Source organism: Rousettus aegyptiacus, unplaced genomic scaffold (assembly GCF_014176215.1).
Source record: "Rousettus aegyptiacus isolate mRouAeg1 unplaced genomic scaffold, mRouAeg1.p scaffold_m13_p_4, whole genome shotgun sequence".
Lineage (NCBI taxonomy): Eukaryota > Metazoa > Chordata > Mammalia > Chiroptera > Pteropodidae > Rousettus > Rousettus aegyptiacus.
The window spans coordinates 129,397,084-129,518,979 of NW_023416307.1; the positions used below are offsets into that span (position 1 = coordinate 129,397,084).

Consider the following 121,896-nt stretch of genomic DNA (forward strand, 5'->3'; position numbering starts at 1 on the left):
CATAGCGGCCAGATGGAACCTGTTAAGCACTGAGTCGGAATATAGCACTCTCCAGTTCAAACTCCTCCAGTGGTTCCTATCTCATTCAGAGTAAAAGTTAAAGACCTTACAATAGCTGTTAATCCAGGTCGAGGAGGCTCCGCAGAAGCTCCCACCTCACTGTTCAGGGGCTCCCTCTGCAGGGAGTGGACTGTAGGAAGTGCTGTAGCTCAGCCATAAGTTGTGGGAGTTGTTGGGGGTCGGGTACAAGTAGTTTTGGGGTTGCCCTGCCCTCCAGGAAGTGTGTTCTTGCTGAACCCAAGCTCCTGTTCCCACCTTGATATAACAGCGTCTTGCCACTACACAGACCAGTCTCAAAGGGGCATGGGCACAAAGCCCATTCTCAAAGGCTAGACCAGCAAGCTGAGGAGGCTGGGAAGACCCCAGAGAGGTCAGCTTGCCCAGCAGTTGTGTTGGCTGATTTCTTGATGTGAATATCATGTCTAGATGGTCCTGGAATCAGAGTATTCTTGCCGCAATTTCCTTTACTTTGGAGGGAAAGAGGTGTCTGCCTGTGCCGTCTATAGGACAGGGTCTACCCTGGTGTTTGAATGTTCTCACTCGATGTTTGGGGCCCCAGAGGCTGCACTGGAAGGCCCCTTGTGCTGGGTCCCAGGTATGCAGTAATGAGCAAGACACGGCCCCGCCTTCACAGCACCCAGCATTTGGTGGGGAGACAGTGGGGCAAGGATTGGAGCAGCGAGAGCTTGGAGGGTGGCACCCACTTGATCCTGGGGATATGGTAGACAATTAGGGAAGGCTTCTGGGGATGTGCACACCCAATTTCTTAGGAATAAAAGTTGTATCACTCTACACTGATTTATCTGGGGACGAAGACTCAGGATTTCCTTTCCAACAGTTCTGATAAGCTGAACACCGTCACCCACTTCTTACCGCATCGATGTCACCTGGCCATCCTGTCTGAGGCAGCATCGCTGGCCGGAACCCTGGCCAAGTTGTGGCTCCCTTGTTCCCCACTCAGCAGGAAGGAAAGGGAGTCCCGAAGGGCTCGGAACTGTGTGCACCACCTGCGCAGTATATGTGTGATCCCTCATCGTCTGCTCCACTGCTCCGCAGGTCAGCCTTATTAGTTCCGTTTTCAAGATGAGCAGACGAAGGCTCAGAGGGGTTCCCTTTTGTCCCAGGCCATGCAGCTAGGAAGAAGCCAAGGCTGAATGTGCAAGTATGAGCACATCCCACAGAATTCACTATTTCCCTTCACGCCCTCTGACACTCTGATCAAGGGACAGTGTGACATTCGTGGTGTCTCCCTCTCAGCCTCCAGACATCGGAGCATCATAGAAGCCAGGGCTGTGACTCAGTCAATTCTGTAACTGCCCCCAGACTTCATGTCACTCAGGCAGACTTCTCACTCCGCCTCCAGGGGAGTCTTGGACAGGGCAATTCCCATGACAAGCAAAGCTCTAGGGTGAGCCCTGCACCACGCACTGCCTGCTTAGCAGGCACCTGCACAGGGGAGGCGGCCTGACTCCCCAAAAGCACTCTCCGCAAAGCGGCTCCCTTGCTGCTGGGCCCACGTTAATGCTAATGACAGTTTCTTTCCTTCAAGCCCTTCCTGAGTGCCAGGCAAAGTCAGGGGCCCTTTATTAGAAACCTCATCCCAAATCTCTGAGACAGTCAGAACGTCCAGCCTTATTTTATGGAAGAAAAGGTGACTCAGGCTATAGTTTTCAGGGTGCAGTGTCCATTATGAAACCAAACTGACCTCGAGTCTACGTTGTCACCCTGCGGTCTGCTCCTCCCTCCCGCCTCCTTCCCTCCCTTTGCCTGACACCATCAGGAGCAGGGGGCCCAGGTGGTCAGGAAGAAGTGCTGTGCCGCTCAGGGTTGTGCCCTGGACGGCGGGCACTCTGCTGTGTGCCAAGCTAAGGAATGCGTGTTTGTCTCGGAGACAAGAACCAGTTAGCAGGACACTAATACGTGGTCTTGGAGGGATGCCCGCAGGGTTTGTCAGGTGGCCAGGTTTTCTTGGGGTCAGAGGTTCCTCACCCAGCCCTGCCTTCATATCACTTTTTTATATTTTAGGGCAGGATAAGTTGGGAGCCCATTAGAGCTGGGCCAGGAGTTCTCTGTTCTGGTTGCATATCGTAGCCTCCTGACCCAGGTCCCACCCCAGGGATTCTGATTCAGTTGGTCTGGGGTGGGACGGGATTATTACTATTTTAAAAAATCTCCTCTGCCCTAGGGGGTTCTGATTTGCAGCCCAGGATGAGGACCCCTGATTTGGTTGGTGCAAATCCCTCCCAACTCCTGCTTCCGGCTCAGGATTACCCACCCAGGCAGGAGGTTCTGAACTGGAATCCAGCATGGCATAGGGGTCTGGGCCATAGGGCCACTACTGAGTAGACTTCCAAGGGCCACTCTAGCCGGCTAAGCCACGTGGAGACCCAGGGGCTATTTGAGGTCCTGCCTCTTCCTACATCCAGATGGAGGATGAACATGCCCTGGGAAAACTGATTCCAGTGCCTGGCTAGCCTCACTCTCTAGGATTGAGGAATTCTGAGGCTTTGAACTTTTTTCCTTGGAATTCTGGCTTTCCAGTCCTTTAGGCTTGGCCGAGTGTCATCTTTTGCAGCCATGGAACCAGGGCCAAATGAGCAGGGCACTTCCTGGAGTTCTCCCAAGGAGACAGGCATTGTTTATTCTTTTCTCCTTCCTCCATCCATCTTCTGCCACTCACGCCTCTGTGGCAGGCCCTATGCGGCTACTGTGTCAAGGGACCGATGGATGGGGAGATGCAAGTGACACATCCTCGTGGACGACCGACAGCTGAGTGGCTGAGGCTGAGTGTGTGCAGGCAGCTCCGGCAGGGTCAGGGTGGGACACAGATATGCGCATTTCCCAGTCTGACCAAATGTTCCTACTTTCGCTGGCCCATTCTTGGATCTGACTCCTGGCCTACATCCCTACTCTTCTCTAGAGAAACTAGAAGTGGGGGCGGGGTTGGTGGTGTCAGAGATACTCTAGGGGTGTGTATGGGATTCTAAATGCCTCTGAGCGAGAGGCATTGGGGTAGCTGGACTCACAGGGGCTCTTTTGGGGGGACCTAGTGGACCTCCAGACCTCATCCTCCCTGCCCATGCTGCCACACTGAGGGCAGAGGGAGCAACTGAGAGCTGTCAGGGGCATCAGAGCTCTCTAGGGCAGAGCTCCACCAAAGTTATCACTCACGGCCCCTCATCTGGGGGAATTTCTGGTTTGATGGCCCCTCCTCTCTTACAGGGCCATGCTGGCCCAATAGCTGCCATAAGCAGGAGTCCCAAGGAGGCCTCTTTGTTCCTTCTCAACTGGCCTGATCTCACTGTACTGGAAGCCAGACTTTCATGGATAGGAGCTTGAGTACATAGTGCAGGATATATGGCCCTGTTACTAAGAATGTTTGGAAATGCTGCAACACTGCCCGGTAGCTTTCTGCAAGCCACGGAGCTCTCTGGTCCAGCCCTGAGGAGCCTTGAGCTTTGATGAGGGGCCCCCAGGCTGTGAGCCCTGATGGTGGTCTCCAAGCCTACGCTGTGATGGCAGGCCCTCAAGCATCAAGCTCTGGACCATCATCTGGATAGAGAGCCTTCGGCAGTAGGACCTTGTCCCAAGCTCTGCAGCTCTCACAGCATCTGTCTTCAGAACGAATGAATCAGTAACTGACTGGCTCCCTTCCCCTGGCTGTCCCTCCTCCTCATTCACCAAGGATCCCCTCTCCCTGTGCCCCTCCCCCAACACGCAGACAGTCTGTGAATGAGTGCCTGCTGACCATCTGCTATCTTCTAGGCTCACCGTTCACTTCTTTGAGTGCTAGCTGATGTGCCCTTTTGGGGGACATCTAAGCTCACCCTTTGCCTTCTACCACATTCCATGCTGACCCTTCACCCTGTCCCCTCCAATTCCACATGCACCTCCTCATTCCTCTTCAATCAAGGGCCACAGCCTGCAAAGGACTAGGGGTGCTCAGGCAGTTCCTTGCTCTCTTGCCCAGGCGGCCAACGTGTTGCAGGAGCTGATGTGAGTTTGCTGTTGAACCCTCAGGAACACATGTGAGGCTGCCTTTCTGGATGAGGGTGGTGAAGGAAGGCCTATCTGGAGACCCAGAGGAAGAAAATTGAGGGTGAAGGAAGGACCCATGCTGAGGAGGAAGTCAAAGATCAAGGCCCTTCCCTGTGGTCTGGAAAGACTGGGGCCTGTTACTTGTGGGCAAATTTACATCAGGGCCAGGAGTCTGCCCACTTCCCACAGTATGTCACGTACCCATGAGCTTCAGCTTAGACACAGGAGTTGGAGAGAGATGGGCAAACAGAGAGAAGAGGGGAGGATCCATACGAGCAAGCTGGGCCCAGGAGGGCCCAATGGCAGGCTTACAGCGCATGCTGAGAGACAAAGTGAGGGCCCCTCGTGGATTCAGGGGTGGAGTGGGAAGCTGGGGTGGAGGAAGCTGGGACAACTTCAGGAGGGCGCGTTCCTGCTTACCCTCAGTCCAGTGGGTCTCAATCTTATCAAGTATGTCAACCTCCTTTTGATACCCTCAAATCTGATATCTTTCACATGACTGACAGTATTTTTACCTTTTCTTTATGCTAATAATTTCCAGAAAGTAAAGCAGACTGTCTCCTTAGGTGAGTGTGGGACAAAATGTTCCCAAGTGCTGTTGAGGGTGGAATGCCAACTACCTTTAGAAAATCAGCTTCATTTCTAGGGGATTAATTCATGCTCAGAGTCAATGTACTGTTCTAATTCTGTCAAATACATAATTATTATGTATTTGGATTTCATTAGTTGCATTATTTAAGATGACCAGGAATAGTACCATTTTGCTTAAAAATTCCTTCGACTATGGAAAATTTTGATCACAGAAGAAAACAGTAAAACAAATCCCCATGTGCCCATGACCGGCTTTAATGATTATTAACACATGACGGACCCTGTTTCATCTCCAACCCCTACTCCCACTTCTTCCCCTGACTCTGGCCGCTAGATTATTGTAAAGCAAATTCCAGACTCATATCATTTTATCTGTGAACACGTCAGTCTCTTCCTTCAAAAACATAACCACGTGCTTTTATGATACCTAAAAGTCGACACATTCCTTAATATCACCAAATAGCCCATTATGTTTAAATCCCTCAGTTGCCTCATTAATGGCTTTCTACACATGGTTTAAATCAGGATCCAAACAAATTTCACATGGTTGACATGTCTCTTAAGTCTCCTGTCAGATCTAGTAGTTCTGTTTCCCTCTTTTTGTTTGTTTTCCTGGTAAGTTATTTATTGAAGAAACCAAGTCATCCGTCCTGTAATGTTACCAATACTCTGGACTTTGTTGATTGTGTCCTCAGCATCATTAATGTTTCTCTGTTCTCTGTCTTCCCTATGAACAGTAGTTAGATCTGGAGGTTTTACCATGTTCATGGACAGTTTTCTATAAGAATATTTCATTGATAGTGTGATTTAGTTTTTATTTTATTACAGCAGGAGTCACATAATGTCTGTTGTCTCTGTTTTTGTTAAGAACTTCCTTATAGAGTGATGCATTGTAGAGTTGTTTTTTTTTTTTTAAATCTAGCTAGTGGTTTTTAAAACACAGCCATTAATGAACATTGCCCAGATTTATTATTATTTTAGGATGTATGAAATGGTGGCTTTCAAATTCTAACCAACCCTTCTGAATTTATTCTGAATTTATTAAACTTCTTCTATAAAGAAATTTCCTACATCAACTATTGAGTTACCCTGAAATACAGTTTGTGTAGGAATTGCAGTAAATCTTTGCTTTTTACCAGTTTTCAAAATAATGAACTGGTGTCCTACTAACTGCCAAAAGTGACCAGTGAGATGGACGAGTGTCTGGGATCTTGGCTTAACAAGAGCCACCAAGTTAGCTTGCCAGTTTCATGAATAACAGCAGAAGACATGTGACTCCTGGGTCAGAGACAAAGGTCCTTACTCATGTCCCAGCAAGCAGCGTGAGCTTCATGTTCAAATCAGTTCCCCTTGTCTCCCAAGTCCCCTGGGGTAACATGGGTAGATGCTGTGCTGGCAAGGTTGCAGGGTTGCAGCACAGTGGAGAAACACTGAACTTGGGGAATGAGGTGCCACCTTTTTCCTGGAGGGAGATATTACTCATCTTTCAAGGTTGCTCTCGGCTAACATGCCCCCAGTGAAGGGCCTGGGCAAAGAGTTGTCAGCGCCTTACATCCTTTGTATATCCATCAAGAATATGTAAGAGTGCTCAGGGCCGTGGCCTGAATCTTACTGTGTTTGTTTTTGCATTATTTATGGACTCAGTTGTTTTTAATGTATTCGATATATTTCATTACATTGCAGTGATTATTCTTTTTGATGCTCAAATTGTCTCATCTCTGGACACTGAGGCTTAACTCTTGTGATCTTTTGACGTGACCACAGTAGACCTGGGTGGAACTCTTACTTTCTAGTTTGACAAGATGTTACAGCTCATGTTGTAAATTTACTTCAGACTTGCAGGCATTCCTCCAAGAAGCCCTTTATTTGGAGTGGGGGTGATACTTAGAGAACATAATCTGTGTGCTAGAGGTGCTCATTGCTACTGGATGGGTCATTGATTCTAGGTCTTTTCAGAGGACAGAGCTAGAAAATAGGTATTTGTTTCAAAATATAAAAATAAATTAGGAGTCACTATTAATATATCAGATTAAATTTTAAGATGATTAAAGTTGACTTAACTTTCTAAATATTGTATTTGTATATCTCTTTTATGCTGAAAATTTTGATTTATATTAAGACTAACATAATTATTTTATCCTAATATATAATAGTTTCTAAATAATATTACTAATATTATTACCACAATATGATTACCAAAGTAATCAATTTAAGATTTCTTTGCATTATTTAGCATATGTCTTATTTGTAATATTCAGCCTGATTACTGTATTTTAAAGTCACTTTAATAATTCTCTGTATGGATAAGCCACCAACCAGATATCCAGTTAGGTTCATTTGTTTTATTCTGTGTTTGATTTTTTTGGTGCATTTTCTTTTGACTTCATTTTGTATAATTATTCTATAAAACATCTACAAGATTCAAATTCAGAGAAATTCAGCTTCCCTTCTCTTCCCCTAAATACTTTACACTCCCTCCTCATATAAGAAACTCTTTTCATTTCTTCTTCGACTGTTGCTGCTTTTGTTTTAAAATATAGGTAAATGTGAATATAAACATGTATATCTCCCCAGTCCTTTTATAAAAGATAGTACATTATATACACAATTCTGTACCTTGCCTTTTTTCATTTAACACTATATACCCTGTAGATTATTCCAAGGATGTATATAGAAATTCTCCTTATTCCTTTTTATCAGTATAAACCACATACCGTGGTTTATTAAGCCAGTTCCCAATTGCTGAAAATGTGGATTTCCAGTCTTTTGCTATTATAAACAGTGTTTCAGTGAATAGTCTTACAATCTGTTATTTTGTAATTTTTGCTAGTATCTTGATGATAGATTCCTAGAAACAGGATTGTTGAGGAAAGGTGTAAACACTTACATAGTTTTGCTAACTATTGCCAAATTCCCCTCCATAGGGTTTGTACTATTTTGCATTTCCATCATTGCATACATTCTATTGTATTTTATTTTTTATTTTTTATTTTCCAGGCGAGGCAACCCTTGGTTGACCTCACAGATTGTAAGGACCTTGTCAGTTTATAATCCGTTATTTTTTTTTTTTTATTTTTTACACCTACAGCACCTGGTCTTCCTAGGTGGTCTCTCATCCAAGTACTAACCAGGCCTGACCCTGCCTGCTTAGCTTCCGAGATCAGATGGGATTGGACTTGTTCAGGGTAGCGTGGCCGTAGACATTGCATACATTTTAAAGAATGATGTGAAAGTTTTATTTAATATTTAAATATATCAGATTATATATATTTAGAGCAATTTAGACTTATAGAAAATACTTTAGAGTTTAATTTTGAGAGAATACAAAACTTTGCAAAAAACATTTTAGGATTTCTTGAGGAATATTTTAAGACAAATGGTATAAGAGAGTGTGGAATAACTGGTTTTTATTTATGTTGCTCCTGGATGAAAGTTGAGACTTTGATGTTAGGGGGACCTGTGTCCCCTTCCTCTCTATCTACTGACTAGGTGACCTTGGACAAGTCACTTAACTTCTCTAGGACTCATGAAGAAAGCATTCGTGAATAGCGTGGGATGAAATAATGCACGAAAAGCCCTTGGCACAGAGTCTGGAGCAGGCGGACCACCATGTGGGAGAAATTGTTATTGATTTGTTCTTGTAAGGATCACACTGCACTGCCGCTCACCCCCCACCCCCCGGCATGGATCTGAATCAGGGTGGCAGCCGGGATAGGACTGAATGATTAGGGGGTAGGCTGAGCAACTTGTCTTAGTTTGCCCTCGACTTTTCTGGTTTAAGCTCTAGAAGTCCCACACCCTGGGAACCCCTTCAGTCCCATGCAAACTGGGACAATTGGTCACCCTCTTGGGAAGACAATTCTGGGTTGAGGACCCCAGAGACTTCTGCCAGAGGTTGGAGAGAGTTCTATCCCACTGTTTTCAGAAGGTCACATGGCAGAATAAAACAAGCTATTCTCACAGAAGGGACCAGAAATGTTTCGAAGTCAAAACGAGGCCCTCGTCTTGAAAGGCCGAACAGCCAGGAGATATCAAGGGAAGGCCTGCTCCTGTCCCCTCATCTGTGCTGAGCATAGTTTCCATGAGGCCTTCGGCCTTTTGGTATCAACTCTAATTGAAAACCCCCTTTCCTGTCCCAGAATGATTGAGGTTAATATAACAATAATGAAGTGTATAGTTAGCCTACTAACTGTTCCAAAATATGGATTTTAATGTAATAAAAAACAATCCCACGAAACCATGTTTAGTCGTCACTGGGGTAAGTCACTGTTTCATATTGACCAACCGAATGAGAACGCTGTATTTGGCAGCCTGAGATGCAGGATTCACAGCAGGAATATTCATACCAGATTTATATCACTCAGCTCCAATTATTTCAACATTTTCTTGAAAGAAAAATGTCCTTCCATATTGCTGGGTACCTCAAGATTGCCAAGAAGTAGGCCGCTCAGTCAGAAAGTTCAGGAATGTACTGGGATCCACCGACCCACTTCCGATGTTCGCTGGCTGCTGAGCTTCCCCAGGAGCAGGGCCGACCTTCGGCTTTCTCATTCCTGCTGCGAAGAGCCAAGGAACAGTCTCAGGGTGTGGCACTCCTCAGAAGTTTTAGCCCCAATTGGCTTATAACGTGAGTCATACAACCAAATCTTGTTAATTGCCTCTGAAACTGTAGCTTTATGTTTAGAACAGCTGAACAGTTCCTTGAGACCTGGGACTGTTTTCTCACTGGGCACTCTGTCCACAGGAAATGCGTGCAGTCGCCTGTGGCCGGTCACTCCTGTGCTTCTTTTGATCAGACCATCTACCGTGCCATTTTCCCCCTGAGCTTCAAGTGCATTGTGTTCTGTCATATTCTGTGGGGGATGTTGGGCCAGGTGTGGTGGCTCATCACCTAACGGCACCCAGTGGAGTGAATAAAACCTCCCCACTGTGGGAAGCCCTGGTAGAGGTGACCCCAGGCTTAGGGCAGGGTGCCCACTCACAGCCCAGACTCTTTCCAGTATCACCCTGATGCAGCCGAAGTGGATACCAGACTGGTCAATGGGATTTCCTTTCCTGGGACCTCGATTCTCCAACAGAGCCATGCGAGGGCCAAGCAAACAGCTGGACTTCAGCCCACTTGGCTGTAGCTCTGGGAGTGGCTCAGATTCAGCCTGGTTCTCCAGGCCCCCAATCATGCAAGGCTCCCACATGACTTCCAGCTGGAGCCTGTGGTGTGGCCTCAAAAATCTGTGGGCCACCACGGTTGGAGACTTGCTCATAAAATAGCCTGGCTCCTCCAAACTTGGGAATTTTAAAAATTTTCTTAAATTTCCTATTAAGTAGTACATAAACCTGACACAAAATTCAAAATGTGTGATAAAACACAGTAAAAATGAAGTCTCTATCCCATTCCTGTCCCCTACTACATGCTGTCAATTTCTTTGTTTCTTTCCAGAGGGAACTTATACATGCCTGTTATTATGGCTACTTTTAAAATCACATATGTAATCCACCTGGTTACATGCTGTTCCCACTAACATATCTCGGTGAGCCAGCATTTCTGATGTGAGGAGGTAGCTGGGTGTTTTGTTGGAAGGAATGAGGACCCGCTCAAAGGGGTTTGAAGCTGGGAGACCGTGAGTTGCCCTGTGGCTCTTCTCGCACCACTGCTTGCTCTCCGTTGTGAGGAACAGTTCCAGAGGCCATTGAGCTGTCTCATTCAAGTGTGCCTTCTGTGCGTGTAGGAGTGCATGTATGTATATGCACGGAAGTGTGTGTGATGCTGGCTGCACACATATTCCCGACACCCACTGTGCAGGGGTGATAGGTGGGGGAATCATTCATCTTCTCGCACTGAGCACAGGGCCTGGCAGCCAGTAGGTGCTTGAGAAGCATCTGATCATCTCGTCCTAGTCCCCAGCATGAATCCCACACATTGGCCAATCGAGGCGATTGTTTCCCGGCTTCCCAGCCCTTGCTCAGGAAAGAAATTTGTTGTTTCTTGTTGTATTTTGTACCTTCTACCTGGAATATCCTCCCAAGTTCATCATCACCTGTTGAAGTTGTGAACACACTTTCTGGCCCTCCTCTGGATTGCCTTCTCCGACCAACCCGACCAGCCGAAGGCCACCGAAGGCATGCCTCTGTCTCACACAGGACTGCTCCAAACCTAACACTTACACACGGTGACCCTCCCTTGCCCTAATGCCAGTCCTAACATCACTACCAGCGACGCAACATTGTACGTGTGGGGCGGTGCTCCGCCCGGGCCTGATGGTTCCCAGTGGTGCCTGGAACCAGAGCATGAGGACAACCCTGGGGCCTCAGCCACGGATCTGTGGTCTTTACATGATGAGCCACTCTCTCTGCTCTGGGTCCCTCAGCGAGTAATTTCTTTTTCCTTGCCGTCTCCTGCTTAATCTTCTCTCTGAACTCCTGAGAAAGAGGGAGCTGGAGACAGACACGGGATTGGCCCGCAAATCCCTGCCATGCACGTGGGCCGTTTCTCCTCCCCACTGTGCATGGGCGCTGGCCTGGCCCCGTTAGCTACGAGCAGAAGAAAGAAATCATGGCTGTCTGGAGCTGCCCTCTTGGCATTCGCTCATTTGATCATCACTTATTCAACAAGAATTAATTGAGCTCCTTTCCATGGACTGCAGGGCACTGGAGATAGAGCTGTGAAAAACACCATGTCCAGACCTGAGGAGCTGACGGTCTAGGGAGAGAGATCAGCAACAAACAAATAACCAATAAACATACAGCCAATGTGTCAGCAATGCTGGGAAGCAAATAAAGGAGGCCAGGGTATGCAGTGGGATGGACACCGGCGATTTATAAGGATGGTCGAGGAAGGCCCCTCTGATGAGGGGACACCTGAGCAGGTACCGAAGGCAGTGAGGAAAACCGTGTGGGAGCAGAGCCTGGGGGCAGAGGGAACAGTTGTGCTGTATTGAGGCCCTTCAGGGGGCAACAAGGGCCCAGTGTGCTTGGGAGGGGTGAGCGAGGGGACAGTGGTAAGAGCTCAGGTCCAAGGTAAGGGTGCTGGGGGTGGGATAGAGCGGGAGGCAGATTGTGCAGGCCACAGAAAGGACTTTGGATTTTTCTCCATGTGAGCTAGGAAGTGTCCTCTAGACTCTGGAACATTCTAGAAGAGTGGCAACATCAGACTTACATTTAAAAATGATCGTTCTGCAGCTGTGTAGAGAACAGATTGTAGAGGGGTGAAGGCAGAATCCGGGAGATCAGTGAGGAGCCCATGACAATGACCCAGGTAGGAGAAGATGGTGCTTGGGCCAGGGTAGTAGCCAGGGAGGTGGGAGGTGGTCTGATCCTGGGTAGATACTGAAGAAAGAGCCAGCAGAAGGTGTTGATGGGTGAGGTGTGGGGTGTGAGAGGGAGAGAGGCTCCCAGTAGAACCCCAAGACTTTCGTCTCGAGCACCTGCAAAGTAGAGAATGGGAAGGCTGTGGAAAGTCGAGGACAGACCCTAGGTTAATACCCGTAGCTTGGTGGTGGTGAGCGACATGGGGTTGAGGAAAACCCAGGCTTGCTCTCATATGGGGCCCACAGCGCAGTGCGGCTGCTGTGTGAGACTCCCGATACGGTAGGGGCCCGCGGGGCTGCTCTTTCCACTCCAACAGCCTGCTGAAGCCTGTTTTGGTCTTTGCAGGAAGGCCATCTATAGCAAGTAAACTCAGTTGTTATAATTTGACCAAAATTCTCAAATTTGATACTGGAAGGTAGTTTTTAGACTCTGCTACATGGCTATTTTGGTAAGTGATCACTTTTGTTGTAAACAAACAGCCGGCCAGCCTCAACTGTAAGACATGAGGAATTCTGACATCCTGCCGCTGTTGTGGGAAAGGTCCATACTGTGTCCTTTTAAACAATAGAGCCTGCTGAAATGTAAACAGTGCCCTTTCCCCTTGGACGTCCTTGCCGGCGCATCCCCTCTCCCCTCCTGCAAGGTCTCTGCAAGTTGAATGGCTCTTGCAAGGAGTGGCTCCTCCTTTGAAGTCAGAGGTCAGGGCTGAGCCACCTGCTCCTCCATGCTCGGGGCAGGACTCTGCCTTTCAGGGAGGAAGTGGGAGGGCCTTCGCTAGCCTCTGCATCTGTAAGTTTAGGAAGTGGACGTAGGCAGATCTTCACGTGTCTGGACATTGTTGCTTGAAGCTTTGTTCTGGCCACTTAGTTGTGCTTCCCAAAATGCTGACCAGTGTGTGGGGGTCCTTCATGGTGGTGGCTGCCCTTGGCCAGGGCAAGAGGCGCCAGCGCACAAGGAGTGGGGCAGTGGCCATGCTGGCAGCTCAGCATGGAGGCCTTGCAAACACATGCAGGCCAGCTCTGGGGTTCAAGGATGAATGGGGCAGTCCCTGCACTCAGGGTGTCCATGGCCCAGCAAAGCAAAGGCCACATGCTAAGCTCGTCATCCTGACCGACACCCCTGGCCCAGTCATTGTTCTATAATGTTCCGTCCATGGTCAAGAGTGAAGAAGTAACTTCTGCTGAGATGCAGACGTTACTGGGCTGAGATGCCTGCCTTTTGGGGCTTAGACTTCATAAAACTCTCCCCTTTAATGGTTAACCATGAACTTGGATGGGGGTGAACCGCGAGAGCCTTTGACTATTGTGTTCACGGGCCTAGCATGGGGCCTGGCATGTTGTAGGTGCCTGGTGAGACTCACGTGAGCAAAGAACACGGGTCGTTGAGGGCAGAGGAGGAGGCATGGCAGCCTTGCCGCTGGGTCGCCCTTGTGAGGCTGCAGAAGGCACAGACGGGTCCTGTCCTGTGCCCTGAGAAGGGACGGCACTTTGGAAATATTACTTAGCATTAGAAGCCATAGACGAATGTGCTTCCGAGCACCGGCCCAGAGCCTACTTGACGAAGCTCTTTGGGGAGTTTGTGGGAGGTTTCGAAGATGGATGACAAGACTTGAAACCTGCCCTGGGTGGTGTCCAGGCTGACACTCCCAGACCAGAAGACTTGGAGAAGGGAGGAGTGCCTGTGATGTCCAGAGGCTCCTTTGAAGGAGCCCATCTGCTGTGTTCAGGTGTTTCTCAGGTGCGATGTGACTAACCGGGCCAAGAGCAGCAAGGCCACGCAGGGCAGGGGCTCCCAGGACAGCCCAGCCCACCTTCTCGCCCTGAGAAGGGATCAGGCAGAACCTCAGGCCCTAAAGGCATTGGGAATACATCTCCATTTCAGCGAATATTTAATGACCACCTATTTTGTTCCAGGCACAAAGCAGACCAAACCCCTGGCCCTCTGGAGCCTACCTCCACTGGCATGATAAGCCTCCCATCTCACTTACATGGGGTAGGCTCACCCAGAGTCGGTGCGGGGGGCGGGGGATGGGAGGCTGCATCTTTCCCATAGCCAGCAGGGGGGCCGAGTCGGACAGAGAGGAGCCGGAGAGCCAGGCTGCCAGGAGCACTATGGGGAGCAACCAGGACAGCTGGTCACACTTTCTTAGTTACAGATTTTTGTTTTTAAAGAATCTTACCTGGAACCCCATGTAAACAGTGCTTTATTAAGCATAATTTTATTTGATGCCTTCCTATTCGTGGCGTTTACTTATTAAGCCAACCGATAAGCACAATAAAGCAATTTTGATGAATGTAACAACTTGAAATCCAGGGTTAGGGAAATCGATCAGAGTCTTACGCTGACCTAGGCATCCAATGTCTTCTCACGTATCAGGGTTTCTCAACCTCGGCACTATTAACATTTGGGGCCAGGTACTTCTTTGTTGGGGAGGCCTGTCCCTTAGCAGCATCACTGGTCTCTACCTATTAGGTGCAAGTAGTAACGTTCCTCTCTGTAGTGAAAACCAAAAATATCTCCAGACATTGTCAGGTGTCCTTTGGAGGGCAAAATCGCTCCAGCTGAGAACCATTGCCATCTATTTTGATTGTGCAATATCAAGAAAATCCTGTTTCACATAGAGGGTCAGCTCTCTTGACCCTCCGAAGACCACCTTTAATTAGAAATTTCACTCTGGTCTGCAGAAAAAATGAGTTAACGCAGCAGCTCGCATTAATGTGTTGGTAGTTTTCGGTGTACTAAATTTGTATGTGACACATTTGTGGGGGGGGGGTGTTGTTTTTATTACAATTTTGAAGAACAAGAAAATCTTCATGTTAAAAACATTCAAATGAAATGTTGGCAGATCCCTAAAGCGCTTTGGGAGGCAGGTTGCGTGATGCTGGTTTCACATTAGGAAGCAATGGCTATAGTAAGGCCAGGAGTTAATGACAGTGCAGATCAGGCAGGAAGGCAGGGTCGTGGTGCCTACCTGCTGCCTCAGACACCCTGAGACTTCATCAGACAAAGCCAAGAGGAGGCAGGGAGGGTGCATGGAGGACCGAAGGCCTCTCAAGAGAGAATCCGGAATTGGAGAGGAAAATGAGACTGATTTCGGGAGTGAGCAGAAGGCCAAAGGGGCCTCTTGCCCCATGCAGTTCTAAGAAAGAGCCTCATAATCTTGGTGACGCAGGGCCAGGAGGTTAAACCCAGAATAATCATAATGAAAACAATCTGTTTGTACCATCTGATGCTTCCAGAAATCCTGGGAGCAGGTCCAAGGTGGAGAATCCCAGTGGAAACGCTGCTGGTTGGAACCTGGAGGGTGGCGGTGGGATGAGGGGTGGAGAAGAGCATCTCTCCCAGCTCCGAGGGCGGGGGTGCCGGCTGCCCTGGGGGTGAGAGGGCGGGGGACATGTAGGCTACAGAAACAACAACTGGCTTTCATGTTCCAGGAAAAAAAAGAAGTTCTCCAGTAGAATCAATTTGCTCCTAGGAAATGTGCCTCCAACACAGTGAGGCAGCTGACCCGCAGCCCGGTACTCACCACCCCCGGGGGACTGGTAACAGACACAGCAAAACACGGCGGAGGCCTGATCAAGGGCCTGACCAGAGGCTCAACAGCTACCCGCTGGCCTCGTCCTCAGCTTCTGGGGCACTTCTCAGAGGGGGCGGGGACACACCTGCGGGAGCCCGCAGTGCAGGGGTGCCGTTCACGGGGTGCCCTGAGCTCCTCTCTGTCCTCCGTCACCACAGTCACTTAGAGGGATGCCGTTTCTGTGATGCCACTGACCGCTTTCCATGTGGTGGATTTGGGTGCCTCTAGAGACCTTAGCGATAATGCGGCCCAACTCCTCATTTCACAGACGGGGACTCTGAGGCTCAAAGGGGCGACTTTCTCAAGGTCACTGCCCAGGCTGTGCTCTCTACCACCAGCTCTGTGCTCCCTAAAACCATCCGCTTTCTGATGGGAGACCGTGACTTGTCCAGAGAGTCTCAGCTCCAGCATCCACCACGTGTCTCCTGCGAAAGAGTGAACATGCAAGTGAGCATGATCATGTATCCACACGTGTGAGTGTGTGTGCCCTGGCACAGCCAAGAGAGTGGATATGTGTGTCTACACGTCTTGGTAAGCTGCTGACTACTGAATGTCTGGAGAGACACTTCGTGAGGTGTTGGGATCAGGGTATGGGCTGGGGAACAGGTTGAGGGGCAGGAAGTGGGGGTGGGTGTTGAGAGTCAGGCAATCTAGTGCAGGATGGAGGAAAATCCTTGGAGCTCTTTGACTGGGGTGGTGCTGGGTTAGGGTCAGGCTGGTTAGAGAATTCGTCCCAGGAAAGGAGGTCCATGAAGGATGCTCGGCTGGTGACAAAGAGCCTGGGAAGACTCTCTCACGGAAAGAACAAGGGCTGGGGGGCTGGAAGAGAGGCGTGTTTGCGAAAGGTTGAGTAATCCACATGGACCGCAAGGCAGGGTTTATGTGGGGAGCAAATCGCCACTTGCCAGACATGTACTGAGCACTGATGGTGTGCAGAGGCTGTGCTAGGTGCTAAGAGACACTGACTGGCACCAGAGGTTTGAGAGTTTAGCAAGAGTTGGTTCTGTTCATTTTCCAGCAGATTTGCAGAGGCCCAGCTCTGTGACACATCGTGGGTTCTAAGAAAGGAAGCGTGATCCACACCCAGGAGAACTCACTAGCCCTGGGAACTCACTAACCTCGCTTCTCGGAGGCAGACAGAAGCAGCAAGCAGAGGGCTGTGGGAGCTGCCTGGGAGGGGCCCCTGCCTCATTCTCAAGCCCAGCTAATCCTGACTCCTACACGCCCACCCCCGGGGGTGCTGAAGCCAGATCCTTGTGCATCCCTCACCCTAGGGAGTCTCTGAACTCCCAGGGACCTGTCCATTCCCTGGTCTCATGACAGTTTCTCAGAGGACTCCAGTTATGAACTGCCAGCCCTAGTGCAAGCCAAGCCTCGGTCTGACAGGGGAGTTCAGAGCTCCCTCTACCTCGAGGGAGGAGCCCCAGGACACTGCATTTCACAATTAAAGACACAGACGTCTTCAGACCTTGCCTGACTCCTCACGCTAGGGTCCCACTGTGCCCTCAGGCAGTGGAGGACCCCAGCTTAGCACCTTCCCTGCTTCTCATCGAAGGCTGTCACTGGCTTGCCTCAGTATCTCTCCCCCAGGACGACCGGAGACTGATCAGAGTCTCGCCTCACATTTGGAAAGCACTGTCTAGCTTCCCGCAACCTCAAACCTCTCCTTGGGCCTTGGTAAAGCAGCCGTGGTTTCCATTGGACAGACAAGACCACTGAGGCTTGGAGAAGAAGAGTAGTGCTCAGGGGTGGCGGAGGGGGGATGCTCCCTCTGAGGTTGGTGCCCTCTCCACACCCTGGGCCCTTCTTTACAGCTCCCCTCACAGCCCCCACCCCTTCCAGTGGGGGACTTCCCTCCAAAGGCAGGCCATGTGTGCTGTGCTCCTTTGAAACTGGAGCGGTTTCCAAAACCAACTGTGAAAAATTTCCTGAAAGGTACTCCAGGGCCGCTGGCTTCAGGGGCTCTGCAGGTACCTGCCCAGGAAGCACTGGGCCGGCACTTCCCTGGCAACGGCGTGTGCTGACCCTGGCCTCAGGGCCCTTCCTCTCTGTAGGGAAGGATGCCGTGGAGGATATAGGAGGTTCGGGGAAGAACCGAAGCCCTTCTGGGAACCATCCTAAGGGAAGTGGACACTCCTGCGTGGCCTGCCCTTGCCTTCAGCAGGGCTTCGGTGCTGGAAAGAATGCGTCCCAGCTCTGGAGCCCTGCAGGAGGCAGAGGTCAGCACATTCCAGGGCTTGGTCTTTCCGCCTCACAGTAGTCGGAAGGCCTGGGCCTCCTCCAGGGCTCCAGTGGGAGCTGGCAGTAGACAGGGTGTGGGGACCAGCCTCCTCTCTGCCAGGCAAAGCTCTTAGAGCTTCTTGACTTCTGCCTTGTGGGAACTGACGTGGGAACTGACCTGGGAGCTTTCCTTCCCAAGGATGCTGCCGGGCCTCAGACCACTGCCCACTCCCAATGCGTGGGCCCCAGCCATTGAGCTGGGGGAAGGGCCTGTTTCTCTGCTGGTGGACTAGACACACAGATCTTCGTCTTGCCTCCCCCTCCAGACATCCTAAGTCATCCTGCCTGGTCCCTCACAGCCTCTGCCCCACTCTCCCCATCTTCCTCCTGCCAACTCCTGCTCATCCTTCAGCCCCAGCTCCTCCCCACTTCCCTGGGATGCCTTCGTGGACCTGGGAAGGCTGGTCCCTCTGTCACGCACCCTGGCCTTTTCCTCCAGAGTGCTCCTCATGGTCACGGTTAATGACCTGAGGTGGATCCACTGACACCCCCTCTCCAGCCACAGGAAAACCAGAATAGTGCCTGTTGCCCAACGTGTTGCTGGTGAGTTGAATGTTCTAGCAGGATTGGGGTTTCCAGAGAATGCAGTGAGGCCCTGCACACGCCTGGGGTGGGAGGAGGCATGCATGATCCAGAGAAGGTCGTTTGGGACAAGCCAGAGTAGGGGGACAATGCAGGGTTCATACAGAGAGAGCGAGCCAAGCTGGGGGTGCTGGGCAAGGAGATCGGAGGGGAGGCTGGTCCACATGGGACACAATGTCTTATAATAGGTTTGCCAACAGAGGAGAGAATTGTGGAGGGGACAGTGCCCCATAGGGGACAGCCAAAGGCAGATCCCCTTACAGCAGAACTTCCTCTTTGCAGAGAGGTGGCAGTGGATTCAGGGGCAGTTGGCTCAAACCTGCTCCTCACCTTCTCCCTGGAGCCCCACTTTCTTCATCTGTAAAGTAGAGGCAATAAGACCTAACCAATGGGGTTATTGGGAGGTCATGGAATGTTCTTGAAAGGAAAGGTGAATGGAATGTCATTTTGCTTTTTTTTCCTCTCTGCAGAATTTCAGGCCAGAGGTGAGGGTCAGGGGAAAGGAGCCCTGCTGACCCTCGGGAAACAGGCGTCACTGTCCGGGTAGTTGCCCTCTGGCTGATGGAAAAGGGTTGCAAACCCTGCTCCCATGACTCATGGCTCTGGGAAGAAAGCAGAAGCAGCTTCCTGTGAACTTTGCAGAGGTGGGGAGAGTTTTTCTTGCCCTTCCTAGCCCTGCCGGTCAACAAGCATGTACTAAGCCCGGACCAGGCACTGTGCGCGCACTGGGCAAATGTCAATGAAACGACACAGCTCCACCCTCTACAGGCTCTTCCTGGCGCTCAGAAGGCCTGACCCCGGAAGGGGAGCATACTTGGGAGTGAGGGTGCATTTCCTAGAGAGCCGACCCTGAGGACCTCTTAGTGTTGAAGAACCAGGGGTGGGTCATCACCTCCACTCACTCCTCGGAGCTCTGGCCAGTCCCTGGCTTTCAGTCCTTCCCTGCATGTCTCTAGCCCAGACTCTGAAACTCCAGACTCCTACAGCCAACTGCTACCAATCCTCTCCCATATGGGGACCACCTGGCAGCTCGTACACATGTCCAAAGCTGAGCTCTGCCACAACTTTGCTCTACCCTTATCCCAAATGATGGAAACTCCAGCCTTCCGGTCCTCAGGCTAAAATCACGAAGCCACCCCTCCCTTTCTCTCACAGCCCATACCCATCCATCAGCCAGTCCTGTCAGCTCTACCTTAAAATATATGCAGAAACTAATGGCGACAGAAGGCAGACCTGTGGCTGCCTGGAATGTGGGGTGAGGGAGAAATGTCAGGGACACTAGGAAGCTTCTGGAAGTGATGGAAATATTAGGTATCATGATTGTGGAGGTGGCTTAATGGGTGTGTATGTGTGTCAAAATTCATCAAATTGTACATGTAATGTGCAGTTTAATGTATAACAATTCTACCTTAATAAAGCTGTTTGTTGTCTATTAAAAAGAAAACAAAGATATTTCCAGTGACCAATGTGAGACCCTGGACAAGTCCCTTCCTCACTCTTAGCTTCAACTTCCCAGCTGTAAAATGGAGTTCTCTAAGGCAGTGGTCCCCAACCTTTTGGCATCAGAGATCAGTGCTCCTATGAGAATCTAATGCTTGATGATCTGAGGTGGAGCTGAGGCGGTGATGCTAGCGCCGGGGAGCGGCTGCAAATACAGAGGAAGCTTCCCTCTCTCGCCTGCCACTCACCTCCTGCTGTGTGGCCCGGTTCCTAACAGGCCACAGACCAGGGACTGGGGACTGTGTCCCAGGGACTGGGGATCCCTGCTCTAAGGGACCTTCCAGATGAGACCATCTAACCTCCCGCCAACCTACCATGATCACCTCCCACATCTCCCTTCGAGGCAGCACCAGTCCTGGGGGAAGGGCCGTGAGGCTGTGTGACCCAGGTCTGTCTCAGCATTTTTCTGATCCCAGCTCAGTTCGCCAGCCTTCCCCACAGAAGTGGCTCAGACCAAGCTAAGAGATTAGTCGGGGAGAGGTGGATGCCAGGAAACAGGGCCAAGTCACGTAGAAAAAGAAAGAAGTGAGTAAATCCATGATCCCACGAATGGCCTGGGTTCTTCTTCAGGCCCAGAAAACCTCCGGAGAACTGGAGAGAAGCACAGAGATGTTAAACAACACCTACATTTGGTGGCCGGGGAAACCGAGGCCCAGAGAGGTCATTTTTTAAGCACACTGAACTAGAAATTAGCAGAGTTGATACAGAAGTGCAGGTTGCTGTGTGTGAACGTATATGCAAGTGCAGACTTATTGTCATGATCATTTTTGCAATATATACAAATATCGAATTGTTATATTAAACACTTGAAACTAACATAATGTTCTGTCAATTATATCTCAATAAAAAAGAAAAAAAAAGAAATGTAGGTTGCTGGACTCCTAATCCAGTGCTCATCCACAGCCCCTTACCCTGAGGGTCAGAAAATGTGAAGCTCATCCCTAGGTCCCTAGGCCTCTCTGAGCTGGTTCTCCCTGTGATCACAGGCTCTGCCTTTGGGGCCTCAGAAAGCACCGCATCCGTTCCTGAGCGCCCCCTTTCCCCTGTACGGTGCCACGCGCCCCAAGGCACTTCCACTCTGGAGGGTTCAGAGAATGATCTACTGTTGCCTCCAACTGGGGGCCAGGGTGACAAGGCCTCAGAGCCCCAGTCTGAGGCAGGTTTCAGGACCCGGAGTCTAGAGGAATCTGGAGGGAGGCGGCTGGGATGGAGCATCTGTTGCTTGCTAAGCACCTCACATCCATCGTCACAGGTGATTCTCAAACAGCCGTGTGTTGTTGGCATCGTTATCCCCATTTTACCCCATTTTCTAAATGAGAAAACTGATATTCTCGAGAGTGGATGCAGATTTCTCAGGTTTCGGAGCTGCTCATTGGGAACAACCAGGACTGGCATGCCATCAGCCCCGTTCAGCGGACTTTCCAAAAAGAAGGAGGAGGAGAAGGAGGAAAAGAGGAGAGAGGGAGGAGAAACGGCCGCACCGGCGCAGGATCTGGCACTTCCGGCGCCAGGACCACCTTGGCCAAGCCACTGTCTGGATCACTTCGAAGGCCTCTTAACTGGTGTCTCTGCTTCCTCCCTGTTCCCTGGTCCATCAGTTCTCAGCACGGCAGCTAGAGTAAAGTAACCCCATGAAAATGTGAGTCAGATCATGCCCCGTCCTGCCTCTGCTCAGACCCCTCGTCCTGGCGGTGGTCTGTGAGCCCAGCACCAGCCAGTTCTTATCCTGTCCTGAGTTCATCTCCTACGGTCTCCTCTTCACCCTGCCCAGGCACATGGCCTCCTTGCTGTTCCTACAAAGACGCCAGACATTCTCCACCCCAGGTACCTTGCCCTTGTTCTCTCTGCCTGGAACACTCTTCTCCAGATATCCACTGGTTTAATTCCACCGTCTCCACGAGGCATCCGCCGCCTGTGCTATTTAGGTCCCGCCACCTGCCCTCCCCCCAAGCCCCTACCCTGTGCCATCTTTTCCCCACAGCACTTATCACTTTCTCATGTATAACATTATTTACTTATGTATTTTATCTATTGTTTGCCTCTCTCTGGAAGACTAGGAACTCCGTGAGGCCAGGGATCAGTGCCTATTTTATAAACTGAAGAATTCCCAGCATCTTGAATAGCACCTTGAACAGCGCTTGGCATAGGGCAGGCCCTTCATAAAGACTTGCTTAGTAAACGGATTTGTCGATGGTCACTACTCTGGAGAGAATGCGGGCTTCTGAAGCACCCTTATCTGGGTTCGCTGCACTCCTCCAGCCCTGACTGGCTGCTTAATTTTTACCTCCATTTTCTCATTTACAAAATATACTTTATTTTGAGATATACTATGCTATATGAGGTTCCTGAGCAGAGTGCCTGGCCCAAAGCAGCTATATGGGAGTCAACTGCAGGGAGAAGTGACTTCATTTAGCAAGTGAATATTATGAGATGTAACTCCAGCAAATAACAGGACAAGTGCAGTGAGAGCCTGCAAACTTGATTTGGGTGTGTAGCTGTCAGAAGAAATATTTTCCTCTCTTCTCAGAGGGAAATGCCTGGTCCCAAACGCAGTTGAGTGTAGAAGAACATTACAGGTCGAGGGGAACCCGTCTTGGCCCAGCTCGTTTTCTTTCTGGCAGGGGCTGCCGACTTCACCTCTTAGACCCCTATTTTCTCATCTGTGAAATAGGACAAGAATACTTTCTGAGGGTTAGAGGGACTGAAGGAGAAATTACACATGGAACCTCTCTGTGAGCGATGAGGATTTGCCTCTACGGGTTGGCTGCCCATCAGGAATAAGATGCTTGCCGCTTTGGGCAGGTGTTATGAACTAAATTGTGTCCCCCCTCAAATTTATATGTTGAAATCCTGACCCCCAATATGCCATAGAATGTGACTATCTTTGGAGGCAGGGTCTTTAAAGAAGTAATTAAATCAGAACGATGTCGTTAAGGGGGGCTCTAATCCTATATGGCTGGTGCCTTAAAAGACGACATAGATACATACAAAGGAAAGATGTTGTAAAGACCTAGGGAGAGGATGACCATCTACAAGTCAAGGAGAGAGGCCTCAGAAGAAACTAACCCTTTGGACACCTTGATCTCAGATGTTCAGCCTCCAAAATTGCAAGAAAATCAATTTCCGTTGTTTGAGCCCAGCCTTTGTTACAGCAGCCCCTGGGAACTAACGTGGTAGGTCTGGATGAGATTCAGGAAATGTTAGCAAGCCTAGAGAACTGAGTGGCTGTGCTCCACTCAGACCCACCCCGCCAATTCACTGGCCCCAAACGTTAGTCCCTCAGAGCCCTATGGCTCACCCCACATCTCCCTGGGTCTTGGAGATGTTCACTAGGTCTCTCAGCCTGAAAATAGCTCTAGAGAAGTCCTCATGGTGCCTTGGGGGTCATCTCTGTGCAGAGACCCTCAGAAACATGCTCTGTTGAGGTTCCACGAGGAGGAGATTTCTGGGAGGGTCTTGGAAAATCAATGGAGATAGAAAATGCAGCTTCTGCTGGTCTTTTTTCCTTTGGCAGTCAGAGGAAAGAGGAAGTCTGTATTTTCCGGAAAGGCTGGGCAAACGCCCAGGGCCCTGTGCCCAAAGCCCCTCTTCCCTCCAGCGTTCTGAAGGTCCCGTCTGGGCATGCTTGGTCAGGGATGGGAGATCTGGTTGCATCAAGTGATTGCCTCCAAGCCATAGCGACTCAGATCACACTCATGAAAGCGCAGGGCTCCGGGAAGCTGCTGGGGACCTCCTTGCCTCTCCTCTCGTCGCCAGACCCTCCTCTCCTGCACCGAGCTTAGTCAGTCATGAGATATGGCGGGGTCTGCTTGCGTCCCCGAGAATCACCCAACCCTGTCCCCCTTTCAGGTCACCGTGCCTTCTTAACTGCTTTGGTCAACAGTACAAGCTAAAGGTCAAGGGGAATGAGACCCACATATCGACGCTACGAAAACTGACTCCCTTGGAAGAGTTTTCAAGTCAAGTGCTGGGGTAGAAATTCTGTGAAACCTTGGTAGAAAGTCTTTTATTTATTTTTTTTCTTCTGCAGAGTAAGGGGAAAAAAATAAACAAAACAAAGTTTTTCTCTGCAAAACAAGGCCACCCGCAGACACTCCCCTTACAAATCCAGGCCTGCCTGGCATAACTGTGAATGTTGGTCTACTGTCATGTAACTGTCACCACGCAGCAGTGGTGGGAGGCGATTTCCTCATCTGCCTCGCTCCTGACTTAGCAAGGGGGAGCTCGGGGCTGAGGCCAGCACTCCCCCGGTCCTGGCCATGCCAGCGCACCCCGGCCCATGAGGAGAGGACTCTGAATCGCAGCCCCACAGCCTTGCTCCCAACCGCCTCCTGAGTTGAAGGAGACTAAAGGTCGGCTACCCTTGGGCTGTTGGGGAGATAAGCCCCAAGGGAACTGACTGTCCCGTGAAAGCGTCGGCTCCACGGTGGCTGCTGGCATGCAGGTTTTCAGATCCACAGAGAAACCTGCTTGACATTGGACCGGCGTTCAGAATTCAGACCTTAGCTTTGGGTGTGAATATTCAGTCCCGATCAAGCATTTTCAATGAAGGGTTTTGGAATTTTGCTCCTTCCTTCGTGCTTCTCCCTAAAGATGGATGTTTTCTAACAGAAGCTGGACAACACACAGATGACAATGTCTATGGCCTCTCATCTATTTGTGTGAAGGATCAAATTAAAATGGGCTTTTCCTGACAGTTCAAAGAGTGGATTAGCAGCCTGTGATTGTGGGTGTTACGGGACTGAGTGACCTCGAGATACCGTCTTCTGTCCTCTGGCAGCAAGGGAGGCTCCTAAGAAGGGAAACAACCAAGGAGCTAGTCCAGGTCCCCAAATGTCTGAGGAGTCCCCAGAGGCCCCTCAGGGCAGACAGTCCTCTGCTTGGAACTGAAAGGTCCCCCAAGAAGCAAGCCACATCTCCCCCTGGCTTGCCTATGTTTGGGACTGGTATCAGGGGGATGCCTGAGTTCCCTGGAACCCACCCGCCCCCGGGAATTTCCTTCGCATTTCCTCTTTCACATAAAAATGAAGGCAAATAACCAATCAGGAATGTATTCTAAATAGCTGCTTAGGGAGTTTCCTGGTTGTCACCGCAATTAGCTCTTCATACCTCCTGCTTTTGCTGCCTGTTCCAGTTGGAATTCAGAAAGATGTCCTAGGAATCATACAGTCCTGACTAATATTTTTAAAATTCGATTATGCTTACTAGATGAGTCTTACAAATTCAGGAAAATGAAAAATATGTTCGGTGGAGATTTCCAGCAACAGCATTCGAAATCATACTGGACAATTCGTGGTTGGTAATCTGTCCCACCCACGGGGACTCCTATGTTAACCAGCTGTGTGACCAGCTGCTCTGACCACAGCTGTCTGTCCCACCCCAAGGCAGCTGCTCGCTGTTAAGTAGGAGCCTGGAGCGTGAGTCCAGTCTGGGGAAGGCTTTGCTTTCAGAGTGGATCCACACTGGCCGGAACCCAGCCGCCCCGAAGGTCCTCTTGCGGGATGTTTTGAATTGGGATCCACAGAGTGAAAAACAGGGGAGGAAGCAAAAAGCGAGGCGGGAAGGTGGACTGCAGAGGCATGGGGAAGCCACCGTGAGAGAAGGCAGACCCGCCAGGGCAGGAGCTCCAGACACCGGCTTCTGGGAGCAACAGGATGGGACTCGCCTCGGCAGGGCGTTCTCCTGGGCAACGTTTGCATCGATGGGCTCCTGACCGCTGCGGTTGGTTTCCCTGCCCTGCACTGAGCAGTTATAGGGTTTTGAGCAGGTCACAAACCTCTCCAAGCCTCAACATCCTCATCCTCAAATGGATGATGACAGGGACCTATTTCATAATGCGGTCGCGAGCGTCACATGATAAGGCATGTGGAGCGTCTGGAGCCATGCTCGGGACCCACGGAGGGCAAGTGCTCAGTAACCACTCACCGTCATCATTATTAATATTAATATTATTAATATTAAACCAAATCAAAGTGCTGACTGCAGGGTGCTGCTGGGGTCTTGTCATGCATCTCTCTCTGTCTGTCCTTCTTTCCTTTCCAACAAACAATTATCACACCTACTAACTTGAGTGTGTCTGTGTTTCTTGCTTGGAAGAGCCTGTCTAATGCAGAAATACGAGGAGCTGTGTATTGATTTGCCAGAGAGCCCAGCTAGCCAGGATGCCCGGTTCCTCCAGGACTCTGTGTCAGACGTGTGGGAAAAGCAGCTGGCAGGGGGTGGCTTGGCCTTTAAAGGGCTGGGTCTCCAGTCCCCTTCGGGTCAGTGCAAACAGAACGAAATGCAGTACGGGCACTGCCCAGCTGGTGGAGGGAGAGGGGGTGGAGGCCATGTCAAGACTGGAGCGAGGCCACGTGTCCATGGGTGTGCGTGCATGTGCGTGTGTGTGTGTGAGGAGTGGGCACGAGCGTGGACAGGGATGGCTGGATCTGCGGGAGTGCAGGGCGCCCTGTGTCCGTGGACGCACGTGTGCCTGTGCGAGGACGGACGTGTCTGAGCGCGGGGCTGCACGGGGTGAGTGTGTGGTCTGTGCTTTGGGGAGCCATGGCGGGGTGTCTCGAGTGTGTGTACCTGGGGATGGGTCATGTGCACAGGTGTGAGTGCGACCCTGTGTGCCCATGGCCACACATGTCCAAGCATGTGTGTGACTCTGTTTGTGGCAAGTATGTGAGAAAATGACTCTTTGCTTTCTGCGGCTCAGCTGGCCTCAGTGCAGGATGGAGTGGGGCAGGCCCCCGGTCGCCTGGCTGGCAGGGCTGGAACGACGGCCTTTATGGGCTGGCTACATCTCAGGAACCAGAAACCTGCGGGTTCAGGAACTTCTATTGGAAGACAAGGAATGAGGAAGTCTCAAAGGTTTCTGTGGGTTTTTATTTCAAGGAACACAAAGTGACCTTTGCTCATGCTACTTGGATTTGCTGCTGTTTCTTTGTCCCTTTCCTCAAGGGTGGGGGACAGGCCAGTTTCGCTTTTCCTCCAGTTGTTTTTATCTTCAAATTCTGTTGATTAAACACTGAGAAAGGGTAGGCAGTGATGGGTCGATGTGTGCTGGTGCGGAGACAAAGGGCTCAGGGGTCAGCCTTGGGTCCGTACCAATGGCTGTGATAGAGGCTGTGACTTCCCGGAGCACACCAAACTGAGGCTCTCCGGATCTCCTCACGTGTGCTGCTGGGAAGACAGCACCCCAGACTGGTGCTGTCGCTGGGGCCGGAACCAGCTGCCAGGCCTGGTGGTGGAGGACATTTGGCCGATTGGGCAATTGCAGGTAAAGGTGGGAGCTATCAGTCTGCACCAGACAGCATGGCTCCCAACACCTCTGTCCACCCAGGCCCTAAAGGGTGCCTCTCTGGCCCTCCGTGGCCACTTCGTTACTGCCCTCGCTGCCTCCTGCTGCCTGATCAGGTGCTAGGCAGGCCCCAACCACCCCACTTGGACCACACTCACTCAAGGCCCTGGGGTTCCCCTAAGACTTCTCTCAAGATAACAAGCCTCAGCTTCTCAGCCCTGGTCACCAGCCCTTCAGACAGGTCCCACCCACTCCCAGGAGGGTCCCTCCTGTGGGACAGACCAAGAGCAGGCCTAGCCTTCTCTCTGGGTTGCCACTCCCCAGCTCCCCATGCCCCCTCCTGCAGGGTTGGGCCTGCCTTGCCCTTGCCCTTGCCCATTGCCCTTCCAAGGCCTGAGGCTCTGTTGGGCAGTCATCGTGGCCTCTGTGTTCTCCAGAGTGCCTGTAACAATACCTCCCCCTGCCACACACACACACACACACACACACACACACACACACACTGCTGGTCTACAGGCTGACTGCCCCTCTCCCGGCCCCCACAAGCTGGCTTAGCCTGCCTGAAGCTGCCCAGCTCTCCCAGTACCTGCTCTCATCTCTCTGTGCCCGTTGGGGTCTCCCTCTGTGTTGCGCATCTGTGTTGACAGGCTGTGTCCTAGAGAATCCTTGACATTCCTCAGGCTTGAATAGGTACGTTCTGCATTTCAAATAAGGTAATGACAGTCTTTCCCAATTCGCAGAAAAGGTAAAAGTGAGAACTCTCTCTGAAGTCCTTCTCTCATTAAACTTTTGACTTCTGTGACCTCCAACAATGAAATAATAATACATTTGATATAAAAGCATCTAGATTATTTGTCACCCTCAATCTTCACATTAAATTCGGCTATCGTTTATTTTTATCTTACTGAACTGCTTCGTGTATCTGAGATGAAATGCTAGCACAAGGGCAATTGCTCGTGGAATGGATTAAATGAACCCATTCTCTGGGAGGTTACTCAGGAGTGGCTTTGCTGTCACCTGACTTTGTGGGCATCCCTCCCCCCGTCAGTGTTCAGGGATTCTGGCAAGGCTGGATACTGGCCACCAGTACTGGGAAGGGGTCATAGACTAGGCTCCTACCTGCTCCCTGGCTTTGAATGAGTCAGCAACTAAATTTCCTTTGACATTAACCTCGGCTGAAAGCACTGGTAAGTGGGCTCACAAACCCTCATGTCTTTTCTCATCATAGGTCCCCTAAAGAAGCCAGGTCATGAGCTGGATCAGGTATTGAAAGCACTAGTGGGAAAGAGAGGAATTGCGCTGCCTTTGGTTTGTGTAGGCAAAGGACCAAGATGAGAGGGCTTGCAGGCAGACCTCGACTTCGGTAGGCGAGACGAACACACTTTCTGCTTGCTCTGCTCTCAAGAGCTCTGCTCCACGAAGTCGCTTCGACATCTGAGCCCAGAGAGGAAAACCTGGGGCTGTGACTTTGGGCCACGTGGCCCAGATGTGTAGTAGTTTCCAACCCCATCTAACATGAGTCGTGCCCTTCCTGTCGGGACTTGGGAGAAAACGGTCGTCACCTGGAGCAACACACAAGGGACCCTGACACGGCAGAGACCTGGGATGTCGGCCAAAGAAGAAAGCACACTCCTTGGGGGGCACTTAGCATGATTTTAGGTACAAAAACGTGAGCATTTTGGTAAGCATTTATGAATTTTTTTCACATTTATTCAAAACTTGAAAAATGTGACACCAAACTCGACAATAATCATTTGATACACCGCGGTGCTCTATAGTGATCTATAGTGATGCCACATCGTCACATGGCTTAGATGGTTTTATCTGCCCAGCGAGACTGTGGCTGTCTTAAGGGAAAGGGCCTCTGCCTGAGCTGGTGTGGCTGAGGCGCGGAGAGCCGGTCGATGAGGTCGGCCGGGCTGGAGAGAGCAGAGCTGTGAGGGGATCTTCCCGACCCTCGACTCCACGAGGCAGTTTTGTTCCACAAATTGATGACCAAATCAGTTCTTTAAAAAAAAGTCTCTCAACTGCTTTTGATTGGCCCCCATCCTTACCCCTTCTTTATTTTTTTGTCCTTCTTTGAGGCCCCGAATCTCCGGAAGCCTGGAAACAGAGGGCTAGCACTTGATGAGAAAATCTACAAGGGGAAGAAGCCTCACAGGAACCGGCGAATCCCGTCTTTGTGGTTCCTGGAGCATTACATCTCCAGAGAAAGGGAGGCAGCCCTTATATCCATTTGGGGGGCCATCAGAGGGTGGTTGGGGGCCCCTTCAGGGATGAGGCCCGTGGAAGGGAGAACTGGGTTGGCTGAGTGTACACGGAGCCAGTTGCCAGGAAATTTCATTTGTGTGTTGCCGAGTGGCCACTCCATTGTTCCCAGGCAGCCAGCTGCAGGGTGGAAGATTTGTTTTACGTCCAATCCGAGAACTTTAAAAAAGGAAGGATTAAAAGAAACAGGAAAAACTCGGTTTACATAACGGTAGCCAGGATTGCATCAAATCTTCTGGAATGGACAGATTATTCTGGAATAGATGCATTCATTCATTCAACAAATATTTATTGGGCATCATCTGAGGGCCAGGCAATGATCCAGCACTGCCGTGAAAGTGTGGCTGTTTTGAATGATTGAATCAGATCTCAGTCTTGGTAAGGAAGTGAGTACCATTGAGTTATGGTATTCACTAAAGAAAATATCAAATACTTTTAGGCTTCGTCCACAGAAACTCAACCCGTTCCCCAGAAGCTTTATATATTCATGAGAACAGACACGCCAGCCCTCAGAGAATGAGCCCCCTTCTTCCGGTGCAGATTTTATCAGCCCTTGCTGGTTGTGGGAAACAGGGCAGGCATTTGGCAAGGGGCTCAAGGTAAAGACTGTTTATTTAGCCCCTGGAGCAGAGGAAAGAGCTGGGGGCGGCTCTGAGGCTCCACCCCAGGGGAGCTCCATGGGGGCCTGGGTGTTGAGTCCGTCCTCACATTCCTACATCAGCAAATGTGCTCACTCCATTTCCTCTCCAGAGCTGGCATCTGCACTGTGTGGAAAGTCCTTCTGATTCCTAGCCCCGAATGTGGGTGCTGGGAAGGGAGCTCAAGTGTTTCCTAGGAGACCGAGAAAGTATTCCAAATGTAATTGATAACATTTTTCGGCCTTTGCAGACGCGTGGCTTTGTGTCCTTTTAAAATATACAAGGATGAGGCGTAGGGAAAGTTCGACAGCCATAAAGGAAGGTCTGAGTCTAACCAGGGAGCAGGTGGAGCATCCTCTGATGCCCATCGCTGCCACCTACCTAAGCCTTGAGCACAATCAATGGTCATTGCCTGTTTTCTGCTCTCCAACCATAGCAACAATGACCAAGAGAAAGTTGTAAAATGAGCCAAAAATGACCCTAGGCACATGAACAAGCCGATGTCAAGGGCCTCACCATTGTCACGGAGCCACAGTTGGGGGGTGAAACCATCCCTCCAGCTCCGATGGGAGTGACCCACGTCTGTGTGAGCCTGCTGTGTTCGTTGAGGGGTTCAGGTCAAGGTACTTTCCTCTAAAACAGTGGCTCTTAAGGCGTGGTCACCAGGCCAGCAGCAACATTACCTGGGAACGTGTTAGGCACTCAAATTTCCATTGCCCCCTCCAAGACCCACCGCATCAGGGGCTCAGGGCAGGGCCCAGTGACCTGTGTTTCTGCAGCACACTCAAGCGTGAGAGCCACTGCTCTCCAAGAAGCACTTCCTTTCCTCTTCCCCACAGCAGCCTGCACCAGGCCAGTATTGTCACATGTACTCTACACGTGAGAACATCAGATCCTGGGGTTCATCAAGTGGCTCAAGGCTCTGGACTCCCCACTGGCTTCTCTCTTTACCAACTTTTGCTAAAGCCCCTTGGTGGTGGGGAAGGCGGAGCACCAGAGACGACTGGAACCTGAGATGTGCTCCCGTAGAGACCCCGTGGGCCAGCCTTCCACACGACCCGGGACACTGTCTCTCGGGAACAGGTGGAGAAGAGAAGCTTCGCAAGGCATACAGAGGTGAGAGAAGGAGACCTGGCCTGTTGGCATCGTGAGAACAGATAAACTAGTGAGGGGTCTGAATCTCACATAATTGGCACATGAGCTGCGTACGATATCTTTGAGGTCTTTATATGCACCGAAGTGGGGAGAAGCAGGCTGCAGCTAGAACAGAGGAGGTTCTGACAGCTTTCTACCTGTTCCATCAGCAGAGTCTAAATGCCTCCTCCTCTTCACTGTAGAGAAGCTTTTGTACAAAGAGAAGGGCCAAGACTCACACCCCGTGCAAAGTCCATAGAAGTTTACATGGACATAAAATGTGGGACTTGCTAACTTCTTGGGGAGGAAGTGGGAACTTTAGAGAGACAGAGTTATAAAAAGAAGTGGAGGAGAGTGATTGAGGGTACCATGAGGTACAGGGGGGTAGGGTCACGTGGTTATGTAATGTGCATGGTGGGGACCTCTTTACAACCTGGGCAGTGAGACGCCTCCTATCCGCCCCTCCCCCCGCCACACTTTTGACACCCTAGCCAGGCTCTAGAGGATGAACTACCTTAGTCTGGGATGAACAGCATCATAATCATTATCATTACTATTTGCTGCCATTGCAACTGCTTGGCTGTGGAGAGAGGGAGGGAAGTCTAGCAAGACTTGAGAGATTTCTGTTTTGGAGTTGTTGTCAGGAAACAGGTGAGCAGGAGGATGAAGAGGTCTGGAGAGAGAGATGGATGCACTCAGCTCAGTTTCAGACATATGCGGACCACCTAGGTGAGAGGTCAGGAGGCCCGTGGGTGGACGGCTTGGAAGTCCCAGAGGGTCTGGGTTAGAGAGAGCTGGTGTGAGTCCCTAGCAGCGGCAGGTGGTAGCTAAGGTTGCAGGACGTTGCGTGGGAAGAGAATCAGTGTACCAGCAAGCCAGCGTCTCAGGGCCGTGCCTACTGCGCAGGTGCTGTGAAGGAGCCTTGAGGAGCGGGCAGAGTGGGGGCGGGAGAAGCAGGAGGGCAGTGTGCAGACGAGGCGAGAGAAAGCTCTCATGATGGAATGGGCGAGGCTGCAGCAGAGTGCCCACCCGGCAGAACCCAGGCGTCCGGCGGATAACTTAATAAGGCCCTTGGTGAGCTTGTCGAGGACACTTCCACCAAGATGGTGAAATCTCTAAGACAGCTTGCAGTCAGCGGGTTGAGCTGGGAATGGCAAGTGAGAAAAAGAGATAATCTCATGAAGCTTGACCATAAAAGAGGCAAGAGGAAGCCAAGGGGTGGAGGATTGCCCTGTTATTACTGTGAGGAAATGTGGAAACATAAGAAAATTTGCCAAAGGAAGAGATTAGGAATAGAAAGAGAGAGTCGAAGATGCAGGGGAGAGGGAGGAAATTTGAAGGAGCAAATCGCTACCCCCAAAAGTGACAGCCCAAGGGATCGGTCACTCTCAGTCAAGAAGAGGGACAGCCCTTCCATAGAATTCTCTGGGTTCTAGGCCAGAAGGAAGTGGAAACAGGTGGGGACAGATAGATGGGAGAATCGAAGGCCTTGAAGCCCTGTCTCTGTGAAGTGCGGGGTTGGAATGAGGTGGAGTAGAATGTGGGCATTCTGGAGGCGGAGCAGCTCCTGGAGGAGGCTGCCTGCTGTGGGCACAGGTGACCGATGTGGCCGGGAAGTCAAGACCTACAAAGCGGAGGAGGTCAAGGACTGAGGGTGTGGGGATGGGACAGGAGGGTGGTCATGTGGTGTGAGTGGAGACTGAGAGGAAAAGCTCTCGTCAGAGCCAGGGCCTTAAAGAATGAGGAGAGGGATGGATGACGGAAATGAGGATGGGGGTGGGGGTGGGGGTAGGATAGGGCGGTGGGTGCTGGGCTGGATGTTTGAGCCTCGGGAGGCAGGGCTCAAGGAGTAGAGGCTTGGAAGTGCCCTCAGGGACACCCGGGAGAAAGCCTCCAGCCAGCCACCCCGCCCTCACTCCAACCACTGCAGCTCTGCTCAGAAGGGCACAAAGGTGTGGGCCCTTGAGGGCTGCCATTTCCAGCCTCAGATGGAAGTGGAGTGAGCAGAAGGTGCAGAGCCTGAGCAGGTGGGAGATGAGTGGGCTGAGCGGGGCCAGAAGGGGCAGAGCAGTGGGAGCAGTTGGGTCTGGGAGGAAGCACAAAGCGACCCGGGGGTGGGGGAGACAGAGGGTCTTGGTCCAGGCTTTGAGTGTGTCACCATGTCCCAGGCCAGGGTGGGACTTGGCTGCTGGACTGGGTGGGCACAGGCTGAAACCGCAGGGGCCCAGAGGCTTGGCAGGGCTGGATGAGACTGTGCAGGCTCTGAGGCTGGGGGAGGAAGCCGGGGTGGAGGGGCCGCCGTTCCACTCCCTGACTTATGCCGGGCGCATCTCCTACCAGACCTTGGTTGGTCATGTTCTCAATGCCCTCTCCCCTCTCATTGCTTGGACAAGGACCACCGGTCTCAGTGCAGGTCCCACCCTCTCTACAAGCCTTTCCTGATCATCCTGGCATGTAGTTTCACATACATAGACTCACAAATTAAACTTGTGAGTCTTTTCTGAGTACACACCAATCAACGATTTATCACATGTCTTATGTAGATGTTAGTATGTCAATATATCATGCGTATTATGAATGCATAAAAATAGAAATTCAAAATTCTGAGACAAAAATAGCTATAAATGGAAGTAGTGATATATTCTGCCTACCGGTGGTCCTGGACCCCCACCAGAGAGCACACACTCCCCTTTGAGACTGCTGAGCTGTGTTAAGAGCTGCTGGGATATACTGGTATTTCATATTTCCTCCATGTCTCCTTTGTGAGCAAGAATCATATCGTGTGCACAGTAGGTGCTCAGTAAATGTTTGTGAAAGGGACAAATAAACAAGTCACCTAGGAATGCTTGGGAATAGAAGCAGCATCCCAGCGTGGCCGCTGGCTGGGTCCTTGGAATCAGACGAGTTCAGCTCTGCCCCTCACTAGCTCTGCGACAGAGGGCAAGTTCTGAGCCTCAGTTTCCCCTCCACCAGTGAAAAGGCACAGTGACTGGAGCCCCGCTGCAAGCTCTTGTGAGGATGGAGCACTCAGCACACGGACTGTGCTCTCAATGACGGGACCACCATGGAGCAGCAGCTGTCTGAGAGAAGTGCTCCAAGTACAGCACTCTTACAAGGGTAATGGTTGAATTTTGGCAGCAGTCAAGGCAGCGCTAGACCGGGAGCAGCTTCCTTCACACCATTCAGATAAGGGATTGATTTAGTTTAAATTCTGCAAATCATGCTTAAGGAAAGCTGCTGTGTGACCAAGTGATTTCCTCCTCCTCCTCCTCCTCCTCCTCCTCCTCCTCCTCCTCCTCCTCCTCCTCCTCCTCCTTCTTCTTCTTCTTCTTCTTCTTCTCTTTTTACCGAGCTTATCATATTTGCTTCATTATAAAGTAAAATATATCATAAAAATTGGAAAGAGGCAGAGAAAATAAGATTTAAAAAAACTCTTACATTCCCATCATGGGAAGATCATTTTTATTAACACTGCGGTCTATTTTCTTTTAGTCTTAAAAACAATTCCATTCACCTGCTTTTTGAAAAACATAATTACAAGTATTTTATGTGTGTGTGGGTGTGGGTGTGTGTCATATATAAATTTGTTTGATTTTTTTTATTTGACTTCATGACAAGCATTTCCCTCATTATTACAAATTCTTCATGAGTGTAACTTTTAGTGGCCGTGTATACCCATGGAGCTGTTTCTCCACAGGTTTTCGGAGCCTTTCATAGCTCGGCCATCTCCCTGGAGTGCTGGGAAGTCCTGCCTCTGCTCTTGTTCCCTCAACTGCCAGGGCCTGACCCTAGCGGGGCAGAAGTAGCTCCCCCATATGCGATGCCCAGCAGAGGAAGAAGATCTGTGTTCAGAAAACCTGGGTGCCTGGCCACACTAACCTCTCACAGGACCTCTCAGCCTTAGTTCCTCTTCTTTGCAACAAGGGTAATAACAACCGGACCTACCTTGAGTGGCAGCTGCAAGCTTCGGTGAGATCCTGGCTCTGAGGCCACTCTGTGAATTGCTTCGTGTTGTACAAACCTCAGTTTATTGGATTTATCAGAACCTTTAAATGCCAGCTAACAGGAAGTCCAGCTCAACTAAACCTAAAGCACAAAGAGAATCTATTGGCTCATAGAATTACAAAGTCCAGATGCAGACCCAGTGAGATCCAGAATCTGGAGGATATGGTCACAGGCCTCCACGACCTCAGTCCCACATTCCTCCTCCTTTGGTGGCTACATCTTGGGGCAGAGTCTCCCCAGAATGCCCCAGACCCCACTACTGGCAGGCCCCAGAGAGAGCACCCCATTCTGACTGCCCCAGCAGGGGGCCCTCGTGGCCAGGCCTGGACCCAGGCCCTCCCATCCCAGTGGGGTCAGCCCACCTCGCCTCAAAACCTGAGAGTGGGGGGGGGGCACTCCAAAGGAAGGTCAGGTGTCTTCACCAGATATTGGACAGACTCGGAGAGGGGCCAACAGCAGATGTCCAGTGTGTGGGACATCATTCCGACTCTGTGGCCTCAGGGCGGTTCTCAGAGCACGTGAGGCCAGGAGCCCCTGGGGGGCTTAATCTCTACACACCAGAGTGAGAGGGCTTGGTCTGCCCAGCCTCAGACGGGAATCCTCCCTAGTCAGCCTCAACCTTCTTCTCCTGCTGGCTGTGCAAGGAACCTGTGACCATTCTCTACCTGAATCCCCAGCAATGGGGCCCAGGTGTTCCTTCCCTGTGACCCATGACCAGGGAGGAGGCCTGACTTCCAGTGACCTAATCAAATGACTCAGCACACAGGGAACATAGCCCAGGGTGTGTTAGGAACCCTAGGCCCAGGTAAAGGAACCTGAAGAGCTTTATAGACCCTGAAATTTATAGCTCAGAAAGCAAAGCTGATGCTGCCGGAGAAAGCCAGCTCGGGGTAGGACACAGAGAGAGGACAGAGCAGAAGACCTGGTAATTATCAGAGTAACCATTGGCTGCTGGTCTGGTCCAGGCGCTGAGGAGGTCCCAGCACCCTCCTCCCAAGCTTTGTTCAATTGGGAAATCAGCTATGCACGTCATCGACACGACCCCACCAGTCCCTCATGCCCGAGGGGGGAGAGGCAGGCTCTCTGACAGTTGGATCCATGCTCTGTCTTCTGCGGGTGACATCCTGCTATCTGCACCTGTGTTTGTACTTGGTCCCTGCCCTGAAGGCTCACAATCTACCTGATATGGGGTTAGTCCGAACAGCGAAGGGCGGGTGTGTGCGCAGCAGGGCAGGACATCTGTTCCCTTTCCCCAAGAGAGAGAGAAACAGGCCTCATAATAACCTTGGGAGCCAAGGAGTGGGTGCGAAGTGTGCAGAGGGAAGAAAACAGGGAGCCAGAAGCCTTTCCAGTAAGCGAAGAGGCCACAGATCTGGACAAGTAAAGGAGGAGAAAAGGGGACCGAGAAGGAAGCCTGAGGAAAGAGGGGATTCCTTCCAGAAGTGAGGGTATGTAGGTGGGAGAACGAGCCCAGACCTAGTTCAGAACCAGAAAGAGGGCACAGGGAAGGATACAGACGCCCGAGCGATTATCAAAGTAATATAGGCTGGCCGGGCGGGGTAGGGGGGCGGCTTTAGAAAATGGAAGAGATACCGACATACATGGGCTGACTCTGCGGTGGACAAGGTAAGGGAGAGGTGAGGGAGGGAGAGGCACCTCTGAGCCGGAAATGCAAAGAGGCTTTAAGGAAGCCTGTCTGGGGGTGTGTGGGGGGGCGGGATCCATGCTGCAGCCATGCACTTGGGCTTCCGGGGGGAAAGAAGGGGAAAGCCAGGGCTGTGCTCTAGAGCGCGAGTTTCTGTGCACATAGAAAGGGAGGAGAGAGGAGAGCAGCACCTGGGAGGAGGCCAGGCCTGCCGTTTCCATCCTGGATCCCCAGCTCCACCCCCAACATGAGGGGAGGATGGAGCTCCAGCTAAGTTTACTTAGGGATGGGTCCAGGCCTGGCCCCCGCCTTCCGCCACTCCGTCCCACCCTTTATGTCTTCGACGACCTCTGGCCTGGGATGACAGATGACAGACAGCCTTCCTGCCCCAAGACTCAGCTTCCATAGAGGGAACAGGTTTAAATGTCTCTGAGGCTCCACTGTGCAGAAGCCTTTGGGGAGACATTCTTATGGAGAAAGCAGAGTCTCCTAGGAGTAAAGCGGTGAGCGGCTGAGGGGCGAAGAAAGAACCACGAGGAAGCACTGCTGTTTAGGAGAAAATGACAATAATAATGGTGAGCATTACCGAGGAGGCTTGTAAGTCCAATTCTCGCCTCACACAGCTCTAAGAGGCAACTGCAGCGCAGAGAGGTTAAGTGACTTGTGCTAGGTCACACAGCTAATAAGTTGACAGAGCAAGGAGAGAATAAGAGGATAACCTCAGTTTGTACTGTAAAGTCCAATGCCTTGATTATACGGATGAGGAATCCATCTGTCTCTGGGAAGGCACCCACACAGGCCTCCAACCTACAGTCCTGGATGCTGAGTTCCTTCCTCAGAACTGGGAGTGGAAGACAGGAGTTCAGATCAAGACAGTCACACCCTGTGGCATCCTCGTGTGAGCCTGACGTTGGCTGTCTTAGCTCCAGGGCTTTGTCTGGGCTACTGGGGACAAGGGAGACCTCAGTGCCTGAGGGGGCTCTACAGCTGGAATAGTCATTCCATTCCCCCTGGGGTGCTGACTTCCCTCTACAGGTACCAGGAGGGGTGTCACCGGTAAGGAAGAAGGGACCAAAGTGGTCTAAATGCAGTATGAGAAATAATTTTGAATCTCACAGAGAAAAATGCCTAGAGGTCTTTGTGTGACACTGCTGGCATTCGGTCCTAAGGCAAAGAACCTTTTGTAAAATGTCAACCATCCAGTCGCTATTTGCACAAGACGGAAGCTAGAGACATTCTCAACATTCGACGTGAGCATAGGCTTAATAACTCCTGGTCGCCCATGCAGCCATTCAGAGTGGTGGCGAGGAGCCTCTCTCGACATGGAACAATGTTTATTGTAAAAAAAAAAAAAAAAGTAGGAGACAAATGATATACTGTGATATTTCTAAGTAAAAATGTGCTTATTGTAAAGAACTAGAAAAAAAAATAGAAAATTCAGCAGCATTTAAATAGTGGTATGGAATAATGGGTGATAAATATTTTATCTTTCCCAGGAGAGTTAAAATGCAGTTATATTATTCTTGAAAAGGTTTCTATAAAGATTAACCGAGTGTAAAAACGAGCACCATGGCAAAGAGACAAAGCACTGATTTTCTGTTGATTTGGCGACAGCCAGATGGCAGAACACGGTGAGTCCCAGGCCCACACAGGGCCAAGGACAACACAGGTGCCAAACGTGTGTTGCGTGACCCCAGCAGGATACAGAGGGGAAGGCGCTGATTATCACACAGGAGGGAGGATGAGTGGGCACAGGAGGACAAGCTGTGACAGGCACACCTGAGTGGGACCTGAACTGCGTGCGCAGAGTGCCGAGGAGGGGGCCGGGCTGGGTCTCCTCACCTACAGGGAGGAGGATGCTAAGAAAGCAGACGTGAGCAGTGCGGGTTGGGCCTGTTGGAGTCCCTCCTTTTCCTGCCCCCTGCTCACCTCCTGCCAAAGCAGTGAGTGACCTCCACTGGGTGACAGTTGGAGCAGGGACAGGACAGCCAGGCTTTGAGCTGTGTTTCCTGGAAGGAAATAGAAATCTCACTATGCACCTTGCCCTGTGCCAAGCACTGGGGTATCCCAGGTAATATGCAGAGCAGCTGGGGTCCCGGGAGGCAGGTCACCCTGGTGCTGCAGCGCCCCTCATTCCCCTCACTCAGGGTGTGTGTTGGGGGTAAGGTGAGCCTCAGGCCCTGAGAAGGAGATGTGGGGGCAGGAGAGGGGCCCCGGGTCACAGAGGAAGAGAGAAAGGCATGTGGTCTATGCTGCAGGAACAGAGAGTACACAGTAGGGAAGAACAGAACAGAGGGTGGTTTTGCAGCTGGATCTAGGAAGGCCCCAGCAGCCCCAGGCCCTGCTCAGGCCCTCATTTAGGGAGGGCACCCCAGGCCACGTGTGGTGCTGGCAGAGAGGTTCCCAGGGGGCACTGGTGGGCAGAGCACCAAGGTGGGCTTCAGACCCCCGAAGGATCGTCCCACGGGTGGAGGTTAGACTTAGCCTGCCCGCATGCTGCGGCTCCGACTCTGAGCAAAATTCCCAGATGCTGAGAGTCTGCATCTGGCTGCTGGGGTTCAAATCCTGGCTCTACCACTTACAAGCTATGTGGCCCCGAGCAAGTTATTTTGCTCAGTTTCTCCAAACATAAAATGTCACTAATAAAGGTAACTCCTCTCATTGGGTTGCTTCGAGGATTAAATGAAATGACATTGCACCAGTGCCAGGCACGGACAGACATCACTGTGTGTTTGCTAAATATAACCTAGTGGCCAGGGCAACTTACAGGTGGAACGGGCTACCCCACCAGTGACAGTGACAAAGTAGCGGAGCACTTGGCTGCAAAGGTGCCCTTCACCTGGCAGGGGGAACAGTCATTGGGTCCCCTTGTACCTGTTGGTATATAAGGAGCCAGGAAGCCAGAGTTAATCCATGATGACACTCAGTGGACCTTCATCATCTGTCGCAGTGGAGAGTGTGGTCTGTGGACTGATAATCACACCCAGGGCCCATGGCCAGCCACTGGTGAGGACAAGGCTATGATGAGGGGCCTCCAGGGTGCAGCAGGGCTGGGCCCTGGCAGGCAAACAGTGGGGGGCTGACAGAGACAGCAACAGCCTGGAAGCCTCAGGACGATGAGGCCTTCCCCAGTCACTGGATCTTTTTGGAATTCATTCCATCCAATAAACATTTTTAAACAACAGGGCATGCTGGGCCAAAAGAGGGACACAAAGAGAGTTAACACAGAACCTTGGCTCCAAGGATCTCGCAGCTGAGCTGGGGAGAGGCATAGCACACACTTACCATCATCAATACCGTCAGCCGCCACAGCGACAGCCGCCGCCGCCAGCGCTGAGACCTCACTGCACACGTTGTTACAGCCCTGGGTGGTGGACGCTAAAGTCTGCATCTTAAGAGCAGGCACTGAGGATCCGAGAGGTTGAATAGCGCATCTAAGGTAACACGGTCGATGTGAAGGGTGGTCAGCATCCACGTCTGACTGTAAGGTCTGCTCCCTCGCCACCACACATACTGCCTTCCCTGTGACCTGTGATAATAAAGACAGGAACAGTGCGCTAGGGAAGAGCCCCGCGCCTCGGTTTACTCATCTGTACAATGGAAATAATGACCTCCAGTTTCTTGAGTGACGAGGGATAACGTGTCTGTCTGTACCACCGCAACATGTTTTTCTACTCTCGTTAAGGGGGCTCAGAAGAGGTAGTAACAGGAACTGCTCTCGAAGGGTAGAAGCTAAGCAGGCAGCACAGGCAGGTGGAACAGCATGAGCAAAAGCCTGGAGTGTGAACGTACTGCTGCTCCAGTGCGAGACCTGAGAAAGATGGAGACAAGTCTGAGAGACAGAGCCTGACGCTGCTCAGCTCCTCCTGCTCATTCTCCTTCCCTCTGCAACTCAGGGAAAGTCGCCGATGGCTTCTGTTTGCATGTTCTCCTTTCCTGTTCCTCCTTGACCCACATAATCAGGCCTCTGCATACATCACCCGCTGGGAACATTCTTGCCAAGGGCCTCAGTGCCGGCCTGTTGCCAGAGTCTTATCTTCCCTCCCTAGCAAGCTAGACATGCTCTTGACCTCTTTCTCTCTAAAACACCATCCCTCAGCTGATGTACTTCCCGCCACAGTGTCCCCTCTGTCTCCTTTCCTGGACACATCCTCTGCGCCACCTCTGGATGTCGCAGTGGCTGGTCCTGGACCTATCTCTCATCAACACATTCTCAAGGCTTACTCACCACTCCCAAGCCTCTATCTCTAGTCCAGAGTTCACCTGGACACTGGACCCACATACTCACCTGCCTTCTGGGCATCTTGACCTGCATGTACTCCAGGCAGTTTGAACTCCAAATGAACCCAGGGGGAATAACTGCATTCTCTCAATAGCTGGTGCCCCATTCAGGGCTCCCTCTGCCAGAGCCTCAGTGCAGGTTGCCCAAGTCAGATCTTAGAAGCCGTCCCTAATATCTCCGTCTCTAACACCTAAATGCCCTCTCCTTTCAACATCTCTGTGTCTTTCTCTCCTCCGTTGCCTTCTTCGTAGCTCCTGAGTTTCCTTCCACAGATTGCCACATTGCACTCTTATCCAAATGCCACAGGGAGGTCTCCGTGACATGTGAATTAGCCCAGGTGCCCCCTCTCCACCTCCAGTCCACTGTCCCGGGTCTTCTGCTCCAGCCAGACTGAAACTATGGAGTAGATTTACCTTCCTTCACCCTAATTCTCCCAGTCCTTCTAGTCCCTAGGGCTCAGCTTGAGAGTCACCTCCTCCAGGAAGCCTGGAGGATGAGTTAGGGTCCCTCTTCTGTGTTACTATGGCAGTTGTGCAGAACAGCCCTCTTTCTACATCACGATGATGCTCTCTTCTCACTCCCTACCTAAGACCATGGAGTCTTTGGAGTTGGGGACTGATCTTGTGCTTTGTTTTTCCACAGTGCTAAGAAAAGGATCTGGGAAGGGTCATGGAAGCAGGCTCTGGAGGTGCTTTTGGGGAAATGTGATATGCTACACGCAGACACTGAAAGCTGAATACACAATATCTTTTCTCCTATTTTCCCTAATAGAACCTCGATTTTGTTCAGGAGGCAGCAAATAGTGTTAATTACATTTCTAGCCTTCTTTGCAGAGAGTAGCCATTTGACTCAGTTTGGGCCAACAAGACTTAATGAGAAGTAGTTAAGCATGCATGGGAGATCTATTTCCCTAATGTGAGCACAGCTCCTTCCTATTTCCTGTCTTCCACACTCTCCTGCAATTAGGAGAGGAGGCTGGAGGTAGAGCAGCCACCTTGTGATGATGAGCCAGCCATGAGAATGAAAGTCACACGCTAAAGAATCCTGAAGGAGCCTTGGTCATGACCCTTGGACTAGCTACTAAGAGTCTTCTTATAAGAGAAAAATAAGTCACATCAAAGCCACTTTGGTTAGATTCCCATTATATTTAGCTAAACTCTACCTAGTAAAGGTAGATGAAGGCAAATAACCATTTGTGAGCACTTCCGAATTGGCCTTTCCTTTGGCGATAACTCTGGTCCTAAAAGAGGGCAAAGGGCACAGCTAATGGAGCAGAATGAGTCAAGTGTTGGAGAGGCTGCCCACCTGGGATTCCATCAGAGGACCCTGGCAAGGCCTCAGAGTTTGAGGAAGAGGCTCCAGCCATAGCATTTCCAATGTGCCTGTGACCTTCGCCTTCTCTGGTCTCTACTTGGTTTCACTTGTAAAATGAGGCCACTGGAATAGATTACTCTTCAAAGGGCATAGTGCTTCAAATCTGGCCTTTGGAGTCAGACAAAGCTGTGTTCAGGTTCCAGCTCCATTACTTAGTAGCTGCATGTCTCTCAGTTACTTTTTTTTTTTTTAGTTGACCTCTCTCGCATCATCATCTGTAAAATCCAGATTTGTAAGAGTGCCTATAAGTGTTGGGCTAATAGTGGGGTTCTCTGGCCTCACACATGTGTGTGCCCAGCAGAATGCCTGGCATGATCCATGATGGGTGTTACAGTCCAGTACTCAGCATACATTGAGTGTTCTGTTATGGTAGTGGTCCTTGTGTTCCAAGTTCTCTAGGAGGTCAGACTGGTGACCTATAGTTCCATGCCTGCTTTGTCTCTGAGGCTGGGGCAGGGCTCAAGAAAAGCCTTTCTGCATGCACTCTGTGGGTTGGCAAAGTGGCTAGAGCCTGCCCACTGTCCGGTGGCTTTTTCTTCAGCACTGCATACTGTTTTGTCCAGGGTCCTGGGACCACAGGTGGATAGGAGACAGGAGAAGCCCCAGGACACAAGACAGCCCAGACTAGGCCCAGAAAGCCATCTGGCTTTAGGTAGAAATAAGAAACCTATATGGCCCATCTGTCCTGAGGCCTTTGTCATAGCCAAAGCTTCCGGGGTGTTGAGGGTAGGCTCATGCTTCTCCTGGAAGTAGGGTGGGCTTGCAGACGTTGACTCTGCAGAGGACTACCAGAATTAGGGAGCTGAAAGAATACCTCCGGAACTGGACTCCTTACTGCAGCTGCTTTCAATAGAACTTTCTTATTTTTCTTTTGAGAAGCCTCACCTTTCTCCTCTCTGCACTGGGAATCCTAGTGGAAAAAATCTTGGGGAAAAATTACAGCCATGCCGTTGTATTTCACCCCTGAGAAGGAGGTCAGTGGGGTGCCTCCAGTTTGTCCAGCCACCCCCACCTCCCTCTAAGTACTCGGGGCCAGACCCAGCCTAGCTGACACTTGACAGCGCCTGCAGTTTACCTTGGCCCAGGTTCAGGGAGTTGGGCCCAGTCTGGGGTGGCCCCCACCTCTCCACCTTGTTACCGGCCCCCCCTCTAAAGAGCAAAGAACAGTTTAAATATAAATCAATTCTTGACACAAACAGAGCCTCAGCGAGTCTCTAAGCCATCACCGGAACTGAGAGCCCAGGTTTCCTTTAGGCGAGTGCAAACAAGCAGAGACTGGCTCCGTAAATCTCCCTGAGGGCCCCGGGAGGGGCGCGGGGCGTCCCCTCTGCTTCAGAAACCGCGGGCTCCTCTCCAAACCCCTGGCTCCCGTGGGCTCCTCCGACACCCCTCGGTCCTCCTTTTGCCTCCTCCCGCTCCCATAGCTCTGCCGACAGCCCCCTTCTCTGGTCCTCCTCAGTCTCCCACCAGCCCGGTCCCGCTGCCCCCACTCCCGCCCCGCCAGGAACCCCAGCGACCCCATCCTCCTGCAGTCTCCTGCCCTCTGCAGGCACTACCTCCCCTACCCTGGGCCCACCACTCCCCACCCCTCCCGGCGGGCGGGACCTGCTACAGAGGCGGTCAAGCCTCGCGGGTCCAAACCGAGCGTCAGGAGCAGAGACACAGCCCCGGGCTGAGAGCGACGTCAAGCGCGGCCGAGCTCCGCGTCACACCTGTCCAAGGGGGCGGCAGTGGCGGGGGGCGGGGGCTCGCAGAGCCTTTGACACCCAAGGAGAAGAGGGAGGAGGGAGGGCGCGTTTCATCACTGGCGGCGGCGGCAGCAGCCACTTATAAAACTTCTGGGCACGCACTCTCTCTCTAGTGTCGGTGCCGCAAGCCTCCTCAGGCCACCGCCGCCACGCACGCCGCCCGCCCGCCCCGCGGCACCAGCCCGACGTCCCGGCCCCCGACCGCCCGGCCTTCCGCCCCGGGCTCTGCCGCCGCCGCCCCGACCGGGCTGGAGGCGACGCCGCCCCGCGCCGCTGCTGTCGTCTGGCCCCGCGCCCGCCCCGCCGTCGCCCGCCACGATGGGGCTCCTGCCCAAGCCCGATGCGCGCCGGGACAGCGACGCCTCCTCGGGCCGAGCCCGCCGCTGTCCCCGCTCTATCTTCAGCAACATTAAGGTGAGCGGAGAACCCGGGGCAGTCCCGGCCCGAGCTGCGCCCGCGCGCCTTCCCCTGCGCCCCCGACGTCGGGGCTGCGAAGCCCAGGGGGCGCTGGACGCGCTGGGGCTCCCTGCTCCGCGCTCGGTGCCGCATCCCGGGGCCTGGCCAGGGGGGCAACGGGACGCCTGGACAGGCGAGCGTGTGCTGGGTGTGTGCATGTGCATGTGCATGTGCGTGTGCGTGTGTGTGTGTGTGTGTGAGAGAGAGAGAGAGAGAGACAGAGACAGAGACAGAGAGACAGAGAGAGAGACAGAGAGACAGAGGGACAGAGAGACAGAGACAGAGAAAGAGAGAGTGTATCTGGTTATCCAGCCGACTCTATTCAGACAGTCCTGGCACTAGCCCAAGGAGTTGTCCTGTTCTTTGATTGAAAAAGAGTATCTCACAGGGTACTTTTTCCGTTTCCTGCGGGCAAATTACTTCGTTAAGCGAGTGGGCTCGGAGGTGCCCGGGTCTGGCACTCTGTGGGGAAGGAAGTCTGTGGTTTCTATAGATGGAGATCAGAGTCCAACTCAACTGCAGTGGGGGGTAGAAGGGATGTTCTCCTTCCCCAGGCTTTCCTCTTCCCCAACAGCAGCAACGTGGAGGCTCTGCTACCTCTCCGCCTGCAATGTTCAGAATTCCCCTAAGGCCGGCTACCAATCTTGTGCGCTGGGACCAGCTTTCCTGGCCTGGAAGTGGTCTCAGGAAAGCAGCGAGTTCTCACACTCTGTTCAGTAACTGCAAGGCAAGTTCTAGGGAGTGGGTGAAGAAAAGATGGGGTGTAGGCAGCTGTATAGTGAGGACACTTTTCTCCAGAGGGCCAGCAATACTTGCAGCTCCCTCTAGGGATGCTTTCCACATTTCCAGGGGGATGCGGAATGCTTGAATCTACACTCAGGCTTTTTTTTTTTCTTTTTTTTTTCTTTTTTTCTTTTTTATTTTTTGCATGTCCTGGCTAGCCACAGCAACTGAGAATGTGCCTCCTGAGGGGGCAAAGCTGCTGTGGTCCGGTCGCAGGAGACTGCAGAGCCCACACCTATCAGGGCTCCTTGGGTGCAGGGTGGGGATTATGGTGCAGAGTGGTTGTTTCTGACAGCCATCCAGTTCGATGGGCCTAGGTAAAGCCTCCAGCAGTGCAACGGCGGGAGGATGGGGGTGTCCGTGGGCTGGTTATGTGAGTGTCCGACAGAAAGGGATCTGGAGCTCACCGTGGATCCTGCTTGCATATGCATTCATATTGTCAGCAGTGGCACTGGGATCCCCACTCCTGCTTCGGCTCTCTCCCTGCACCACAACGAATAAAGGCTGAACTGATGCCAAGGTTGGATATAAATAAGACAGAAATTTTGAGATAATTTAAAATAATCCTCAGATCTCCTCACCTTTGGTCAGATCTGAAGAAAGACGGTGCAGTTTTGGTCCCGCTATTTGAAAGAGTTTTGGAGAAGTTTCATCAGAGAACTGTGGAAATTTTGGTATTTATAACTTAGGAATTGAGAGGAAAGGGTGGGGGAAACAGTTGGGTGGTCTGAAAAGAGAGGGCCCCAGGAGGGAGCCAGGGTGGGGGCAACTTCCTCTGTTTTCAGGAGAAGGGCAGGAGGGACAGCCAACCCCAGAACAGATTCCCGACAAGGAGGATAAACCCAAATGATTCCACTTAGACTCTCCCTGAGTGCCTAAAATAAATGAGTTTATGGAAGCAGCTTCTTTGAAGATCTGTGAAAATAAGACAATTTATCACATGCTGATGATTTAGCCACATGTGCCTGAGGCTTGGGCCCAGGCCAATTGGCCTCCTAAATTCTCATACCTTTTAAGAGTTTTTCTTAACTCTAAAAACCAGATTTTCTTAACTGCTGCCTCTGTTAGTCAATAGTAATTCTAAAACCAGAGTTTGAAGAGACTTCTACTTGACTTCACTATTAGTCTGAAACCAGTTATAGAGTTGGATATGTCAAGGCAGAGGGGGGTCTGGGATTATGCTAAACTCACTTAAGCTTTTTCTTCCAGGGGTGGTACTGGTTGTCTAGGTGCCTTGTTATTTGTTTCCTTCTCCCAGTGAGAATTGGGTGGCTGCCTTGAACCACCTCCCCCACAGTGGGGTACAGACTGCACATATCTGCGGCATGTATGCCATGGGGAGGAACAGGGGACACTCAACCTGAACAGCCTTCATGTTGCTAGGTCCCTTTTTACTGGGACAGATGAACCAATCGACTTTTTGACATTCCTGCCAAACCCCCCACATACAATATGGCTTAGGGGAAGGCATGAAGCCAGGGGACTCAGACCCAAGTCCTATTCTAGCTTCTTACTAACTAGGTGACACAGGGAAGCATTTCTTACCTTTTGTGGGCCTCAGAGTCCTTACATGAAAAATACTGGGTAATATGAACAATTCCCACCTCGTGGGACTCTGTAAGGATTATGTGGGAGGAGCCATAGAAAGAGGCTTTGTGAACCATGAGAGGCTCTCTGGGATCAGCATTCATGTGAGGCTAGTTCTTGCCTCAGTGAACAAGACTCCCTATTCAAACATCATTCGGGATCTAATGTTCCACCAACTATAGTTAATAGTTAAGAGAAACTACAGTTAATAATAATGATGTCCAAAATAATAGTAATAGTAGCTAACAGTAATGGAGCTATCTGCATGTTCCAGGAACTATGGAAATATTTTACCCATATTTAACCCTCATTACAACCCTGTCAAGTGGATGCTATTATTGTTCCCATTACTGATGAAGAAAACAAGGCTTCGTGAGGCTGGTTCCTTGTGCATGGAGACATAGCCAGAAAGGGGTGGGGAAGAGTATAGAGGAACCAACTATGTGAGACCCTAGAGTCAGAGACCCCATCAACTGCATAATCGGCCTTCACCATCAACGGTGCTGCTCAACTCTGGGTTAGCACTTGGGGATACCACAGGTGTGCTTGTTCCCAGGGGTCAGGCCTTCTTCCAGGCCCAGGTGACTCACACATCCCAACCGGGACCAGGGGCACTGCAGTGGCTGCAGCATGGCTCACAGTGGATCCTACTTGCAATGGTCCTTCTGGGCGGGGTCGCTCTGACACCGAGGACGGCTTTTCTGTTTTCCTGGCATCTGTCCCGCCTTGACCCACTTGAAGTGAGTTTTTTCTACCTCCTCTTCCAGGAGAAAATATAACCACAATTAATCTAGAGATAGTCTCTATGGCCTCTTACAGGATTCTTAAGGGATAGAGGACCTGTTCACCAATCATCGTCAGAGGGAGCAGTGTGGCGTCCAGAACTCTAAAGCTCTAAATTAAAAACAGGTTCCTTTGATGATTCCGGGGGTGGGGGTGGGGAAGGTAGGAGGGAGCCTTTGTGGCTAACTTATCCTGGCAGCCTCACAAAGATCTGTTTCTCCTTAAAATGAAACTTTTGGGGCCAAACCAAAGTTATCTTATAAAAGGAGTGGTTGGTTGGTGACTGCTGCCCAAATTGCAGGCACTTACACTCCCAGGGCCTCAGTACAGTGAAACAATATATATCCAGTGAGCGGGGGAATAATCTGTGGGGTGCAGGGCTGGGGAAAAGCAGTGGGAACAAAGGACAAATCTCACAGCTTGGCCTAAGTGGCCCCAGTGACCTCTGATCTGAAGGGAAGCCCCAAAGTGAGGGAGAGGTACTTGTCCCGTCCTGTTCCTACCTTTCTGAGACCCCTGAGGCCCAACCCTGGGGAGGCATCTTGGGCTTAAGCTCTCGGTTTCCAGAGGAAAGTGCTACATCCCAGCAACCTGTAGTTCATGGTCAGGAAAACAGTCTCAATAGAATCCCCAGAGTCAAAGAATTCCTTAACTGACCCCATGAGTTAAGACAGGCCTCCTCCTTCTGGGCGGTGTCGCTCTGACACAGGGACAACTTTTCTGTTTTCCTGGCGTCTGTTCTGCCTTGACCCACTCGAAGGAGTGGACACGGAGAACAATAGGAACTGGTGGGGTGGGCTGGGGGCCACAGGTCATTGAGACCCTTTCCTCCTGCGGTGATGCTCAAAGCCTTTCTTAGTTTTCATTTTTCTCTCCTGATAATGAACCTGTGACCTATGCCACCGCAGAACAAATGGAAGAGAGATTTACGTCTCACAATAAAGGTGGCTCATTTCTTTCTGATCGTTCTCTTTTGTCTGTGACAGTGGCTACTTTTCTTGCTTTCTGGGAGACCCAGATGTTGGGATGTTGGGATGGAGGTATGGCTTCTCCTCTCCTTCTTCTGTTCTGTTTGTGAAATGGTCCATGCAGAGGAATGTGGGTGACCCCCCCCAGTCCAGGCCTTGTCCCTCCTTGTTCTTCCTCTTCACACCCTTGCTTAATTTTACCCCATCCTGTGGTTTTAATCACTGCCAGCAAATGCTCCTCCACCCTGTTTTCTGCCAGTGGAGGAGGTGACCTATAGAGAGCCTCAGCTACATACCAAAGCTGGAGAGATGGTAATAGTGGAGCAGAAAAGCCAGGGTACTCCTGGGCAAATAGGTCCATTGAGGACCTTGTGTGGGGCTGGGCTAGTTTGGCCCTCATTCCGTGTCCTAATTTCACTGACAACATACTTGGCCATTGCACTCTCGGTTTCTTTTGTGGAAAGATGTGAAGAAATAGCTATGTGAATTTATACTTGCCTGGACCCCACAGAACCAGCACAAGTGGATTGTCACTCCAATACTTGGTCCCCTTCTGTGGGACCATGGGAGAAAGCTGAGTTCTTAGTACCAGACAAAGCTTGATTTATTTTGAGTTTTTTAAAAATTTCTTATTTTGAAACTATTATAGATTCATAGGGGGAAAAAATAGTGCTGAGATGTCCTCATGTACCCGTCCCCCAGTTTCTCCTATTGGTTCCATCTTACGTAACTAGACACTGCTATAATGTGTATGTATAGTTCCATGCCATTCTATCACATGATTAGACTCAGGAAGCTACTATCCCACTGCCTCAAGACACAGAACTATTCCATCACCACAACGATCTCCGTTGTGCTGCCCCTTTATAGTCACACCCGTCCCCTTCCAATTACCATCTCTCACCCTTCACAACCACTAATCTGCGCTTTATCACTGTAATTTTGTCATTTTGAGAATGTTATATAAATGGAATCATGAAATGTGTGCCTTTTGAGATTGGCCTTTTTCATTTCGGCATAATGCCCTTGAGAGCCGTCCAGGTTGTTGTGTGTATCGATAGTCTGTTCTTTTTTATTGCCAAGTGTGTCCCATGGCATGGATGTGCTATGATCTGTCTAACCCATTACCTATTGAAGGGCATTTGGGTCGTTTCCAGTTTGGGGCTGTTACTAATAAAGCTGCTGTGAACAATCGTGTGAACAATGCTATGAACAAGGTTTTCGTGTGGACATAAATTTTCACTTCTCTGTAATAAATGTTCGAAAATGCATTTACTGGGCCTTATGGTAGTTGCATGTTGATTTTTTTTTAATTTTTATTTTTTTAAAGAAACTGCCAAACTCTCTCCAGAGCGGCCATATCATTTTACATTTTCACCAGCAATGTCCTAGAGATGCAGTTTTCTACATTCTTGCCAGCTTTTGGTATTATCACTACTTTTTATTTTAGTAATACTAATAGGTATGTAGTGGTACCTCATTACAGTCTTAATTTGCATTCTATTAGTGGCTAAAGATGTTGAACATCTTTTCATGTGTTTGTTTGCCATGTGTTTATCCTCTTTATTGAAATGCCTACTCATATTATTTTGTGCATTTTCTAGTTGGATTTTTGTATTCTTGTTTTGAGAGTTCTTGAATTTACAAGATACAAGTCCTTTGTTAGATATATGGTTTGTAATTACTTTCTCCAGGTCTGTAGCTTTTCATCCTCTTACCAAGGTCTTTCACAGAGAAAACGTTTTTGATTCTGATGAAGTCTAATTTAACGATTTTTGTTTTCTGGATCCTGCTTCTGGTGTGATGTCTAAGAACTCTTCACCTAACCCTAGTCCCTGAAGGTTTTCACCTACACGTTTTATAATTTTGTATTTAAATCTACCATCCATTTTGCATTAGTTTTTGTAGAAGTGTGAGGTTTAGGTCAAGGTTAATTTTTTTGTCTGTGGTTTATCCAGCCATTTGTTGCAAAGACTATCCTTTCTCTATCCAGTTGTCTTTGCAACTTTGTTGAAAATCATTTGACCTCACTCGTGTGGGTCTGTTCTGGGTTTTCTCTTCTGTTTCATTGATATTTGTGTGCATCTCTCTGCCAATAACACACTGTCTTGATTACCATAGCTATACAGCAAGTCTTGAAATTAGATAAAAGTTGATACTTATTCTGCAGTGGTACGTGTTAAACTTATGGATGTCAAATTTTAGAACCCATCCAATTTTCCTTTCACTTTGCCTTTTAGGAAGATTTAAGGACATATTTAAAGCTCACCCTTAGTAACTGGATGGGACTTTACACACATATATGCTTTAGCTTTTCTTCTGGCCTTTGCCAAATGGTTGACTTTTCCCTTTAACTTGATTTTTAACGCTATATTCCTGAACTTTTTTGTTCTATATGACAGCCCCGTAAAGAAGGTATGAGCATCTCCATTTCATACTTGAGGAAATCGAGGCTCATCCAAGACCACATATCCTATAAATGGCAAAGCAGGGATTCCCACCCGGGGTCTTCTCACTCCCCAGATCCCTTCTTTTTCATGGCCACAGAACGCCTCTCAGTTCTGGAATCTCTTGTCTGTGAACATTTATTTGGGCCTGACCTCAATGATCTCTGAGGTCCTTTCGAGTTCTCAGATTCTCGTCTTATGCTGTCACATTGCTGACTGAGATGAGACTAGGAGCAGGGCCAGTTGGGTCTGGGTTTCGCTGGGAAACCTGTTATGACGCCTAGCGAAAGTGGAAGGTGCCAGCTGGCTGGGTTGTCACCGATCGAGCCCCAGCTCCCTCTCTCGAGTTAGAGGACCTGGCTTCCTTGGGTGTGTCTTAGTGTTTGGGATGGATTATATCTAATCAGGGGTGGGGAATGAAACCAAAGCAAGGTGTCGCAGACTCCACTGCGGGTTGAAGGATGGGATGGTACCATCCAACGAGCAGCCCTCTTTCCAAGCTGTCATCCTGGCATCTTCGCCCTGTTCAGTGGAAATGCTGAGGAGGCCCAGGGGTAAATGCTGAAACTCTGGCACGGCTAGGGGCGGTAAGCCCAGGACTTGTGGCTTTTGGGATACTCAGTCAGGTCAGCATTGTCACTGAGTACCACGAGGCTGCCCCTCACCCCACCTCCAGAAATGGAAGGAGCGTGCACCTGGGAGTCCCAATGACAAGTCTCATTTTGTTTATCCAAATATCACCTATTTATGTTCTGAACAATGCTTCATCCACAGATATCATCAGGGAGGGTGGGGGGCAGTAAGCTAATGTTTGTCAGACTGCCCCACCATGATGCCTTGGATTCTAGAAGGGAGTGGACAGGTTGGACATAGGGGTAGGACAAGGAGATGAAAGAAGGTATCTGGAGATGTGGCTTGACTAACCATGAGTATTATATTTCTGTGGTATTGTATGTTTTATCTTAAAATCAAGTGAATTTTATATTTATTCCAAAGTATCTATGTGCTTCCAAGTTGTCTTTTTCTTCAAATCTTGGAATAACACAGATATTCCAGGAGGCTATGCATGTGTAGTTTGTTGTTTTCCAAATGTGGCTCACAGTTGGAGAATACCAATACAGGCAGACCTCAAGTCAGAACTAGTTTATCTGGTTAGTTCACACAGCCAGCTTGTTGGGTGCAGAGAGAATGGTATCTAGACACTTTAAGTGGGACAGGTGTAAGGTGTGGATGTCAGACAATTCCTGGGCTGAACTCTAAGGGACACCCTAGGAGAGGAGCCAGCTAGAGAATGTAGTGAGGTCCCTGTGGGCCTGGGGAAAAGGGATAGTGGCAGAAGGGAACGGTAGGGAGGACAGCAGACTCCTAGAATTACACCTGTCCTGCCCAATTAGCTGCCAAAGAGATTGCAGGATGCAATTAAACTGACCACTGTCTCAGTCTGTTTTACAAGTCATTCTTGCCTGGTGCCTTGGGCCCTTTTGAAACCTTCCTGCTTTGCCTCTGATTCACGATGCATCAGAGGGAAGCAGTTAGGAGCTGAACTCGAGTGTGGAGCCTGGGCCTCACTCATGCATAAGCCTTTATTGAATTTCTCCCCGCGAGGCTCTTTACAAGGTGTCGCTGTTGGCACTTGGCTCCCTGAGAGGCTCCCAACCTCCTGAGAAACAACTGCCTCTAAGTTTCTCGCTTCCCAGCATGACCAACTGCTTCGATTTGCCTAGGTCCGAGGGGTTCCTGGGACACAGGACTTTCAGTCTTTAAACTAGAAAAGTTCTGAATGGTCTAGGCAAGTTAGTGACCCTCCTGCCTCCCTTGCTGTGACATTTTACCAGAATGGACTTCCATCTCTGACAGTGGGGCAAGGGGAGGTGCCAATAGAGGGTCAGGTTGGTGCTCAGGAATGGGGACAAACCTCTAGGATCTACAGCAGGAAGAAACTGGAGGCTTCTGGAAAGAAGACAAACAAGAGCCACGAGGCCTGAGGTTGGGCTCCCGTGGAGCGGCCAAGTGCATTTCTCCCTCTTGTCTGTACAGGGTTAAGTCCACCCACCCAGTTCTGCCTTCATTGCTCAGCATGATTTTCACAGTATTTTAAACTTTTCATTATATAGAATCTATATGATTGATGATAAAAACTGAGCTGCGGAAAGATGGTGCTTCCTGGCTTATAGAATTATTGAATTTCAGAATTAAAACTGACATGAAAGTTCATCTACTCAAAGAAGCAGGAATTCTTTTATGGCGATGTCCTTGCCTCTGCTCACATAGCCCTAGTGATTAGGAACTCACCACCTATCAGGGAATGCCCAGAAACAGATTTTTAGCAAGTGCCTGCTATGCTAGGCTGAAATCTGTCTCTGCCTTTCACGGGTATCCCTCAGAGTGAAGCTAGTAGTACCTCCTCTTCTGGTCACTCTCTTCACCGTTTTAGTAGAAAGCAATCTTCCCTCTCTCACAAATCCTTCTAACTCCAGGGTTGAAACAGAAAGTCAGGTGACCTGAGCCACCTTGCTCTAAAGCCTGAACGAGGCTCTGAAGGTGGGTGTTGCTGAGCCGGGTGTGTGGTCCCTGACTCCTACTGTCCTGAATCGCAAAGGTTTCCTTGCTGGTTCCGGTCACCACGAGGAGCTTGGTCATCATAAGGAGGCCTCAGGCTTTGTGGAGGGTGGCAAGCCCAACATTTCTTGGAACAAGCAGAGACTTTCCCATGATGACGACACCCACCTATCAGTCCCTGCAAGTTTGTTATGCCCTCACGGGCTCCAAGGCCTGTTCCCACCCCATCTTCCTCCGTTTTCATCCACAGCTCTCACTTTTTCCTGACTTTGGCAGTTTTCATGGAGTATCCATGCCAAGCCTGAAAGAGCCCTGTACAGGTCCACCCACCAGCCTCTAGCTGGATGATGTCTCTCTGAAGGAAGTAGACAAGGACTCACCGGGGACCACATTCCTTGACTTTGTCACCAGAGGACTCAATAGAGACTCTTACAGAGGGCATCTGACCTAATGCGAGTGGGAACTGTGGATTCCAGTGTGTACTTCAGGGCTTCACCCCACACATCCTCCTCAAGACTGGTGGGGACAAATCAGTGCAGTACCAGCCTTGTCCGCCAGGCCACCTTTACCCCTGGACTTTCTCACTGACTTGGAAAGTGAGCCTACAGGGTCTTGTGGTTATCTATTTCATTAGCAAATAGCCCTTGCTGTCAGGAGTCTGTCCTTACGGGCTCACTGCAGCTCAAGCCTTCTTCTTAATACTCAGTGTCCCAGGAAAGCATGCATGGGTCAACTGAATTAACATGGAAATATAACATATAAATATACAAAATTAACAGGGAGTGGGGACAGGTGTGCCTTAAAGTCACAAATATTGAGAAGTCCCACCATTAGCACGAACACATGTTTAGCAGCAATTATGGTTTTCTGAGTTATCACTATAAAGGTGGATACATGTTATTAGGACACATATATATGATAAAATATATGAGGACATATGGATATTTAGTTGTGAATGCAAATGCATTGAAGGGCACCCATTATGTACCAAATTTAGTGAAATAATAAGCGGACAAGGTTAGGTCCTTTTAGAAATGCTACCTGACTAAACCCTACCTCCTGGGCTACGAGGTACATATTGTCCACACTTTATAGTGGAGGAAATCGGAAAGCGGCTTGTGGAAATTGCCACATTTCACAGTGACACAGCTGGGATTTGGGGACTCTGTCTTAAGTCTCCTCTGCGGCTACTCCCTGCAACCCACCACAAGCCCCCACCAGCTGAGCCAGCACTTTGCTGCTTTATTTCTTCATACTGACAGACGCAGGCAGGGCTGCCTACTTGTAGTTATTGTTTCATTTTGCCAAGCCAGATTCGACCATGGTGGCCTGAAAATCTTTGTTCCTCAGTTTTCTTCTCTTGCTGTTTGTTCATTCACCTATGGTTGTAAGGCTGGGCCAATACTCCAGCTATACAGCACATAAGCATTTAGACCAGGGACGAGGTATGGGGTGAAGGCATCAATCAAGTGGCTTAGAAGTACTTCCTGAAAGAATGAATGGAAACTTGGTCAGTTGAACAACTTTTTTTTCATATGATTCATCTGCTCAGAAACTCGTAAGGAGGAAGTGATTTGTATGTCTAGCACCTGGAGAGTCAATAAATAAATCATGGGACATCCATCGATCCTATAATGTTAAATAGATGAGATAGGATAGACAACCACATGTAGAGATCATTCAAATTTTTAGAAGCCACAAGAAGGCTTCAAGAGGGTATACGTAAGCAGAGAAATTTTTCTATATTGGAAGCCTATAAATGGTTTTGTTTTTCTTCTTTATGACATTCTGTGTTTTCCATTTTTCTACCATAAACATGTCTTTTATTTATAATTAGAAAAAAACTACCAATTAAAAAGCTCAGAAGTCTGCGGTGACCCCCTTCCTCCTTTGCAGGGTACAGTGAGATATCTCGTTGTGGTATACGAAATGTGATGTAAAGTGGGAAGTGGTTGATCTCCGGGTTACTGAGGATGGACCAAGGATGCAGCCAGGATGGCAGCCAGGGGGCTGGGGTTGTCTGGAAGGACCATTCCTGCAGTGCCCATCACCGTTTCCACTTGTGAGTCTTAAAGCTCTCTCGTGATGGAGGGAAAGCCAGATAACAATACTTTTAACTCTGAAACAGAGAGGTAATACTATGGAATATTTTCTTTTCCGGAAGCGTGAAAGGTGTTTGTGTCCAGGAAGCCCTATCTGCTCCTCTGGTGTTCACTCCCAGGGGTTGGCTCAGAGCTTGGGAATCCAGCCCTGAAGGTTGGCCAAACATCTTCGGGAAGCGAGTGTATGTGATTGGCTCCATGCCATGGAAGAAGAGTGGGCCTGATGGGGAGGTAGTGAGGACAGAGGCTGGGACAGGATCTGCTAAGTGCTGCCTGGGGTCTGGTCCTGAGCCTGGAGTTTTGCACCTGGGAGGATTGGGGACATTCCTGGGTGGACTTTCATCCAGTCATTTTGTGAGCCTTGATTGACTACCCACTGTTTGCGAGTGTTGTAAATAGCAGGGGTTTTACAACTCTGAGTCCAGGAATGGTGTCAGAATGTCTACATGAGACATATTCATTCATTCATTCATTCATTCATTCATGTGACATGCAATTATTAATCATATACCCATTAACAGTTGGAGATACAATAATGAATGAAACAAAGTGGGCTATGCCCTCCTGAGAGATATGAACAGTGGGCAGATGCACAAATGTACAAAGATTCGAGGGAAAAGAACTGGGTTTTATAAAGTTTTAGAGACAGAATTGGATTCTGCATAGTGCATATGGGTCCGTGGACTCTAAATTCTAACAAGTCACTCTCATACTTCTGACATATAACCTTGGCATGGAGAACACAACTGTGAATCAGTCAAGGTCTAGATCTTCTGAAGGTTATGGTTAATTGGGATAAGAGTGAATTATGGTTTCCATCAGCGTGACAGGTTCACATAACATGGAACCCTCCTACTGTGAATACTGAAGGATGCTGCATAAAATAGAACACAACCAAATATTTAAATACATGTCTGAGCTTGTAGGAAAGAAAGTGAAATCTCCAAGTGCAAGAGATGAAAATGAGTTGAACACCAAAACACTGAGTATACCAGCTGACCCTGTAGCAGAGGTCAAGGGGGGAAAGGTGTGGGGTGTGTGATTATATCAGTAAAGAAACACTGAAGAAACTCCTAATGGAGATTAGGTATTAATATTCACACAGATACCAAAGATGACATGGGACGTTAGCCCTCAGACTCATGCACAAAGCTGGACCCCTTCGTGAGAGGGAACTAATAAAACTCTGCCTACCACCTAGGAACAGCAAAGAAGCCTATTTTTAACATAATTCCTCTGAAAATCAAAATCCCAAGTCTGCCATATGGAATTGGCAACAGAATGTGTACTATCCACATGATATGGTAATCTCTAAGCAAATAAATGAGAATAAAATGGTTTCTAGGCTACCAATAACTCTTTTCCATCTGGTAGACACAAAGGTAAAACCACTTTGAGGGATAATTCCACAACCCAGACTAATCGGAATCCCCAAGAAAAGACAATGCCTGTGGAGGAGGAGCTTACAACGAAAAGCAACCCAAGGGAACAATCCACCACAAGTGGCACGCAGCAGGTATATCATGAGGAAGATTATCGCCTCAAGAGTTTGAGATAATAGAATGTTCTGAAAGATGACAGATAGACAAAAATAATAATGACTTATGGAGGGCAGAAAAGATGGTAGTACAAAAACATACACCAATAATATGAAAAATTAGAAGGGAAATTGGAGTTAAAATCTTAAGTCCTTGGTTTGTTTGAGAGGAGAGTGGAAGAATTCATTAACTTTAGTCTTCATTAAGTCGATTATGTATGTGAAAATGCACAGTTAATCATTTAGAGAAAAGATACTGACTGCATACCTTCCAAAGCAGAAAAGGATAAAAAGTAGAAACCTAATTAAATCGATAGAAGGCTGGAAAAGAGAAAATAAAAGGCAAAAAACACATAAAAGATATCATGGTAAATATATAAAAAATAAGTAGATATAAACCTACATCAGAAATTACAACACATAAAAATGGACTACTCTCACCATTTCAAAGCTAGAGAATCTCAGACTGGATAAAGACTGACGAGGAGAGAGAGAGAGAGAGAGAGAGAAAGAGAGAGAGAGAGCACGAGAAGGAGAGAGATTGAATCTAGTTGCAAGCTTTTTAAAAGAAAAGATTGAAAATCAAAGGACAAAAGAAGATATATCAGGAAAATGCCCACTAAAGAAAGAAGATTGATCTATTTTAATAACAGAGAAGAATGTTTAAGGCAAAAAAAAAAAAAAAGATTATGAGATGTTTGCAATGTCTAAAACTGACTAAGGACTATTACCTAGGATATATGAGGATCTCCTGATAATCAACAAGAAAAAGGTGAGACACACAATAGAAAAATATGTAAAGGTTTGGGCAGGGGGACTGGAGTTGGGCTCTGTCTGCTCTCTCTACTTTTCTCTGAATGTCACTGTCATTATCTTCCATTGCAAACTTCTGTCTTCTTCATGGCTGAATCATGGTCAGCAACCAGCATACCTGCTGCCCTTCATTACTTCCAACGTGAAAAAATCTTGGGGCAGGAGTCTGATTGGCTCAGCTGGGTCACGTGCCCCTTCCTGAGGCAGGGCAGGGTGCTCTGACTGGGGCCTTCTCCTGGAACCATGTGGTCTTCTGGGGGTCCTTCTCTAAAACAAGAAGAGCACTGTTCTTAGGAGGAGAGCTGAGCAGACAAAACAATTGAGACTTTCTATGGAGAGAAAAAGAACAGGCTCAAGGAGGCACCAAAAAGGAGGAGGTGTGGTCCTACGGAGGAAAAAGGAGCTGTTGAATGATGATGGCATTAGTAGTGGGGAGGAAGGAAAGGACTGATATAAATCAGGGTTTGTATTAGTTTCCTATTGCTGCTATAACAAATCGTTATGCATTTTGTGGCTTAAATCAACATAAATTTACTACCTTATAGTTTTGAAGGACAGAAGACGTAAAATCAAGGTATTGGTAGGGCTGTGTGCTCTTTTGGGAGGTGAGAATTCTACCACTGAACCACCAATGCTTTCCCTATGGCTGTGCTCCTTTGGGATGCTTTAGTGTAGAATTTGTTTCTTTGCCTTTTTTAGTTTCTAAAGACCACCTACATTCCTTGGCTCATGGACCCTTCCTCCATCTTCGAAGTCAGCAGCTTAGCATCTTGAAATCTACTTATTTCATCTTTTTTCTGACTCTGACTCTCCTGCCTTCCTCTCATAAGGACCCCTGTGCTTGTATTGGGCCCTCCCAAATAATCCCGGATAATCTCCCTATTCTAGGGCCTTAAAAATATCTGCAAAGTCTTTTTTCCACATAAGGCAACATAGTCACAGGTTCTGAGTATTGGGACATGAACATTGGGGAGGCCATTATTTTGTCTACTTCAGAGTTCAGTCAAACCAGAGACAATAGAAGATACACCTCCTCACACATAGGTATATGCATATTGTGCGTGTGTCCGTGTGTAGTTATACACACGATTTATTCTAATGAATTGGCTCATACAATTGTGGGGGCTGGATAAGCAAATCCAAATTTCATAGGGCAGAAAGTCAGGAAAAGATTACAGGCATGGGTCAAATGGAAAAATCCTCTCGCGCGCGCTCTCTCTCTCTCTCTCCTGCTTTTAAGTCCTTCTGGCTGATTGAATCTGACCCTCCCAGAGTTCCCAAGATAATCTTCCTTATTAAGTCAACTTATTATATATTTTGATCATACCTGCAGACTCCTTCCACAGCAACACTTAGGTGAATCTTTGACTGAATAATTGGGAATGGTAACCTAGCCAAATTGACGCATCAGAAAACACTGTCCCAGGGTTAAGGTCAGTGACATTCAGGACAAGTATGGGACAAAATCTGGCAGAAGAAGGTGGAAAGTTCCAAAAGAGGTGAGCACCACTGGGCAGTAGGCAATTTCCAAAGTGGGGCTGCAGAGCTTAGAGGGGGTTTTTCGAAGGCACTGAGGCGGGGGCAGCGGGTTGGGAAGGTGTGTTTAGAGGCGAGCTTCTGCAGAGAGGCCTGGAATAGGGTGTTCCATCCCTTCCTTCTCACAGTTTGAAAATCCCGTGGTCAGGGCCTGCTTTCCTCCTCTACACAGCTCAGATGCCCAGCAAATCACCAGCTTCTAGGTGCCCCTTCCTTATGTTGCTTACCAGTATCTGTTGTGTGACCTACTCCTGAGGTCACAGGCCCCTAGGCTCTGCAGACATGAATTGACAGTGGTTAGAAAGGTGGGTGAGCTCATGTCTGCTGCTCCTAGGGCTGCAGCTGGTAGGTGGTGAGTATTTGTTTAGCTCATCCTTCCCCATCTAAAGCTGCTTATTGATGATTTCACTCCGGAATCTTAAACCCTGCAGGTAGAAACAGCTGCCAAAACAAGCCAGGTGTGGATGATGAAACCACGCCCCCTTGCACTTACCTTCAGGAGCTCTAGGTGAGGGGTGTTTGAAGGAGTTGGAAGGTGGATGGAAGTACACAGCCAGAACTAGTTGTGGGATCCTCTGGCCCACCCCAGTGCATCCAGACCCTCACTGTGTGAGGTGACCTTGTACCCAGAAGGGCAGATGGCCAAGGAGAGGGCAGAGAAATCGAGGGATTGTCACAGTTTTACCCTATTCCTTTGTAATGGATTTGCACACAGAGGTTGGACCTTGTCTCCAGAAAAGAGATGTCTGGAAGGAGAGATTAGGTTAGAGTTTAGGAGGACCTATTTGAGCCTAAGGTGGTGGTTCCCAAAGTGTGTTCCCCATACCAGCAGCATCAGCATCATAAGGGAGCTTGTTAGAAATGCAGGTTCTTGGGCCCCATCCCAGAGCTACTGAGTCCAGATCTGGAGATGGAGCCCGGCATGCTGCTTCAACAAGTCTTCTAAGTACTTCTGATGCCCTGAAGTTTGAGAACCAATGCTCTGATGCAAGACATATATCAGGACAATGATTCACATGCAGAGGTCACTGAAGTGATTGTGATATCCTCGTTCCCAAGATATTTATTGAAGTTGAGAAATAATCGTATTAAACTGAAATGGTTCGCAGGGAATGGGAATCACTAATGTGGAGCTATAAATGATGGAGGAACTTCGGGGAGCATCCTAGATTGGCCAGCGAAGGCTTCCCAGAGCTTCCTGCTGCACGTGACCCAGGCCAGGCCACAGGCTGTGAACCTCAGGCCCTGAGAAATACCTCTGGGCCAGGAGACAGGAGGATGGGGAGGGTGCAGAAGTCAGAGCCTTCTTGCCAGGAGGAGCTCTGTGGGCCACATGTTGGAATTTGGAGACTCTCCAGGGGTCCTGCTGTGCTAGGGCGAGTTCCATTTAAGTTGCCTTTTTTCCCCAGGTAGTTTGGTGATGGGAATTGTTCTCAGAGGTTGAGGTCAGGGCTGTTCTAACTACTGATATTTATAGCTTAAAGTTCAATACTGTAGGTATAAACAGGGAATTTGAGAAGCTGGCTTGCTTTTCCCTTTGCTCCCACTCCTGCCTCATTTCCTGTGTTTAGACTGGACACCTCATGACACCTCGAATGACCCCTCCCTCCTAGCAATGGTGGAGATGACTATGCCCCCCCCACCCCGTCACTCCCTGGGGTCCTGGGCCATAAGGGTGGGAGGGAGTGCCAGAGGGTGTGGGTACGAGGGAAGGATGTCCCTAGTACATCCTTATACAGTTGCTTTTATCTAAACATGGCTTTCTGATGTGTAAGAGACTAGCTTGCCTTGCTTGACTTCCTGCCTTGACCTCTCATGTAACAGTGTCCTTTCCTCTCACACACCAGCCTGGGACCTGAAGAAACATTTCCAAGACAGGCTTTGGGCATTTTCAGCAGTGCTGACTGAAGCCCCCTCTCCTCTCTCTGCCTGAAGACTGGATTTCACTGAGTTTCTTTACCTTTTCCTATGTAGTCCCTGCAACTGTTCCTGCCTCTTCTCTCCTTCCTGCTGATCTGAGGAGTGGAGGGGGCAGGAAGGCAGACAGAGGGGAAGGGAGAGGGACCACCTTGGGAGACACAAAGGAAAGTCAAAGATATGAAGCCTCAGAAGGCATGGCCCTTTGTTCAGAAAAGTCCAGAAATAAATTGAAATGATGGGGATAGTAAAGATGGAATAGAGGCTCTTTGAGGCAAAGATGCCTCAGGCCATGTGCTGCCCAGGGATGATCACAGAAGACCAAGCAAATAGCCTGAATACCTGCATCCTGATGCACCTTCAGTGATAAGGCTGTTTGCCCTGGAGAAGGAGCAGGATGAGGTCCATGGGAAGACGCTTACCAAACTAAAGACTAGACAAAACACTCGACTTGGACCAAATCTTGTATATTGTTAGAGATCAAACAGCCTTCAGATCCTTCATCTTTTAAGTCAGAGGCAGACATCTCAGAGAGCGTTGTCAAAGTCCCATTTGTCCTCCTGATTCTTGTGCAAATTTAGCAAGTGAAATTCTGTCGGGGCATTCCTGGGACTCCATTTCATGCACACCCCCCAAGATGATGACTTGCATTTGCATGGAGTCTCAGAAGGCAGGGAGCCTCTGGCCTCAGCAAGCAGAAACAAAAAGGATCAGAGGTAATGGGACAAGACATCTTCCCACAGCTGAAGTCTTGCTCAAGGAGTGTCAACACTGCATGAAGCCCAAGGGGGATTTATTCCCAGACCTCAAGTGCAGCTACTGAGTCACCATTTTAATTGAGGATTGGTCCTTGGAGCCCATGTGGTCCAAAAGGGACCTTATTCTTTCTTCCTGGGCATGGGGTTGAACAGTCGTGAGGCTCTCTTTCCCTACAGGCACCCGCTGGCTATCCCGAAACCCAGGATGGCTCCCTAGGTGTCCACTCGGTCTTCCCCAACCCGCAGGCTAACTTTGCTTCCCACCACTCATCCTGCCCCCCCTGTCTTTTGAGTTCCTTGCTTCCCTTTCCTTGGTCTGCAGATGCTCACTCACCATCCCCCACCCCTCCTTAGTCATCAAGTCACTGCCTGCCCCGAGCTTCTGTCCAGCTGATGTCTCCTGGTCCACTGCCACCACCTGGCTAGAGGCTTCTGCCTTGTTCCAAAAATGTGCATTGACCTCTCTGCTCTATCTCTCACATTGTTTCAGGGAAACCTTGCTAAAAATGTTTGACATGCATTATCTCTGCTCAGAAATCTTGAGCGATGGATGGAGAGAGATAACATTCTGTGACTCCTCTTCGTTGACATGATTTTCTCCTTTCACCTAACCAGAACTTTCTCAGACTGTTCCTGACCCCTAATCATGCTTGTGTTTTTCCTCTCTTCTTCATCTTGTCTCCTGGGCCTCAGATGACCCCTTTTTTTCTCTACACTTTCCGACATTCTCCTCATCCTCAAAACCCTAGCTCCTTCCTTCCTTCCTCCAGGGATCTCTTCCTCGCCCACTTATATTCTTAGTGCCTCTGGCACCATTACTCGTATTGCTCCCCTGGCATCTGCCTTGCTGCCTTGAGGGTAGTTGCTGCTGTTATGTGTCCACACCTCATCTTATTACTACACTGCCTCCAGAGGGGTCTAGCCCAGTTTGGCCCTTGGTCTCCCCTAGAATGTGCTTGCCCCATAATGATATTCAATAAATATTTGCTTATCACATTATTTAAAATGTTTCCTCTGGGCAAAATTAGCAATAATGCACTCCCCCCCCCTACACACCCACGACATACACAGAGCCCCCGGTAAAATCTCAAAGTCGTCAGGCCAAGGGAATTGTAAACTCTGTCTGCACCTGTGCCAGAGGGAGGCGTCATTTCAGCTGTCACAGGAGACATAGCACCCAGTGAAGGAGAAGTCTTGAGTTGCGTGTGTTTCGAACTAAGTGAGCTCTTTGGGAGTGGATGCCGCGTATAACCACGACTGCCCTAGAATCACAAGTGTGATGGCGTTAGAGAGAGAAACCTCCAGGTTCCCGCAGGAGTATGTCGGCAGGGGGAGTAGTCTAAATAAGGGACTGGGAAGGCTCCTGAGGACGTGAAGTTCAAACAGAGCTTGACAAGGGAGTCAGAGCTAGGCTGGTGAGGAGGCGAGGGAGGGGTGGGAGGGTGTTCTAGGCAGAGAGCAGCATCACAAGGGGTCGGAACCTGGATGAAGAGGCATGTGTTCGAGGAATAGATACAAGTTCAATGGGACTCTGGTGCTGCTGCTGCCTCCCCGCGTCAGTCCGGCAAGGTAAGGAGGCCTCTTCTAATAAGGTGTGCATGCTGGCAGGCACAAGTTTAGAGTAAATCTGGGAAAGGAAAAGTCTGAAAAAGTGAATCAGTCTAGCGCTCTGTCCTCTGTAAGGTCTAGAAAAATCAGTGAGCAGACAGTCTGTGACCTGTGGAGAAATGCCTGCAGACTGACTCTCCGATACTTGTGAGAATTCTCCAAGAAAGCAGGGCATTCTACTTGATAGCAATGACAGCATTGTAGGGAAGGAGGGGAAACAATTTTAACTCATGGAGAGAAGGGAGGCCCCCTCTGTTTCACATGGGCTTCCTGTAACTATTTGGATCACACACAGGAGAGGCCCATGTGTTTGGGGAAAATTCTCTTAAAACATGAGCAGTCAGGACCCTTCGGCTGTGGCCAAAAGTCAGAAGAGCCTGGGAATGAGAAAGGGGACACCCAAGGTCAGAAGTGGAGCCCAAAGGCAAGACGAGGATGGGAGTAGAAGAGAGACAGGAGGTAGGCGACTAGCACAGGAGGCCTTGGCTGTCACAGTGTTTGTCCACAGTGGACAATAAATGAGTAATAAAGGAATTAAGGAAATAGCTGGGTGAATAAAGCAACCCACTTCCTCAGTCACCTGGAGAGCAGGTGAGAGCAGACTCTCCCTAGAGCTGGAGGAGGAAATGTGGTGGGTCCAGGAAACGTGAAACAGGTTTCTGGTAGAAACAGCCAAAGACATCTGGGCCAGAGGGATTGGATTCTATCACTGAGAGGTCGAGGACCGAGGAGATCACAGAGCATGTTCCCTGTGCTTCTAATTATTGCCAGAAATCTTCGGCTTGTAGACACATCACTCCATTCTCTGCCTCCATTATCCTGTGTTTCTCTGTATCCAGAGTTTCTTGATGTGACCTGACCTTAACTTGATTATATCTGCAAAGACCCTATTTCCAAATAATGTCACATTCACAGATATTAGCAGTTTGGGCTTCAACATATCTTTTTGGAGGACACAAATCAACTGATAATACCCAGCACGCAGACTGGGGACAGTGTAGGTGGTAGAGAATGTGCTTGGCATTTTGCTTTGAGTTTCAGAGACAGAGGGAAGAGCGTGGAGATGGGCATGAGATCATCATGAGGACCATGACAAAGAGTGCTGAGAGACCACCTAAAAGTGGAGGCCTAGGGGGCATGGTAGGGACAGATGTCTCCGTTTCCCTGCCCAGAGTGATCCACAGACTGCGTAATCCTTTGGGTCCATATCCTTGGTATTTTGACTGCCATCAGTCAGTGGGGAAACTGAAAGGTCCAGTTTACATGACCCTCCTGCAATCTATAGGAGATCAAGTGCTGGAATCTGGAATTGTGCTCATAGCTTAGCACTTAAGGACATTTTGTTCTCTTGAGGTATCTAATGAAAGATAGAGATTTAGATGTTGGACAAAGAGCCTTTTCCTCCTGCTGTCTTTCCACCTTCCACCAGGAAAACGGAGAGGGGGAATGAACACAGAAACATGCCCTATGCGGGGGACATCTGCTCTGTTGCAGGTTGGACATTTTTTTTTTTTTCTCCTGAACATCTTACCCTGGCCGCCAAGGGCCTGCTCCACATGGGACCGAGTGTTTAGAGGACTGCCATACCATTTTGGAATGATAAGATCTTGGGAGGGAGTAAGGACAGCTTGTGGTTTTGAATCCTGGGTCCCTCCACAGGCAAGAGAATGCCAAGGTGACCGGGACAGTGTGTGAGAATGTTCTCATGCGGGAAAATGGTTCTCCGCCAGTGACAAGCCTGGTATAGAGGATTCCCACCTCTGCAATCATGTATGATAAGGACGGCAGGCTGAACCACCTGTCTATTGCATGTATGTGCAACTCTAGAGTGCTGTAGCCTCAGGAGGGTCTCTAAAATCAGAGCAGTGAAAGGGGAGAGTGCTGACGATAAGCAGAGCCCAGCATCATGGCTAGGGTCAAGATCAACAGGCGTCCACACACGTCCATACCTTGGCCTCTCATGGTAGACAGGCTGCTCACCCTCCTTTCAAACGTCGGCTGTTTTTGACTCTAGTGCAGGTTCTCAAAGCTTGATTCTCAGCCCTCCACTGTGGCATAGAGCGAACCGGGCGTGCTGTGATTTCTCAAGAATACAGCAGCCTCTGAGGCGGGCAGTGAGATGGTCTTCCCGGAGCTGCTGCTGCTGAGGCCAAGCTGGTAGAATGTGGATATAGGCCGCCTGGGCCAGGGGCTTTCCTGGGCAAGGCCTCCTTCCTTGTCCTGCCAGGACACCCATCTGTTCCCTCCTTTGTCTCCTCACTGGTGGCCCTAGGGGAATACCCAGACACCCTCCCCCCTCACTGCCTATTCTCTTTTCTGCTAACATCCAGGCAAGACCGAGATCTAAAATGGGTCCAGGGTTTCATTTCTCCAGACGGGGATGTTTGGGAACTCTGATGGGGAGCTGAGCCCGGGCATGATTCTGACAAAAGCGAAAAAAATTTACAAGGCTTTGCTAAGTAATTTACTAGCCTCCAGAACTTTTGGGGGGAGAGTAAGGGATACAATAGAGGGGAAAAATACCTATTTCTACAAGGACTTCGCAATCCATTTTGTTAATTTCGCATCCGCGTACTTATGGATGCCTAAGTAACCAGTGGTGTCGTCCACTGAGATTTATTCTTTCCCCCTGATTTGCTCATCATCAAATATTTCCAGCTGATCGCCTCTTCCTGTAAAGTAGCAGCAGCGATTCTGTGGTCATTTCCCTCCTCCACCTGCTGGCTCACTAAACAGGTGCGCGCTGAATGCGAAGATTGCCACAGGGCCTGATCACTCAAGCTGGTTGTAATTGCAGGCTGGGCTCAGTGCCCTCAGTGGACAATGGCGAATGTGTGACAGGAGGGACATTCTTTGCCTCCAGAAAGATAAGTTATGTAGAAGCTAACCAAGGGAGGGGGTGGAAGTGAAAAGCCCCGGACAGAGAGGACGGCCCCACCCCCAAAGGCACCGAGGCAACATACCATCTCACAGGGCCGTGAACTTTCCATTCAGCTACTCATTTCAACTGCTTATTACCAGAGATGAATGTAGGTAGCTTAATACCTGAGAAGAGGCCATTGGGTGGGGAGCTTAGCCAGAGGCAAAGTGGATGGGGCTGGAACAGGAGGGCCCTCGAGGTGGAGGTGGCGCTACTTTGCTTGATTTTCATCAGAGGTGGTGGGAGTGTCCTGGAGGCTTTTTAACAGGGTCATGATAGGATCTGGTCTCCATTTTCAGAAGATGGCAGTGATGTACTACTACATGGTTGTATTTCTATAAAGTAGGAAACAGACAAACTAACCTATGAAGCTAAAAGTCATTACCCTGCAGGGGTGGTGACTGAGAAGGGCACTAGGAAGCTTCTGGGAAGCTGGGGATGTCCTATTCTGGATCTGGATACTAATCTTTTAGACATACCTAGCTTGTGAAATTTTATCAAGCTGTACCCTTATGACTTGTACCTTTTTTGTTTGAATGTTATACTAAAATAAAATTTCTTAAAAGATTACTCTGGCTGTTGGTTAAAGAATAGATTGGAAGGAGGAAGGAGTGGGCTTAGGAAAAAGGCAGGAACCTGTGACGGTGGCCAGGTGGGATCTGATGGCAACCTGGGCTGTAGGGGGCAGCACTGGAGATGGAGAGCATGGGGAGGATGCCGGGCTCGGCCTGGAGGTCGAAGCGCCAGGGCAAGAGCTGGAATTGAGAGGAGGAGACGGTGCAGGGCAAAGATAATGGTTTGGGACAGGAATTTCAGATACTGATCAGGAGTCAAAGTTGAAATGTGTGGGATGCAGTTTACTGCAAGGCCTGGGGTTGAGAAGAGACGTCAGCTCTCTGGCTAGAGACTGCTGGCTTCCGCATGCCCCCGCGGGTGGATGAGTAGGACACCCGGGGCAAGCGTGTGTAGAGAGACAGGCAAAAGGGCTTAGGACAGATCCAGATACCATCCACATCTGGTAGGCAGACAGAAAATGTTTCCTCTTCCCCAAGGATTTCTAAGAAGGAGCAGTCGGAGGGAGCAAAAACACCGGGATGGGAAGTGACATCGCAAACGGTGAGGGGGAAATCGAGAGCATCAGCGCTGCAGAACTCAGGTAAAGCAATCATTGGTGAGCCCGTCGACTGGGCAGTTAGGTAGCTAGCCATCTTGGTGCAAACAATTTTCGTGACGCCTGCCCTGGCTCTCACAAGATAGGACAGCTCGGTGGAGCAGAATGATGGCGTTGTTTGACGTCAGTTGGCTGCTACCATTTACCCGCTGTGTAATATGAGACAGTTTTGTAAGCTTCCTCGAAGTTTCCTCACCCGTAAACAAAAGGAATCATACCTACTTCTCAAGGTGGTATAAGGATTAACTTTATGCAACAAATAATTATTGAACATTTTATCATGTGCCAGTCAGTCAGTTGCAGAAGGCACAGGGTGGCCAAGACTGACAAATGGGAAGACAGAAATTAGTAACTAAATAAACAAACAAGATGATGTGAAGAAAATACAACAGCCCTTCAGTGCTTCTCTGTGGCCATTAGCCAGCCTTCTTTCTCTACTTTCTCTCTCTCTGAGAGTCTAGCTTCCCTTCTTTGAGGGCAGGAAGGAGAGGACTTAATCTTCAAATCCATCAGGAGGGCGAGGGAAAATATTAACATCCCATCTCGTTACTGCAAAGAATTGGAAGAATATAAAATAGGCGAAGTTTCCATATTAATACAGTCCGAATGTTCTTTTCCTGCCATAAATGGATTCAAAGCAGTTTCTCTAATGGATACTTTTTACAACCTAACAAATTACTCTGTGCCAACTTCCAAAAAAGACACGCGGCACTTATTTTGTTCCATGAAGGAAAGCTTTTCTGATTTCAAAAAAAGAAATGACTTTGGGGATTTCTGAAGAAGAATTTGGACACATGTTTACATAAATGTCAATGATAATTTTGGTTCAAAGTTTTTCTTTTTCTGGGAAACCTTGAGCACCATGCTTCTAGCTAATCAGATAAATTTGTCTAGATTTTGTGTGCTCATGTTTCAGCTCGTCCAGAATTTTTTTTTTTAAATCTGTTATTTCTAAAGCCCAGACTGCAGATCCTGGTCACCTCAGACAGTCTGTCACCCTTTGCTCTTTCACTTCATCTTTCCTCACAAATGTCACCAGGTCAATCCAGACATCTGCCTCCTCCATCTCTAGGGCTGAGCTTCAGACACGCACCACTAGGAAGAAAACAAAACAAATTGAAAACAACCACAACCAAAAGTGTCTGAGCATTACTAGTGTTAGGAGCTAGAAAAGCTCATCTACTTTCTTTTACATGCCCTGTATCCCTTCGAACAAGGATACCGCAGTGGAAATCCACGTGTTTCTTTAGAGGTGGTTCTGATCTTTATACTTCTAAGGGTCCCCAGGATTCTATCTTATCAAAGGCCTTTTTTTTTTTTTCTAACTCATAATAATACCAAATACAAATGCACAAAATAACATAAACTACAGAATATTGTAGATTGAGACTTCGAGTGGCTATTTTAATTGTTCTTACATAGAGGTCTTCAGGTGAAGTTTTATCTGTGCTGAGTGGACTAACTAAGAATGGCTGAAAGATCCTTGTCTAATCCAGGTTCTTTGGGATCTGGCTCAGAGAAAGAGAGACACCTTGGCTGGGACCTCCCCAGGCCATGGAAGGGTGGGAGAGCGTTGACGTCAGCCTGGTGCTCCTCTGTGCCTGCTGTGGTTTCCTCTGGCCTCCTGTCCTCCACTGAGGCTCCAGCTCTCCTTGAAGCAGCTCTCACAGGCCACAGAAAACGCTCTTTCTTGGTCGTATGAGGAGAACTCTGACAGACAGCAAGGTCACTTTGTAAACAGTAGAGGCCAACAAGCAGGTGCTGGAGAGAACAGTAATACTGGGCAGTAGAGAACTGTTAAGGGTCTCTCTCATTCAGCTGACTTCTCCTCCCAGTTCCCACTCCGCAGCCTGGCTTCTTCCCTCTTAAGGAACAAGGAAGCTGTGATGGAAGTCTATGTTTTTCTTTTTAGTGTTTTGATTTTTATGCTTCCAAAGCCCCCAGGACCCTGTCTTATTAAAGGCTTTTTTCTAGTACATAATAATATAAAGATACCTTTTATTATTGCTGCTAAGAATACCACCAACTTTGACCCTAGGCTGGCTATTTTGAATCTCTGAACTTTTATCTTGTTCAGGCATTCTTCCTGCATGAGAACATATTTGATTTCCTGAATCACTTCTTAAAAGGGGCATTCCCCTTTGGGGCCACCTGGCCATGGTTTGGATCCAAAGCCACACCCTGCAGAGGGTACGAGACGGGTAAGCTGGCCCACTAGCTGAAGTAATTCCAAGACACATCTGAGTCTTTGCTTTGCTTCTTTCTTCTCCCATCAGAACATAGCAAAAGGATCCCCTTCTCCCTTCCAGCTCTGAGAGTCCTCTCAGGTGGGCCTCAAAGGAGCCGGTCCAGGCACCTGCCTCCCCTTTCAGATGTTTGCATCTCTGAGGCCACTGGAAAACAGCCAGATATCACCCTTTCTGAGTTCTCTTCTTTGCCTCAATGTATTAAGGCCTCCTGAGGCCCAAGCCTCACCTCCTGGTTCTCTGTTTGGTAAACTGCTACCCAGGACTGTGAGTGGGCTATGAAGGTAGAGACACTGAAAAACAGAAGTATAAGTGGAGATGGGGAGACACCGGCAGCCAGCACCGTTCTCTGATCACGTGCCTTCTGTTGGAGACATGCCAGCTGTTAGCTAGGACCAGGGTCTCAAGGTCTGGGTGGCTCTTACCAAATGCTATTCTTGCAAAGTGTATCGCAACACAGTACTTCACAGACACAGTTGTAAACTGGATGAGTGTGACAGGAACCCAACTTGATAAGTGTAGCCAACTACAAAGAAAAAATCAACAGTAATTACCCAAATAGTATATATAAACAATGGCTTAACCTCCCTTTGGAGAAACAGAGCTTTGGGTATGAATCCCATGCCTCATTTACTTGCTACAAGTAAAAAAAACTACTCAGTGGCAGCCATGTCTCATTCTTGACTAGAATACCCCAAGCAGTGAACCCCTTGAGTTCAGTAACACAAGCACTTTGGGAGATTCTAGTCAAACCAAAACGTGTTCTGAAAATCACATTTCAGAACTTCTTGCCGGCATCCCTATGTTACCAGTGCTGTGGGTTCTTGCGCTCTCCCAGGATGGAAATCAAGAGATCGCCAGATGCCAACATAGGCAAAGAGAAAGTTTTCTCAAGCTTGCGCATAAGGAAACCAATACCATGGGAAGTAGAAAACGGGCAGTTCTCTGATAGAAGCTGGGGCAGGGTTTTAAAAAAGTGCTAAGCAGGAAGAGAGCTATGTCTAGGCGTGCAGAGGCGGAGGTTTCTTGGCACTTGCACGGTGCGACTACATGCTTTTTCATGTGTCACATGCCCCATAAGCATGTTAAATTTCCACCTTTGGGCGTGCTCTTTAGCATTATAATGAAAAAAGCTCACACAGAGGTACTTCTGAGCCTGACTACACATGTGGAGCCAAGGGGGAAAGACTCTCAGCCCTTGTAAGTGGGTCCAAGGTTAGCGATTCCGGGGTCCCTAATATGATTGGTTTCCCTAGGGTGGGTGTTTTGGGGGGAACTTATCTAACCTAGCAGCTGGCTTCTATCTGTTCAACCCAATTGACTCAACAGCAAGAATTTGCCTTCTTGTCTTACCTATAACCATGATTAGATGCCTCAGATCATAGTTCCAATGTTTAGTTTGGAAAAGAGGGTCATGCACATGTAGAGTAAAGGAAGCCAGGTCCAGGCTGCACTTTGACCCTTTCTCATTCGTCCTGAGCTGTGAGGCTGTCCCTCCTTGTCCTCGTGGTTTTCCCTTCATGGTATTTCTGAAGCATGGCTGGGGTCTGGGGCCCCATTCTGAATCTTCACGTGGCATCTCAGTATCTTTTTAGCTTTTCTTAGCTCTTTGGCACAGGTGGAAAAACATTTCTCTTTATTAGAAAAAAGGATCTTCATAACCACTCCAATTTCCCTGCTTCCTTCCTTCCTGAACTTCCTCTTCATGTTCCTGAGGATTAGAGAAAGAATGGAACTATAGCATGAGCATCTGAAGATCAAGAACTTCCTGCCCACCACACCCTGCAAGAATGTTGTTCCCTGGTATTAGCTTTCTCTTCGAGGTTCCTTCTATGAGATGTTCCTGAAGACATGGGTAGTTGTAACACACACACACACACACCTTAGTTGTTTATATTAGCCCATGCGTGCGCGCGCACACACACACACACACACACCTCTTGATCTTTATCTAGGTTTTGACCCTTTCAAAATGAGCCCATTGAATAAATAAATTTATTCCAATGACATCATCAATGCTCATAATACCAAAAAAAATACAAAAAGAAAACCATGAAATTCCTTTAAAGCTTCGGAAGATTATTTTGAATACTTTATGTTTGCAAAATCTTTTTTTAATTAATTTTTTTCCTTAGGTTGACTTTATTGAGATATAGTTTACACGTAATAAAGTACACAGATTTTAAACGACTGATGAGTTTTGACAGATGTATACACCACAATCAAAATATAAAATATTTCTACTACCCCAGAAAGTCCCTTCCTACATAAATGCAAAATTTTAACCTTTGAGTTCGAGTTTAGAAATATCCAAAAATGATCTGAGCCAAGTAAATAAACGGAGCAAGCCAGCTCACAAAAGCCGTTTTGTGTGCCTTGTAATTTTATGGCTTTCCTTCCCAAACCACTACTTTGATGGAGATATATTCCGGAGCACGGGTTCCCCAGTTGGGTATTTAAAGACACATTCATTCACCTGACAATGATTGAGCCCTGATAATGGACCAGTCAACAGGGATGTGGTGTCCTGAAAAACACATCATCTTTCCTCCATGACATCAGCATTCTTGTGGGGGGAGATGTCAGTAAGTGAGAAATCAAATGCAACTTTAGCATGCAGTAGTACGTTGAAAAAGAAAAGAAGTAGAATGAGGAGGTAAAAAATGATGGTGTGCTATTTTAAAGAAGATAATACAGCCCCTGTAAAAAAATGTATGTGTGTATGTATATATGTATCTTTGTTTTCTTGTTCTTTCTTCCTCACAAGACTCAGATTCTACCATAAGCTGCTTTCAAAAAGGGACATGGTATCCCTCCCTAAAGTATATTTTGCAAAATACTAGTACCTGTTAAATAAAACTTTTTATAAGTGTAGGTATTAGGGGATGTTCCATGGTTAAAGAAGTATGCAGAAATTTGGGTAAAACAAAATTTGGGTTAAACAAAATGAAGGTTTATTATGATATTATTATTATCTTAGAACCTTATTATGCTGATGTGAAGTATAAATATTCACAAGGGAAGATTATACTATGCCATTTTCCAAACTTTTTTCTCCTGGGAATCCTTTCAACTTGGGCATCTTGAGCCTATGGTGTTCTGTGTAACACACTGTGGGGACTTCTCTTCTAGAGTTCTCATGCCACAGGGGAATTGAAAGCAACCTTTCTAGGTTCAGTGACTTGGGCAAGAGGAGAGAGCGGAGGGAGCCTCAGCTTAATAAATATCCCTCAGTATGTGGGTACCAAGTGCTTTGGACACACTCTCTCATGGAAGCCTCAGGACAGCAATGTGAACAGGTATTATCAGCATCTTTTCAGCTTTTCTTGGCTCTTTGGCACAGTTGGTAAAAGGATAGCTCCCATTTGCTGGTGGGGAAACCGCTTTCAGAGAGGTCAAATATGTAGCCAAAGGTCAGGCCATTCATCACAGAGTCAGGATTGGAACCTAGGCTCGATTGACTTCTAAACCCGAACCATCAAAACCTATAACACTATATTGTCGAAATGATGGGGGAGGATGGCTTGCAATGCAACTGGCAAAACTTTTCCTTCTCCCACCAGTCCATCTACATGTACTCTTAAACCCAATGTTCTCCTCACCAGGGGTGGATTTCTAGTTTTGACTCGTGTCCAGTGTTTGTTGCTCTATCTCATGCTGGGTGGTACTTGGTAAGTTTGAGCAGCCTGGGTCATGGTCTCAGGGTCCTGTCCACATAGCTCAGTAGATGGTACCAGATGGCTGTGACCCTGAGTGGCCCTGGCCAGAAAGCTCTGCTGGTACCATGCATCTACTTCTTTCTCTTTTCCTGGTGTTTTCTCACACCCCTCCCTCCCTTGTAACTATGTATCTCATTCCTCTCTATCTGCCGAAGCCCCTGGACCTGGTGGCCCAGACATATGCCAGCACTTCTACCAGGGCACCCACAGGCACCCAGACCTGACAGGGCTACGGCAGCCCAAAGCCGGTGGTAGCGTTGGTTCTGTGAAAGGATGTGGGATGTGGAAAGGTGCCAACTGACTCTAGGTGGAGTCTTCCACCTAGTATCTGGGGGGAGAAAATGGGGAATTTCTGTGTTTACTGGAAAAAGCAAAGGCATATCTTTCAGGAAAAGATCTGAGACAGATTTTTTTTTCTCCTGCCGTCCTCACCTTCCTCTCATGAGACTGCTGAGGAATTTGGTAGAGAGATTAGTCACTCCTGTTAATTAATTACTAATTTGTTAGAGGGAGACTGGTCTTTTATGAACTTTATGCTCAGAAACTCAGATGTTCTAAAACTGAACTCACTGTCCTCCCTCTCCAAATACACTCCTCTTTCTGGGCTCCCTGTCTCCACACGTGACCTTGCCCCCTTCCTGCCCCTCAGACTGTAACACTGCCCCTTTCCTCCCAGCTCCATCCAGCAGCAGCCTTGTCTACTCAACCTCCCCGAACCCCCACTGCCTCTGCCTTTGGTCCAGCCCCCATTGTCTCTGCCCCAGGCTGTGATGGCAGCCCTCACTCCTCTGATGGATGCTGCCAGTTAATGCCAGCCACGTGTCAACCTACCAAAATGCCTCTGTGCAGAGGTCAGCAACAGGGTGCTGGGGTTTTAGAAACAACCTTGAACTGGACACATAACCAAGCCCCATGCTGGGCAAGGGGGGCCCTGAAGGGCAAGGAGGAGTTATCCAGACAAAGAAAGGGAAGATGATTCTGTACAGAATGTGAGCAGAGACACAGGAAATGAATGTGTACTGTGAGGAACTTACGTAGTATGACCTTGAAAAGTTTGAAGGACAAGATGTACAGCAACAGGTTTTACAGCTCTTTAGTGCTATGTAACAAAGCAACCCCCAACTTAGCACTTAAAACAATGACAGCATTGCGTTTGCTCATGAATCTGCCACCTTTCTAAGGCTTGGTGGGGATAGCTCATGTCTGCTTCACTTGGTATTGAAGGCTGGGGCTGGAATTCTCCAAAGGCTCACTCAGTAACATGACACTGGTGGCGGGCTGGAACTTTCGCTGGAGGTGTCAGCTAGAACGCCAGCCCATGGCCTCGCCACGAGTAGGAAGGACTGGACTTCCTTACAGTGCGACATCTTGGTTCTAAAGGTCCCAAGAGAGAAAGAGCCAGGTGGATTCTCTATTTAAACTTTCAAGACGTAGCCTCGGAGGTCACACAGCATCATCTGCGTCACTCTCTTCATTAGAAGCAAGTGGCTAAGACTGTCCCATATCGAAGGCGAGGGAACAGAGACTCCACTTTTTGATGAAGGAATGTCATTGTCCTAGTATAAGAGGTATACACGGGACAAGAGATAATGGCATAGCCGTTATGTAAAATACAATCAGCCACAACAAAATGTGGAACCACAGTATCAGGCAAGACCTGTGGCATTTTGGATACCATGTCAAGAACATTAGTTTTTATCTTATAAGAAGTGGGGAGCCAGTGACGGATGTTAACTGGTGTATCACCTGCTCTGATTTGCGTTTGAGAAAGCGCCTTCTGAAGCGGTGGGACGGAAGGTCTGACGGAGCAGGGAGGAGACCTGGGAGACGCTGCTGCAGTGACCCAGGGGAGGGAGGAGGGGCCTGAGGCAAGGCACGGCCTGGAGGGAAGAAATCACAGGGCTTCGCAGTGGTGCCAAAGCCCAGGGGCGAAGGGATCGGGGCATCTAGGATTCCCAGTTTCTGGTTCGGGGAACTAAGTGCAGGTGATGAACATGAAGGAAAAACAGGAGAGGTTTGTGAGGGAAGACGATGAACCCCATTTAGGAAGTGATTGGTCTGAGGGGTCTGAGAGTGTCCACATGGACACATCCAGCAGACAGCGGATGGACTTGAATGTGAAGCTCTGGGGAAAGCTCTGGGTGAGGGATTGAGGTGTGGGCATCACAAATGGGATTTCCAATGAATGTGGGCAAAAAAGGGTGCCATGTCCAGAGACGGGGACGATAAACAGATTTTGGGGGCACTAGCTTTTAAGGGATGGCCAGAAGAAGAGGATCTGGCAAGGCATCCGAGACCAAATTCCCTCTTCCCTGGATCTGGCCTGGACCCGGGACCCTGGGCTCAAGCATGCTCTGATGCCCTGTGTCCACAGAAACGATCTGACCTGGGTGAGTCGCCTCCCACTTCCCCTGAAGCTGGTCCTGGCTCCTGTTTTCCTCTCTATCTTCTAGTGGAAACTCCTATGGCTTAGAGGATGTTTGTGGCTTGTTTTTCTTTTCCTAATCCTCACATACTGCCATCTGCACACGAACGGTCAGAGCCAGAATGTGTCCTCTAGTCTCACTGGAACCCACTTCGACCACCAGATCCTGTGGGAGGAGTGTATCCAAATAACACATTTGGGGCTTTACCTCCACCAATTTTGATTCAGTCAGGCCTGGCCTCTGTATTACAATGAACCCACCATGCTCACATATCAGGTGATTATGAATCAAAGCTAAGTTAAGAACTGCCAAGTCAGCTTAGTTATCCCACAGCTAGGGAAACCCTGGGCCCACCCGAGAGAGCAGGCACTGGCTGAGGTTGCTCCAGGGTGTGAGAGGCAGGTCTGGAACGATCCACTTGGGCATCTCAAGGGTGACGCCTAAGCCCAGAATGCCTGCTCCATGCAGGCTGCTCTGCAAGGCACTTGGGTTCCATCTCTCTGGCCTTTAGTTTCCCCTTTCGTTAAAGAGAGTGGCACTAAATCATTTTCACAAATACCTTTATCACGAAATATTAAGAATTCTAATATATGAAATGAAGCAAGGTGAAGCCTCCCTAGGGGGTGCTGCCTCTGCCTCCAGGTGGACAAGTGTCCTTCCACTGCTGAGGAGCACGGTAGCCACGTGGGCTCAGGACAAGGAGCGGTTTGGGGAGGTTTCTGGTTTTGTGGGTGTGATGCCCTCCTGGGACTTAGAGGCTGCAAATATGGATGCGTGGGTGGGCCGCGCTGGGCCCTGTCGGGAACCTCAGGCTGGCCTCACAAAGGCTCTGCCCTGGCAGGTAGAAGAGGGGATGTCAGCTCTGATTCCACAGCCTGGAATGGCCACCCGCCCTGAGCCCATGGGGCCACCTCACTCCTCGGAGGGGCAGGATCAGCTTTGTGAGAAACAGAAAAGAAGGTGGAGCCCCAGCTGGTCTCCTGAGATGCCAGCCCTTCAATTAAGAGAAGGACTTTGGCAGACTCTGAAGTGTTACAGAACCCCACTCTTCCCTGGAGGAAAAGTTCAGTCTCCAGGAGGGGCACCTTCTGGGGGACTTGGGGAGGTGGGACTTCTGGCTCTGAGCCTGCCTTGGCTCAGCCCAACAGCTGAGAACACAGGAAGGCCCAAAGCTCAGCCTAGAGCTGGCTCCAAATGCCACAAACCCCTCTCCAGTCTCCCTGCTGTATCTGTCCTCATCAACCACAGAATTCGCATTTACTCACACCCATAGGACAAGCACTATGGGGCAGAATGGGATGCAGAGACAATGGCTTGGGCCTTCCCCAGGCAGTTATCTTCCATCCAGGGGAGGAGCTGGCACAATCGCAGATACCCCTGGTAAGAGGTGATAACAAGCTTGGGGACATTCATTCAAACCAGGTGGTTTGGGAACCCCTCATGGTGTGTCATTGGGATATTAGAGGTGTGTCTTGGTGGATGGCTGTTGCTGGAGGCAGGAGAATAGAGAATGAGTCCAAGGGAGTGGAGCAATGTGGCTTAGGGCTTGTTAGTACCCTTGGGAGTTACCTGAGTTGGCCGGAGAGTGAACTTCAGCCCTCCTAGGACACAGGAGGGAGGACAGAGCAGCAGCCCGCAGGGCGCTATGATGCTTTCAGAAAACAATTCAAGTGGTGCGGCTGATTACTCAGGCCTTTACCAGGGGGTGCTTCTCCGACCCTGTGGCTTTTGGGGCCATTTATGGCAACAGTGATAAGAATGGCAGGAATGATAGGAATGGCTGATCCTCACTGAGTGAGTCCAGAGTGAGACACTGGTATAACAACGATGGCATTTTACCCTTAGGATGGATGACCCGATAAAGTAACAGGTGAGGAAACAGACAGGAAACAATAGAAGGCCCAGGCGGGCAGCCAGGCCTCGCTGTCCAGGGTCCTCAGCGGCTGAGGTGTCTTCCCGCAGGTGTTCGTGCTCTGCCATGGCCTTCTGCAGCTCTGCCAGCTCCTGTACAGCGCCTACTTCAAAAGCAGCCTCACCACCATCGAGAAGCGCTTTGGCCTCTCCAGCTCTTCCTCGGGTCTCATTTCCAGCTTGAATGAGGTAAGCAGGAGGTTCTGGTTCATCAGACCCAACCTGTGTACCCTGACCACGGAGTCTAGAAACCACTGGAAGCCAGTTAGAAAGAGGCAGGGGAGGCAGCAGAGCCTTCCATCATGGCTGCTGCCTTGGTGGCTCCAGGCAAGGAGGTGGGGCTCCCAGGCCTGGCTTCTCTCTTCTCTTTCCATGAGACTCACTGTTCTGGGATGAAGGCAGTGGCCTCCCCGTCTGGGGAGCCCAGTTTTTCTGCAATGTAATTAGATCTTCTCTTGACTTAGTGAACTTCAGGTCGATGCTATAATTGAGAGACTGGGGCTCGCCCGAGAGAGCTTCTAAGATGGAGCTATAAAAGAAGGAGGGACGTCTCTTTACACCACCCCCCCAACCACCACCTCTCAGTTTCCCATCCCCCAGCCTGCTCCTAGCTGGTATCGCCCCTTCGCCCTTCATTCCTCCTCTACCCTCGATGGCCCATGCAGTGGTGCCCCTCAAGAGCCCTTCTCTTGTGCCAGACCCACCTGTAGCCCTGGGAGAGGGGTCTCTTCATTGCCACGTTTTCCAGACGAGGGAACTTGCCTCTGGAAGCCTAAGTAGCCCATCCCAGATTGGCCACATGCATCTCAGCCCAGGTCAGTCTGACAGCTGCCATGCTAAGGCCTCCCTCTGAATCCCCAACCTACCTCCCTTACCACCCCTCACCAGTTCTGTACCCACAGATATTTCAAACACATAGCTGGAATTTCTACTTAGTGCCCCTCTCTGCACACACTCCCCTCTATGGGCTATTCCCCACACCTGCGGTATGCACATGCCTGCATACATACAGCCCTGCGGTCTGTCTTGCTGGCCTCATGGGCCTCAGACCGTCTCCTCTGAACTCCCAGGCCCACATGGGTGCCTTCACTGCTTTCTGTGTGTCTGTGTGTGTATGTGTGACTGTCTGTATGTCTGTGTGTATGTGAACACACATGTGTCTCTATCTGAGTGTGTGTCTAGTGACTGGGTCTGCCTCTCCACGTAGGTTGTGCTCTCCTACAAGACAGGGACCTGGCACCCCTCACGAAGAATGCGCCCTCCTAAATGCTGGGCTATGATTTTGATAAGGCCCCTGCCACATGTTGTCCTCGCTCATGAAGGACACAGGGAAAACAAATCTCTGACATTTGTGTCGCCACAGTCCCATCCCATGACATCGCTAATCGACCACAGCCCTCTTTCCTGCTGAGTCCAGATTCTGAATCCTTCTCAACACAGTGTTCTAGGCACCTCCGCTGATCAATGTGAAAGCTGCAAGGTAATCCCCTCCTCCACCACAGTGTAGGCGATAGTCAAATCTATGATCTTCCATGGTTAAATTTTCATTTATATTTTTCCTAGAAATAAAAATGTGGGCCCAGGAACAGTGGGATTTTTCAAGGGCCAGAGAATAGCCAGTTGGGCTTTGTGGCAGAGTACGTGACAGGAGGTTGATTGGGCAGATAAGGGGGCACAATACTTCCCCAGGCTACGTTGTTCAATGAAAAATGAAAGTAATTCACCTTGGAATTACATCTTCTCTTCCTTAAACTCAGGTGAGCTTCCTGACAATCTGGTTTTAAACAAGGCCTGTAGGTGTGGGTTGAGATAGATATAAGAAAGTTCATTCCTGGGACCTAACAATCCTGTGTGTGTCTGTCTGTGTATCTGGGCCTGTGTGTGTCTGAGTATTTGTGTCTGTGCGTATGACTGTGTGTGTGTATCTCTGATCTGTGTGTGTGTGTGTATCTGTGTCTGTGTGTATGTCTGTGTTTGTGGTGGTAGGGGGAGTATGTAGAGAAGACAGGACAAGTTACTTGGCCAAAAGGCTTTCTACTTTCCTGTTGATTCTTCCCCAGGCATTTAGAAACTGACCGAGTGGTAAACTAAGGGTCTTACCAGGATAGCAGGTGGCAGCTAAATCAAAGGAACCTTCATGGTCAATCTCGAAGCTCCCAGCTTTTGTGGTACTCAATGGCTTCTTGAGCAGAGCTGGGGCAGGATGAACAATGTCATGAAGATGAACTCTCGTGAAGATGAAGAGGGGACTGGGAGCCAGCAGAGTTAGGGGACAGCGTATCCTGAAGTTGGCTGGCTAAAAGGCTGTGTCACTAAGCCAGGCTTGAGGGGTTGGGGAAGAAGAGGACCCCAGCAATACTTTAAAAAAAGAAAGTCAGGATTTGGCAGCTACTTGAGTGTAGGACTGGAGGTGGCACAGACCACCGGGAGCCTGCCTGTCAAAAGCCTGAGGGATGGGAGAGGAGAACCAGGCCTGGTGGAAGGGAAGGTAGGCCATCTGGGCACCAGGCATGTGGCCAGCCTCCAGGGAGTGCGAATATTCAGGCTGCAGCCCAGACGCAAAGCCTTATGGGGGCCCAGCTGCTGAGGTGAAGGGAAGAGTCGGGCTGGGTGTGAAAGGCCAGCGGCAGCTGGAGGAGCTTGGCTGACAGAAGGCATTCATCGCTCCCTGTGAAGCAGCGGCTTCTCTTGCTCTTCCTAAAGTCCAGGGCTGAGCAGGCACAGTCAGTGGGAACCCTAGAGATAATCCACCCTTACTGCCTCCTACCAGATTGCTCTGGGGCCTCTTTGGTTTGAGACATTGATGGGCAGGGATGTATAACAAATGAGCTTGGTGACAACTTTGAGATGGTCTAACAAGAAGCCCGCAGAGCTGTTGTAAGGACCACTTCAGGGCTAAGGGGCTGAGGCCTGGAATACAGAAGCTTCATCAGCCGGAATAGTTTTATTTAAAAATGTATATATTAAAGAAAAATGGCCTTTTCAAAGGGATTCCACTGCTGAAGAAAAGTTTGGGAGCCAAGATATTAAGCCAGCATCATCCTTAACAGCTCTGGAGGTCCCCCCCCCATCCCCTCGAGAAATAAATGCAAGCTTTGGGAGAGAACTGGGAGAGCCTCTCCAGATGGGTTGTGACCCCAGTCCTTCCTCCCAGAGTCCCCCTATACCCCATCGCTTACCCAGACCTTTTAAAGTCAGCTTAGCCTATAAAGTCCAACCTTTACAATCATTTCATAAAAACTATGGGGAAACAAAAAGGAAATAAAATCTAAGAAGCTTAGGAAAAAAGCTTTGTTTCCTTTTTCCAGGTACAAGTTTCAGAATGTCCTAGAACCATGTCTGGCCAGGGGCTGGAGCAAATTCCTGAATCAGGAGAGGCTGCCACCTCACACACCTTCACACCCCCTTTCTCTTAGCGTCATGACCATCTTGGCCACGCAGGAGGGGTCTCCTACACAATTATGTTCTCTTCTTGGGAAAGCCTACTGTTTCCTAGTTCATTCATTCACTTATCCAGCAAATACTGCATGAGTACCACTTATGTGTCAGACACGGTTCTAGGTGCTAGGGAAACATAAATGAACAGGGGGGGGTAAATTCTGCTTACATATCTTTCTACTGATAAGTACAACATTTATTCATAAGAGTAAATAAAATATGTTATATCAGATTACGATAAGGGCTATGAAGAAAAATAAGGTCATGGATGGGAGTGGTGGTTATATTTTAAGTAACTATTTTTTAAATTATAAGTACATTTAAATATAATTTAAATGATTAAGTATTGAAATTATACTTTGTATTTAAAATATTACAACTTAATTATTACTATTAATTATTATAAATGTTATATTTCAATAACTCCTTTTTTACTGAGATATACTTGACATTTAACATTTTATTAGTTTCAGGGGTACAGCATAATGATTCTATATTTGTATATCTTGCGAAATGATCTCCACAATAAGTCTAATTAACTTCCGGCACCACACGTGGTTACAAATAATTTTTCTTGTGATGAGAACTTCTAATATCTACATTCTTAGCAACTTTCATATATGCAGTACGGCATTATTAACTAGAGTCACCATTCTGTACATTACATCCTCATGACTTATTTATTTTATAACTGGAAATTTGTCCCTTTGACCCCCTTTACCCATTTATCCATCCCCATCCCCTTTCTTTTTCACAGGAGGCCTTAATGAGAAGATTCAATTTGAGCAGAGATCTAAAGTAGGTTAGATGAGAAGGGAGCCTGTGGATATGTAAGACAGAGGGAGCAGCAAGTACAAAGGCTTGAGGAGGGCAACCGCCTGTGCCTTGTTCAAAGAACAGCTGGAGGCAGGGTGGCGGGAGTGGAGGGAGGGAGAGAGGGAGAGGCAGGAGAGCTGATAAGAGTGGTAACCGAGAAGGGGGGTGGGGGGGGCAGGCTACGCAGGGCTCTGTGGGCTCTGGGACACACGTGGCCTTTTATTATTGTGGGTTTCAGCAAAAGGAACTTGGTCTGCCATTCAAAAGGATCACTCTGGCTGCCAGGCGGAAAATAGACTGTCAGGAGGCAAGAGTGGAGGCTGGGAGCCCAGTAATTCAGACAGGATATGAGGGTGGCTTAGGTGATAGCAGTGGAGGTGGTGGGAAGTGGTTGGCTTCTGGGTGGCTCTTGAAGAGACGTCTGGTGGGTTTAAGTGTAAAAGAGTGGTCAAGGATGATTGATGCTCAGGTGCTTTGCTCAAGCCACGAGTGAGATGGCAGTACCATTTACTGAGATGAGGTGCTCTGGGGAGGGGAGACCAGGTTTCTGGGTGAAGATGAGGCGTGAGATTTGAGGCATGCTAAACTCGTGGGAATTAGAAGCATATACAGAACATGTAAGGGCCACGGGACTGTCTGAGCTTATCGAGACAATTGCAGAGGAGCAGGAACTGGGCTCAGAGTGGAGCGTTCAGGGAAGCGAGGAGGAACCAGCAAAGGAGACTGAGAAGGAATAGGAGGGGGAAGGAAACCAGGAGAAGGTAGAGCCATGGAAACACAGTGAAAGAAGTGTTGCAGGAAGGAAGAAATGGTCGACTGAATCTAAAGGTGCTGAGAGATCAAGTAAGAACAGAATTGAGAACAGACCAGGGGATTTGGCAATGATGAGGTTGTTGGTGATCTTGGCAAGAGACACATACCAAGACCTTGACCCCTATTTCCTGAGACAAGGGCACTTGCTTTTCCAGCCAGAAGACCATAGTGTGGATAGGATGGAGGCTACGGGTGCCGACATTCAAGGCTCCTCCAGGTGAACTTATGTTCTGGGCCAGAGGGTCATCTCTTTGGATGGAGTCATGGTCAGAAAATCTGTCAGCACCCCCTTTCACCATTTAAGACCCCGCTCCCCAAGCTGGGGCCTTTGATTCCCTTCATTGGCTCTGGGAGGGGCTCAGAGAGCACACCTTCTAAGGAGCACCAGGAACGAGGAGTTACTGATGTGTCCAGCTAGGAAGGGGTTTAGAGCTGCTTTAGTCCTCGTTCCTCATTGAAAGAAGTAATGCAGCCCAGGGAGGGCCAGGGGCAAGCTATCAGCAGAGCTGCTGGGGCAGAAACCCGCTTCTCCAAGCAGCAGTAGACCAGCCTAGTTAAGACACAGGCAGGCCCTGTTCAAGCTGCCTCCTAACCCGATGGACATGGGCAAGTTACGTAATATTCCAAGCCCCAGTTTCTGTCATCTGAAAAATGAGGTTTGTTGCATGATAAAGTGAGACAGTACATGCTGCTTGGTGGTTATTTTGCCTACCAAGCCCAAGTCCTTAGGGAGTTCAGTTAGGGAACATGTGTTATTCCTAGAAGTCAAGCAGAATTGAGAGGCATCCTTGAATTTTGCCCTGAAAGGTTTGATCCTAAGATGGTTCGAATTAAGGCTATGAGGTTTTCGTCATCTCTAGATACTTCCCTTGATCTGGCCTCAAAAACCGAGATGGAGAAGAGTTTTTGGCAATGTGGTAAAGCTGAAACTGCACATGCTTGGTCCTCTGTGAGGCTCTCGGGCAAGGCTGAGCCCCAGCTGACCCTGGGCAACCCCTTCCTCTTTGCGTTTCCGAGCCGAGGTACAGTCACCTCAGGCCTCCACTGTGGGTGGGTGAGCACGCAGCCTCTGGTCTCACTCGGCCCCTCTGCTCTCTGCAGATCAGCAACGCCATCCTCATCATCTTCGTCAGCTACTTGGGCAGCCGGGTGCACCGTCCACGGCTGATTGGCATTGGGGGTCTCCTCCTAGCTTCAGGTGCCTTCGTCCTCACCCTTCCACACTTCCTCTCAGAGCCCTACCAGTACACCTTGGCCAGCAGCGGTAAGTGTCCTCCAGCCTCTGCTTCGAGGGAATAAAGAATGAGAGACAATCTCACAAAGTTGGTGGTGATGCTTCGGAGCAATAGATACCACTCTGGGTCATGCTGTCCTCTCCCACCAGAAAGCTTCCTTGGCTTTCATTGTTTTGTGTCACCCTAAAGCACATCTGAAAGTCAGAACATGCGGAATGATATGGCTCTGTGGAGCAGCTACCCCCGCTCTGGCTCGTCGAGAACGGAGTATGCAGCTAGTGGCTCACCTCCCCCATGATCCTCTGTGATTCCCTGTGCTTCAAGGCAGGAGCAATGCACTGCACACGAATGGGAATGCTCACGGGCGGTGCCTGTGATAGGTTTGGCAGGAGGAAGGTCAAAGCATTGACCATGATGAGATGCATGGATTTTCCACATGTTTAAACCCTGACATTTTTACATTTGTCCATCATTCCTTATGCTACAATGAACTTACACCATAATCTCTTTTGATTCCCCTGGACACCTGTGAATGAGAGAGAAGAGGTCTAAGATGAGAATGTGGTTCTCAAGACGTCCAGGAACTTCCCAAGGACACCAGTCAGTTCGGGAGGAACAGACCCAGGTCTCCTGATTCTTAGACAGGTGGCCCTTCTGTGACCCAGAGCTTCTGGTTCTTAGTGATACCCCTTGTGGCAGAAAGAGTTATGTGAGGATTTTACATAATTCATAGGCACAAAAAAATCACTGAATTGCTCTGCAAATTTTCATTTATTTTACTTTCTAATATGAAAAATGCAAAATATAGCAAAGTTAAGAAAATAACAAACACCTATATTCTGACCATTAAGATTTAGCAGTTTTCCTTCAGAAACATCTTTATTTCTTCTCTTTAACAGCCTTATTGAGACCACAGCTCACATACCGTATAGTTCACCCATTTAAAGTGTACGATTAAATGGTTTTGGTATATTATTTTTAATTGTAGTAAAATATATATAACATAAATTTTGCCATTTTAATCAATTTAAGTATACAACTCAGTGGTATTAATTACATTCATGATGATATGCAACTATCACCACTATTTCCAAAATTTTTTTGCCAACCCCAAACAGAAACCTGTGAAGCAATACCTCCCCATTCTCCCTTCCCCCGGCCCCTGGTAACTTCTGATTTACTTGCTGTCTCTATGAATTTAGCAGTTCTAGATAGTCCATGTAAATGGAATCATACAAAATTTGTCCTTTTTTATCTGGCTTATTTCACTTAGCATTATGTTTTCCAAAGGTTGTTCATGTTGTAGCCTATTCATTTCTTTATGGTTGAAAAATATGCCATTTTATGGGTATATCATATTTTGTTTATCCATTTGCCTATTGATGGATGCCTGGATTGTCAGATATCTCTTCTTAAAAAAAAAAAATAAGACAATAACTCCCTCTTGGCTCCTCTCTTTCCCCAGAGGTAGCTACTCTCCCATAGCTGGTGTGCTTAAGCTCATACCTTATCCATATACTTTTCCTGCTTCTAAAGTTGTATCCTATTTCTTTAGTCCTATTTTTACTTCCTACTGGTTTGGGAGTTATACATGGTTAGTTATCCTTATGTTGAAACATCTAAAAAATTTTTAGAAAGTAAAATTGACTTTTTGTATCACACTGTCTTTATTACTGCAGCTTCATAGTTAAGCCTTAAAATTAAGTAGTGTGATTCTTCCAATTTTTTCTTCTTTTATAAAACTATTCCGTCTATTCTTACGCATTTGCCTTTTTATAGAGATTTTAAAATCAGCTTATCTATAGCTTAGAAAAAATCCTTCTGGAATGTTCATTAGAATAACACGGTTCTATAAATTTGAACACATTTATGGATTTGTGTAATCACCACAATCGGGATATAAAACACCCCCAAAAACTCCTTCGTGTTGTTCCGTTATTGTCATACTCTTCCCAGTCACTGCAACCACTGATCCATTTTCCATCACTATAGTTTTGTGGTTTTGAGAATATCATATAAATGGAAACATAGAGTATATAACATTTTGAGTCTGGATTCTTTCATGCAGCATACACCTTTGAAATCATCCAAGTTGTTGCATATATCACTAGTTTATTTTTTTTTTATTGCTGAGTGGTATTCCATTGTATGGATGTACCACAGTTTATCCACTCACCTGTCGAAAGACATTTGGGTTGTTTCCAGTTTATAGCTATCATGAATAGAGCTGCTGTAAATATTTGTGTATGAGTTTTTGTGTAAATAGAAGTTTATGATATTTAACATCTTATTTTTTCATGTGCTTATCACTCATCCATATATTCTTTTTAGTGAAGTGTCTGTTCAGAACTTCTATCCCTTTTTTAATTGGGTTATTTGTCTTATTACTGTTGAATTTGAGAGTTCTTTATAACTTCTAGAAACAGATTCTTTATTGGCTACAAAATTTGCAAATATTTACTCCCAGTCTTCAGCTTCTCTTTTACATTCTTTTAACAGCGTCACTTGCAGAGCTAGTTTTTAATATCGATGAAATTCAATTTATCTTTATTTTTTATTTTATAGGTCATGCTTCTAGTGCCACATAAGAATGTTTTTCCTAATCTTGGGTCAGGAAGATCTTTTCTTATGTGTTTTTCTAAAGGTTTTATATTTTTCCATTTAGATCTATGATCCATTTGAGTTGGTTTTCTAGAAGGTTCTTTCGCTCTTTTTTTTTTTTTTGCATATAGGTTTTAAATTGTTTTAGCATCATTTGCCAAAAAGATAGTCTTTTCTCCATTAAATTGTTTTTGCACCATTATCAAAAATTAATTGACTATATTTGTGTGTGTCTGTTTCTAGATTTTCTATTCCGTTTCACTGATCTTTGTGTCTAGTCCTTTGCCAATATCACACTGTCTTTATTACTGCAGCTTCATAGTTAAGCTTTAAAATTAAGTAGTGCGATTCCTTCAATTTTTCTTCTTTTATAAAACTGTTCTGTCTGTTCTGTCTGTTCTTACTCATTTCCTTTTTTACAGAGATTTTAAAATCAGCATATCTATAACTTTAAAAAGTCCTTGTGGAATGTTCATTTAGAATTGCATTAAATTCATAGATCAATTTGGAGAGAATTGACATATTCACTAAGTTGAATCTGCCAACAGATTCCATGAGCACAGTACGTCTCACCATTACCCTTATATTTTAATATCGCCCTATGATTTAACAGATTCTAAAGCTGATGAATGTTTCCATTCTCCAACAGAACAAAATAAGGATGCTAGGATGTTTTAATGTCCAGCATCCTCTTGGATCTTCCATGTATTGTTGACCAGTATGTTTGTTCCACGTCCCCGCAGTGGTTGTTATCATTTTAGTCATTATTTGTAAATAAGTCAGTGCTTATTTATATTTACCCACAAGTTTATGTGCTTCTTTGCTCACCACTGCTTCTTGCATTTCATTCATCCTTGTTGATTTAATTCCCTTTTTCCTGAATAATTCCCTTTTTCCTGAATTACTTTTGGGATGGTCCCATGAGTAAGAAAATCCCTAAGTCTGTAATGTCTTAATTTACCTTTGCTCTTGAATTATAGTTTAGCTATAAAGAGGATTTTAAATTCATAGTTATTTCCTCTTAGCACTTTGAAGGTACCGTGCCTCTGTCTCTGGCTTCTGTTACTATTGGAAATTCTCCATCAGTCTGATTGTCATCTCTTTCTAGGTATTTGGTTTTTGTCTCTAGTTGTGTTTAATATATTCTCTCTTCTTTGCTGTTCTGCATGTCCACCACAAAATGTCTAAGTATGGGTTAATTTTCATTTATCTGTATGGAAATGCTATTTCTTTTAAAGATTAAGGGTTTTTTTTTTTTAATTCTGAAAAATTCTCAGGCAAAAAAGTTCCCTATATTGCATACCCATATTTTCTCCATTCTTTTCCCTAGAACTTCTCTTATATATATGTTAGACATTTTTGTTTCTGGCCTCCTTGTCTCTTAACTTCTCTTTCACAGTTTCTAGTGCTTCATTCATTTGTGCCACATCCTGGCGACTTCCTCGGGCCTGTCCTTCTGTTCACTTAGTTGCTCTCTAGTTCTGCTACTCTGCTTCTAATGTCTAACCTGCCCTTTATAGTGCAAATTTTAATGACTCTATAGGTTTTGCTAATTTTTAAAAGTTAGTATAGTTCAAATCTATCTGTCTTATTTGTATGGTTTCTTGGTATTTCCTTATGATATATATTTATATATATATATATTTGGTCTCAATTATTTCAAATATATTTATTTGATAGCCTTTTTCCAATTGTTCTTTTAGATCAAGTTTTGAGAATGCTAACCTCCCAGTGTTTTGTGTCTGCTTGCTCTTATTCATGGTGGATTATTTTCTTGTATGTTTAATGATATCCAACCATGGGGTCATTTGCAGTGGGATTTTTTTTCCTTATAGAAATTTTGTGTGGTGTGTGGTCTGAGTTGGGAAATAGCCCCCACAGAGTGGTTTGGCATTTCTATTTACTCAGCACCCCAGGAGCTTCACTGCTTTGGAGCTCATTTTATAATAATTTATGGGTTGGGACAAATTTGCACTTGTTTTAAGGGATGTAGGAAGTGGCAGTGGTTTTGTAATGAGCAGCAGTGAGAGGCCCAGTCCATAAGTGCTCACTCTTAGTCCATGGCATTGAGTCGAAGGTGGTTAAGGATTAATGAGCCACCTAAGAATGTGCAGAGGGAATAATTGATTCCTGTTCACATAAATATTGGACTTTTAAAAAAGTTGTGTGTACAGATCAGGTTTGGGAGATGAATCATTGAGAATGATAGGAGGGATTCCTTTATGGGCTGTGAGGCCTGTGGTGGGGAGAGATAGGTGGCTGGATTGGAAAAAGAATGAAGCAGGAACAAGGACATAATGATGAAATTTCTTCTGGGTTCTGGAACAGCCAAGAAAAGAAAAAGTCTGGTCAAGGGAATCTTCTCCCCACCTCTCCTTAAATCGCCAGTGAACTAGTCATTTCTCATAACTGCATTGTGGCCTTAGATCCCTCTGGACTGTTTAAGGGCTGAGGCTTGCTTCAAGTAGGCACAGGAGGAAGACAGACCCGAGCCTAGGGGTCTTGGAATGCTTTCTCCCCCTCAATCTACACAAGGGGCGTGAGGCCAGCTTGAAGGAGAGTCAGGAATTGCTGGTCACCCTGTCAGAAAGGGTGGTGGTCAGGTCCACAGCGCTGTCATCTTTCCAGACCTGAAGTCCCTACCTTTATCCATCAGCATGAAGACTGGCCTGATGAAATCAGCAAGGGAGCCTGGGGCTCTTTGGCCAGGCTGAGGAGAAGGCCTCCCGCCAGACACCACACACTGAAGCTGGCTTATTAGCCTGGTGAGTTGGCTCCCCGCAGCCTGGGCCACATCCCAGTGGCATTTGCTTAACACAGACCAGCTGCCACAGAGGATGGTTAGAGATGGGCCTCTGAAAGCCATTATTCTGGTCCTTGTTAGGGACGGTCCCACAGCTTGGTCCAGCCCACCCGATCTTCCCTGCTTACAGGGAGATACTGCCATTTCTGCCTTGACCTCAAGGCTCTGAGCCAAACCCCACTGAGAGAGGACTGAAGGGGACCGTGAGAGGGGCCATAGCTTTCTTCTCAGGTCTGCAGGGGGGGACTCACTGGCCAGGAAAGTGAACATTTTCATTGCTGTTGCCCGTTTTGTTTGTGTAAATTCTATTTGCAACAGTAGGATATGGCGGTCTCTGTCACTGACAAGAATAAGTACAACATCTGGAAGTGCTCAGCACTGAGCTACCTTCGGGTGCCAGGGGATAGGATGGGGAGGACTTTGGCCCGGAAGCCACATCTTTGGAATCTAGTTGGACTGTGCCCTGGGTGCCAGTGCAACATGGGTTTGTGCTGTGCTAATATGTACAAATAAAAATATTCATACAGTCTCACTTCAGGGGGAAAGTTTGAGAGGAGACTCAAATATATTCCTCTGGGAACTTTCATTTAGAATTATGCAAGGCCGTCAAGAACAAATGCATTTCATTAGATGCACCACCCTGAATGGTGTCATGAATCTGAACGGTCTTCAAGAGTCAGGCGGTCCTGGAGTGAGTACGGGCTTTGAGACTCCCTGGCAGCACGGCCTTGGGCCCTTCCTCCTCAGCTCTGAGTCTCAGTTCCTCCCTGTGTAAGATGGACCCCTCCTTGCAGGGTTGTGAGGGCTGAGAGGATGCATGTTCAGAATTTAGCCCAGTGGCATGTGCAGCAATTATTAAGTGGTGACCCTTGTCACTGGCAGTTGTAGGGACAACACCTATATTATGCTGGGTAAACTAAGGTACCCAAACGAGGAATCCCCCTACTTCCTGTGGCAGCTAAGTCTGACAGCTTGTGGCTAACCAGCTGGGCATCCCAGGGGCAGGTGAGTTTCTCCCTGCCGCTCACTATAGGTCCTTTGCTCTAGCCCAGAGCAGGGCCAGCCCTCGGTGTAGTCATTGCTGTGTCCTCACATGCAACTCCATAGGATTTTTCTCTGTGAAAGCTTAGGCTGCTGTTCTGCTTTACTCCCAGATCCTCAGGTTGGAGCAGCCTGGTTTGATGGGTAGAGCATGGGCATTGATAGTTCAAACCCCAGCTCAGCTGTTTTCTTGCCAAGTCTCCTTAGGCTAGCTGCTACTTCACCTTTCTAAACTTCAGTTTCCTTTACTGTGAGATGGAAACGGTAATCCCTTCACTTTCAGTATGCTCTGAGGGGAATATCAAATCAAAATAGTTTAGGTAGAGTGGCTAGCACTTGTTAGCTGTTCAGCAAACTTCCCTCTGCCTGCCCTGGCTGTGACATTTGAAATCTGTTACTCCTAAGTAATGACTCCCTCCGCCTCCCCACCCCCCAGACTGTTATCATGTGCTAATTGACGATTTCTTCCCCTTGGAGCAAAAACACTCCAGAAATGGACATGGGAAATGAAGAGTAGCTATGTGTTTTAGGGAAAAAAATTAAAGAGGGGCTGAACATTGTGGGAATCACAGAGACTTTTAACAACTAATTGCCAATTTAAAAAAGGCCATGCAGACATTTATGAATGTTTAGATTTTCTAAATGTCAGTGGTGTCCGGAAATGTGCCCTGGCGCCTTTAGAGAAAAGACGAGCTACCCAGCCAAAACCTCTAAGACCACTTCTGGAAGGGGCGGAGAAGTTTTGGTAAGTGGGAAATGGGCCAAGATGAGACCAGTTCTCCCAAAGAGATAAGAGAAGGGTCTTCGGAAACCAGCGTCTAGTAGAACTAGGTGTAACCTGTGAAAGCTCCTAAGCCAAGTCCAGGGGGAAGTCTGCCCTCAAGCAGACAATGGATGTGCATAAGCAGGGAGCTTCCTGTAGGATAAGCAGGGGAGGGGAGGGATTGTATTTTTGGAACAGCCAAGAAAAGAAAGGGAAGAGTCATTTTCTAGTCCTTTATTCAGGCAGTTGTCAGCCCCTCAGCCACGCTTTTCAATCGAAGGGTGTCCCTGGGGAGGAGGGTGGTAGGAGAGCAGAAGGAGAGGCCACCTCTCGCTCCTGAGTGGCCGTGTCCCTTCCTCAGTGGAGGACACACAGAATTGGGATTAGCTCCCCAGCCTCCAGAGGAAACCCACTCCACAGAACCGTGGGAGCCGCACAGGCCCCTCCGCCAAGGGCTGTTCTGCAGCGAACACCCAGCTGAGCTGTGAGATAAATATGCTCAGAAGTCGTGCAGGAAGGGGAAGGGCCTGTTGTGTACAGGGAAGCGCGAGTACGTTTGTGGAGCAATTGTGTCTAGGTGTGTATGTGCGTGTGAGGGAGTGAGGGAGGTGCTTCTACGTGTTGGAAGTGGAGTGGGGAGGAGAGGTAGATGTACGTGGAGACAGGAGGGTGGGGGCGGGGAGGAATCAAGAGAAATGTGGGAGGGGGCGGTGCGGAGGGTAGAGACGGGGATGTATGTGAGAGGGGAAAGTGTGCGTGGCAGGGGTTGGGTGGGTGCGTAGAGTTGGAGGTGTATATGGGGAGAAGGGGAAAATGTTGTGTGTTGGGGGTTGAGTGGGTGGGTGGTCAGGGCGGGAATTGCACAGCCTTGCCAGTTGGATCTATTTAACCTGAAAAAGAAGAGAAAACAACAAGGGGCGAGGGGGAATCACAAAACACGTGGGTGCTGTTAAGTCAACTGAGAGAAAAATCTCCTTGAACAGATGAGCCCAACGAAGCCTGAAGAGATTAGATGCTGAATTTTTTTTTTTTTTTTTTTTTTTAATGTATAGTGTTGGAAAAGAATAGAAACCAAGATGGAGAAATGATAGAAAACACTAGGCTGCTAGGTTGAACATCAGGGAGAGGTCTGGGAAGGAACTGGGGCTTTGTAGGAGAACTGGTCGTCTCCATAGCAATGGCCTTTTTAAAGGCCCAGCAGCTATGATTGGAGAGTAGTTGACTCTCCCTTAGGCTTTCTCAGCATGTTTTGTGGGCAAGGCACAATTGCCGCTTGGCCGGCCTGGAAACATGCCCCCCTGTTCTCCTAGGTGTCCAGCTAAGGCCTGAGCAGAGACACAAGCATGGCTCCCCCTCCACACTCGTTTAGTCATGCTTAGGAGTGAAGCTGGGACAGCAGGCCTGCTTGGGGTCTGGTGGGGGAGGGGAGGCCTGGGCAGCAAGCCGTATCCTGCGTCCTTATCCCCTGGGGAGAGTCACTTCTCTGGGCCCCCCTGGCAGACTGTGTGTGTTGGGAAGGGTCTCCTTGGGAGAGTCAGAACCCAGGATGGAAAAGGAAGGCTAATTACTATTTCAGTGGCTTTGGGCACTCCAGGAAAACTATCAGAGAGTCGGGGATAGCCCCACAGAAACACAGGGCAGACCCCTGCCCTCTGGAAAACTGGTTTGAAGAAACCATTGACCCCTCTCTCTTGTAAGAGGCCTTGGGCTCCCAGAGCCCAGAGGCATCCCCAGAGGACACAGGGAGGAACTTTCTGCTCTTCTTGTCACACTTGGTAGAGCCGAGACTGTTCTCTAGGCCCAGACACTTCCTGTGGCTCAAGGGCTTGAAATGGGAACCACCAGACACATTTTGGCAGTTAGCTATCTATCAGGAGACAGGAGAGCAGCCAGAGCAGGTTCTTTCTCTCAAGAACGAAAGGACTTATCAGGATTCAGAGTTTGGACTGGCCACCATCAGAGACGATGTGAGGCTCCGAGATCTAAAAAGGGGGAAAACGGCAAAGAGAAGTCAGGACCAACATGATGGTATGTTGAGGTGACACCTTTGGGAGGTGATTTGGTGAATGAGATTAGTGCCTTTATAAGAGGCCAGAGAACCAGCTGACTCTCTTCCTGTGTGAGGATACAAAAAGAAGTTGGCAGTCCGCCACCCACAAGAGGCTCTCACTGGAATCCGACCACGCTGGCACCCTCATCTCGTACTTCCAGCCTCCGGAACTGTGAGAAATAGATTTCTGTGGTTTAGGAGCCACACATTCTGTGACACGTGGGTACAGCAGCCCAAACTGACCTCACTAGACTCCTTCTCTCTGGTTGGAGCCCCTTCTTACAGCCTTACGTCTAATTTGGAATGTTCAGCTTTCGGACTGTCTTATTAGTCATTTCTCACAGCTTCATGTCATTCGTGTCATTCACAAATTTGTCAGCTATTCCCTGCTTTCACCCAAGTCTGTGGCAACAATGTCGAGTGGCTCACAGTTTGGGCCATCGTCTTCCAGGTCACACTGGCACGCTTCGAGCCGCTTCTCCCAGAGGACTCTCCAGCCACGTGTCCGCATCATGTCTACCAGGATATCATGACAAGCTTTGTCAAAAGGCTTCCTCCAGCCAAGTAACACTGAGTTATGGCTTCCTGCTGGTCTGGGAGCCCCCTTAACAAAGGAAATGAGGTTGGTTTGGCATGAATGGCTCTTGATGAACTCATGTTGGCTCAGCTAATTGCTTTTTCTTTCTTCAAAGAGCTTCTCATCAGCCTATTGAATAAATCCGTGAACAATAAGTTCTGCTTCACTCCCAATTGGGGGTGCGAATGAAGCACACATCTTTCAAATATTAAAGTTAAATGGCTCTGAGTCATATCCTGCTCACTCAGGTATGTCTTCCTTCCCTTCTATCCACTAAGTAACAGTTTGGGTGCTGTACTGAACAGGTAGGTGATGATTCCTTCTCTGGCCTGCTGGCAATTCCTCAGGGTGCAGGCACATGTGCAGGGCCAGGGTGTGGGAGGGGAAGCTTGTTCCCATCAGTGTAACACTCAGCCTTATTGTGCTGTGTACAGTGGACCTTTCCTCTCATGCCCAGCTTGTTGGTCACATGAACTGTTCAATACAGATAGGCGTTTTCCTCATGACCGCCTCCAGTGCCAGGGTGCCAGTGGGAGATGGCATCTTCCATGTCAGTCTCAGAAATAGTCTTAGAAAATCGGTCTTGAGAGCAGAGCGAAGAGACTCTCTCCCTCCGCCACCACCCCCAGCTCACTCTTTGCCTGTGCGGATGTGAACCCGTCCCAGCAACCCACTTGCCCCAGAACTCATTTATTACAATCCATCCATTGCTGCTGGCCAGCACTGATCTTACTTGCCTCTAGTTTCTGGACCCAGTCCCCAAGTTCTTAAAAACTTGGACTTTATTGCCCATCTCCAGGGTTTTGTCATCTCCCTTATTCACTTAAATTTCTCAAAATTTCTGGCCTGTCTGGATTAAAATTGATCTTATTGTATGATCACATGTCCCAAGCTATAATATACTCATTATTTTTAATCTTAATAAGAACATTGCAAAGTAGATATTATTATATCTGTTTCGGAGATTAAGACACTGAGATTCAGTGACCAGTAGAACCAAGATGTGAGCCTGGTCTTTCTGGCTTCAAAATGTAAATTCCTTCCAAAGCCCCATGAGGTGACCCAGGCTGTCAATTCCAACTCTGTTGGTTTCTGCTGCTACAGAAAATTATGTTATCTTACCTTCTTAAAATGAAACTCAGAATGCATATGCCCATAGAAATTATTTTATAAGTGGAGGCTTAGTCTAGTTGGAATAGAACACATATTATTATAGGAACATTATGGATTAGTAAGGCTTGGTGAACTGGGAGCTCCACTTCTGATGTGCCAAACACCCACTTTACAAACAACTTAGAGATCTCAAATCTCTAAGTTTGGGACAGCCTGTTCCAGACGTGCTGGTGGGAGTTGCCAGAGTTTCTGGAAAAACTGTTGAGCAGCTGAATTTAGGGAGATGAGGAAATAGGTCCTTCAGAGTAGAACATTCTGAATCAGATACCAGGAGTTTGCTGATAGCCCAAGGGCTTGGCACCTTGGCCATGCTTCCAGAAAACTCTCCAGAAGCACCCCTACCTTTCCCTATTGTTGCCATAGGTGTGGGTTTTGTTAGCCTCCTCCTTTGGCCCTACTCACCCATGAGCCATGCCCCCTTCTGAGCACGGAGGTGACGGGCGGTTCTCAAGAATGGTGGCTCGAAGAACTCTCTTGTGCCCTCCTGTTTCCTGGCAGAATTCTCTACCAGAATGACGAGAATGGCTGATCGAAGAGAAGTCCAACTTGCCATGGCCTTCATGTGTTGCTTGACCCTTCTCCGGTCCTCTCTCAGCCCCAGCTCTGAAACTTTGTGCAGTGGCCTTTTATTATGCCCTTGACAGCCTTCTAGCCAGCCTCAGCCTGGCCACACCTGGAACGTGTGTCCTTAAACAGTGGTGTGGCCAGATGTGGTCTCCCAGATCTGCCCCATCTCCATGGGTTCCATTCTAGGGAAACAGACCTTCCTGCACAGAATCCCCTAACTTTCAGGGGTCCAGAAATTAGAATCTGCTGAGGGGGTCCAGAAATTAGAACTGGAAATCTGCATATTTAAATTGTGGGTTGATGAGTCAGAGAGTTACTCACGTGCAGCTGTGTTGGTGCGGAGGAGGAAAGAGGGCCCGGCCTGTTTCTAGTTAGCATTTTACAGCCTGTGAAAACTGGCACAGCCAGACCTCTGGTGTCTTGTGTGTGCCGTTGTGGGGTGGGGGAGGATGTGCTCCGATGAATTTGAGCCTTCCAAAAGTCTTCCTTGGGGAACATGAGAAACAGACTGACACCCAGCTGATAAGTAAACTCCCCTCCCTCCCTTTCCCAAGCTGCTCCAAGATGGAGGCAGGTGGCCTTGAGTGGGCAGGCGGCCTTCGGAATCTGTGCTGGCTAGAATAGGTGGGCATTTCTCTGACCTTACCACAGGATTTGACACTATGGCAAGGTCAGGTGGGAGCTAGCAACCTCCGAGGAAGAGGGCGATATGCTTCCGTAAGTCAATGGAGAGAGTAACTGGGTACCGGGCCTTGGCTGAGAAATGGGGAGAGGCTGCTCTTCCTTCCTCCATGTGGGCCTGTGCTCTTGAAGGAAGCTGAAGAATCTGCTCTAGGGAGAAGAGGGCTGGATTGGAGCAAAGAAAGCCGAGCCCCCTAATTCTGCCACACGCTCCCGACACAGGTCTTTTCCTTCCCTTGTTTCCAGCCCTTGGACTCACTTTTCTTTGTCCTCTTATTTTTAAGAGAAGTGCCTCATTAGTGGTCCAAATTCTAGAAAACTCTGCTCTTGCCAGAGTAAGCTGGCCATGGCCACCCACTACAGGAATCCCAAGCATGAGTTCTTGGGAAGCCTCTCCGACATAAATACAGGTATAACTTGTTTTATTACACTTTGCTTTATTGAGTTTCAGAGATCTTGCCTTTTTTAATTTTTTTATTTTTTTTGCAAATCAAAGGCAAGACCCTCTACTGGCAAAAAGATTACAGCTAGCTTTATTGCTGTACTCACTTTATTGCAATGGCCTGGAACTGAACCCACAATGTCTCCGAGGTATGCCTGTAGCTGTCTGTCCTCACACCGAGTTAAGACAGCCAGCTGCTGCTTCCCCGAGGACAGTGCTTCCAGGTGAAAGAAGCCTTGCCCTCTGCAGGTAGATTTAACTGTTCTTTCCCTTTCACACTGTCAGAGCCTGATCTGGGGTGGATGTGGCCCCATTCAGGCTGGCACGAGGAAAAGAGTTAATTGGGAGATCATGAGTCAATTTGGAACACAGAATAGCCAAAGAGAAACTCAGTAGACTTCAATTTAATTGGGGCCAATTGATTATTTTATAAAATACACTTTTTTAGTAAAGGCAGTTTCTGACATGTAACCTGACATTTTAAAGGTAAATCGATAGTTAAACAATCTCCAGAATGATTGGCCTCCTGGACCCTTCATCAGGTGAAATTTCATGAGAGTTTTTGTGGCATTGGTGTACCCTAAACATGCCATGTGAAGACTTAAAAAGCTTTAGTTGACATTTTCACAATCTTTGACGACCATGAAGTATTCCACAAAAAATAATTTGGCTAGCCAAGCCAGCAACAGTGTTCTAATAAATGTGAATTTAGTAATGAGAATCAGTAAAACTAAGAACTAGAAGTCTTAAACGCAACACTTATTCTTTGCTCCTTTGATTCTCGTGCACCTGTTCTCCTAGGGCAAGCCTGGCCTTGTGAGTCCTAAACACACACCACCCTACGTACAACCCTCTGGGCTCTGCATCACCATCCACACAGCGGTGAGCTGGCCAGCACTCCCAGCCTCTCATGCAATGCGTAGCCTCACCTGTTTTACCACTGAAACGTCTCTTTACTAGGTCAGTTCTGTTCCTTGCACATAGGCCTTAAAACCTGGTCTTAATCTCTCCAGCGTGTTTACTGTACTGCCTCCCGCCATAATCCTCACCCTCTTCCTTAGGATACAATCCAGGCCCCTTCCCAGGACATGCGTGCCCTCCAGGAGGGGCCACGCCTCACCCGGTTATACTGCAAACCAACCACACTGAGCTTCATTTTGTGTTGTGGAGAGTGCTTTCCACATCTCCGAGTTCTTCCTCGTGCTGTTCCTCTCTCCTCCTGAACGCAGATCTTCTATCTACTTCCGTTGATTATTCTCAGCTCCAAGGCCATTTCCTCCAGGAATCTTTTCCCAAATTCTCCTCCCAGCAACACTGGGTTGCCGCCTCTGCCATGTGCTCCCTGACACCCTGCCCTCTCCCAACTCAGCGTGTACCAGCTGTTAATTGTGATAAAATATGCATAACATGAAATTTACCATTTTAACCATTCTAAGTGTACAGTTCAGTGGCATTAAGTACATTCATGCTGTTGTACAACCGTCCTCACCAGCCACCTCCAGAACTTCTTCATCTTTCCCAACTGAAACTGTACCCATTAAATACTAAATCCTCACTCCACGCCACCACCGCCCCAAGAAACCTCTATTCTACTTTCTGTCTCTATGAATTTGTCTATTCTAGGTTTCTCATATAAGTGGAATCATGCAGTGTTTGTACTTTTGTGTCTGGCTTATTTCAATTAGTGTAATGTCTTCAAGGTTCATCTACTTTGTACGTAGCAGGTGTCATAAGGCCCAACAATATTTCATTGTATGTATATATCATATTTGGTTTATCCATTTGTTCGTTGATGGATATTTGGGTTGTTTCCATCTTTTGCCTATTGTGAATAATCCTGCTATGAACACTGGTGTACAAACATCTGCTCAAGTCCCTGCTTTCAATTCTTTTGGGCATATGCCCAGAAGTGTAAATGCTGGATCATACGGTAAGTCTACTTTTTAACTTTTTTGAGGAACTGTCATACTGTTTTCCACAGTGGCTGCACCATTTTACATTGCTATCAGCAATGTACAATGGTTCTAATTTCTCCACATCTTACCCAACACTTGTTTTCCGTTTTTTTGGTAATAACCATCCTGAAGGGTGTGAAGTGATATCTCATTGTGGTTTTGATTGGACCAGGCAATACTGTGGCTGCTTCTTCAATGATCCGTGTACCACAGTAGAGCGAAGTGTTTGTAACGGCAGCACCTATGCCTGTCTCAGTCACCTCTACGTGTCCTACCCCCGCAGAGTGCCTGCCCGCAGTCACTACTGACCAAATAACTGAACGACTGAGAATGAACGCAATGTGGTCCAGTTGTCTTTTCAGAACTCAGCATCAAAGCTTTTTCCCCAATGAAGCAGTCATTGTCTACACGGCAACCGACAGTCTTGGATATGATCCTTAAATGGCTGAACTGGGGACAGGGGCTAATTCTTTGCTCTACCTTTTGTCTTCAGATGATCCACCCTTATGCCTAACATAGACCTATCTCTACCATAGTCTACAAGACAACATGCAAGAGGGAGGTGCTGTCACACCTAGACAGACGAGACACACAGGCGGCTCGACCAAGTACATTTCCAAGTGACAACAGCCCACGGTTTTAGGGAACTTTAAACTTTTCTCATTTAAGTATATTCCAAATATACTCAAAATTTGTTTAAATCTTCCGAAAAGAAATGTCATTTGAAAACTTGGTAACAGCCCTTGTATTTATGGGTCCTTTAGAAATGCCTCAGCTCAGACAAAGTGGGCACAGGGAAGTGAGCAGAGAAGCATGTGCCGATCTGTTTGAGTGACTGCACAGCTGTATTTAGTCAGTGAGCAGTGTGGTCAGGAGGGTCTCTCAGGCCTGGCAGCCTGCTCGGCCCTCATTCCTGGACATGCCCATCTGATCTTGGTACTCGCTTATCACTTTCTCTAAAGACTAGCACAGCCCACAGCATGTAAACACTCATCCTCCCAGGATGTCTCGTGTGGCTGCCACACTGAGGTCCGGGAGTGAGCAGTGAGTGTGACACTCCGCTTGCCAGGCCCTCCAGCAGGGACCTGCTTTGCATGCCTGCACCCTCTACTGGAACCACAGCCTTCCAGCTCCTTAGTGACCCACAGGGAGTTTCCCTATCCAGCCACCAGCTTATAGTCTCCACCTCAAGGGAAACGGAGACTCAGAAAGGTTTAGAAACTTGCTCAAGTTTACACAGCTACCTAGGACCAAAACCAGATTTTTTCTTTTCTTTTTAAACTGCTTTATTGAGGTATGATTGGTATGTTAAAAACTGTGCATATTTAATTCATACAATTCAACGAGCTTGGGGATAAGTATACACCCTTGAAATCATCACCACCATCAAGGCCATAGACATATCTATTACCCCCCCAAATTTTCTCTCACCCCTTTTTACTGTGTGTGTGTAGCAGGTATATATGTGTGAGAGTGGGGTAAAGAACAGTTAACATAAGATCTGCCCTCTTAGCAAATTTTAAGTATATGATGCAATATCGTTAGTTGTAGGCACTATGCTACATAGTAGATCTCCAGGACTTATTTACTTTGCATTCCTGAAACTTTATAGCCTTTGACCATCACCTCCTCATTTCTCCTCCCCGCCCCCTCCCAGCCCTTGGCAACCACCGTTCCATTCTTTGCTTGCACGAGTCTGACTATTTTAGATTCCACGTAGAAATGAGATCATACGGTATTCATCTTTCTGTGTCTGGCTTATTTCACTAAAACCAATTTCTTGATTCCCTCTGCTGTGTTTGTTTCATCTCATTGTCTCAGATTTCAGCACCGCTCCTGGCAGCTAGGACACCTCTGCTGGGAGGAAGTAAAGCGTAAGGTCCCAGCCACCTGCCACGCGCAGACAGCCCACGCCTTTGATCGTAACTAGGGATAGGGCCACCTCCCCAGGCCCAGCTCCTCCATCCCCGCAAAACGTACACTGTGTCTTCTCCCAGCCGCCATTTCAGACTTGACTTCAGTGTGGACTTTGAGTCAATCACATGCGTGTTCTAATGCCAGCTCTGCCCCAAACCAGCCCCTTAGGTAGATCAGTAACCTCGGTAAGCGGGAGACAATGTGCGTCACAGCCTCAGCGATGTCTGCCGGTACAATAAATGGAAGGTTGAAAACCCTGGCACTGGAACTGGGGTTGCTACAGTATAAGCTGTGAATTGGAGAAAGGCTCAACACCCCACAGAGGAGAGGGGGTGTGGGGGAGGGGTGGACAGAGAAAGCATACCTTTGCAGGCCTAGGGCCTAGGGCAGAAAGAAGGGCAGTGGTTGTGGAACAAAGACACAAAAAATGAGAGACATTGTTAAATTTTGGCTGTATGTACTCATGAAAATGTTCTTAATTTAAAAGCTTTTACTGTTGCTTTATTTCACAATTATCAGGTGTTCATTATAGAAAAATTAGGAAATACAGAGGCAAACACACATGCAAAGATCACCGCAATCCCATCACCCGGAGAGAGCCAGTCTTCCCAAATTTTCCTCTGCATATTCAATTAGTCCCCATAAGTCTTCTAAATTAAGGATCATACTCTTCTCTAAACCACTAGTTATTTTTTTTAAACCTACAAGATGGTACAGCTGTCCTTCCATGCTAATGAGGCTACATCCCCACCCTAATTCCAAGATGCTGTCTCTTCGTTCACTATGAGATTGGACCACTCTCTATTTGAATTCTACATTGAAAGTAGGATAATGGCTATGGGATGAGAGGAGGAAGGTGCACAGGGACACTAACCAAAGTCCAGGGACTGGTCGCTCTCCTGGGTGCTCCTTTCTCTGCACGTAGCTGGTGTCAGGTCTGGATGACCTTCACCAGACAGACATGGTGGCTCCCTTTGCTTTTCCTGGGACAGGCCTCTCTGGTCAATGGGGGAGCCCCCCAGGCCAGCAGTTTTCCAACTTGTCCTACACGAACACTACTATAGAGGACAGGTGACAGTGGGGCCGGGCTGGACGAAGCACGCGTGCCTGGGGCAAGAGAGGGGACCAGGAGGAGGGCAGGCTCCTCTGTGGCCCCACCGTCCAGGGCAGCCCTGAGCTCAACAGCACTGGGAAGGGTCCTCCGTGAGGGGCAGAGCTAGTTCACAGCCCTCAGTTTTCCTCCCTCTGGGATTTTGGCACCCTCCGCCCCCACCCCTTGCTTGGGGCTATACCCTCTCTGGGAGCACTACAAATGAGAAGTAAACTGAATCCTATTAGTGCTAATTGAACGAACCCACAGAGTGAGATCAGTGATGCTAGCAGTTTCCACTGGCCTGGACAAGGCAAGGGGAAAGGGGACCTTGTGAAAAAGAGCCCTCAAGAGCCTTCAGGGCCTGGGAGGACTGACAATGCTGATTGTCTAGTGTGGGTCAAATTAAAAACAGTGGCATGGAAATGGCAGTCCAACCTGGCCATGTCCCCACAGCCACAGGCAGCAAGGTGCCCACAGGCCTCACGGAGGGTCTCTGGGTCCCTCACAGAGGGGTGTCAAGGTGCAGTCTGGCTCCTTCGAGTGCAGCCTCAGCTCTCCATCTGTAACGACGGGGGTTGCACTAGAGGGATCTCAAAGGCCCTTCTGATTTCTCAGGTTCTACGGTTCCTGGGAGCTGCCCACGTTTCGTAAGGACATTAAACGCCTTTGTCAGTAGGCTTTCTGGTGTGATACAGCGTTCCTCCATGAGGGAGGGCTCTGCAAGGCATGACACAGGAGAGACGAATCCAAGGCGAGGGTCGTCACTGTCTTCTGTAGGACAGAATAACCTCGGTCCTACTAAAGAGAACCGTACCCCAGAGATCCAAGCCTGAGGCTGAGCACAGGGTGCTGAAGGCCAACAAGCCTGGGTTTTGATCCTGCATCCCCATTTTCCAGCTGGGTGACCCTCTCCTCCAGAAATAAAGGTATCGATCCCTGCGTGCCCAGCTCCCTGCCTAAACCCATAGAGGAGAAAGAATGGGTTCTCATGCGAGTAAGAGTCCTTTTCCACCTGAGAAGGGCTGCTCTTGGAGCAGGGAGTCCGATCTCTCACCTTTCTCTCACCTTTGTTTCTAGATTCACTCCCAAAAGGCCTGGGAGAAAGGCTGGGTTTGGAGGCCAGCCGACAGAACCAGGAGACCAGGGTGGCGGTAACCAGCGTGCGCTCTCATTGCAGGGAACAGCAGCCTCTTTCAAGCTGATCTCTGTCGGAAGCATTTGCAGGACCTGCCCCCCAATAAGTGCCATAGCACCGCCCAGGACACCCGGAAGGAGACCAGCAGCATGTGGGGTCTCATGGTGGTCGCCCAGCTGCTGGCAGGCATCGGGACAGTGCCCATTCAGCCGTTTGGGATCTCCTACGTGGATGACTTCTCGGAGCCCAACAACTCGCCCCTGTACATCTGTGAGTCACAGGCTTGAAGAAGGACGCAGAGAGGAGGGTTGGGTCCTGACGTGACACCTGCTCAGGCCCTGAGAGGCTGAATCAAGATCTAATCCTCTTTGCCACACAACACAGCAAATGAGGGCAGAGGTTTGCAGATCAGACAGGCCTGATCGGAAGGCCAGCTCTATTACCTTCCAGCTGCAAGATCTTTGGCGAATAACTGAGTCCCAGGGCCCCAGGCTCCTCACCTGCAGAGCGAGGCTAGCAGTGAGGTCATGTATGTAACCACTTAGCCGCTTGACCAGTGGTAGCTACTGGGACTGTCCTGTCCTCTAGGCCCAGACCAGGGCACACATGTCTTCCTGAGCCACCCACTTAGGGACGGCTTGGCCTCAAAGAGGCACAAGCAAAGTAGATGGCAGGTCATTATCTGACTGCCCACATTCTTCCCCTGAGCATCTTCAGAGCTCACACCCCAGACTGGACATGTTACACTCACTGGCTCTGTGGCCCCACAGGACCCTGGCAGGGCCACCAACATTGTCCGCACAGGGAGCTTCACCCACCTACACAGCCCCAGGCTGGCATCTTTAAATGCTGGGGAGGCCGTCTCCTTCTGGCAAGTAGATCTCTCTGACAGCTTGCTGGGGGAGAAACGGCTTTGGTTCTGCACATCTTAGGATATTGAGTTGTTTTGGCTTTTTCTGTAGGAAATGCCATCAGTATGGACTTGTCAGAGTCTGGAGACAGATAGGGTGACAACTCGGGAATCCCTCAGCTAGGGAAGGAGCCTGGGGCCACCATGCTCTCTCAACCCCCCTCAGCCTCCTTTCCCTGTTCCCCTTTCCAGCCATCTTATTTGCCATCTCCGTGTTTGGGCCGGCCTTCGGGTACCTGCTGGGCTCTGCCATGCTGCGAGTCTTTGTGGACTACGGCAGGGTGGACACAGGTGAGTGTGTGTGGGGACTCCCAACCCATCGCCAGTTCCATGAAGCAGCTGCCCCTAGCCCCCAGCAAGTCAGGGCAGAGGACGAAAGCTTCAACTGCAAAGGCTCACTGCCACCTTGCTCACTCCTCGGCGAAGCCCCTCAGAAAGCCAGAAGCAGACACTGAGCACCTCCTCTCAGCAGGGGCCGTTCTAGATGCTCTGAGGGGTATGCTGCAGAAGAAAATACACTTTCCGCCCTCAGGAAGTTTTCAGTGGGCCGCCACCACTGCCCATCCTGGTGGTGAAATTAAAAACCATTCCCAGCAGCCAGAAGTTGTGGCTTGAAGGCAAATCTGAGGCAGATCCTCAGGCATAACACCCCTACCTGTGCCTGGCACACAGATCAGAGCCTGCCCATCTCACAAAGAATTTGGGCAGGTGTTACACCTAACCATGTTGCCAGAACCCACAGACTCCTGTCCCCAAGATATCAGACCATAATGTCATCTATGCCGTGTCATCTGTCTGCACTTCAGACAAAAGTGGAAAGCCAGGGGGAGAGTTCTGTCCCAGGGTCAAGTCATCTCTGCCCTGTCATGGCCCTCCCTGCATTGGTTCCTAGCTCTTAGTTGCCTAAAGAGACTATTAACTGAGCTTCCAGTCCACCGGGAACAGTACCCAGGGATGCCTGTCACTGTTTGGCTAAGGGCTATTTTGCTGCTTTCTTCCTCCCTGCCTGCCCATGTAGTTTCTTTACAAAGAGAAACACAAAGGCAGACTCCTAGATGCCGATGAGAGACTTGCTAGGAGAAAGCATCTCCTTCGGAGACCAGGCAGCCCAATCCGTTGACGGTTGTTTCCTCGGGCTCCTAATGAGTAGAAGCTTCCTTTCTTAGGGATCAATATAGTTGGGAGGCAGTAGCATTCAGTGGTTAAGAGCACAGATTTGGGTACCAAGAAGGCCTGGGCTTAAAACTGACCAATAAAATGGTGCTTGCTAGCCTTAACCTTGGATAAAGACAAGGTTAACCTCTGTGATCCTGTTTCCTGATTGGCTGGAGATGAGTGGACATAGCTTCTACCTCATAGACCTGTTCGGAGAACCCAGCAGGATAATAGACATAAATATGTGGTCTAGTGTCTGACCCATGATAAGTTTTGAGAGTCATTATCAAAGATTGGGAATAAAATAAGGTGAGGCCGAGGTTCTGATCTCTTCAGCCCAGGGATTCTCTGGTGCTCTGCTTCCTGCACAGTGGCCTCTATTCCCTGGGGAGACCAGAATGGCTTGAACAGGGAATGTCGTCTTAACCAAGGTTCTAGCTCATGGCTTTACCTCTCCTCCATCATGGGGAGAATGTCCCCCTGATCAGAGAGTCTCTTTCTGATAAGGTAAGATTATGCGTTCATCCAAAAAACATTTGTGTCCTTTGCTTTCTCTTCAGCCCTAGTTAACTTGAGCCCCCGAGACCCACGATGGATTGGAGCCTGGTGGCTGGGCCTGATCATTTCCTCTGCTTTCTTGGTTCTCACCTCTGTCCCCTTTTTCTTCTTTCCTCGCACGATGCCCAGAGAAGTGGAGGTAAGGTTCTGAGAGCCTGTGACTCTGCCTATAGAGGTTTAAGAAAGGGAGGTAAACATAGAAAATAAACAGAGCCGAGAAGCTGCAGCACGGTAAGCAAATTCTGGGTGAAATCTAAATGAGCCTCATGATGTAGGACTTCTCAGAGGCTTTGAGAGGCGAGAGTGCTGGTGAATTTCCAAAAGATGGTGTCTCATCAGTGTTCCCTTTTCATGTTAGCATCCAGGGAATGTAGTTCTGTAAACACTGAGATCGTTTAAGTTGGGATAAAAAGTGAAGATCCAATAAAAGCCAAAATTGTGACCTGGCACAGTCGACTTCTGCATTTCATGGGGCCCACTGTGCCTGAGCCTGAAGGAATGAGTGAGGGGATCCTAGTGCTGACGAGTGTGGGGTGGGCTGAGTGCAGAGTATATTTTGAGCAGACTGACCTTCCACACAGCTTCCAGTCATCTGTTGGGGAAGGAAATCAGGGAAGGATGAGAATGGAAAACAGGGAAGAGAAGTCTGCATGGGGGCTTTGCTGTTAGGCTGACAGGTCTAAAACTCGTTCTGATCCCATGAAGTTCTGGGGTGCCGCAGTGACAAGGTGACCACTCGCTCAGGGGGCAACATGGCGGCGAGGCTGAGGTTGGGGAGTCAGGAAGGAGGGAAGGCTGGAAATCAGAAGAGGCCAGAGCAGAGATGGGAAATGTAGCTGAGGGCCAGGGCAGTGGCGGTGACAGCTGAGGCCAGGGCTGGGACAGACATTCTTGAAGGAGGTGCCGAGAAGGACTCAGCAGGGAGCTGGATTAGAGGAGAAGAAGGGTCACAGTTAGCGCCAAGGTTTTGAGTCAGAGACAAAGCTAGATGTCCGTCAATGAGGTACATGAGATCTAGGCCCAGTGATGGGAGGAAGGATGGAGTAGGAGAGTCTGGGCTTGTCTTAAGGGAAAATTACATAGGTTAGCAGTACATCATAGGAGTTTGGGGGTCAAGCAAACCTGAGTTTGACTACTTGTAAACTAGATGAGTGATCTTAGGTGAGTTTCTTTGTCCCTAAGTTTCCTCTCCTTTAAAATACTGGAGATGAGTATGTATCTCAGAAGGAGGTAGTAAGGAATGGGGCAATGCGTGTGGAATGCTAGGCACAGTGCCCAACAATGAGAAAGTGCTCAGTGAATGGGAGCTTCTGTGTCTGGTTATGGGTTCCCCTGGAGGATCCTGACAGTGTCAGAGCTCAGGGGCCTTGCGTCTTGTGTGGTGGTTCAGAGCTGCAGCTGACAAGTTCAGAAGAAGTTGAGAGTTCACTGGGGTGTTATTCATGGAAAGTGCAGCAAAGGGCCAGACAGAGCCTTGAATGGGACTTAACTTGGGGCCCAGAAGGAAGCAGAGACTCCATAGAGGAGAAAGAGAGCTGGAAACAGAGGTCATTCTAGACTAGAGTGTCCCAGAAGCCAAAGGCCCCTGAAATCCGAGGATGAGGAAGAAGTGTAGCCATCACAGACAGGCAAGGGGTGAGATCCAGTCAGACACCTTTTGGCATCAGCCATGGGAAAGTTAGACCTGAAATAATGTGCCCAGAAGTATCTTGGGAGGCATCAGCATATGTGGGTTCTCGTCAGCAGCCAAAGCACTGGGCTCACTGACATGCAGGTGGTATTTGCTTCAAGAGAGCAGTCTCTGGACACCTTGTTACTCACCCCTGGGGCAGCTCACTGCTGCTCAGCCCTGAGTCACTGAGACCAGAAGGGTCAAGGGCATAAGAAAGGCGGCTGCAGAAAGCCTAGACTATTAACGCTCACCTTTTTTGCTTCCTCCAGAGGTCTGCCATCACTGATGAGGCAAGGAAGATGAAGGAGGTCAAGCCAAGAGGCTCCCTGGTGGATTTCATTAAACGTAACTGACAAGCCCGACAAAGCCCTGAGGGGGCTGGCTTTGGGAAGGGAGGGAGTCAGGGGGTACCCAAACCCATCGCTGTGTGTGGTAAGGGGCAATAAGAGCAGGTGGTCTATAATTGGTCCATCTCTCAGAGAGAGTTCTTCCAAGGGTCCTGGCGACTGCTTCTTTGTGGGTTCCAAGTGACTCGAAGTCAAGCAGAGTCAACTCCACCGTGGTAATTTGTCCCTGCGCTTCTCTCTCTCCTGCCTTCATGTGGAGGTGGCTAGCATGTGAGGACAATGTTCCCACTGTTCGTCTTATTTCTAGCCACCCTCCACCTGATTTTTCCAGGCACATTCCCGTTTTCTTTAGCCCATGAACGTGTTGAGTGGGGGTCTGGGTGGCTGTGTGCCCCTGGACTGCCCACTGAACTCCTTGGTGCCTCAGGTTCTGCCCTGAGGAAGGAGGAGGAAAGGCAGTAGCCAGTCTCAGGGTACCCCACGATGGCTGCCACCCTCGAAGCCCTGGCCCCTGATGGCCGTCTGTTTGCAGGGTTTCCCCGCATCTTCCTGAAGCTCTTGATGAACCCGCTCTTCATGCTGGTGGTCCTGGCCCAGTGCACCTTCTCCTCGGTCATCGCTGGCCTCTCCACATTCCTCAACAAGTTCCTGGAGAAGCAGTATGGCGCCTCCGCAGCCTATGCCAACTTACTCATCGGTGAGTCCCAGGGTCGCTGCAGAAACTGGGGTTCTGCCTGAGGGAGCGACTGGGAGCTTTCTTCTGCTGACCATCCAGGGACAAGTGAGGCCAGACCGAGCACAGTTGGGAGACAGAGGAGGACTTGCCCAGGGGAAAGAATTTTACAGACATTTTTCCTAGTTGGAAATCTAGAATGTTATTGGCAGATTTCTGGGGCTTCTGCTATTCCAGGCAGGAGTGGACAGAAGCTAGGAGCTGCTTTCCTTCCATTAAAAGATGGACGCTTGACAGCCTCCCAAAAACCCTAATGTCATTAGGGGCAACAGAGGAAAGAAAGAGAATTGAATTTAGAATTAGGTAAAATGCCTCCTGGTTCTATTCTTTCTTCTCAAGGACTTGAATACATTGCTTGGGCAAGGAGTCTGTGGCCCAGTGATTCTCAACCCTGGCTGTACTGTAGACTCTTCTGGAGAGCTTTAAAAAATACAGATGCCCAGGCCCCACCCTCCACCAATGAAAGTAGAGTCTCTGGGTGGGACCCATCATTGGGGGGTTTTGCCATTGAGGTTGAGAAGCACTGATGTGGTCTCATCTAGTACTCAAGTGAATGATTGGGCCCAATCCACAGATGAGCTTGACCACATGGATATGGCAAGATGATCAGGGCATGACCCCTGACCTCTAGTGTGGCCCTTGGCTGTGACCTTACCCCTCAAGCCTTTGGCCTCTGACTAGCACATCAGGCAGGGGGCACCACCAGTGCCTTGCTAACCCTACATGATCACAGTGAGGATGCAGTAAAAGGTCAGGTAATGACAGGCACTTAATCAATGCACATTCGACCCACATCCCCCTGGTTGCAAAAGCCTTACTTTTTTCTTTATTTTCTGCACAGGCAGGGAAATCATCTATGTCCAGATAACACTGTAGATGTGCTTGGAAAACAGTAAATGCTCAATTAATATCAGGTATTACCTCCCAGGCCTGCGCACACAGACCAGCTCCTCTCTCCCCACAGGTGCTGTGAACCTCCCCGCTGCGGCCTTGGGGATGCTGTTTGGAGGGATCCTCATGAAGCGCTTCGTTTTCTCTCTGCAAAGCATTCCCCGTGTCGCCGCCACCATCATCACCATCTCCATGATCCTCTGTTGCCCGCTCTTCTTCATGGGATGCTCCACCCCGGCTGTGGCGGAGGTTTACCCCCCCAGGTAATGGAGATGAGGGGTGAGAAGATGCCCTTTGCTAAGGACAGAGCCTGGATCTGGCTGACCTACGTCTTCCTTTCTGTTTCTTCGACTCCCTTCCTTTTCACTTTTTGATCTAATGGCTCATGTGGCAACTTAGAAAATCGGATCTTGAATAACATGCTTAATCATAAAAAGAAATCAGAGGGTCTTAGTGAGCCAACCAGCAATCAAGATTAAGGCTCTGTTTTTTTAAGAAGCCCCCAAAACTAATTAGTTTGGTTTCACGATGAATCCGATGAATCCGTAGGGCTGTTTGCCTCAGGAGCCAGGAAATAAGCTATGCTTAGCATCGGCTCCGAGCAGGCTAGAATTACTGAGTTTCATTGAGCTGCTGAAGAAAGATGAGAGAAGGAGTCTTAAAAAGATCCGAGGGGAAAAAAAAAAAAAAACAATGAAAGTGATGGCAGACTTGAAAAATTAGGGCAGGTGAGGAAGAGGGCAGGTAAAGTATACCTGTCGGTGTTGCACAAAGCACCATGGTCCTAAGTCTTAAGCCTAGCTTCATATTCAGGAAGAGCTTTAGAGGCCTTTGAGGGGAGGGTGCTGAGCAGGGAGCATTGAATTTTTTTCCTGATTTTGCCTAATGAGGTTACAACATAAAGAGATACCATACCTTTTGGCCTTGGTGTTTTTTTCTGTCTTTCTCTTTGAAAGAACCTCTCGTGTATTTTGTGGGTGAAGGAGAGAAGGGATATGCAAGAAGGGAAGGTTGGTCAGGTTGGGAACACACTACTCCCCAGGTTTGTATTGGTTTTCTGCAGGCCGACTATGAATTGAGAAGCTGAGAAGGGTTGGGGCCTTTTGGTGGCTTTTAATAGTTTAGCACTGGGCTTTGTCATGAGACTAGGTTCTAGTTCTGGCCTTGCCTTTACTAGAGAAAGTTACTTAACTTATCTAATCTTCAGTGTCCTCATCCATAAAAGGAGCATAGTAATAATTATAGGGTTATTGTGATGAATGAGCATGAAAAACCCTTGGGCACACTGCCTAGCCCATAAAAGATGCCCGTTAATGTTAGCTATCATTAGTGTAATTATTCTAACAATGCCGTTCACTGTGGTTTGTCAGCCCTATCCCAACCCTCCCCAAAAAGCGTTATGAATATCAGATATGGGAGTGGTGGGAACACTGCATTCATCCGGAGAAATCCTCTTGGTTGAAACTCAGCGGGTTGGAGGGACCTGGGCAATGTCTACGCAGACCCAGGGACAGGAGCCCTCTAGACTCCAGATTGCCTCAAGGGGTCTCAGTTTGTCCCTCAGCCCGAACCCAGGTAGAAGAGAATGGAAGGGAAATACTGCCTTTGATTTTTGTGTAGCATCTGCCTTCTCTCTTATCAGAGTCTTGGTTGTTGTTCATCTCGACCACTTCTGCAGGGAGGGCCTTGCCCACCAAGCTTCTGTGACTAGCAGTTGGTGGGGTTGGGCTCCTGGAGGCAGAAGAAACAGAGAGGGGCCATGAGCACGGACCAGCAGCCAATTCACCATTGGCCCCAACAAGCATAATTCAGATCCCAGGTGGCACTGACTCAAGACAAACAGAGACGCACAGGCACACTAACCAGGCGGGGGCTCACCCTGGGCTGGAGCGGAGAGGTTTTTCTTTGGTCTTACTTTGTTTGAGTCCTCATTTCTTCTTTTGCTGGCAGCACATCAAGTTCTATACATCCTCAGCCTCCTGCCTGCCGCCGGGACTGCTCGTGCCCGGATTCCATCTTCCACCCAGTCTGTGGAGACAATGGGGTGGAGTACCTCTCCCCATGCCATGCTGGCTGCAGCAACATCAACATCAGCTCTGCAGCCTCCAAGCAACGGGTAAAGGCAGGAGGAGCCCCGAGGGGTCCCCATGCTCAGCATATACCCTCCCAGATTGCTCCCAGGCTCCAAGTGGACAGGGCACCACCCTCATTCCCCTCATCATGGCCTCTGGGCCATACCTGTCCTCTCTCCACCTCCCCTTCCCTAAGGCCGTGACCAGATGCTTACAGCTTAAAGTCAATTAAAGATTGACCAAAGTTCAAAATGCACATTCCTGAGGTTTGGAGCAGAACCAGCCAAAACACTCATTCAGCTGCAGCCTTCTGGGCTCATTCTGACAGGTCCTAATGGGCACCTCTGGGTCATTCTGGCTGTGCTGGAAAGCCACATGGACTGGCCCAGAAAAATCAAGGGCAGAGGGTCCTCTTGGATGTGGACCTGAAAGGTTAGAGCTGGAAGCAGTGATCAGAGCTCCCAAGTGTGGCCACACAACTGTCCTATAGTCATGCAGTTATTTAGTGGCAGATCTGAGACTAGAACCCAGGACCCTGCTTCATTCTGTGGGCACATCTCTTCACGGTCACATATGTCCTGGCCACCGGCCTTCCTCTCCTGCAGCCCACGTTTACTAGTTCACTTGGTGTGGTCCTTTCAGCCTTCTGAGTGCGATGGCCCCTGAACTTCTAGGATCAGTCAGCAGCAAACCCACTGAGTCCCTCGTTCAGTTTTTCAATAGTTATTTAGCGGACACTTGGCACAGCCGTAGGTGCTGAGAATTCAGTGGTAAACTCATCCGACACCGCCCCTGCTCTCATAGAGGTCACAGTCTATCAGATAAAGGCACAAGATAGTTTTATAAAGTAACCCATGCCATCAATAGAGTTCATGGACAGAGAGTGTCTGGGGGCCTTCCTGAGGAGGTGACATAGAACCGAACAACCAGAAGAAAACCCTACGAAGACCTGGGAGTAAAGCGTTCCAGCTAAAGAAACAGCAACCCGCAAGGCCCCAGTGTTGAATCAGCTGAGTAGAGGAGAAAAGGGAGAAGGCCAGGGCTGGCACCGAGGAGTGTCACACCCAGCCAGGCCAGGATTCCACTGCCAGGCAAGGCCCACCCAGGGAGCGGGCAGGGCCAGGGCCAGGCAGGCCAGGTTTAGAAGCTGAGTGTTCTTTGTCCTAAGATCAGTGGGAAGTCCGTGTGGTTCCCCTAAGGAAAAGATTGCACCTTATTCTCTTCAACCTGTGTTGAGGGCATGGGCAATGCTGGCCCCCACTTACCGTCCTCCTCTCAGAGGGCAGGGCAAGGCTGCTTCCACAGCCACCTCTGGGTCTCAGGTAGAAAGAAGACAAGGAGCTTAGACAAGGTGCTTTCTCAATTGCTTTCCATTTGGAGGAGTCTGTGGTGGCTTCTGAGATTTTCTTATCTTTATTTACTCACCTCTGACTCATCTACTTTCACAAATAATCTTAACAAGTTTTCAACAATAGCTTGAATCACCCATTAGTATAATAGTAAGGAAAAAAATAGTAAATTGTAAGAAAAGAAATCTGAGTTTAAAAAATCCAGACAGAGGAAAGTAGCAGCCATATTGCATATAATTTGTTTCTGAGCTTCCTACCAGCCAAAATAAAGAAGGTGCATCATTCCTGCTGTCTGGTAGAAGGAAGTGTACTAGCTCATTAGATCCAAGCCTGGCCTTGTAACTGCTTTGACACTTAAATGGTCCTAGGCTGGTCCATTAGACACTGCAATAGGGAAGGTGAAGACCACCTAACACAGGCAGTGACAGTGGTCACCAAGACGAGTTGTGCAACAGTTTTGAGACAGGAATCTTCTTCTTTAGAGGACTTTACAGACGTGAGGAATTCCTCTCACACAGGAAGCTCTGGAAGATATAGAGCTCAGTAGATTCAGTTGTATTTTTGTTGTTATCTCCTCCTATTTATACCTTCCTTAGTCTCTCTGCAATATACACACAAACAGCAAAATCAACAAGCCACAAAACCACTGCTGCTGGGTGGTCTGGCCCAGAGGACAGCTTTTCCAGCCCCTGGTCCCAAGCTGGGTGGGCCTTGCCTGGCAGTGGAGTCCTGCCTATCCCAATGTGGGTGTAACTGCCTCAGGAGCCCAGCCCACCCTGGGTGAGTGGTCTTGGTGAAGAGAGTTTCTATCACCCAAACACTGATCAGAGGCAGGATCCATAGGGCACCTTGAAACCCTGACCTCCAAATTCATCCTCACCCAACTCCCCAGGGGACCCGGAGAGCAGAGGGCTTGAAACTGGAGGGACTGCCAAACCAAAGGGTTGGTTCGACGTGTGTGGAGGCTTAAGTAGTAACAGCTGCTTTCCCCCTTCCTCCTCCTCCTCCTTTTCAAGATCTATTTGAACTGCAGCTGTGTGACTGGGGGATCTGCTTCGGCAAAGACAGGATCGTGCCCCGTGCCCTGTGCCCACTTCCTGCTCCCGGCCATCTTCCTCATCTCCTTCGCGGCCCTCATCGCCTGCATCTCCCACAACCCCCTCTACATGATGGTTCTGCGGTGAGTGCGTCTCTCCTTCCCCATGTTTCCATTTGCTCTGCGCCCAGCTGCCCACTCCTTGCCTCTCCTCCTTTCCTGGCCCTAGCCTCCTTTGAACATGAGTGTGCAGTGTTCTTTGGGTGATATGGGGAGAGGACACTAATCACCAGGGCCGAGGGCCCCAACCATGCCAGGCTCTGTGCAGAGCTCTTCACTGCATCCCCCCATTCCGCAGACCCGTCAGCACCTCTGTTGTGCACTAGTCTAGGAGGGCGGAGCCACGGGATGAAGCCAGACTGCCTGGCTCCGCGCTGTGGAAATGCCTGGAGATTCACTTATTTTTAAAACCTTAAAGAACTGAGAGGAGGGAAGAGAATTCAGTTGGATGCACGAAATTGAGGATAGAAAATTAGGAAGGTTCCAGAAAGAGAATAAAGGTTATTCTCTTTATTTTCATCCTTTGAGAAAGGATGAAAATGTTAAAAATCCAGTGTGCTAAGAGCCAAGAATAAGTTCTCAGGTTAGAAGAGAAAGGCTGGCCAAGGTTGGGGGAAGGGCAGAGGTGTCCCATTACAGTGGCACCAAAGTACCTCCCGAGGTTTTGACAGGGAATGACCCTCTCTTCACCTCACTGTCTGCAAAGGAGGAAACAACATTTCAGTCAAGTTCACCTAACCCACCCCTTGCCTGCCTCCCTCCTGCTTCTCCTGGCTCACAAGCAGAAAAGGAAAAACACAGGATTTGCATGCCCTATGCCAGGGTTCAAGGCCCAGCTCTGCCATACACTGGTCAAATGTCCTAGGGTGTTGGCCAACCTCACTGAGTCTCAGTTGTCTCATTTATGAAATAAGGTTAATGATATTGACCTCAAAGGATTGGTGTCGGGGTTATACAGTAAATTGCTTTGTAAATACGAGGTGCTTTATATATTGGTTAATTATCACTATTAACCAAATTAATAATAATAATAATTAATAAAAACAGCTAGCTAGGTACCAGTGACATATTTTCCCCAGATGCCTAGAAGATGAGGAAGAAACAGAAGCGGTCACTTGTTAGAGTCTGGGATTTTACCCTCTTTACAAGTGAGCTTGCAAACTACCCAGCTCCTGTTTCTGCTACTGTTTCAAAGATGCTGGTAAGGATGGAGACTCTTGAGTCAAAGGCAAAGGACTTTGTTACTCATAGCACAACAAGCAGTATGAACCTTATGTTGTATCATCTATCCTTGCCCTCTCCCCCCAAGTCCTAGAGGGTGGCATAAAGGTGCCCACGTGTATGTTTCACACGCAGTGGGTTTATGTCACAGCTGAGGCGCACTGAGCTTGAGAGAGCCACCACTTCTATAGACTAAGCCTGCTCTTGGTCTAGGGGAAGATTTTATCTCATGCTTCAAGGTTGCTTGTTACAACCACAAACCTGAGAAATGGCCCAGGAAAAGAGCAGGCAGGGCCTTACATTTTTAGCGTATTCTGCAAGAACAGGTCGGTGTGCTTCAGCCACCACGGCACAGTGCTTCTCCCGACACTGTCACCACCCTCTTTTCTCCCACTCCCCATCCTGTGCGTTCCAAGGACCAGCGCTTTCACCTTGAATGGGGTTCCCTTCTTGCACTCCAAGTCAGATGGACCATGATGGATACTCTAACCCTGAGAAAGATCTGGGGGTGGCCATGATAAAGAAATTTCATGGGAGGAGGGAGCAGGCTCTCTCGGATCACATCCCAGCGGATTTCTGTCAAGCCCCAGGGATGGAGACGTAGTGGAAAAAAGAGCATCGTTTCAATTACAGATTGGGATTTTCTAGAAACTTTCTACCTTCTGAGTCTGATCAGGGGCTGGAGTGAAATTGGAGAAGAGGCCCCAGAATCTCGACATGGATTATGGCTAAGTCCCACTGGGAAAAATGAAAGAACGAATGCTAACATGAAAAAGATGGGGCTTGAAAATGACTTTGTAGGCTACCCAGGCATCATTGTATCAGTCTGGGCCCCCAGCTAGGCAGGGAAATACAGGCTGGAAGTGAAGTTTCATTGAAAATGTGGAAGGAGAGAGAGTGGCCAGAAAGCCAGCATTAATCCAAGGTATAAGGGGCGGAGACCAGAGACAGCTCAAAATCTCCATCAGAAGCCAAATTGGGATACCCAAGTGCCATTTAGTTGAGAATCTAGGGGAGTCTGTCCCGGAATAAGGACCAAGACAAGGGGCATCTATTATGGGTCAAGCCATTGGAAGGGTCTGTAGGCACAAAGGAAGCAGCCATTAGATTGAGAGTTGAGGCACTTTCCATTGGGGGACCCCAGTGGACGCCACTTTCCCTTGCTACACCCCAGTGAACATTGCTCTCACCGGGCCACCCCTCAGAGACACTGGGAAGAGGTCCCTTTCCAGTTTACTTCCAGTTCCCTTCCTTGCTGTCCCCTCAGCCCCAAATGCTTTTTCCCTACAATCGATCGCCCTCCCAGGAGTGTGCGTGCTCAGAGAGCAGAGAAGCCTGGTGCCTCTCACTAACCAGCTCCTGGCGCCCCGCCTTGTATTTGGGGAAGTGCTGCCTTTCTGCTCCATGCCCTGCTGGCATGACAGGGCCCGGTGATACCACCTCCTGTCTCTCCGAATCTCCTTCCTCTGCCAAACACTGTTCCCCACTTGCAGGAAGAAGGGCAGGGGCAGGGCTGGCTGTATAATTTGCAAGATCCAGTGCGAAATGAAAATGCATGGCTCCCAGTTCCAAAACTATTCAAATTTTCAAGACAGCCATTGCAGAGCATCAAACCAAACATGGGGCCTTTCCAAGGGTGGGGCCCTGTGAGACTGTGCAGGTCACATGCCCACAAAGCTAGCCCTTGGCAGAGGATTCTTTTAGTTGCATATGGAAGCATATAGCCCAGGGGCCCTAATTGCACTTTGCATTGGGGCTGCCTTTTATTGTTATGAAACACTCTGTGGGCGTTGTTCAGACCTGCTGCTATAAATGTGCCCTTCAGCATCCTTCTCTCTTCTCCGAGCCTCTTTTGGCCACTGCCTCTTGAAGGGGACTCTGGGCAGCCCTGAAAATCACAGAGCCCATTGGTTCTCAAACTTGAGTATGCATCGGGATCTCCTGGAAGGCTTCTTACAGCACAGATTGCTAAGCCCCACCCCCAGCATACCTGATTCTTAAGTCTGAGATGAAGCCTGAGAATCTGCATTTCTATAAAGTTCCAAGTGGATGCTTATGCTGCCGGTCCAGCAATCATGCTTTGAGAATCACTGATATAAACGACAGAAGCGCTCGTCTGAGGTGAATCCAGTCAGCCAGGTGGTTCATCAGGCAGTGTGAGGGCAGGTTCTGACTAAGCCTGGCTGTCCCTGACTGAGGGGAGGCACAGCCCTGAGTCCTCCTGCTGCTGATTTCCTGTTCTCTTCTGCAGTGTGGTGAACCAGGAAGAAAAGTCATTTGCTATTGGGGTACAATTCTTGCTAATGCGCCTTCTGGGTAAGTGTCTGAGATGCTCCCTTCCTGAGGAGTGGCCCCGGGACACCTGCGGGCGACGGGGTTCAGGGCAGGGATAGGGAAAGCCCTCTCCATCTCTATTGTAAAGAGAATCTGTGAATAATCAAGACAACACTAAATGCCCAAACCTTATATGGGCAGTTTCCCCATTACTTGTGGTTAGAAGAAATTCTATCTGTGGTGCCAATTCCAAACTAAATTATGTAAGAAAAATGAAAACCAGACACAGCTGAGGATACCTAATAGAGACTCAAAGGCAGGTATTTTTCATATCTGTCCAAGAACTTCCTATAAGAACAAAACCTTGCATTCCTGTCCCAGCCAGAATGACAGCTGAGCCTATCCTTGGCTTCCCTCCCATTTTATAAAATTCACTCCTCTTATCACCATTCAGCAAACATTTCTCCACGTGGAACCCTCTGATGGCAAACTCTGCCTGCCCTTACGTGGCCCAGAGCCTGCGGAGGAATGGAGCTGTGAACACATGATCCGGAGCACCCACAGGGGAGGGCAAGCCGGCTTTGGGAACAAGGCGTGGCAGCCCTCCCTGGTGCAGGGCCTTGGGGTAGGGACATGCGTGGGCCACCCAGTAGTTGCAGGCTCTTTCTCAGACTGCTCATACTGGACAGTCCCTTCCTGACACATCTAGGCACTAGATAAACACGAGGCATTAATATGGAAACCCCTGCAGAGACAGGTAAACGAAGTAAAGGGACTGGTTCCAACTGAGGACGTGTTTATTGAGAACCTAGGGGCTGCGCGCTGCAGTGGGGAATATGGCAATGGCAGTGGAGGGACTTCAGTTACTATCAAGGGGTACTTTCTGACCTCAAATGCTGAACTTCCTACAGAGCCCAGTGTGTATTATTATCCAGGAGCCAGGTCTGCACTTGGCCCTGCAGCATCTTCCATTGTCTTTCTGGTGACACGTCACCTCCTGGGCCTGCTGACTGGGAGCTTTTGCAGGGCCCTCTCCAACGGATGTTAGGTGAGGTGTTCAGATGTCAAGAATGAACCAGCTTCGATGGGATTTCTTAGCCTTGGGCCACTTGCTCCTCTCATCCCCGTAGAGCCCCTTTGGACCCTGCCCCTCTGGGTCTGAATTGCAAATACAGAAGAAGCAGAGCAGGAGGATGTGCGCTGTCCTGATGGCAGAGGGGCTGTTGTCATCACAGCTCCTCGTTTTCATTTATAGCTCATCTATGACTTGCTCTGAAACCTCAAAGAGCCCTGCCCTCCCTCTTCCCCCCACCTGGAAAGACCGCCCTCTCGCTGCTCAAAGCACACGCTGCCTTTGTCTTTCCATTTGAACTCAGATAACTCAATGTGAGACCATCTCATGAAAGCCAGGCCTGGAGGGATTCCATTCAGCCGAGAACATAGTTCCACAGGGGTAGAATGAAGGACTTTGTATTTATAAACCCCAGCAAATTTAGAATTACCCACTGGGACTTGGTCGAAAAATTTTCTGGACTTTATTTCTATTTAGGGAACATTATCAGAGGTCAGTCCTTGTGGCCAGTTTCAGTCTCCCAGTCACCTGGAGACAAGGGAGTAGGCAGGGCCTGAGGAGACAGGCTGGTTCTGGAAGCTTCCCTGCTTCTGGGTGGAGTCACGAGCAGAAGATTGACTCTTTCCTCTGGAACCAGCTTCTGACAGGGCCTTAAACAAAGTCTGGAAGGCTGTTCTCAGCACAGTGATTCTGAGACAGTCCAGTGACTGTCTAGAATTGTAGTGAACAGTAGAGAAGCCATTCCAGAATATTCTAGAGCGGTAAGGCATGGACCATGTCTCACCGCTCAGCTTCATGGAAGTTTAGGGTACCTGGGGTAGAAACTCTGAGCACCCAGGGTGTTGGGGTTCTTCTGGGGGTATTTGCTGAGTCAGCAGGGCAGCTTTGTGTAGTGAAAGAACATGGAATTTGAACCTCAGTAAACTAGGGTTCAAAGTCCAGCCCTGACCCCTTTTGGCTATTTAATGGTGAGCTCCCCAAACCCATCATCCTCCTTAAAAAGAAGAAGACATTCACCCACCTCCAGGCTGCTGTGAGGACATGAGGAGTCAATGGGAACTGTGTTGTCTGTGAGTCGGCATCGAGGTAACCTCTATGACTCACTCTGCCCTAAAAAAGTGGCCCTGGTGCTTTTCTCTTCCAAGCTCTAGTGAGAGACAAGTTCAGGCTTCACAGAAAGTGGAGCAAAGCTGTCTTCACACCTGTGACACGCAGGGCCCTGGGGGGGCTGGCTCTCCTCCCCGCCAGATGCCTCTGCCTAGAGCTCCATGTGACCTGAGCTCTCTGAACTCTTTTCCCATTGACGCCAGCCTGGCTGCCATCTCCAGCTCTCTATGGCCTCACCATTGACTACTCCTGCATCCGGTGGAACTTGCAGTGCTCAGGGAGGCGAGGGGCCTGCGCCTACTATGACAATGACGCCCTCCGAGACAGGTGAGGACCCAGCACATGGTGTGTCAAGGGGGCCAGGCCCCAGGTCCAAGCAAAGGGCAGTCATCTGTTCTGGTGACTATTGTGGGGACTGTCAGGCTTCCAAGGGACAAAAGGGGTGCTGCCATAGATGGGTAGCAGGGGCCACTGGTGACAAGCATTTCAGGGCTCACAGAGAGCCATCCAAGTAACAAGATTCAGGGGATGCTCTGAGATAGCCCCCAATCTGCAGTCCCCATAGGCCCTTGAGAGGGGCAGCAGCAGAATGAAGTGTGTCAAAAGGAAAGGGGATGGCTGGCGTCTAAGGGGGAGGCATGGCTGTGAAATGACGATGCCAGGCCAGCCACCCACTGTTCAGAAAGAGGTGGTCCAATCACAGCTGCTGGCAGAAGTCAAGGGCAGGTGGGCCCAATCTGCCTCCGTGAGTCCGAGCCCAGCTACAGTGCCACTGAGTTCTGTACCCCTTCCATCCACCTCACCTGCTGTCTTCATCACACAAACAAGAAACAGTGGGGAGAGTGGGCTTGAGGGGGCCGAATGGGGTCTGGGAATGATGTGGAAGCATCACAGAAGGCCAGGAGTGGGGTGGACCAAGGGGGCAGCAAGAAGGTGCCCCTTTCCCTCTGGCTTGTGGGAGGACAGGACCCTCAGGCCTGGCTGGGGCTGCAGTGTTGCCTTTGGCTTCTGGGGGCGCCAGTGCAAAGATGAGGACCGCTGGATTAGGAGCCCTACACCTCTCCCCACCAGCATCCCAGGAGGCTTGTGCCCCTGTGGATTAAAGGAATGAAAAAAGTGGTCCCCACCTGGGTGATGACAGATCCTTACCTGAACGGTGATGACATATTGCACGGGCTGCTGTGAGAATGATACTGCTCTTCCCGGTGGCAGTGGGCCCGGGGCGAGGGTCACAGAGCTTCCACGCCCCCTCACCAGTCCTGTGTCCTCCTGCCCCACAGGTACCTGGGCCTGCAGATGGGCTACAAGGCACTGGGCACGCTGCTTCTCTTGATCATCAGCTGGCGGGTGAAGAAGAACAAGGAGTACAACGTGCAGAAGGCTGCGGACCTCATCTGACCTTTGACCCTCGGCCCGGTGCCGCTCTTCTCTGAGACTGGACATGCCCCTCCACACTTGCCTATATTTACCAATGTTAACACATCATTTCCTTTATGTTTTTTTAAATAAGAAAGAAAACCCCAGTCACCATTGCCTTCCCTACTTCCTCTGGGGCCACTGAACACCTGGGCCAGGTGGGCACAGAGCTGGAAGGCAAGGTCTTCCCTGGCTCCTTGGGAGACCCCCCCCCCCCCCTTGCTCAGGCTCTCCTCAGAGCTGGGTCTTCTAGCAAGGATGCCCTCTGAGGGAGTGGTTTCCTAAGTGGAGAGAGGAAAGGAGCTGTCCACCCAGAGGAAGAAAGGAGTCAGCTGAGCTGTCAAGGACCACAGCAAGGCGGGGG

At 48.9% G+C, this 121,896-nt stretch overlaps 1 protein-coding gene, 3 long non-coding RNA genes and 1 pseudogene across 5 annotated transcripts; 1 reads left to right on the forward strand and 4 right to left on the reverse strand.

The window, feature by feature from the left end:
- Window positions 1-7,768: 7,768 nt before the first annotated feature.
- On the reverse strand, window positions 7,769-7,891 carry LOC118601809 (annotated as a pseudogene).
- Window positions 7,892-34,956: 27,065 nt separating this feature from the next.
- On the reverse strand, window positions 34,957-40,228 carry LOC118601775. Its single transcript, XR_004950597.1, has 3 exons — window positions 39,783-40,228; window positions 38,838-38,917; window positions 34,957-35,344 (listed from the first exon to the last, which is right to left on the reverse strand). It is a non-coding gene; the product is annotated as an uncharacterized LOC118601775 (long non-coding RNA).
- A 4,371-nt stretch (window positions 40,229-44,599) lies between these two features.
- On the forward strand, window positions 44,600-121,625 carry SLCO2A1 (solute carrier organic anion transporter family member 2A1). Its single transcript, XM_016140328.2, has 14 exons — window positions 44,600-44,726; window positions 78,611-78,748; window positions 84,728-84,890; window positions 103,702-103,929; window positions 104,762-104,860; window positions 106,285-106,421; window positions 108,224-108,299; window positions 108,834-108,998; window positions 109,999-110,188; window positions 111,876-112,041; window positions 114,363-114,526; window positions 117,915-117,979; window positions 120,320-120,443; window positions 121,397-121,625. Exons 1-14 carry the CDS (start codon window positions 44,631-44,633, stop codon window positions 121,512-121,514), a joined length of 1,929 nt encoding a protein of 642 aa, XP_015995814.2. The 5' UTR covers window positions 44,600-44,630; the 3' UTR covers window positions 121,515-121,625.
- Window positions 59,472-68,708, reverse strand: LOC118601632. Its single transcript, XR_004950409.1, has 3 exons — window positions 68,696-68,708; window positions 63,134-63,135; window positions 59,472-59,576 (listed from the first exon to the last, which is right to left on the reverse strand). It is a non-coding gene; the product is annotated as an uncharacterized LOC118601632 (long non-coding RNA).
- LOC118601633 lies at window positions 110,802-111,957 on the reverse strand. Of its 2 annotated transcripts, none has more exons than XR_004950411.1 (2): window positions 111,841-111,957; window positions 110,802-111,656 (listed from the first exon to the last, which is right to left on the reverse strand). It is a non-coding gene; the product is annotated as an uncharacterized LOC118601633 (long non-coding RNA). The 2 variants fall into 2 exon arrangements; XR_004950410.1 differs by having other exon boundaries at window positions 111,804-111,957.
- Window positions 121,626-121,896: the final 271 nt, after the last annotated feature.

What these genes read in the sequence shown, in the direction of transcription:
- SLCO2A1 (XM_016140328.2), top strand. Translation starts at nt 44,631, where the DNA reads ATGGGGCTCCTGCCCAAGCCCGATGCGCGCCGGGACAGCGACGCCTCC. An exon ending in CCTGGTGGATTTCATTAAAC is followed by an intron (nt 108,300 to 108,833) that starts GTAACTGACAAG and finishes GTCTGTTTGCAG; the next exon opens with GGTTTCCCCGCATCTTCCTG. An exon ending in CTATGCCAACTTACTCATCG is followed by an intron (nt 108,999 to 109,998) that starts GTGAGTCCCAGG and finishes CTCTCCCCACAG; the next exon opens with GTGCTGTGAACCTCCCCGCT.